This window comes from Cryptomeria japonica, chromosome 4 (assembly GCF_030272615.1).
Source record: "Cryptomeria japonica chromosome 4, Sugi_1.0, whole genome shotgun sequence".
In the NCBI taxonomy this organism is placed as follows: Eukaryota; Viridiplantae; Streptophyta; class Pinopsida; order Cupressales; family Cupressaceae; genus Cryptomeria; species Cryptomeria japonica.
The window spans coordinates 66,400,729-66,544,907 of record NC_081408.1 but is presented as its reverse complement, the minus strand read 5'-3'; positions in this window follow the sequence as shown (position 1 = coordinate 66,544,907).

Here is a 144,179-nt window from a genome sequence, read left to right as displayed (position 1 = left end):
GTGCTCATACTTGCTATCCTTTTTACCATTGGTGCACAATTCATCATATGTGTCTTTGATTTCAATGTAACCTAGCTCTTCAACTCAACATTTGGTGAAGAATCTCACATCCTCAACCAATAAAAATCTATCTAGGATGAGTGAAAATGCGGTTTTGTCATCCAGCTCAGATGCAATTTTGGGAGTTAAAGAGTATTTCAGTGAGGGCTTTTTGATGTTCTCAACAACAACAAGATTCTAGATCTTAGGTGCCATTGTAGATTTCAGATAAGAATTAACAAAAGATCCTCAGGGTTTGAAGATTTTCAAACGATAAACCCTTCACACTTAGCAGATAATAACAACTTGATATGATCGGTAAACTAGCCTAACAATGCATTGAGATTGATGTAAATACCTTGAATTTTTCTTTGGAGGAAGTTTGATCACCTTTGATTCACTTTTCTCTGCTCTCTTGAAAACTTGGTGAGTGAAAAATGACCATGTAAATGCTTTAACTACACAATATACCTTATCGGGCTCTGTGCAGGTTAGGTCAAAAACATTAAATGCACTCAGTTCCACTAAGCTTTCTTTCCTTTTTGCGCTTCAACCGAGTAGCCAAACTTTCTGTTAGAGTAAAGGTTTTAATTTAATCATGTTGATTAAATTACCTTTATTCCTCTCTTAAGATTTCACTTTAGTTTGCATTTGTGACATTTAATAATTATATTAATTATTAAATGTCTACCTATTAGGGTTTCTTTTAGGGTTGCACAATATCCTTTTATAAGGATTCATCATTGTAATTTATCTCTCTCTCTCGGATGAATACATTTTTCATCTTTCAAGCACCCTTGCTTGTTTGTCTCCATCTCTTCTTTCTGTGACAGGTTATTTGCATGCAGGTGATCTTTGGGGTCTGTGAAGTTGGCTTTCTCAACTTCTACATGGTATCAGAGCTCCAGATCTGCTGCTTCCTATTCGTCTTTTGAAGAATTTGGAGCTACGAGGGTTAGATATTACTTTCAGGTTTTCTGGTTGTTTTTTTTTAGGATCTGGGTAACTCCTTTTTTTGGGTGCATTTTGGGCCCAAATGGACCTCACGGTTGGATTCAGAGTGGCCAAAAACCCATATTTTCATATATGGTTCGACCAATTTTGGCATAGTTGAACTAGGAGGCAAAAAAAATTTTGCCCAGGGGTCGTACAGCCCCCAGGGCACGTTTTACGAGGTTGAAAACGCAAAAAAAATTAAATTTTTTATTTTAAAATGCCAAGTTTTTTATTTTTGTGAGCACCGCCCACATAGAGGAGGGTCGTGCCACTGCCGCGCCACCTCTGCTCAGCTGCGCGGCCACCTGCCACCCGCCTCCACCGGCGGCTCTGCCTTCAGCACTGTCGACCGGTGTTTAGCCCCTGAGGGCTCTTCTTCGGCCGCCAGGGTTCTATTGCGAACCAGGAGCCCGCGTCCCAGCCCCTACAGTGGTCCTATTGAGGACCAGGGGCTCCACCTCAGCCACCAGCGCGCTAGCCCCCTGGTCGGTCATGTGACTAGGGGCCGAAGGTCTTAGCCCCTGAGGGCTGTGAATTTTTTTTACCTTTCAACCTACCTTCACGAAATCGGGCATAACTCGGGCATTTTAGCTTGGATTTTCAAATGGAAATAGGTGTTGGAAAGCTAGTTCTGAGCCCGATCTAATTGATGCAGGTCCTTTTCTCTGATTTTGCCGTTTTGCAGTGTTTTTTGCTAGTCAAAGTCAGAACAAGTATTTTGCACTCTAGGAGCCATATCTTTTGCATACGGACTCCATTTTTTGCAAACAAATAGGCATTGGAAAGGGGTTTTTGTGCTCTTTCCATATCTGTCATTTATTTTTCCAGAATCTACACCAAGTACATTTTATTCAGTACTTTGTGTTTTCACACATCTGTCAATTACTTGGACATTTCAGACTTGGAAATGATTTGTTTGCGTGGGATGGCTTTATTTGATCTGCTTTATTAGTATTAAAGTCATTTAGTCTCAGATTTGTTAATTTGAAGAGTTATCATGGGTTTTTCTACTCACCCTTCAATTGTATTTCTAGAACAGGGTAATTATGAGTCATGGGCAAAGGGCATACTTACACACTGTAGGTGGCTTAATATTTTGCCTTATTTGTATGATTTCATACCTGAACCAGCAACTTTAGAGGGAAAACTAGCTTGGGATATCATTAGAAATCACATAGTAGGAGTTATTTTGTCTAGTGTTGATTCTGACACTGTGTGGGCTATATCGGGCATTGATTGTCCTCACTCACTTTGGACACGTCTTTGGGAGATCTATGGAGACCCTAGTCTTTCTCCATTCCCATAGGATCCTGCTTCAGATTGTCTTGTACCCATTGGTTGGAGAGATAACACACCTTTTGATCATGATACTTTAAAGGAACTTCAATATTTAGACACCCTTACATATTTCGATGAATCAAAGGATTGTCTCACAGTTCCTACTCTTCAGATTGAGATTATACATGTATCAACATCATCTCCTTTTGTTCCTGATCAGTTTGATATTGCCTCTTCTTTGGCTCCTATTGATTCAGCTAAGCAGGACATCATACATCTTTCAAACATGGCTACTTGGGATTCTTATCTTACAGGCATTTCATCTTTGTTTGTAGAGTCCTATATTGCAGACTTGGAGGATTACTTTGAGGATTTTTAGCTCCTCTTTGTTGACAGCCATATTCCAGTTGTTAGCCCACCATCATCTGTGCATTCAGAGGTTGCAGTTTTTGAGTCTTCAGTTCAGACAGAGGGATTCTTCAGCATCCTATTATGGCACACATCTTGAGACAGATTGATTCTTCTCTCTTCACAGGGTTTCTTCATCTTCGTCCTTTGGATCCATTTCTTCCCAAGGGGAGGAATATTATATGCCGCTTTAGGATCTCTTTCTGGATTCTACCTCAGGCATCCATATGTGTGACAGGAGTTTCTTCATTGTGGGGGGCGCTTCTAGTCTCTTTCTTTTTCTCCTTTGGAGACCATTGTATATGTACTTATATGATAGAAGTTGTCTATGGGGGGTATCATGTTATCCACCTCCTATCCTTCTGTTATTAGTGCATTTATTTCTTTCATCTCTTTTTGGAGTAGAGTTTTTCCCATGAGGTTTTCTCTATTTCTCCACTTTATAGAGATTTGGTTGTAATTGGGTACCTGATCAGGCCTTGTTGCCGGGACCCAAGTTTACTTTCTTGCATTGTAGTTACCTTTGCTTTCTTGCACATGTTTGTAACTGCACTTTTTCTCATCTTAAGGGGGGGTGTTAGAGTAAACGTTTTAATTTAATCATGTTGATTAAATTACCTTTATTCCTCTCTTAAGATTTCACTTTAGTTTGCATTTGTGACATTTAATAATTATATTAATTATTAAATGTCTACCTATTAGGGTTTCTTTTAGGGTTGCACAATATCCTTTTATAAGGATTCATCATTGTAATTTATCTCTCTCTCTCGGATGAATACATTTTTCAGCTTTCAGAGAACCCTTGCTTGTTTGTCTCCATCTCTTCTTTCTGTGACAGGTTATTTGCATGCAGGTGATCTTCAGGGTCTGTGAAGTTGGCTTTCTCAACTTCTACACTTTCTTCATTTACCAACTTGACAGGCTTCCTGTATTCACTGACTTGACAGTCTTCCTGTATAGTGCTCCAAAAGACATTGATAGAATTTCAAACTTTCTAATGCATCTTTAACTATGCAGATTTTGAATTAAGTACATAGTAAAATAGGAACTGTTAAGATTTAATCTTTGAGAGAATGCAGTCCCTTCATACCTTTACCAATTAATTTGGAATAGGTGCACCCATCTTGGTAGGTAAGGTTCTTTCTTCATTTGACACAATTTCCTTCTTTTTCCAAGTCATCTGTAATTTTTCTTTTATTTCCTTAGTGTCTCCTCTAGGTTGATCTCTGCAATCTCTAGCCAAATGTCCAACTTTGTGATAATGAAAACATGCCATACCAGGATTTCTCCATAATCTTTGATTGTTCATTCCAAACCTTATAAAGCAATTGGCACTTATATGTCCATATCTTCCACAACATTCACACCATATCCTTGTATTGTAATCCCATGGTATTGCAGAATATTATTGGTAAGGATTTGTGTGAGTTTGGTAACCTCTAGTATTTGCTCGGTGTGCAGACCACATATAGTTCTTTTGCCTAAGCCAACACTTTTTAGTACTATATCCATATCTATTGTAGTTTTTACAAAACCCTTTGAATTTTTCCTTCTGATAATTGTTAAGAGACTTTGTCCTACATTGGTTAAATGTGTGACCATATTTATTGCAATTGTAACAATAACCATTAGACTTAGTGACATTCGGTTGCTTACCTTTTTTGATTTAGTTCATGTTAGTAGTATGATCTTGATTTCCACAGTAGTTACAAATAGGCTTCTTTCTTTTGATGTGCTTCTTGTTTCCAGCTTTCTTTGATGATTCTCCTCTCTTAGTTGTATGAATTCCCTTCTCGGTAGAGTCTTTTCCTTTGTAACCGAGTCTTGCTTCTTTGTTGGGTCTTCTTGTATTCAGTTGTTCATCCAACATCTTTGATTCTTCATAGCTCTTCTTCAGTGTTTCCTTGGATTTCTTTTTTGTTTCAAGTTCATTGGTCAACCTTGATATTTCAAGTTTCAATCCTTGATTCTCATCATCTTTCAGATTTACTTCATGATGTGCATAACCTAATTGATCTGATAGATTTTGTTGAATTGTAGTCAACCTTATGATTTCATCATTCTTTTTAGATACTAATGCTTCAAGCTATTGTTTTTCTCTTTCTAGATCTCTTACTTTATCTTCAGCTGTCTTCAATGCATCAAGACTCTCAGTCATCTATGTGCTGAAATGTGCATGTCCTCTTTTCATTGCTTTTAGCTGATCAACCAGTGCTTTGTTCTTTTCTCTCAATACTCCAATCATTTCTTCAGTCTCTTCAGATATACTATTCTCAGATGATGTTTCAATTTGTTCCACTAACTCTTGAGAGTCCTGCAAATCATCAGATAATCTTCTTCTCATGTTCAATGATTTTTGCATTTGTCTTTGCATGTCTACAATCCCTTGATTAGCATGATCCAACTCTTCTTACAGATACACAATTCTCTGAGATTGTTTATAGTCTTCCATTGATAGGATCTTTCTCATTAGGTTGTTAAACCCTTTTCCAAGATTCTAGCTCTGATACCAATTCTTAGGCCCAATATGGAAAGCTAATGTACTGAGAGGGGAGGGGTGAATCAGTACTTCAAATCCTTTTATCAACAATAACTTTACTATTATGCATAAACCAAAAACTGCTGCAACATAACATAAAGCTAAAACAAATAAATAACAATCATACATGATTCACTCCATAACACATATATTTTGGTTACACAGAAACTCTTGGTTAGAGAGAAAAACTATGGTGGGGATGGCATCCACAACTTCACTACTACAATAATAAAGAGTGCTCGGTTAGAGCTACATGTTCAGCTATTTCTGATAGCTTACCCTATTAGGAGTATCAAGATCTATTAGATCTACCTTGCTAAAGGGTTTTACAACACTTAAACTAAATGTTGTACCTGGTTAGAGGCTTTACAATTTATAGACTTGGTTAGAGTCTTTTACCCTATTAAATGTTTCTCTTACAACTTCAAAATATTTCAATAAAATCTTTACAAATATCTGCAACTTTACATCTGGAATATTATAGCAGATTCTATTTGCTCAAAATAAGATTACCTTGCTTATAGCATACCTCGGTAACCCATAAAGTAACTCGGTAAAACCTTCTGTTTACTCTGTTCTTTGACTACTCTCTGAAATCCTTCTCGATGACCTCTATGTCTCTGTAACAGTCTTAACACTTAGTGCTTTCTCATGTATCACACATGTCTTGCTTCATACACCTCTGTATATCTCTGTGTGTCATATTTTTATCCTTTATCCATGTTGTATAAATAGAGCTCTTATGTCGGTGATCTGATTCATTGCTTCAATCTTACAAACATGATTTATCGAATGAATAACTATTTAAAATATTTCATTGGTTAGATGACCTCAAAATCATACACAATCTTTAAGTGCAATTTCCAATGTAATAACGGTTCTATGTTCCTTGATCTTGTAACACATTTTCCCATGTGTGTCTAGATTCAATGAATCTGGTAACACATTTCACTTGGTGTATATCAACTCGGTGTATCATTATTGCTTCTTGGTAGACATGGAATGATACTCAGTAGACAACTCGGTGTATACTGGGCTCTGTGACTACTTTCTTCTTTAACTGACTGTTCTGTGCATACCGATTGAATAATTTAGTAGTAGTAACTGACTAGAGTATATAGAATGACTTTGGATGTAAAAATAATGGCAACTTGATAAGTAGTAACAATAAGTGGGAAGGAAGCCTAAGTTAATGGCTGTCCTAAAACATACTAGGATTGCTACATATAACAGTGTGACAAGATTTCTTTTTGAATAAGAGTTGGATGAGGGTAGGTGTTGAGTTGAGAGTAAGGAAGGAATTAGAAGATTTTACCACCTTTGTGATGAGAATTTGGATTTTTTTTAGGAAGAGAGTAATCATTCTAGACATGATTGTCCCCACATGGAGTTTGACTGTCCTAAAGAAGGTAAACCTGCAATAAACATTGTTGAATCCCTTAGGGTGGATGTGGGGGTGTAGAAAGGTGATTTGGTAAAGAAAGAAGAGTCTTAAAGGGTTCCATGAAGTACTTGGTTTGGGGTTCTTATTGCATATTATGAGTTGGCATTGGTGGAAGAGTGGAAGTCCTAATAGGTGATAGTCTAGGTTGAGTGACCATAAAGGGGTTTGAAGATATTTGAGTGCTTTAGAGAATTGATGTGGGTTCAAGATGGTTGAATATGTATGGAGGAACATGTGTGAGTGGTTAGATAAGAGTTTGAAGAGGTTTGGATGTGCTTGGGCTATTGTAGCCTTGTGAGTGGATTAGGAACCTAGTGAGGAATTTGTGAAGTTATGGAAGGATTAGACCTATTGAATAGGTAAGTTGGGAGAAAGAAACCTCCCTAATATATCTTTGGTGTGGATGCTCTACATCAAAGAGGTATCAATCGTAGCAAGTAGATCAAGTGAAGATTGAGAGATTGAAGGAGTTGACAAGATATTTAAGAAATGAGAGAAAGGAATGCCAAGTTGAAGGAGATGATTCAGAGACAATCCATATTTAGGACAAATTGGAAATACAAAGGCAAGATATGTAAGATGATTATTAATAATGGTTCATTTGATAACATAGTTTCAGTGGAAATGGTTGAAAAGTTGAATTTTATAAGGAAACCTCATGAAACACCCCATAGAGCATATTGGGTGAATGATGATCAATAGGATGATGTTAGAGAACAAGAATTTATGGATTTAAATATTGACTCATATCATGATATTGTACTTTGTGATGTTTTTGATTAATGAAAAAGCAGGTTTTGAGGGGACCCTAAAACCCTTTACAAGCTTAAAATAGCAAAGCTGCAAGAAACAGAACAAAAAGAAAAAAACTAGCATAAAACCGAGAAAAGCTAGCAAAAGCCCCTGAAAGCCAGTAGGCCATCCAAGAATCAGATTTTATCCAAGGCTTTAGCCAGGGTGCTACTTATTTATTGTAGCTCTTTGATGTTGTCTTTGAGGTTGGGGGGGGTCCTTGGCCACAATAGCCACAACTTTCCTGATACTGGCCCTAGTTCTCTTAGCTGTTTCGCCAACCAGGGTAGCATCACCAGCACTGCCAGTCTGGATGGTCTCCTCCTCCAGGTCAAGGTCTACAACTAGTTTAGGAGAATGGTCAAAGACCTTAGCAATGTCTTCCAGGTTTTTGGTGACAACGGAGAGGATGCTTAGGATAATTCCCATCAGATTTTTCATCACTTCTTTTCCCTCTTCCAATGATTTTACCTTGTTCTCCATTTCCTGCTTCCAGTTAGCATGCTCTTTGTTTTCATCCTCCCTCTTTTTGTCTGAGTTTATCCCATGCTTCTCCAGGTTTTTCAAAGTTTCATAAGTCCGTCTGTCGAAATTCATTCTGGCCTCTGAGAGCTTCTTGAGATTATCCAGGATAAGCCCCTCACCAGCACTGTCCTTATCCTTGCTATCCCCTTCCTCAACTAGGTTCTTCTCAGAGCATTTATTTGTTTCCTTCTCAAAATTAACTTCTCTTTCCTTATTATCCTTGGGTCCTCTCTCCTCCATCAGATTGCTATTGTCCTTGCTAGGGTGATCACTAGGAATAGGGCTTTCTTGACCAGGCTCGAAATCTCTTCTTTCTTCCTCATTGCCCAATTCCTCTTCCTTCCAGCTATCTTCTCTGTTAGAGTCATCTATCTCCATACCACTACTTTCCTTGACAATATCCTCAGTTTCCAACTCGGGGGAGCTTTTCCTTTTCTTGCTAGATGATGCCTTCTCTTTGCTAGTATCTCCCTCTTCCATCCTCCTTTTACCAGGGGAGGTGGAAATCTGCTTATTTTCCTATAGAGAAAGGGTTTTGAAAAGCTCATAGATGAGAAGCAGGAGCCTACAGTGGAGAATCAGGCTAGGAGGGTTCGTCATGTGCTTGTTCAGGGACCTGGAGAGGGATTGAAAAAGGTAGTAGGGCAAAGACACTTTTTTGTCGTGTCTGAAATGGTTTAGGAGCACGAAGTGGTAGGTGTGGGCCCTAGAGTAGCGGCCTTCAACTGTAATATACTCCATGATAGCATTCAGGACCCAGCCCCACAACTTCTTGATGTTTGCAGCATCATAGTAGCCCCTAGCAGCCTTGCCAATTTTGGCCCACTCTTTCTCTTTGCGTGAGAACAAGGACATAGCATTGTTGGAGACCTTGATGTCTTGAAAGAAGTTAAACCTGGAGTGGGGCATACCAGTTACAGTAGAAATAAGCCCAGCATCTAGTTTAAATTTAACTCCATATAGTTTAAAAGAACCATTAGACCAGTTTTTAGAAATCTTGGAAATAGTGAGGTTGACTCTACCTTTGTCATAGTCCTCAAGCTTTTCCATGAAGTTGGTGAGATGGCCCTTCTCCATCTTTGCCCAGACTTTAGGCATAGCTTTCTTGGTTGATGTGTTGTCAAGTTCTTCGCATGTAAGATCTCCTCCCATTTTCGGATTTAGGATGTTGACTCTATTTCTCTACAAATTAAGAATTTATTTCCCTTTGCAACTCAAATTATCACCCTGAATAACCCACAAAGTGTGCGGAAAATTTTTGGAAATAGTGGGAGATTTGCCATGGTGCTAGGTAATGATGGCCTTTCTAGCATGGCACGAGTGGTGCTTTTTACTTGTCATGATTTAATTGTCCTTCTCTCCCTGTATAATGGACCTTTCTGAGGATCTCTTTAATGTTTGAGTTGAGGTCATCCTTGTGGCAAATCATTTGAACATCAGAATTAACTCCTTCATTCGCTAAACAGTCAGCAACACTATTTTGCTCTCTGTAGGCATGTCAAATAATAATTTCTTTGAAACTGGCTATAATCTCTCTAGCTATCATGATGATATTATCAATGGACCAAGAAGGCTCCAATTCCCCTTTTAAGTACTTAATGATGTTAAGTGAGTCCCCCTCAAGCCAAATTTTATCATAATTGAGATTTTTGGCTATGAGTAAAGTATGCAGGTTAGCGGAGGCTTCAACAAAATGGCTAGTTTGATTTCCCAAAAGACTGGCAACTGCCGTAAGGCAACTTCTAGCAAAATTTCTGATTATGCCCCATACCTAGCTTTACCTGGATTTTCTTTAGAGGCCCCATCGAAGTTGGCCTTAATCCATCCTTATGGTGGAAAACACCATACAAGACCTTCTCTGTCTTTCTCCTTGCTAGTTGTGGTGGTGGAAAGGTTCCATTTCTCTTTGAAATCCTCTTTTGTAGAAATTCCCTGATCAATACCATAGAGGCATTTGAAAATACTCCTATAAGTCTTGTTAGCAACCACTTCAGGAGTAGCCATTTTATCTCTAAAAATCTTGTTGTTTCGCTCTTTCCAAATATTCCAGATGACAATTGGCAAAGTAAGTTTCCATATCTCCACAATTTAAGGATTAGAGTTGGGACAATGCCATTGGAGCCAGGTATCACCGAGAGAATTTGGGAAGACCCAACTAAGGTTCCACCTGGTCAGGATGATTTTCCATATGTCATGGCTAAAAGAGCACTGATTGAGAATGTGGCAAGCTGTCTCTTCTTCCCTACAACAAAGAGTACACATGTTAGGAAAAATGATGCCTCTTTTATGAAGATTATTCAAGGTTAAAATTTTATTTTGGATGAAAATCCAAAAGAAGATGTTGATTTTGGGAACTAAATTCTTATTCCAAAATTTGTCCTGGATGGGGGTGGCTTCCTCCGAAACATTATGAATAGCTATAGCAGAGGAAATAGATTATTTCACATCCATAGTTTTCCCTCATATTAGAATGTCCTCTTTGTTGTCTGTGGGGATTTTAGCAAAAAGAGCAATCTGAAGGAACTTGAGATCCGGACTCTGCTAGCTAAAGTCAATCTAGTTCTCGTTGTTCTAGTAATCTCTAACTATTTCACCATACTTGCATTTGAAGCTATCTTTCCAATCTTTGATGATAGGGATTTCCTCAAGAGGTTTATCCAGGATCCATCTATCTTCCCAAAATCTAATTTTCCTCCCATTCCCAAGGTTCCAGGTTCTACCAGCAGCTGCCCAGCCTTTAATAGATTGCACTACATTCCAAATGGTAGATCCATTAATAGAGAAAGAATTGTCAAATAATTCCTCCTCAAAGGGTTGCATATAGAGGTATTTGTTTTTCCAAATAGAGTTCCATTCTCTTTCCTCCCCTTTGAGTCTTCAGATTTGTTTGGCTAATAAAGCTTTATTCATGGAGCTAATACTTCTTAAGCCCAGCCCACCTAAGGCCTTAGGGTGCAAATGTTATTGTAGGCTATAAGGGGGATTCTGTTTTTAGCTTCCACTCCCAACCAAAGGATCCTTTTTTGGATTCTTTTAATAGCTTCTGCAAACTTAGAGGGGATTTTGAACAAGCTAAGAGCATACACAGGAAGATTTTGGAGAGTGGCTTTGAGCAGAGTAACTTTACCAGCCTGACTAAGGATAGCCTCTTTCCAGCCAGCAAGTTTCAGGTTGAGTCTATCAATTAACTTATTCTAGAAGGAATCCTCAGGCTTGAGATAGAGAGGAAGCCCCAAAGGTAGAACGAAACTCAAAAATGTTACAACCAAGAATCCTACCAATCCTAATTTTCCTTTGGGCCAGGGTGTTAATGAAGAACAAAGAGCTTTTATCCTAGTTGATTTTTTGACCACAGGCTGATTCATAGGTATTCAAAACAATTTTCATGTTTTTGGCTTCCTAGATGGTGACTTCCGCCATGGTGATAGGGTCATCAACAAATTTTTCATGAGAGCAAACAGCATTGGAGGAAGAAGGTCTCAGGCCCTTAAGATTGCCTTCTTCCATATTTTTAAGGATGAATCTGCCCAGGCATTTGACAAGAATAGTAAACAGGATGGGGGAGATGGGGTCTCCCTGTCTGAGACCTCTAGAGCTTTTGAAGAAATTAGATGGGGAGCCATTGACAATAACAACAGAGGAGGAAGTTCCCATGAGTTGAGAACAAAGCCAAATAACTTTGTCACGAAAACCAAATGATTCCATAATCCTAAGGAGAAATTGCCAATTTACTCTATCAAAACCTTTTGCCATGTCTAACTTAAGGAAGAATCCCTGTTTGCTCTCCACTATCAGGGAGTGGATATTTTTGTGAACAGAGATGATGGAGTCTAATATCTATCTTCTGGGAACAAAGCCATTCTCTTAGATAGAGATAATCCTTGGGAGAACATCAAGCAACCTAGAAGTCAAAACTTTGGAAAGGATCTTGTAAACAGAGTTGCAAAGGCTGATGGGTCTAAAGTTATTGAGAGAGTCAACTCTGGGAGTCTTTGGGATAAGAACTATGAAAGTAGCATTTAGTTCCTTAAGAAGTCATCTCGAGCCAAAGAATTCCTTAACACCATTGCAAATGTCCCCCTCCACTATGTTCCAGAATTTTTGGAAGAAAAACATGGGAAAGTTGTCCGGGCCAAGGAATTTATCACCTTGAAAGGAAAACACCACCTTTCTGATTTCAAGATTAGAAGGAATACGAGATAAGAGGCGATTGTCAGCTTCCAAAAGGATAGAAGGAATGGCTTGTAAGAGAGAGTTTTGCTTGGTGTGATCTAGGTTGCCCACTTCACCCAGTAAGGTGCTGAAATGCTCGAGAGCTTCCTTTCTGATATCGCAATCCTTAGTTAGGATTCCTTTATTGCAAGTGAGTCTGGATATTCTATTAGCTATCCGGTGCTTAAGGGCAGTTAAGTGAAAGAAGCGAGTATTTTTATCACCTTCCTTCAGGAATAGAGCTCTAGATCTTTGTCCCCAAAATGTCTCTTCATTAGAAATGATGGAGTGGTATTTAGTAAGCAGATCATTTTCAGCCATTCTGAGATCTTTGGACAACCCCATCTCTTGGATTCTATCCTGAACAAGCTTTAGGCCGGCTTTAACTTGAGTTTTGTTCTTGAATATGTCCCGAAAGATCACCTTGTTCTAAATTTTGTTTTTGGCTTTTATGATATTGAGATTTTTGGCAATTCTGAAGAGAGCCTTACCCTCCACTTCAGAGTTCCACCATTAAAAAATGCAGGCTTCCAGAGAAGGGTGGGATAGCCAAGCTTTTTCAAATCTTAAAGGGAAATTTCTCTTAGCTGAAAAGGAGTTGGCAGAAAAAGAGATAGGGAAATGATCTGAACCAATTTTGATAATAGAACCAAGGAAACAACTATATTGAGAAAGCCAGTCAAGGGAAATTAAGGATCTGTCAAGCCTAACTTGAATCAAATCAGATCTGGTTCTTCTATTAGTCTAGGTGTAATTGATGCCCTGGAGATCAACATCAATGAGAGCTTGGTCATTAATGAAGCCCATAAGGTCTTGTTTTCCATCGAGATGTAGGGGGATTTCTCCCATCTTATCTTCATCTCTGAGCAGGGTATTGAAGTCTCCCATGATAATCCAGCTTTGATCAGCAAACTGGAGTCTATTAGCCACCAGGCTTTTCCAGAATTTAGCTCTTCCAGATTTGGAGTTAGGAGCGTAGACATTAGATAATACCCAAACAAAGTTGTCCTTAATATTCTCAAGCAAAACTAAGTTCCTATTAAAGGTAGAGATGATTTCATTTCCTGTTATAGTATTTTTGTTCCAAAAAATCGCAGTTCTTCCAGAGGCCCCCTCCGAGTTAGTTCCTATGACTGTTTTCTTTGAAAATTCTGATCCTTTCAAATTTTTATTTAGACATCTTGGTTTCCTGAACAAGGACCACATCTGGTTTATGATCTCTGATGACATTTCGTAACACTGTGATAGGGCTGACTCGATGGAGCACTATGTTCCATCAGCATGGTTCTTCCAGCTTTCTTGTTCCCTTTGATGTTTTAGGGATGGCCTTCCCTACTTTTTATTTTGGTTTCCAACATTTGCCTTTTTATTAATCTTGCTTCTAGTTGAGATTCCTTCCTTGAGATCCTCCTTGTTCAATTTTCCTTCTCTCGACCTAGAAATCCAAAGGGTTTCATCCAACAAGATCACTCTTTGGGGAGGGGTTTTGCATTGGAGTGGCTTGGGGCTTCCATTGGTTAAGAGCAATAAGGGCTCAAAATTAGAGGGGTCTTGGGCTTCATTAAAGTCATTAAAGTTTGAGTCAGTCGATTTAGGGAGAGAAGAGGCTGGAGATGGATCTTCTTTCTCCTGGCTAGTTGATCCATCCTTCTGGTCTGAAATGGATTCATCCTTCTCTTGGATAATAGTTTCATTCTCCTGGGCTACTGGGCTTCCTTTGTTGATCAACTCTATACTTGGCTCTACTTCTTTGGATCTCTCTGGAAGGTCGTTGGAGAAAACACAATCTTGTTTGTCATTGCTGCTACTCCCAGTCCTCTTGGCTTCATTCATATGTTCCATTGCATCCTTTTTTTGATTTCTCTTGGATATTGATGAATTTACTTTTTTGTTTGTCATTTGCCAAATCTTTTTGTTCTTAGGAATACTATCTGACTTAGGTTCCTTGCCTTTCTTGAGCAGATAGGATTTTGCCCAATGCCCTGACTTTTTGCAGTGGAAACAGGCAAAAGGAAGAGATTCATATTCAATAGCTTGGGACTATTTTCCTAGTTTAGATATGATATCTATGGATTGAGGCATATCTATCATTTGGTTAACATTTATGCAAATACGAGCAAAGACTAATCTTGATTTAGCCACCATCATTGGGTCAATCGATAAGAGTTCTCCAAAGGATTTCACAATGCCCTTGAAAACTTCCTCATTCTAGTATTTGAGTGGGAGACCCGAGAGGCGTGTCCATATTGGTGCAAAAATGAAGGACTCATCCAAGATGAGATTTAGAGCCCATTTCTAGAGAGCTAGGGAAGACTTGTCGAACATCCAGGGGCCTTCATAGAGAGCTTTGTTCATATCTTCTTCGGAGTTGAAGGCAAAGGTAAAAAACCCTCTAGGAAGTGCCGCCACTTCCACTTGTCCTTTTACCATCCATTTTCTCCTTATGAAATTTCTAACATCATCAATGTTGGGCCTCAAGCCAGAGAATCATCCCACTAAGGTCATTGATAGGCCTGCTATAGTCATATCGACCACTTTGTCAGGGATGGAAATAGTAACCAGACCAGAGATGGGGTCTGAAATGTTCGTAACTTCCAGAAGCCCATATTTAACCAGTGGCTTCACTCCAAAGAGAGAGGACCATTTTTTCCATTTTCCTCTGTCGTGTGGGTCCTCGGGGATCGAATCGTTATCTTCTCCTAGTTTTTCTATTTCCTTGTCCTCTTCTGACCATTGAGATGTCTAACCTCCTACCTGCGTGCCAGATTCGATTCCAGGGGAACAACAGTTTCCAGGAAATCCGCCATTCCCAAAAATTCCACCATTTCCCAATTTGAAATTTGGGATTCTTGCTCCTTTTCGCTTCGCTCCACTCTGCTCCATTTTAATTGTGATGTTATGACTTTGAAGGATTGCCATTTGATCTTGGGTAAACTTTGGCACTTTGATAGATCTGCATTGCATGATGGTAGGAAGAATACATATACCATTGACAAAGATGGGAAAAAGTTTGTGTTGAATCCAATGTAGGATGTTGAGGCATCAATGAAGGTGGCAAGGATAGGGTTGATTTGAAGAAGATAATTCCTAATGCATGAAGAACATGAAGATGAAGATGAGGCATAGGAACGATTTTGTTCAATAAAGGATGATGCCACTACTACATTTGGATAGGTTTTCCAACAATAATTTTCAATGAGCTATGGGATTTCTTTTGTTTTGTCGGATTAATTTTTTTCTTTTCAAAAACTACCCCGTGTATGTCAGAATTTCGATGTATTAAAAATTCACATCGGAATTCAGATGAAAAGCTGAGGAACATTTTTGACTAGCTATGGGATTTATTTTGCTTTGTTAGATTAATTTTTTATTTTTTTTAAAAGTATACCTCGCGTTCGTTGGAATTTGAAATTGTTGAACTTTGATGTCGGCATCCCAATGAATACTGATTTTACCTACTGATCAACATATGTTGGTCTGATGATTTTTATTGCCTCTTAATTTCTTCTTACTCATCAAGATAACATAAGTCGATGACCTCTCTTCTTGCTGATTGGTGAGAATTATCCTGCTAGTCTCATCGAGCATTAGGATAGCTTAAAATGTGTTTAGGTGATGAGCATAATTTTCCCGATATGTTTTCCCTCGGCATAGCTCCTCCCAATACGTTATGTCTCCTAAGCATAAGCTTTGACCCTTTATCACCGTAACCTTTGCCAATGAGTTTTACTTTTTCCAGTGTCCAGCAGGATAATTCTTACCGATAGCATCATCAACTATCGACAATACAATATTTCTCCATTTCCACTAGTGTGCATTCTACCGATGGACTTCATCAGTGTATTCTATCCTGATCACATGCTTCTACTTGTGTATTACCATCAAGTTGACATTTTCTAATAGTGTAGATTTCATATTTCACATCAGAATTCTGATGAACACGTAGTATTTTTAAAAAAAAAAGTAATTATGTGCCGTCATTATATGCGGGCTCAGGGTGTGAAAACTAGGAGGAAGTAGACACAATTGCTATAGATAGATGCTCCATAGGAATTGTACAAGAGGTTGGTCCTTTTGTTCTTGTCATCAATATTTTTTTGCAAGATCCCTTGCCTTCCTTACATTCTCTTATTCACTTTGTTTAATGGTAACGACTTTGGTAAAATATGAATCCTCCACCTCCTTAACCTCTCCATTATGTAGCTACCAATTATAAAGACAAGCTGCTAGACATACCAATCTCCCTAGTTATGATTCACTATCTTTTTATCAACAAAATATTTAGGTCTTAAAAATATATAATATCATCAGAGATTTATCCATCACAAGGAAATCCATACATTCGATAAATTATCTTTACTATCCATTCCTCAAATTTGATATAATTTGATCTTGTGTAACGAGAATCCCAAACAAAAGTCCATAATTGAACAAGTTGATCTTCCCCTAGGCTGTTTTTGACATTAAGGCTCAATTCCTTGGGCAACATATCCCTAAAACGTCCATTGAATAAGCTTAAATTGATCGATAATGAGTAAAACTTAAAATTAGGGAAATTATTAGAGAACAATTGCTGCATATAGATGCTTGCCAACAACTTTACAAGAGGTTGGTCCTTTTGATCTTGTCATCAAATTTTTTTCGCAAGTTCCTTTGCTTTCCTTGCATTTTCTTCTTCACTTTGTTTAATGGTATCCACTTTGGAAAAATATGGATCCTCAAGCTCCTTAACCTCTTCATTCTACGACTGCAAGTTATAAAGACAAGTCACTTCATAGCTTCTAGAAGGATCAACAGTTATCTACGACTCTAAACCCTTCCAGCCCTTAGCCCTTTTTATGGAAGCAATTTTTATAGGTCCAAGGCTAGCTACCAATTGTAGAGGAGAAACCATGCATTCATGTGATGCTGCTAGGTTTACGCTAGCACAAAATTAGTTGGTAACTGTAACCATTACCTGTTTGACAACTTCATACTTTTCATCTAGAATAAGGAAATGTTCCATTGAATGAAGCTTCAATGATAATATCTCTTTTCCAGGACCATATAATGTTGCAACCATGGCCAATGGATTAAGAAGATACTGACCAAGAGCCACATCGCACATCACAATCCTATGAAATTTTCCCTACACATTGAATTCATCATCATAAAACACAAGATGAAATGAGTCCTAATGGACATTGGTTCTATCATGCAGAACCATTTTGAGTTAGAGGCTTGAAGTATGAATAATTTACCTCATTTTATTTGTTAGTTGCGTATTTTGTAATGGGTTAATAAAAATATGGGTATTATATAGAAATTTAAAAGAAAGTTGTCTACAAGAGGTTGGTCCTTTCGTTCTTGTCATCAATATTTTTTTGCAAGCTCATTTTCTTTCCTTCCATTATCTTGTTCATTTTGTTTAATGGTATCCAATGTGGAAAAATATGGATCCTCAACCTCCTTAACCTCTCCACTCTACGACTACCAGTTATAAAGACAAGTTGCTTCATAGCTTCTAGAGGGGTCAACAATTCTTTGTGACTGTAAACCCTTCTAGCCCTCAAAATAGCCCTTTGTATGGAAGAAAATCTTCTACGTCCAAGGCCAACTACAAATTGCAGAGGAGAAAAAATCCCTTCATGTGATGCTGCTAGGTTTACGTCAACACCAACTTCATTGCTTACTATAACCATTACCTGTTCGACAACTTCATACTTGTCATCTGGACTAAGGAAATGTTCTAGTGAATGAAGATTCAATGATAATATCTCTTTGCCAAGACCAAATAATGTTGCAACCATGGCCAATAGATTCAGAAGATACCGATGAAGAACCACAACATGCTTCACAATCCCATAAATTTTTCCGTACACATTGAATTCATCATCATAAAACACAAGGTGAAACGAGTCCTAATGGATATTGGTTCTATCATGCAGAGTAGTTTTGAGTTGGAGACTTGAAATATGAATTATTTATCTCATTTTATTTATGAGTTGCATATTTTGTTATGGGTTAATAGAAATCTAGGTATTGGATAGAACTTTAAAAGAAATTTCTATACAAGAGGTTGGTCCTTTTGTTCTTGTCATCAATATTTTATTGCAAGTTCATTTACTTGCATTCTCTTGTTCTCTTTGTTTAATGGTATCCGCTTTCATAAAATATGGATCCTCAACCTCCTTAACCTCTCCATTTTGTGGCTATCATTTATAAAGACAAGTCGCTTCATTGCTTCTAGAGGGGTCAACAATTCTCGGCTACTGTAAACCCTTCCAACCCTCAAAATAGCCCTTTCTCTAGAAGCATATTTTCTAGGTCCAAGGCCAACTACAAATTGTAGAGGAGAAAATATCCATTCATGTGATGTTGCTAGGTTTATGTCAACACCAACTTGGTTGTTTAGTGTAACCATTACCCGTTCAACAACTTCATACTTGTCATATGGACTAAGGAAATGTTCTAGTGAATGAAGCTTCAATGATAATATCTCTTTGCAAAGACCACATAATATTACAACCATGACCAATGGATTCAAAAGATAGCGACCAAGAGCCATAGTATGCCTCACAATTCCATAAATGTTTCCCTACACATTGAATTCATCATCATAAAACACAAGGTGAAACGAGTCCTAATGGATACTAGTTCTATCATGCAAAACCATTTTGAGTTGGAGGCTTGAAATATGAATAATTTATCTCATTTTATTTGTCAGTTGCGTATTTTGTTATGGGTTAATAGAAATTAGGGTATTGTATAGAACTTTAAAAGAAATCTCTATACAAGAGGTTGGTCATTTCATTCTTGTCATCAAGATTTTTTTGCAAGATATTTTGCTTTCCTTGCATTCTCTTGTTCAATTTTTTTAATAGTATCCACTTTGGCAAAATATGTATCCTCGACCTCCTTAACCTCTCCATTATGCGGCTACTAGTTATAAAGACAAGTCACTTCATAGCTTCTAGAGGGGTCAACAATTCTTGGCGATTGTAAACCCTTTCAACCCTCAAAATAGCACTTTGTATGGAATCAACTTTTCTAGGTCCAAGGCCAGCTACAAATTGTAGAGGAGAAAAAATCCATTCATGTGATGCTGCTAGGTTTATGTCAACACCAACTTGGTTGTTTACTCTAATGATTACTAGTTCGACAACTTCATACTTGTCATCTGGACTAAGGAAATATTCTAGTGAATGAAGCTTCAATGATAATATCTCTTTGTCAGGACCACATAATGTTGCAACCCAGGCCAATGGATTCAAAAGATACTAACCCAGAGCCACAACACAATTGATAATCCCATAAATTTTTCTCTACACAGTGAATTCATCATCATAAAGCACAAGGTGAAGTGAGTCCTAATGGATATTGGTTCTATCATGCATAATCATTTTGAGTTGGAGGCTTAAAATATGAATAATTTGTCTCATTTTATTTGTTAGTTGCGTATTTTGTTATGGGTTAACAAAAATATAGGTATTGTATAGAAATTTAAAATAAAGTAGAATCTAATAAAACACTATATTTCATTTGATGTTATCAAGAATATTGACTAGTTTTCTTCATTATTTATCTTGTATAGTTTATCTTAATATTGTATTTCTTGTATCCTATAGCAATTTCAAAGAATTATCATCTTTCATTTGAACCATTGGATCTTTCTATAAATTGGAGGACAAGTCTGTAACAATGATATCAGGAGACTGACTGGAGTGATTGGCTTCATAAGGTAAGGTAAGCCTTTGTCATGTTTGTCTTCCTCAAAGTATTGTTGGTGTATATCAAGTTGTTGTCTTGTAAGGGTGTTTTAAATATTGAGAAGAGACTTTTGATGGGTATTAATCCCATTGTTGTCAAGTATGTCTAATTGGAATTGAATGTTCCCAAGATTTATGTGCATTAGAGGGCAAATGATTCCCAACATTGTCACTTCAATTAAACAATTACTGAAAGCTTTGAATTTCTTTCTTGTAAATCAATTTTTTAAATAAAAGGTTACTTTATTATAAGTATGATTTCTTAATTGACATAACTCTGAAAACACCTCATTAAATTATCTTCAAACAATAGTAGACCAATTCCTTCACCCCTGACATAATGTTCCAATTAGTCTTACTGAATTTAACTTTTCTCTGAAAGACCAATAAGACTGAATGAAGCTTGACATCCAATCCTTCAAACTGATAATCAAACTAAAACTTAACTCAAACTATAATAGCATAGGATAGCATATCGACACAATCTAAATGAATATATTTATCATAGGAAACTAATCAAACAATCAAAAAGATAAATACCATCAGAGATGTAAAACACTTGATCTTTATATTGAAATAAACATAAGATAATCAACCGATTACATATAGCACAATGTCTTTTCACCAGTTTGGAATTTCCAGAATATAACCCTTGAGACAGTCTTATTAAACTTTCTCTTTAAAACAAGACCATCACTTCAAAGGAATCTACATGAATTATTCAAACTGATAATTCAAACTAAAACCTAATTCAAATTATAATAACATGAGATAGCACATTGAGACAATCTAACTAAATAGATTTATCATAGGGAACTAATCAAACAATTTAAAAGATAGATACCATCAGATATGCAGAACATGTGATCTTTATATTGAAATAAGAATAAGATAATCAACTAGCTTCAGTACTACGTAATGTCATTCACCAGTTTTGGCATTTACGAAAAACAAACTTCAAAAGGACTTGGATAAATACATCTTGAACAAAATGATCATGAATGTCATCTCATCAAAAGGATCCCCTATAAATAGATGAGGATTCAGTTCCAAAATGAAAGGGAATACCCCTTCATTTGGAATTAAACTCCTAACTAAAAACTAACTGATTAAAACTAACTTAACTACTAGATATATTACATAAAAGCATTTAAGATACTAGTTTGAAATATTTGAAAACAATTTTAATCCCCAAGTATCTTGCCACATTTCTGAATATGCTCCAAGTACTTTTCTAATTTGTAGGTGTCTACATCATGGATCAGGTCCCTGACAATGATCTCCCATGCGACAAATTGTTCCATCGGTGTAATTAATTCCTTCAAATTAATTCCATCTAATCGGGTAGCATAGGGGAAACACTGAGTAGATTTTGGCATTCTAAAATCCACTTGTCTTTATCCTTGATTTCTCCCCTCTAATCAACTAGCACTGGGATATTATGCTAGACTATATCTTTGCATTCATCATATTCAGTTTGTAACTCTGCATCAAATTTGTCAAGTTTTGCAAGCAACCTTTTGATCTTGTCAATTTCTTTAGCATGTGCCCATTCCAAGGTCTTGTCATCTTTTCTAGTTCCTAATTTGTTCTTTATCCTATTATGTGATATAGCATTGTCCATATTCTTTTGAAAAACAACCTAGAACTCTTCCAAATATTCTTTGAAATTTTCAAATCTTTTAGTCTATAGAAAAGAGGCAGTAACAACTCTTACATTCTATATTTTTTTTAGAATTCTCTAATTTTCTTGTTGCAGCTCTTCACATTTCTTTTTCCATTTTGAATTATCAGGGGAAAGTATCATTAGCACAAATTTTCCACTTCTTAAAGTTTCCTCATACAATCCTTTGTATTTATCTCTTTTGCTTACTATTCTAATTATTTGTGCTTTGTTAAACTTTGAAATGTCAACTCCAATGTTTTCTAAAACAATGGGATCAATTTCCCCAACTTTCAATTTCATTATATGGCCAAATGCTTTATCCACATCAATAATTTTAGACTTTTTATTCAGAGGATACAATCCCCATAGCAGTAAGGCTTCCTCATCTTGGGCAAACCTAGATCGAATAAACAAATCATTTACTCCTTGAATGTCCAATTTGAAATCCTTGTTGTCAGAGTGTAATGGACTGCCAAAAATAAAAGATGCACTCAAATCGTATCCTAGAAACAAAATTACTCTAGCTTCTGCAAGTAATTGCCTCCCTTTTTGTGGATTCATTGTAACCAACTCTGCTTCTATATCCTCATTTAACCTTTTCAACAACTCTGCCTCATTTTTAGGTTTTATATGTGGGATAGATTCCCTCAACCTTTTGCCTTTTAAATTATAGAGAAAAGATTTAAATTCTTTAGATTTCACAAATACATCATCTGCTACAAAAGCATAATGTTCTTCTAACCTTGAATCTGTATTAATCTCCATCTTCATCACAATTGTCTCATTTTCATTTGGTTCTTCTTCTTGTTCCTTTGCTCAATATCTAGAAACAAATTCATGGTCATCTAGTTCACTTTCTAACATCTCTTCTTTTGTCTCCATTTCCATCAACCTTTATTTCTTTTCTTCCAGCTCTCGATTCAAATTTTCAATTACCTCTTGTGCTTCTGCATCTTCCATATTTCTGAAGATGTCTTTTGCTTCCAAACTCAAGTGTAAATAGCCACCTAGATTTTGTCTTTTCTTATAGGACTGTATGTACCCCTCTAGATCATATTTTTTTCTTGCAATACGTTCAAACAAATTATACTCCTCCATTAACAATCTATCAATTATTTCATTTTTCCCTTTTATAAACAATAGTGAAATCTCCAAAACTAAGAGTTGTAGGCAAGAAATTTTGCTTATGTTGATCTCCAAAATGTTTATCATTTGAGATACTTAATTGTCTTACAATCTCAAAATATGCTATTCTATCAGGAACACATTTTGGTAACATGTATCGGCTTCCTTCAAATCCATAGATCCTAAAACAAGTAAAGTTTTGGTGCACATACCAATCTCTGCAGTTATGATTCACAATTTGCCTATCATCAATATCTTTAGGCCATAAAAATACCTTAATCTCATTTAAAATTGATCCATCACAAGGAAATCCATACATCTGTATAATGGTTTCACTATCCACTCTTCAAATTTTATGTAGTTTGATCTCACATACTAAGAGTCCCAAATAGAAGTCCATAATTGAACTAGTTGTTCCTCCCCTTTTCTATTTTTTGTATTAAGCACTAACTCCCCTAGCTACATACCCATGAAACGTCCATAAAACAATACTAAATGCATCAACAATGAATCAAAATTGAAATTAGGGCTTTTGTTATCCCTAAGTTTCAGGAAACCCTCATGTAATGTTTCTACCAAATAAGAGGTGTAACCAAATGGTCTTCTCTCATACATTTGGATATTTGAGACTAAGACTGATGACCCAGTACTCATTATATCAGGAACTTCAACTCCTCCTAACTACACACAAGACATATAAGCATATTGTAGGTAATGTCTGAATAACTCAATGTTGAATGGTTGTTCATCCTTTTTTTTTAGTATACCTGCCTCCTTCTTATGGATAGCTAACTTCCACCTAGTATATGTTGTATCCATTCTGAGGGATTCTTCTTCTATTTCTCTGAAAGACAAGGGTTTATCAGGGTTGGGATCCATGTTAAATAATTCATTCAATGTACGAACAAAAAACCTAATAAAGGCATCTCCATTGTGGGCCTGAATATACCTCCCCACATAATTATAGTTTTTCACTAGGGTTTCTAGAAATTTCACACTTACAAACACATTTGGGATAATCAACTTACCCAAATTGATCTTCCATGGGTTGCATAATGGCATTTCCTTATCTCTTCTCAGGTAGTGAAACAGGAACAATTTGTATCGTCTCACTTTGGTCCACACATCTCTGACATTTTTATATTTTTCCTCCAATTGGTCCCTCCCAAACAAATGTTGTTTCGATCTTCTGGACTTAGGGCCTGGTGCTTGCATTTTTTATATCATATCTTGGTTCAGTATTTAAATCAAGGATTCCTCTTCTTTCTTAGATTTCTTAGTCCTAGATTTAGAGTTTTTTGTCGCTCTTTTCTTTCCTGTGGAACTCAAAGATTCCATTTTTGCAATCACATTTTTTTTCTCTAACTCTCTAGAAAACAATTCTCTATTCTATAAATTGATTTGCTATGTAAAAATTGTGTCAAGCAATCTTGATTATATGCTCAATACATCCGCATACAACTTTGTAATGATGATACTCTCATAAATCTACCTTGTGTGAACCATAAATCTACTTGATGCAAGCATTTAATAAAAGCTCACTATTTTAAGTTTTAAATTTTGATATGACAATAGCTCATAGGTGTATGTGTCTCTAATGAAACTTCATCTTTGGTGCCATCAACAAAATCCCTTTTCCTTTTAGAAACTTTATCTTTCCTATCTGGGTAACATAAGCCAATGACACTCCTTCTTCTTTATCAGTATATATCAACTCGATACTATCATTGGGCATCGGGGTAACTTAAAATGTGTCATGGTGACAAGCATAGTTTTCCCAATGACCTTTTCCTTTGGCATAAATTTTCCCACTACATCATATTCCATTGGCATAATATTTCTCGATGATCTTCTAACCAATCACTTCATTAGGCATGAGGGAGACTCAAAGTGAGACATCCCAACTCCTTTGGCTACGATGGTGATCTTTCTTCATTATAACCTTCACCAATACACTTTATCCTTGGTTGTTCTTATCAGGATAAGTCTTACAGATAGCATCATCGGCTATCGGCAAGACAATATTTTTCCTTTGCCACCAGTGTATGTTTTGCCGATGACCATAATCGGTATATGTTTCCCTGATCTACTTAACTTCCTTGTCTCCTTGGCAATCATTGATATGACTTCCATCGATGTATCCAACTTCGGCTTATCATTCTTATACATTGGTATATGATATCCTTACCATGCGCTACTCATTTTGTCTAAGTGTTTTCATTGGGATAAATTTGGCTAATAGTACAAGTTTTAATTATTTGCAGCTTTTACTTCATCTTATGGATACAAATGTTTATAATCTTCTTAATGGATCCAATATAAACTAAACAAAAGCTCTAACACACATAGTAGCTTTTCTATTTCTTGCCATGATCTTTGAGATTGTTTTTGAAATATACACTTGGGTAAAATATACATATCATGTAATGATTATGATGCTCAATTGTTGGTGTTGATTATATGTATATATTTTATCTGATTTTGTAATCCTTGGTGGAAATAGGTAATTGACTGTAGACATCGTCAACCCTTTTGTTAAGGACCCTACACTTTCTAGATAAACAAAAGGTAAGGAAAAAAAATATACAACGATTATGATGTTTGCATATTGATCATATTGTCTACTATGTAATTTTTAGCTAACATAAGATAAATGAATTACATATGAAGGAACCTGAACCCCTTTGATGAGGATCCTGCACAATGTCATGGAATGACATGTATAAGTCAATACACCCTATAGAAACCATTTTTTAATTGCTTGCTTTCTCTTTAATAATAAGCCAAGTTTAAGCAACAATATTTTGTAAAAACTTTGATTTTTTTTTCTCATCAAAACCACATGTTATAGTTCATTCCACCTTCTCAGCCCTCCTATATGCAACAAATCTAATATAGCTATCAACACTTGAGGCCCCAGTTGGGTTTATTCAAATTTTAATCTTAACATCAACTTTAGGGCCGAATTCTTCATTTAATGGAGTGCAGGTACCACCAAATAGGTATTTGTCAGATCTATCTTCCTTGAGTGAGAGAAATTTAAGAAGAGGAGATGAAAGTGAGACATGTAGTACAACTAAAAAAGGGAGATCAAGTAGAGGTCAAAGGATTAGGACAAAATTCAATAAACGCATGCAATTTTTTCTTCCTTAGGGGGGTCTTGTTCTTATGATGATGAGCATAGGCGACATCGAGGTGCCCTTCAGGTACAAACATCTAGAAACAATGGGTACCCAACGAACTTCCTCTAATAAACACTGATTTTTGTGTTAACGAGAGGATATATTGCATAGCACCATCGTCATTACATGGTTTGGGACTTTTTTCCATGGATGACATAAAGGCCCGTTACAACAAAGTTGTTGAATTAATGGAGTATGTCAGACTTGTTACAATTATAAAAATTGGATGCAAATTGTTTAATATAAAAAAATATGTATAGGTATGCACTCTCAATGAATTACATACAACACAAAGATAATGGTCAAAGTAAAAAAGTGGCTATGTACATTGATGGAAGGCCAAAAGCAATAGGGAATATTGCAGGTTTTATAAATAGTACATGGCCAAGGTCAACTAATAAGCAACCCAATTGCATATTTGAGGTGCACGAGGGAAATCATGTATTTGTATGTGTAATAAAATCAATGAGTGCAGGGGAAGAGCTGCTAATTGATTATAATTTGAATTGCATAGATACAAACAAAGTTACTATCATGGGGTTGGTACATACTATATACCATTTAAACCAACTTTCAATTAATGACTCCAATATACCATTTTATTATTAAGTTTTTTTGCTAAGTCTATTGGTTTCATTTCGCTAATGTTTTTTTTTATATTTAATCTTTGCCACAAGGAGACATTCATCCAATGCATAGAACAAATAGGGACGTAGCGACCAACTCTTCTACCCAATAGGTAAACCTCATTGTAATTGTACAAATTAGATAGAAGCTAAATGTTATATTATTATGTTCTTTTCTTAATCATTTTTGAGTAATTTTGATAATGTTATTAATATTCTTGTCACAGACAGATGTTCGGGAAAAGGCACTTGCATTACCTGATGACAATACGATGGTGTACTTGTTGGTGTAAATAATTATTCATCTTGGATATTATTACACTTTACTTAGGTTTACTTAGGAAATGCATTTCGTAGTAGTTTGGGTATGAGACACTTGGGTGTTTGTGCCACATTGCGATAGTGTGTGTAGGAGAATTTCCACCTTTTATGGTGTGATCTTGTTGTTACACTCCACATTCAGTGGGTGATCCACCTCATGTGGAATATTATATTATTTCTCCTACCTATCCTTGTTTCTTATTAATCCAAATGTCATGTTTGTGTGCTCACATATCCATAAGCCTTGCCTATATAAGCAGGCTCATCTACATTGTATGTAATTGAATGATTGATGATGTAGTTGATCAGTATTTTCTCTTGATAGAATACAGTTTATTCCTATCATCTATTTCGTTCTCTCTTATTTGTTCTTTCCATTACCTCTTAATCTTGGAAAAATCTCACATGGTATCAGAGCCATTAGAGTGTCATTGGTCTGCTAATTGAGAGAATTTGATGCTATTTGGTATTGTGTATTTTGGAACTTTCTATTGTAGGTTATTATTGAAGCTTGATGGGTCAAATCTGAGGTTACCATTAGATTGAGGAAGACTAAAAAAGTTAGTTTTGCCTTTTGTTTCATCCAAATCTGACTTCGGAGGCCAAATCTAGAGGCATTTGAAGTTTGACGCTTCAGTGGAAATTGTCCAAAAATTATAATTTTGCAGAAAATTTTCAAATAGCGATATCTCACTCATCCGGACTCATTTTTTCGAGCAATTTTTTTTGTTTTGGGGTAGAATTTTGCAATCTATATAGTAGTGCAGGAGTTTTCTAATTTTGGGATATAGGTTTTTCAAAAATCATGAAATCCCAATTTTTACAACTTTAGAGGCTTCATTTGGGTTCATATGGACTCCTTTTCAGGTGTCGTTTTTTTTTAAAGTGCATATTTTTTCTTCTACTTTCATAATCTGCCATCTGTTTGCAGTGATTTTAAGTAGAAATTGTACTTTCAGTATTTAGCCATTTTTGGCATATTTGGTACTTGCATTTTGCTTGGATCTTAGTTTAGATCACTAGCAGTATTTGTTGAAGTCTCTTAGATCTCATTTTGAGAAGTTGTAAATTGAAATCAGAAGTCCACTTTGCCTTGTTTTGCAAGTGGCCCATTGTATACGCACTAAGTATAAAGTTTCAAAATCACCATTCTAGGGGGATTTCTTGATTGAGTATTTTGGGGGGGTGTCTTGTGTGATTGTCCCTCTCTCTATCTTATATTTTTTCATTTTGGTGCTATGGGTTCTCCTAAATTTCTGCTTTTAACTCCTTGTAATTATGCATCATGGAAGATTAAGGCATGGAGTAAACTAATGGAAAAAGGACTCATTCATTATGTAAATGAAACTATTACAGCACCACTTGATCCTAAGGCTGATCCTAATGCTCAAATTGAATGGCTTACTAAGAATGCTATGGCACTTGGAACTCTTAGAAAGTATGTATCAGATGACCGCAATTTTCACATTGATAAGTGTACAACAATTAAAGAGGCTTGGGCTATTTTTAAGAAATTGCATGGTCAAGTAGATGAGATTAAGGGCTACAAGCTTGATAGTGAACTCACAACTTTAGATCCCACATATTTTGATACAATCCAAGATTATGTCACAAAAGCAGCTGAGTTAAGAGAAAAGCTAAAGGATTGTGGAATTGACAAAAAGGATGCTCAATTGGTTTATAACTTGTTGGACAAGCTTCCTTCAGAGTATGCAACCTTTGTATCTAGCTTTCACACCCATAGGTTAGCTCAAGGTTCCTCATACACTTCTCCCTCATTTGATTCATTCACGAAGATGTTGATACTTGAGAAATCTAAGTTGACCACAATGGGGATTCTCAAATCTTCAAAGTCACAAGCTTTAGTGGCTAACAGAGGGAATCAAAGTAATCAAGGAAAAGGCAAGAATCAAAAGCAACCTAAGTCTAAACCACAACAAGATGGAGCACAATCTTCTTCTCCACAACAAGGTGATTCACCATTCTCACCTAAGAGGAAATCATATAAGGACAATCTTTTTTGTGGATATTGCAAGAAGTCAGGACATGATGAACATCATTGTTATAAGAAGGATATTGATGAGCTGAAGAATCTTCTTGAGAAGAATAGAATCAACCTGCCTTCTAGAATGTCTACATAAGCTTCTTATTCCAAGGATAAAGGAAAGGATCACTCTTTTGGGACAGATAAAGGAAAGGGACAAGCTCTTTGTGCTACTACAAGTCATGATTCAGGGAGATGGCTTCTACATTCAGGGGCTTCTCGCCATATGGCATCTTTTTAGTCTATGTTTTCTACATTTGAGCCTTGCCACATGCCACATATATTTATGGGCAATCATACATACATGGATGTGATTGGGAAAGGATCTATTGCTATTGGGGATAACTCCTTCAATGATGTGTTGTGTGTACCCCACTTGACAAATAATCTTCTTTCCATCTATCAAATCACACATGGGGAAAATAGGAAAACTTTGGTGTTCACACCTGATTTAGTTATCATTAGAGACTTGGAGAGTGGAACTATCATTGCAACTGGGGTGGTTGATCATGCATCTCGGTTGTACTCTTTTTCAGATTTTGGTCCTATTGATAAGGTTGGTTCTTCCTATGTTGATGATTCGGATTTTGAGGAGAACTTTGGGCATTTGAACTTGGGGATTCTCACATGTGACCCCATTATTGAGCCTTGCATATAATCTCCTTCTATTGATATCACCCCACCTATTGCACCTAATGATGCAGCTAGTGCAACAGTTTTGCCTTCTTATGATTCAGTGTAGTAGGATATTTCATGTCTTCCCGCTTCAGTTGATAGACATTGCAGATTTGTTTGTGGACTCCTATATTGCATATTTGGTAGACACCATTGATGACATTCATCTTCTCTTTGATGAAGATGATCCTTCTTTGATTGTTGTGAGGGCTCACTCTGACCCTCTTGTGAATTCTCTACATGATCAATCTTTAGAGGTTGACATGATTGTGGATACTTTTGTACAACACTTGGAGGAGGTCTCTTTATCTTTTGAGGAGACATATGAGTCTTTGGATATTGTTCTACATTCATCTCCACTAGATCTTGGAGTGCCTTTTTCAGTAGTGTGGCATAGTTTACCACCTTTGGAGGGGGTACCTTTCAGCATCAACATGGGGACACTTGAGCAGTTTTCAAAGATTCCTTTCATCATGAGTATTTTTGCTTCATCTTCCCTTCATGGTTGGGGAGATTTTATGGATACACATTTGGTTTTGTTTCTTCCTAAGGGGAGGAATGTTGTTCGATGTTCATGGAGCAGTTTCTTCTTTCATCTTCGAGCTTCTATCATTGGTGCAGATTCTAGATTGACGGGGGGCTTCCTATTCTCTCTTCTTCTTCTCTCATATGGGGGGGACTTTTTCCTCACATGGGGTTTTGTCCTTCACATACTTCTATGAGAGTTATTTGTATCTACTTTTCATCTCTCTTTTGGGGGAGGGTTTTTTCCCATTGGGTTTTTCTCTCTTTCCCCGCTTTGTGAGAGATTTCCTTGCATTGATTTTTATGCATTTGCATTTGTACATGGGTACCTAACATGGCCTCATAGTCGGGACCCATCTTGCTTTTCTTAGTTGCATTAAAGACTTAAGTGCATTCCCCTAAGTTGCACTTAAGGGGGGGTGTTGGTGTAAATAATTATTCATCTTGGATATTATTACACGTTACTTAGGTTTACCTAGGAAACGCATTTCATAGTAGTTTGGGTATGAGACACTTGGGTGTTTGCGCCACATTGGGATAGTGTATGCAGGAGAATTTCCACCTTTTATGGTGTGATCTTGTTGTTACACTCCACATTCAGTGGGTGATCCACCTCATGTGGAATATTATATTATTTCTCCTACCTACCCACACCTATTTCCTACCTACCCTTGTTTCTTATTGAGCCACATGTCATGTTTGTGTGCTCACATATCCATAAGCCTTGCCTATATAATTAGGCGCATCTACATTGTATGTAATTAAACGATTGATGATCCTATTGATTAGTATTTTCTCTTGATAGAATATTGTGTGTGTGAAAAGTGGTATGAGAATTTGTATCTGCAAGACACAACACTTCAATCAAGTCATTACATGTATGGTTAATCAGATATAATCAATGAATAAATAAACCATAACAAATCGACCCATTGCCTTGTAAAAGATGCGAGTATAAGATTGCTCTCAGATTATAAGCAATACCAGTGACTAGACAACATCAAGACGAAGGATTTTATCTATATGAACATGATGAATGCTAGATGGATGCAATATTAATCTAACAATATTTTTGCAATATTAAACTAAATGATTTAATCAATATAAAATAATTAATATGCAATATATCAATGAAATCCTAGAGCAAAAATAGTATAATAACAATATATTCTCCAGCCTCTCTTTGAATGAGAGATGAGCCTGAATTTATAGAAAATTCAGAAAGAAACCAATGGTTGAGATCAAATGATGATGAGCGGTCAAGATTTTCCAAGAGGAAGCACAATCCAGGTGAATTGATGTGATTGGATGCTTTTCTCAGTTTTAAAGGAAATTGAACTAAAAATAAGATTAAATCAAGAAAAAACAGATTTAAAGGAAATTGAACTAAAATTAAGATTAAAATCAGGAAAAAACTAATTTATTCTCTATTTCATTCAATTTTAATATTTAATTGTTTTAATTCTTTTCTTTGAGATTATCTATCAATTTTTAATTTGTTTTTTTCAAGATTATCTCCAATTGATTTCTTTTCTGAAATTTTAATTCTTTTTTGTCAATTAATTCCTTTTTTGATTTATTTCCATTTTTGAAGATTTGATGGCAAATTGCTTTATTTAATTAAATTAATTCCTCTTTCTTGATGTGTTTCCTTTTTTGAAGATTTATGGCAAATTCCTTTATTTAATTAAATATGCTAAGATATTTAATTAAAATAAATAAGATAATTGTTTAAAATGATTTACTTGGAATGATTAATTAATTAAATAAATATTTAATTAATATTGAGTGATTGATTTGCCATGTGACATTTGATGATTTTAGGAATTAATTGTGTGCTCAAGATTGATTTAATTGCCTTTGGTTAGGACCTTGGTGATGTTGTCGAGATTAGGGGCCCATGGTTTAGATGACCATTTTTAGGGTATTACATTTGTCCCTCTTTGAATTAATGTGCGAGCAACGCGTTGGTTCAAAGAAAATTTGATGTCTAGGAGATGTCAGTTCTGAACTTGATTGATCACGAACTACATAAAAAAGCAAGGTGTTTAGTTTGATTCGAAGTGACAAAGCTGAATAAAGTCTGATTAACGTGATACCATTCCGGAACTTGATTGAACTTGGGAACAATAGAAAACAAAAGATACCGAACATGAACTTGATTGATCAAGAAGCGGATCTTACTGATCTAGAACTTGATTGAACTTAGATACAGTGAGTGATGATAAAAATCGATCTTGAACTTGATTGATCAAGATACGATGAAGATAAATTGTTTAGCTTGATCAAGAAATGAATAAAACGTAACACCTATTTAGATTTAGCATGATAGAAGATACTCTTTAAACCCTTGATTGAGTTTAAACAAAAAATCAGCTTGATGAAAAGCGATGGAACTGATTAACGTAAAGAGTTTGATTCAGATAAAAGACAAATATCAGCTTGATATGAAGTGATGAAACTGATATGCCCCTAGAGATTGATTTGGATGAGATGATCGAGAAATCTCAACTTGATATAAAGCGATGAAGTTGAGATGCCTCTAGCGATGAGGTCTTATTTGATTTTCTTTAGTTGAAAAGATTTTTGCTCGACTTTCGATGAAGATTTAAAAATTTTCTCGACATTGAAGAATGTGAGGTCATAAGGTCATGAGTATGCCCCCTCGGGAGTGAAATCGAAAGATAGTGAGGGTTCATGATGATTATAGGCAATTTTGAGTGATGATAAGTTGTTTTGAGCACAAATGATTCAGAGGAATTTTTTGAAAATTTTGCGTTGAAATTGAGCGCAAAGTTGATTTGTAGAAATTAAATTGAGATTCGGCATTGATTAACGAGAAATTGAGCGCAATTAGAAGAGAGAATGAACTTTTGATGAAAAGCATTAAGCGGTCTGAATTTTGAAATCGACTACCAAAATGATCTCAATTTTTGATTTTGATCCTGAAAATGGACTCAGGACAACCGATTTACAAGCTCGTGATTTGATTTCATCATACTTGTGTTGATGGATTATGAGATGTTGTTCTATATGCTTTATTCTATATGTATGCATTTCTTTTCAAGATGAATGTATGCAATGAAAATGATCATGGATGTCTATTTTTGTTTCTTTTCATATGCAACTAAATGATAATGCAAATGAGTAAGGAGAATGAGTAATGCAAATTTTTTCATCTTTCTATGCAATAAGATGAATGCAAATGAATGATAGTGAATGTATCAATCTACATAATATGCTTATGTATGCAGCTAAACATCTCAAAACACAAGTACTCGATCTGAGAAATGATGAAAAGAGACCACTTAGCGAAGAAATGATGACACTCCAACTCTCATTCAGCAGACAAAGAGGAAGCATTATTACTATACCGAAATCACTCCAAATTCACAACATGCAGAATGAAATGCAAGATGAGATGCAAAATGAGATGCAACCTAAACCTAGTCACTGGACTTTGGAAAGCTTAATCGTCATCATTGAGCGTTTTACAATTATAGCAACCAGAATAGAGTTCATTTCTTTTCATGTGCAATATTAATTATCTTGTTCGCAATGACCCTTTTTTTGTTCATATCCTTGGACAAATTACGCATGGACCCGGATTACACAATGAAGAAATTCCCTCAAAATGAACAAAGGAATGATGGGAACCTCCCTGTAGCATTCAAATAAGCGGAGTCGAGGTATGTGAGGCGATTCCACCTTGATGTGAAGGCTCTTATCACAGACACCCAGCTAATTTAGATGTTTCCAGATCATTGGGATCATTCCTTCAAGCAGCAAACAAGAAAATATTATGCCCCCAATCCTTGCTCCTCTTAGTCAAGATAGAGTTCCTCGAGTTACTCAGAGGGATAATAATCGAAAACCAATATAAAAGACAGCACACAAATACAATTTTCATGCATAGCTCAAATAGTTTAGTGATTGTTTTCCGTTATGTTGTTTTGCTTGTTAATTCAGTGATAAAACTCTTTAGTAGTTAGGAGATAGGTAACTGACTCAGAGTGGATGACCAAGTTTCACTGATGTAAGGTTGACTTGGTTGATACTGCTTAGGACATATAATGTGCTCTGTGGATTACCTAAGACTAGGACATTGATCGATTTCAAGCCATGAGGGTTCCAACGAACTAGGATGTCACAAAAGTGACTGAAATATGTACAAGCGAAAGAAAATATGCAGGAAAGCAAGAATGCCAACGTTGCATTGATAGATGGAGCGCTTGAGTAGAAGAGGCGCCTGTTTACCAGGTTTTCACCTGCTTGGTAGAGATTTTTTTTTCTTTTTATACCAAGGTGCCTGTTTACCAGGTTTTCACTAGGGCATTTTCTCTCTTTTTTCCTTTTTTTTTTTTTTTTTTGTTTTTGTTTTTCTTTTTTTTTTGAATTTCTTCAGGACTTTTTTTGATTTTTAGGATTTCTTCAAGACAATTTTTTTATTTTTATGATTTCTTCAAGATATTTTTTGATATTTAGGATTTCTTCAGGACATTTTTTGATTTTTAGGATTTTTTTTCAGGACATTTTCTGATTTTTAGGATTTTATTTTAGGACATTTTATGATTTTTTTGATTTTTTAATGTTTTCCCCTAGTGTCTAGCAAGGCAAAAGGGATTTTGAGTACATGAATGAATAAGTGAATGATGGTGGACACTTTCAAGGACTATCTCACAATGTTAATCCAAGCACATGTTCCAGATATAGCAATATAAAGCAAGGATTTTAGTGATGTAAAGCAAGGATATAGCATAGCGAAGCAAGGATATAGAGTAACGAAGCCATATGGTCCAAAGAAGTCGTCATGTCAAGAGGTTTGTGGAAAACATGTTTTTGCATTTTGTCCATAGTGTTGATCAAGATCAAGGAATAGATCTGGATAGGAGGCAGATAGGATAATCAAGATCAAAGGTGGTAATGAAGGATGTAAGTGAGCAATGGAGAGGAGATAAAGGGTCTAGATCAAGTGTAATAGATAGGACACATGAAGCCTACAAAGATCCTTAACCTTGTCAAGATCAAAGGGTGAAAAGGGATATGAATGTAGATAGAGAGAATGACGGATAATGGAGGATGAAGGATAATGGAGGAAGATGGATAATAGATGGATGTACATGGATGGAACTTGCCCCCAGTGTAAAGTGCAAAAGGATAATGGATTACGCATGATGCCTATTTGCCAGGTTTCATCATGTTACTTGCCCAAGGCACCACAAGAAGTGGTTTTCACACAAGGACGAATTCATTTCTCTTTACTTCTTTTTTTTTTTCACTTTTTTTCATCATTTTTTTCTTGTTTTTTTTTTTTGGGAAGATAATAGAGGCATGATAGGGGATGGAAGAAGTACCCAAACATCTTGTTGCTTTGGATGGTACCCTTAGAATATGAGTTGCAATAGACCATGGCTATGAAGGTATGCTCAAAGATGTTTGCAAGATAATGAAATGAAACTAGGGCAAGGACTTATGCAAAGGATTGGATAAGATGGATGGAAGGGTGAAAAAGAGGTGTTGGATAATGGATGGGATGTTGGAAGAATTGTGTATCGATAGATGGAAATGATGGAAAGATCAACATTGGCACACACCTTGAGGGATGGTGGACATATGGAGGAGAAGTGAATCTCAAATTTTGAGATTTGGATGGAGGAAAGGTTACAAATTTTGGGGCATAAGAACTCGAAATGGATGAAGGAGGTAATGGAGGAATAGACTCGGAAGGTTTGGATGGAGGAACAACAATTTTGGATGCCAATTTTGATTTTTCTTTAGACTATTGTGCTTCAAGTAGTTGCTTAGGGATCCACATGGCTTTTTATTTTTGATGCTTTTGTAGTTCCTTAGAGCGCATTGCTTGTACAAGTGCCTTAGGAACCCATATAAATTTTGACTTTTCTGCTTTCTTTGTGGGCCTTTGTGGCGTTTTGTATTTTTCTTTTTCTTTTTGGATCATATTTTTCTTTGTTTTGACATGTCGATTAGATGGGACATGTTGATATTTGAATACATGTGGATTACTTGACTTAAGACTTTTATGCTTGGCATCCAAATTGCTTGGAGGGAGATGTGTGGATAGATAGGAATGATATGAAGGTCTTTTATATTGATGGAAGGTACTCAAAGATGTGTGCCTTTGTTGATCTTTCATAAGGGATGGAGGGATATAGGGACCTAGAATGGATGGAGGTGATGATGGGGAAAGCATGTATTTGGATTTAATTGGAGAAATGTAGGATTTATGAGAGATACCAACATCTTGAGAGTGAGAAATGTAGCCATTATAATCAAGATTTTCTTTTATAGCAGGGGGTTCTAATATACCTTGTCCATGAATGTCTAACCCTTTTCTTTGATAATGCATGCTTTGAAAGATCTTTTTAACAAAGGGTTTCTTCTTACTTTGGATGCTAGAGGAAAGTTCTTTTTGAGGTGGAGGTGTCTTGCAAGGAATAATAGGATCGTGAGAGGGCTTTATGGGCATGATGGACTCTTGAGGTGAACATGGAGGATTATGACAAGAAGGTGAAGGGATACTTTGATCTTGACATGGAAGAGGACCATTGGATAAAGTAGGAAGGGTGTTTGACTCTTCATTTTGAATATGATCATTTGAAAAGGTGGAAGAGGCATCATGATCTTTCTTAGGAAGTGGATTAGGAATGGGATTTGGAAGGATGGTTTTCTCTTGAGATGGAAGGGGGTCATCTTGGAAGAAATGGAAAGGTATAAGGGGATCATCATGGGATTCTAGGAGAATAGGATCTCTTTCATTCATTAGATGGGATTGAAGAGTTTTGGTGTCTTGATCTTGATTTATGGTAGGACTTATTTTTTTATTTTCCAGATTATCCTCTTGACATGGAGTCACTTCTAAGGAAGGGATGGGATTTTGCATAGGCATAGGGGATTCTTGGAAGATCTCCATATTTTGGCATGATGGAGAAGCATTTTGAGTGGGACTCTCTGGAGTGGGTACGTTTGGAATTGAAGTGTATGATGGCATAGGATCTGGGCTTTTTAAATCTTTAGAGGAACTTGTATCAATATTGGCATTAACTTGGATTTCCATAGGAGATAGCCCTTGAAGGTCAACATGAGAAGTTTCATTGTTTGAAGGAGATGGTATGGATTGTTGTTGATAAGTTTTAGGCGATGAAGGCATCATGGAAGGGATGGAGGCTACATATGGAGCCTTGCTAGACATAGGTTAGATTATGCTTAGAAGTAGTTCCTTCTTTTTCTTTAGGTGAGTCATTAGGATATTCAATTTCAATGACACCATTATCAATGAGATCTTGAATCTTATGTTTTAATTCTATGCAATGCAAAGTCTTATGTTCATTTTGTCTATGATATGCACAATACTTACTCATAAATTCCCATCCCCATGTGGTCTTTTTAGGCAATATGATAAGATTGTTCTTAATAAGCTCTTCCAAAGCGGACTCAATAGATTGCCGCAGAGGTGTAAACTATCTATCTAGGGAATAGATGTCTTTTTGTCTTGGTGAAGGTGTCTTGTGAGCTTGTTTGAGATTTGGCTTTTGATTTTCAATCATTTGTTGGTATTTGCTTGACACATCACATAATCATTTGAGCACTTCTTGAAGTTTCTCACACTTGATATCATACATTTGTTTTTCAAATGGAGTCATTGATCTATTTTGTTGGATTTCCATGTCATATATTTTTTTCTTTATATCTTGAAGCATTTGAGCATAGGCAACCATGGGAATTGGAGCTAAGGTATCCAGGAGATTCTTACTTTTGTTAAAAAAATTAGAAGAGCTTTTGGTTTGAACAGACATTTTTAACCGACAGGACCGAGAGCGATATGTGTTGCAAAAGTCGAGATCAAATTGTAGCTAGTAGTTCATTTAATGTAGTGATTGAGAGAAGTAACTTAAGATCTGGTCTGGTTTCAGGAACGATCTATCCTGTGTAAGGCGTTATCTAAGTTGACTTAGGTTTGATAAAATGTTCATTTGAACTAGCTTAAAGATGATCGACAAAATCGTGCAGCGCAACAACAGAGGTACACTATCAAGGTTGTTTATGCTCAAGAGGATGATAACCAGTTTTAGGCTTACTGTAGACTGATCTAGGAAACCTTGACTATTTTGACTGACAGGATCAGGAATTCCTATGACAGCGGATTCGACAAAGACGAGATTCTGACAGACAGAGTTTCAAAGACTGACGACTACTAGTTTTTGATAAGGATTGATGTTTCAATGACTAACAGAGAACAGTTTAGACACAGACAAAGTTTATCACTGACTTTGTTTGTTGTTTTCTCTAGTTTTGGTATTCCATTTTTAGTTTTAGGGATGAAAACATAGAAAACACACAAGATATATAATAATTCAATCACAGCACGCTAACCCTATGGAAGTTGGCTTAGAGAAGAAAACCTTTGCTTGCTGACTTAGGTACACATCCAATAGCTAATCAGAATACGGCTGCTGAGTCTCATGCAATGGATTCTCAACGCCGTATTAGCCAACTCCAAACACTAATGGGGGCACAATATGGCAAGTGTCTTGGGAGAGTTACTATCTCTCTTGCACAAAGATTATCAACCTTTCGGAGGTGAATCAGGTAGTTTCTATCTTATGGTTCTTAGTCAGGAATTCCGTTTGAAATTACCCCTTGAAGTCACGCAAGCATGATTGAGGCCTATAGCCCAACAAGGTACTGAAACAAGATGTAGTCACGTAAACATGATTGAGACCGCAAGGCCCTACAAAATGCTCGATATGAGAGATCTCAAAGAGAAAACTCAAATAATCTCATCCTCTGAGACTTTAATCACCAGAGGCCTATCTATTATAGTGAGTTGGAATGCTCAGGTCTAGTTGTACTCACTTGGGTCATTCTCATAGGGTGATTACTTTTTCCCACTGTGACAGGCCCGCTAAAGGTACACAAATCTCAAAACTTAGAAAAAAACTTCGAGGGTCTAGATTTCTGATTATCTATAAAAGACAAGAGCATACTCTCCTACCTCTTAGATTTTTCTGAAAACACGGAAGACAGATTTGTTCTTTAATCAAATAGCAATTTAAGTGCCTAAGAAAATACTAAATGAATACACAATGTTTAGTCGATTCTCCTTAGGCAACCTGCAAAACCAATATGTCAGTAGTCATTTTCTTCTTGATTCTTTGACATGCATATGTTTGATTGATAGATTCTTTGACAAGCATCCTGAAAATATTAAAATCTCAAAATTAGTTTCCAAGATAACATAAAAAAATCATCAAAAGAAAAATTCTATCATGTAAACTTTAAACTAATCTAACAAGAATTTCCATTTTATGACTATCCTAGTTATGACAATTTTTGATAGTACTGCACTCTGTCGCTTATAACTTTTTAACTAGAAATAATTTGGCAAATCGCTTCAATGGAACAATGGAAACCTTGGGTTTACAAAACATATTAAAATTTGGGTTAGATCCAACAGTTCAATAAAACGTTATGCCCTCAGAACCGAGACCATTTTTGACTGCTACAGAAGAATAGGTAAAATGACAGTCCTGCACTCTGTCAATCATAACTTTTAAACACAAAATATTTTGTCAAATCCATTCAGTGAACCTGTAGAAAACTTCATTTTCAACATCATATCAAAAAGTTGTTGAGATCCAACGGTTCAATAAAAAATTATTCTCTTCCAACCGAGACCATTTTTGACTGTCATAGAAGAATGAGTAAAATGATAGTCCTGCACTCTGTCAATAATAACTTTCAAATCCAAAATATTTAGGAAAATCACTTTAGTAATCCTGTAGAAAACTTGATTTTACAAAACATATCACAAATTAGTTAAGATCCAATCGTTCAATAAAAATTTATACTCTCCAAACCAAGACCATTGTTTACTGTCATAGAAGAACAAAAAAAAAGAAAGATTTTTATTTGCAACTTTAACACATGTTTATTAGTTATAAAAATCAAACATTAAATTTGTTCAAGAAACATTATAAATCTTGTAGTTGTGGGTTTGAGCCCCACGGTGGGTGCTAGAAATGTGTGTGTGAAAAGTGGTATGAGAATCTGTATCTGCAAGACACAACACTTCAATCAAGTCATTACATGTATGGTTAATCAGATATAATCAATGAATAAATAAACCATAACAAATCGACCCCTTGCCTTCTAAAAGATGCGAGTATAAGATTGCTCTCAGATTATAAGCAATACCAGTGACTAGACAACATCAAGACGAAGGATTTTATCTATATGAACATGATGAATGCTATATGGATGCAATATTAATCTAACACTATTTTTGCAATATTAAACTAAATGATTTAATCTATATAAAATAATTAATATGCAATATATCAATGAAATCCTAGAGCAAAAATAGTATAATAACAATATATTCTCCAGCCTCTCTTTGAATGAGAGATGAGCCTGAATTTATAGAAAATTCAGAAAGAAACCAATGGTTGAGATCAAATGATGATTAGCGGTCAAGATTTTCCAAGAGGAAGCACAATCTAGGTGAATTGATGTGATTGGATGCTTTTCTCATTTTTAAAGGAAATTGAACTAAAAATAAGATTAAATCAAGAAAAAACTGATTTAAAGGAAATTGAACTAAAATTAAGATTAAAATCATGAAAAAACTGATTTATTCTCTATTTCATTCAATTTTAATATTTAATTGTTTTAATTCTTTTCTTTGAGATTATCTATCAATTTTTAATTTGTTTTTTTCAAGATTATCTCCAATTGATTTCTTTTCTGAAATTTTAATTCTTTTTTGTCAATTAATTCCTTTTTTGATTTATTTCCATTTTTGAAGATTTGATGGCAAATTGCTTTATTTAATTAAATTAATTCCTCTTTCTTGATGTGTTTCCTTTTTTGAAGATTTATGGCAAATTGCTTTATTTAATTAAATATGCTAAGATATTTAATTAAAATAAATAAGATAATTGTTTAAAATGATTTACTTGGAATGATTAATAAATTAAATAAATATTTAATTAATATTGAGTGATTGATTTGCCATGTGACATTTGATGATTTTAGGAATTAATTGTGTGCTCAAGACTGATTTAATTGCCTTTGGTTAGGACCTTGGTGACGTTGTCGAGATTAGGGGCCCATGGTTTAGATGACCATTTTTAGGGTATTACAAATATAGTCTATTCCTATCATCTATTTTTTTCTCTCTTATTTGTGCTTTACATTGCCTCTTGATCTTGGCAAAATCTCACAGTACTCACTATTATCTAATGATGACATCGCATATTCCACAAACCCTGTCGCAATGATAAGAAAGATCCAAACAAAGTTAATAGAGAAATTATTGCTCTGGCATACAAGTCCCTCAAACTGATGCAATAAAAGAGAGGTTGCAACAATTGATGCAAAGAGCACAAAACTTGCAAGTAAGAAGTAATCAAATCTTTAATTATAACATAAGTTCAAAAATGGTTTATATTTTATACTCTTTTATGTCAGGAACTAAAATATGTACATGTTGTTTTTATAGGAAATATTGCATCCTCATCAAGTTGGTGTCCATGATCAGGGTACTCCAAGTAGTTTAGGTGATAACCATGTTCCATACATTAAAACTAATTTGATGCTCTAATATATCCTTTATGTGTTCATAGGCTCCTTGTTGTTATCAAACATGTGACTTCCCTGCACATTCTATAATTGTTGCAAAGAATCCACACTATAACTCGTCAATTAGGGAAAACCTTCCACTCAAGATCATCTGACTCACACACCATTTGAATCTATTTTTTATGGCTCCATACATGGCACAATACATTCATACATCCTTCAAGGTTTCACAACACCCGTGTTTCCAAGTCACAATTCATTCACTCAAACATACCAATTAGGACAATCATTATCTAAGACTCCATACCCTCACTTTGGAACTCTCAATCACTCCCAATGTCATTCAACATTACTTGGTTCTACTTAGACCCCCATAGACGGACACATTACTTAGTTTGCACATTAGAGACAATATTCTCACTATTTTCATTAGTTGACAGTCTATGTAAAGTTTAGGATAGACACAAAGGAATTAGGCTATCACTTCTCATAAACACCAATCTTGACTCAAGACACTCAACCTTCCTTCGAAACATACACCACACACTGATGTTTCCATTCAGACTATCTTCCAAGACTATTTTTCATTCAACCCTCATATGTCAAAATCTTTTTATCACTGTTTTCAAGTTTGTTGTCATGAGGCAATACAAGAGGACAGTCATGTAACATCTTTGGTTCAAGGTCTTTTAAGGCTGAAAAACTCCTTTCAAATCTCTGAGATGACTCCTCACGTAACTTATTCAACCCCCAAAAACATACCAACACTCATTCATATGTACTTTTGCACCACACCCTCACAAGTCTACCTTTTCATTGTCCTTCTTTGACTGAGGCACCAAAAATAGTCCCAAAAGTCTTCAAATTATGTGCCAAACTTTGAGTCAAAACCCTGCACACTTGATTAAATTAAAGTACACAATATAATACATGTTTTTTCTCATTTGTGGGATTATTTGGTAAATAAAATAAAAGATATTACATTTTGAGTTCTTGCTTCCAGCCCTAGGTAGGGTTTGAACAGTTTTCAACAAAATGGCTATAACTTTTCAAAAGCAGATCCAAAACTAATAAAATGAAAAGGAAATGAAAGTATATTCATGCCACTTCAATATCCAACAAGTTTACAAAGCCAATAAATGCATTTGATGGTGTAAAACATGTGGGTAAGAGACTGCAATATTCAGAAAAGTGAGAAAGAGTGCAGGGAATTCAAAAAAATTATTATTCAAAGGCTCTAAAATTGATTGTTTTTCTTTAAAAAATTGGTCCTAGTCCCTCATTGATCTCTTGGTGCTCCTTCACCATTGTTTTATTGCTCATATATTTAATGTTTTGTATATTTAATGTATTATTCTTGAGGTGATGTCTATGTTCCAATGCAAACACCACCTCATCAGATCCCAACATCCCCACCTATATTGCCAACTATAATATCGGCAACATGCAACATGAAGACATCCAGTAGTGTACATCATACTTACCCTGGAGATGGTAGATCCCTATTTTTCTCTATCTTTTGTTATGTGTTTATTTCCCTTGGAGTGTTCTTTCTTGGGGGCATTTCATAATGGACTCATTTTCTGTAGCAATACATGTACATGCGGATGCAGAGGCCACTAGTGGTAGGATTGAAGCTGTAAGATTATTTCTTGACTATGCTACTTATAAAAACTACAAGGTTTATCAGATGGATGTTAAATGTGCATTCTTGAATGGGGTCATTGATGAGGAAGTTTATATTGAGCAACCTGATGGTTTTTCACTATCAGATGATACAAATATGGTTTGATGGTTAATGAAAGCTTTATATGGATTGAAACAAGCACCTAGAGATTGGTATGCAAGGTTGGATAAATATCTTTTGAAGCATGGTTTTACTAAGGGTAGTGCTGACAATAATTTATATTATAAAATCATTGATGATGATATACTGACTGTTGAAGTATTTGTTGATGACATTATTCTTGGAGGTGAAGATAAGTTATGCATAGAATTTTCTAGAAATATGGAGAAAGAATTTGAGATGTCTATGATTGGTGAAATGAAATTTTCCTTAGGTTTGTAGATTACATAGACTGACAAACGTATTTGCATCTGTCAAAGTAAATATGCTAAGGAATTGTTGAAAAAAATTGGTGTGTGAGCTTGAATTTCATCCTTAGAATGTTACCTGCAATAAGTTAGTTTCACAAAATACAGTGGAAATGCATAAAGGAAATCCAAAATCCACCAATGAAACTGCATGAAATAAATATTAAAATAAAACACTATTTCACCTTCATGGCTTATGTCTCATTGTGTCCTAACTCCACTGTTCCTGGTTGTAGATGGTGTGCTCTCATACAATGCACTGTTGGCTTCCAAGATGGCATATGCAGAATGGACTGATAACTTGTAGTTAACTCATACTATGATATGCAAAGCTACATGATTATGCTAAAATGATATTTGCTATTTGCTAATTGCTTCAAAAACACACGGATGCATATGATTAGCTTGCAAAATGCATTTGAAGTCTCTTGAAGTCTCACCCTCTCTCAACTGAAGCTCTTGATTTTATAGACTTTGAGAGGATAAGATGATGTGGCTCAGATCAATGGTCTTGATCAGATCTACAGATTTGAATGGTTGTGAGCAAAGGTGAAGGTTGAGAGAAAGGGGGAAGGAGAAGACAAGTGTCACTCATCTCACCTTGACTGGGTTGCTGACTGAGGGAATCTAGGGATGGTTGGAGGAAATTCAGGCATGGTAGGACAAGTGGACTCAAGTCCTTCCCAAGATGTAGGGGGTGTTTCAGAGAATATAGGAAATGGTTATGAAATATGTGTATGTACACAATTTTCATTAAGTTTGGAAATTGAAGATAAATCATGAATTAATATTTAAGGAATATTAATTTCTTTAGCCACATGTTTGATGAGTTGGCAAAGGGAAGATGAAGTGGAGATAGAGGGTGAGTTGGAAAAGGGATTAAATAATTTTGAGAATTATTTAATATTTGATACTATAGGATAGGAGAATAATTATTAAATTTTAAATATTTAATTTCTTTGGAGGAGATAATTAAATATTGGATATTTAATTAACTTGGTTAGAGGAATAATCAAATATTTAGATATTTAATTAAATAGAGGAATAATATAGATGAATTAATTAATAAAATATTAATTAATAGAAAGACATGAAAATGAATTAAATAAATTAATCTTTTCAAATTAACTATTTAATAGATGAATAATTATTAAATAAATATAAAATATTTATTTAATTGCTCATAGCCAATTTTAGGTGCATACATTTTGCCCCTCTTTGAAGTGAGGTGTGATGACACGTTGATTCAAAGAATAATTTCATTTGATGATGATATTGGTTTGATAGGATACCCCAACCCTTGGTTGATAAATTGCAGTACGATGATGCCTCCTTAGGAGATCAATTGAGATAATTGATTGGCGAAGCAGTTGGATGATTATGAGATTGATGTCCCGATTAGAAAAGGTTTGATTTTGCAACTTTGATTGATGAAAGTGTGAGTTCTTTGATCACAATGGTTTAGTTTTCTATTGATAAGATGAGATTGATAAGATCTAGATATAGTCTGATTTTAGGAATGACACCTCTTATATAAGACAAAGATGATCAAGAGCATCTGGTTTTAGGAAAGATATATCCTATATAAGATGTGATCAGAATGTCTTGTTTTAGGAAGGATACATCCTATATAGGACATGATATGATAGATCAGATGCAATCGATTGATAGAATGGATTAAAATTGATTGGATAAAGAACTGATAGTTTGTTGATATCAGGTTGCAGGATCAGTAGATATGTTGATGGTGATTCAGTTGAGGGGGTGATATAAGATTGGCACTAGGTTGACAATATCATGAGAGAGATGAGTCATCAGTTTGATTGTGTATACACTTATGATGATGCTTCAATGATTCTTGTGATGGATCTAGCCTTGGATAAGATGAGCTTGTACGATCCCATTCAAGAATGAAATGCAAGCTAAATGCAAATGCAAATGCAAATGAAATGAAATGATTTATATACAACTAAATGAGATCGATAATGATTAAAATGATTCTAAAAAAAATGAATGCGCCTATAATGATTAAATGCAAGTTGTTTTTGTTGTCCAAGTATACTCAATCTTTATTTATAACTATTGATCTGCTAATGAAATGATATGGTTATATTGCAACTAACCATGAATTCTTATAATGCAAATGAATAATTAGCTAATGAAATGATCTAACTAAAATTTTTATTGCCATTCTTCATATGCTATCGGGCAGCAGTACTTGTTTTCATCATTGATCTTTAAAATGTTGTAAGAAAATACAAGCAAGTTGACATAATGATTCAAGATGACCTGAGTATTGCTTACATGGATTTTGATATTGCAAGTTAATACAACAAACTTGATATAATGGACCAAGTTGACCTGAGTATTGCTTGCAGAACAGACAAGGAGTATCTCCTTTCATGCATGACTTGGAACATCCTCCTTCATCTTTTGTTGATCATATCTTGAGACAAGTTTATACCATAGTAAGAGATAAACCACAGACAACAATCAAAGAAAATAATCATGCCCCATCATAGCTCCTCTATTCATGGACATCCTTGAGTCACATAGAGCACATGATTAGCAATAAAATCAAGATATAAACACTAAATCTTGTATGTCATTCACATGTTCTAATGGTCATTAACTGATATAATCATCTTAATGAATGATCTTTCATAATCCTTTATAGTTTGCTAGTTGATTCTTCAGTTTCTGAGTTGCATGATTCAGTTGTTGATGAAATGCCTTGATTTTTGTTTCTTTGTTGCTTGTTATATATTTCAAAACCCTAGGTGTTTTTTTGTTTTTCTAAGTTTTTAGAATGTTTTTGGATTTTCTGAATTTCAAAAGATCACCTTAGCAAAAGGAATTTGGATTTTGCCCCCAACAGAAATAAAAAGATTTTATTATGGATATATGAATTGATCAAGATCCAAACCATAGTGGGATACAAACGTAGATTGATTGATGCTGATAAAATCTAAGATAGTGACTACGACAAGTATGTCAAAAGGTTATAACTATTGGTAAGCTGCATATTTTTTTGCTAATGGTTCAGAGAAATGGATGCGAAAGATGGAATGGATAAGCTAAGATAGATGGAAGTGATAAATGCGAGAGGATGGAGTGGATAGGTGCACAAAGTGATCTCATAGATGTAGGAACTCACGTTTTAGATGGCATGTGTTTACCAGGTTTTAACCACTTGTTATTATTGCACATTTTGATTTATTTTTCTGATTTTTTTGTCTTTCCTGATTTTTGAGAGATGAAACATGTCTTGCCATCAATTGATAAAGATAAGACTACCCAGAACAGAATCTAGCAGTCATATTGATCTATGTCATTGTTCTGATTTGTTTGATGATTGGTAAGAATGTTTGGTTCAAAGAGTGAGTACTCCATGTAAGACCGATCTGTCTAGTTTTGAGTGTACCTAGCCCTATATAAGACACATTGATGTTGATAGATTTTGAGTGATGAATTGATTAACAAGACATGTGATTAGTTTGATTGCCGTATTTGATAAGTGCAAAAGCTAAAAATCACTTTGATGATTAGATTTAATGTGTTTGATGCACATGTATGATGAAATAAGGACTTGATTGATTCATTTGATTGATTGATTGATTGATGTTGTTGGATAGATTGCTTGATTAGCTTGATTGCTTGATAGATTGCTTGATTGATTGCTTGATAGATTGCTTGATTGCTTGATAGATTTCTTGATTGATTTGATTGATAGACTGCTTGATTAACTTGATTGATTGATAGATTGCTTGATGGATTGCTTGATAGATTTCTTGATTGCTTGATAGATTGCTTGGTTAGCTTGATTGCTTGATAGATTGCTTGATAGATTGCTTGATTAGCTTGCTTGATTGCTTGATTAGCTTGATTGCTTGATAGATTGCTTGATTGCTTGATAGATTTGATTGGCTCTAAGGAACTGATTTAGTTTCTAATGCAAGAGCGTAGCAAAGTTTTGATTGAACTCAGTGATTGATAGAAAACCATGATTGATTGGTTTTTTTTTTTAAATGATTTGATAGCTTAATTTGCTTCAATTTGATTTGATAGATTTGATAATCGATGATTGATTCAGTTTGATTGTAAACTTTGATAGTTTTCATATTATTGATTTGATGGATGGGTCATGCGCTAATGCTTTGATTTTCCATTTTGTTCTTTTTTTTTTTAGTTTTTTGGACATTTTTTATTTTTTGAGCTTTATGGATTAGAAGAAAGATGTATTTGGTTTCCCTAATGTATAGCAAGACAAGGAATGGATGAATTATTGAGTTAAAGATGAATGGGTGAAAGATGGAGGTAGCTTATGAGGAGACACGTGAAGAGATTTTTTTGAAATCATGTTTTTGTCCTTATTTTTGATCAAGATCAAGGATGTAAAAGGGGATATGGATAGGAGAAACAAGATCATAGATAGTGATAGATGATGGAAGAAATGAATAGTTAGGATATATGGTATAGATTAGCATGAAGCAAGATCATAGATAGCACTGGATGAATTTAGATAGAGTAATGGATACTAGAGGAAGGATAATGGGAGATGTGGTATGAAGAATAGAGTGGATAGAATTTTGACCCCAAGTATAGATGTCTCCATTTGTAAAGAGGTGATATGTAAGATTGTCACAATATTTAGCACCACCTGGATAAGTGTTCTCGAACTTCTCAAAGATAGAGACCCAATCCAAACTTAGAACCTCTAATAAATTCAACCAAACATATCTAACAACTAGGGAGTAGACTCAAAAGGAAAGAAGAATCCCAAATTGGATCAAGGTACTTAGTCTTTGATTACCTATGTGTGTGCAATTGGGTTCATTTTGGCCCATATGATCATTGTAAACTTTAGAATCCAATGTAGCTAGCTACATGAGTTACCCTAACTTCAAAAGCATCCTAGATAGAGCCTCGCTGCCAACAAGAATCCATAGCTCCAATGAGGTTATCACTGTAATATCACAAATATTGCTCTATTGCTAGCCAGGCATCCATAGCCTTGATGGAGTTACTCGCATTTTCCCATAGCCAAGCTTTTGATATTTCATTTTTTTTTTGCTTTTAGATATTTCTTTTCCTCATCATGCTTTGGATCTTTTGATATTGTCTTTTTCTTTTCTTATTTTGATTGCATTGGCTTGTAAGTAATGAAACTTACATGGGTCTGATAATTACAGTGGCGTTGAAGTAAGATTTTAGATTTTTCACTAGCCATGTCTTTGACTAAGAAATCACAATGATTTAGAGCAATTGATTAAGTGTATGAGATATAGTAATCAAAAGATGTCGGTACCAAGATATGATAAGTGGTTCTTTTCTGGATTGAGTGTGTATCCCAACCAAAAGATAATGTTAAAGAGGAACAACCTCAGATTCTAAAGTGTATCATGAATTGATATCTAGGAAAAGGACTGAACATGATATTCAAGCATGGGCAAGCATGTGACAAAATGACACAAATGCCTATTTCACAGATGATGAATTTATGCAAAGGATTGAATGAAAGGGATGGAAGGATAGGAAAGAATGTGTTGGATAATAGATAGAATGTTTGAAGATTTGCATGAGGATAGATGGAGATGTATTCAAGATGAGTGTTGGTACACAACTTAAGAAGTAATGAAGATATGGAGGAAAAATGAATTTTGGGACATAAGAACCCAAAATAGATAAAGAAAATGATGGAAGAATAGTTTTGAAAAGATTATAGATAGTTGTTTGAAAGAAGTTAAAAGGTGTGTGCCTTTGTTAATCTTTCTTATGGATCATTTGAGGTGATGGAACAATGGATGGATGGAAGGGATGAAGAGTTTGAATTTAGAATGAAAGGACCTAAAATGGATTTGGAGGGTGAAGAGTTTGACTTTGGAATGAAAGGACCTAAAATGGATTTGGAGTATGAAGATTTTGACTTTGGAATGAAAGGACCTAAAATGGATTTGGAGGATGAAGAGATTGACTTTGGAATGAAAGAACCTAAAATGGATTTGGAGTATGAAGAGTTTGAATTTGGAATGAAAGGACCTAAAATGGATTTGGAGGATGAAGAGTTTGACTTTGGAACGGAAGGACCTAAAATGGATTTGGAGGATGAATAGATTGAATTTGGAATGAAAGGACCTAAAATGGATTTGGAGGATGAAGAGTTTTCTTGATCCTGATCTTGACTTGGAGTAGGATCATTTGAGTTTGTGCTTTTCTCTTGATTTTGAATTAGATTAGTGAAGGAGATGGAAGGGATGTCATGCTCTTGCTTAGGAGGTGGATGTTGAATGAGACTCTTCTCTTGAGATAAAAGGGGATCACCATGGATGGAGTACAATAATTTTAGGGGATCATCATAAGATTCTTGATAGGTAGGATCTTGATAAAAAATGGGATTAGATTGGAGAGCCATGATATATTGATCTTGATTTAGGCTAGGACTCATTTCCTTTGAATAAGCTTCTTCTTTCTCAAGTGACAAGGGATGATCACATGAGCGATCAAAGTTTTAGTTTAGATAGGTTGATGTTTATGACTTAATGGATACATTGTTTTGGATACTCAAGCTCACTAAGTCAAATAGAGGGTTTGTTCGATAGGCCCCTATGACAAAGTATGTCAAATTATATGGATAAAGTCTCTTGATATAAAAACTTGACTTGAATAACTTGAATACCTAGCTAGGTATTGTTATCCTTTGAGATAGTTGGATGATATACTCTTGATCACTTGGTTTGATCTAGTGTTTCAAATGTTGGAAAGCCTTTGTATTACCCTTTTAATCAATTTTTTTTCAGCAATTTGTTGGGATTTTTGCTCACTTGTAGATGATAATCTTCTTCAATTTTTGACCATTTGGAACATGTTACAAACATAGAAGACACAATGTTTAATAAACAAAATGCACAAGCAAGTACAAATCTTATGGCAAGCTGAGACAATAGTTGTTGAATCTCACATGGGGTTTCCCTCGAGGCTACGCTATTCAAAGAGGATATTTAGATGCTTGATCCCACTGGCTCCACCCTTGGCACTCACTTCTTCGGGGCAGTCAGGCACCAGTTTCCATAAAATCTCCTCATGGCAAACTTTATATCTCTACTAGGAACCGTATGTGTGTGAGCCGCTTCAGAGGTCCGACCTCCTGTGCCAACAACTAGAAGGTTTTTTGGCAACTAGTACAAATAGATTTTAGTAAAGGCTTCCAGTCATGTGGCCATACATGTGGCACTTTCAGCTATGTAAATACAGAAGGCTCCCAACCTATAGAGGTTACGCTCCTAGGGTTTATGGGGAAACATAGTGTCGGTATGAACTTATCAGCACATGTTGTTTGGGACTTTTGTCACAAACATGATTTATTTATAGTGGATTGGAAGGACTTGGTGTTAGCTCATTTCCACTTTAGGTCATTCCCCTCTCACTGGCCCCCTCAAGGCAGCTCGGGAAGGCAGTCCCTCTAAAGGATTAATTGCTTGAAAGTAAAGAAAGTGTAAAAGAGTGGGTTTGGCTTTTTGATCACCCAATTAAGTGGAGAGCATATACCTACCACTTTCGAGACATAGAATATAAGTGTTCTTTTTAACTTTCCATAGTAATGTGATTTATCCTCTACTTGGAGATGTTGCTCCAACAAGCATGGTGTTTATTTTAGCCCCACATAGCAAATGATTTTCTAAACTAGGAATTGGAAATCCTGGTCAACAAAATGAAAATCGTTGCAAAAGGTAACTTGCTTCATAAGAATGGACAAGTTGATTGTTCTTTTTAACTTGAAAAATATAAGATTGATTGTTCTTTTTACTTTTGCAAGAAAATAAAAGATTATTGTTCTTTTTAGAGCCCAAGATTTAAAGTGTGAATGTCCTAACTTTGCAAGAAAGTAAATATCTGATTTGTTGTTCTTTTTACCTTGCATATGTGATTATTTTTAGAGCCCAAAAACAAGTGAGGTATTTTTTAGAACACCAAATTTAAAAATGAAGTTCTTATTACCCAAAAAAAAATATGAGTTCTTTTTAACCAACTTTGACAAAGCTAGAAAAGAAATCACTAAATCCTAACTTAACTCCTCCAAATCTGCAAGAAATTGTTAGAAACCTGCAATAAAAAAAGAAGTTAGTGAAAATTCAAAACCTTAGGTGGGCTTCCACAAGCCTAATTTCAAATCGTGGTTACAATTTTTTTTTACTCCTGATTCCGAAATGCCCTGAAATTTGACTAAGTTTGAAATTTGGAAGATCTTCCAAAAACTAGATTTTGCATTATAACTCCTAGAGGTTTGAAACCCCTCTCAAACATCTTGACAATATATATGGAATATAACTTAAAGTATAAGAAGGATAAAAGAGAAGAGGAAATGTCAATGTTATATTCCATATATATTACCTATGCACAAGCCTAATTTCAAGATTTGATTAAAAATTTTGCACTCTGTTTCAAATGCGCTATCTTAGAGAACATATGCACTAAAACAATTGTCAAATGCACTAACCCTTCTGTCAAATGCGCTAACTTGCATTACAAAAGTGCTAACCTATGATGCAAAAGTGCTAACCTATGATGCAAAAGTGGTGATTTTTAGACAAAAGCGCTAACCTACATGACATATGCGCTAACCAATTATGCAAAAGCGCTAATTTTTAGACAAAAGTGCTAACCTACATGACATATGCGCTAACCAATTATGCAAAAGTGCTAACCTAAGATGCAAAAGCACTATCAAAATTCACACATGTGTGAATCTGCATTACAAATATGTTAATTTTATTTTTTGCAAGATTTTTAAAGATATATGCGAGGTCCAGCCCCACGGTGGGCACCAAAATGTGTGAGCTTGAATTTTATCCTTAGAATGTTACCTACAATAAGTTAGTTTCACAAAATACAATGGAAATGCATACAGGAAATCCAAAATCCACCAATGAAACTGTATGAAATAAATATTAAAATAAAACACTATTTCACCTTCATGGCTTATGTCTCATTTTGTCCTAACTCCACTATTCAAGGTTGCAGATGGTGTGCTCTCAGACAATGCACTATTGGCTTCCAAGATGGCATATGAAGAATGGACTGATAACTTGTAGTTAACTCGTACTATGATATGCAAAGCTACATGATTATGCTAAAATGATTATGCTAAAATGATATATGATTATATTGCTAAAATAATATTTTCTATTTGCTAATTGCTTCAAAAACTCACGGATGCATATGATTAGCTTGCAAAATGCATTTGAAGTCTCTTGAAGTCTCACCCTCTCTCAACTAAACCTCTTGATTTTATAGACTTTGAGAGGATAAGATGATGTGGCTCAGATCAATGGTCTTGATCAGATCTGCAGATTTGAATGGTTGTGAGCATAGGTGAAGGTTGAGAGAAAGGGGGGAGGAGAAGACAAGTGTCACTCATCTCACCTTGACTGGGTTGTTGACTGAGGGAATCTAGAGATGGTTGGAAGAAATTTAGGCATGGTAGGATAGGTGGACTCAAGTCCTTCCCAAGATGTAGGGGGTGTTGGAGAGAATATAGGAAATGGTTATGAAATATGTGTACGTACACAATTTTTATTAAGTTTGGAAATTGAAGATAAATCATGAATTAATATTTAAGGAATATTAATTTCTTTAGCCACATGTTTGATGAGTTGGCAAAGGGAAGATGAAGTGGAGATGGAGGGTGAGTTGGAAAAGGGATTAAATAATTTTGAGAATTATTTAATATTTGAGACTATAGGATAGGAGAATAATTATTAAATATTAGATATTTATTTGCTTTGGAGGAGATAATTAAATATTGGATATTTAATTAACTTGGTTAGAGGAATAATCAAATATTTAGATATTTAATTAAATAGAGGAATAATATAGATGAATTAATTAATAAAATATTAATTAATAGAAAGACATGAAAATGAATTAAATAAATTAATCTTTTCAAATTAACTATTTAATAGATGAATAATTATTAAATAAATATAAAATATTCATTTAATTTCTCATAGCCAATTTTAGGTGTATACAATTGGTATTGGAGATTCTAAACCGGTAAGTACTCCTATGGTTAGAAGTGAGAAATTGACAAGAAAAGATGTTTCTGCACCCATAAATACTACAAGATACGAACCTATGATTGGAGGTCTGCTTTATTTGACTCAGACTAGGCCTGACATTATGAATGTTGTTTGTATTGTTTCAAGATTTTAGAGTGATCCTAGAGAAAGTCATGAGATGGCGGTGAAAAGGATTTTTAAATACTTGCAAGGCACATTGGAATATGGCTTATGGTACCCTAAGGATAATAACTTTACCTTATGTGCATATACAGATGCAAATTGGGCAAGAGATGTTGATGATAGGAAAAGTACTTCTGGTGGAGCTTTCTTTCTTGGAAAGAAGTTGGTTTCATGGATCGGCAAGAAATAGTCATGTACTTATTTATCTAATGCTAATGCTGAGTATGTTTCTATTGCTACTAACTATACACAAGTTTTATGGACAAAGAAAATGTTGAAGGATATAAAGGTGGATTGTGATGCACCAGTAGTTATTTACTATGATAACTCTATTGCTATAGATATATCAAAGAATTCGGTATTTCATTCTAAAACAAAACACATATCTATCAAACTGTATAACATTTTGAAGCATAAGGTGGAAGAAAATAAAGTTAGACTGGTTTATGTGAACACTAAAGAGTAGATTACAAATATTTTCACTAAACCTTTATCCAAGGAATCATTTGAGTACTTGTGAGATAGATTGGGAGTTTCTTCCCCTCGGATAGAGAGTTGATTGATGCAGCTTGGCATCGGTCCGACATGCACTATCAGAGATACTATTCATTCTGGTACTAATGTGGGATGCTACTACTCAGGGGGAGTAGTCAGCTTTGTGATTCAGAGGCTTATGTTTTTACTTTGATATTTATGTCAGATTTGTGGCATTGATGTCAAAGGGGGAGTGATATTGATGTGAAAAAGAAAGTAAAAAGGGGAGTGATATTGATATTCAGAGCTATTTTGGGGAGATTTGTTGGTTATCTTCCACAGGGGAAAACTTGTTTAATATTTCTTGGTACTTAAATGTTTTTCATATCTAGTGTTGCCATCAATTACAAAGGGGGACATTGTTGGTCATTTGAAGGAATTTTTTATGTGTTGCATTGATGTTTTGTCATTGATGTCAACACTAGTTGTTTGGATAAGCTTAGTTTTTGGTTAACTTGGATTTGACATGATCTAATAGACTCCAATATAGTCTAATGATGGAATTTGATTGTTCATGATACTTATACTCACATTTGGACAAATTGTTTTGGTCTAGAGATTGAATGCTATTATGTTTACCTAGAAGATTGGTTTCTAGTTCCAACAAGGGTTTCACCGATAGAGCTTTTGATGGAGATCTTTGATGAATTCCATAAGTGGTGTTGGTGCTGCTTCTGGTAGAATTTCACAATGATGTTGGTGATCACATTCGAGACTTAGTGGTTGGAGATCATTGTTGTGGCATATGGACCTATACTTGGTCTCAGTTGATCTAGGTTATCGACCGACTTTTATATAATGTGTGAAAATGACCCGTTGATGTATTTTTGGGATGTCTTATGTGTTTGATATTATTTGTTTTGTCTAAGGCTAACATGGTTTATAATTATATAATTGGTTTATTGTCTGGTGGTTGACCTGATTATTTATAGTTGAGGGGTTTGTATAAATAGCTGTAATATCTCAATGTAGATCATCATGGTTAATGTACGATGTCATGGTCAAGGAATGTAATGTGTGAATAATGTAATATCATTTAGGCAGAGGAGTTGGTTGATCATTGAAGATCAAATTGGGTTTATGTAAGAGGATTTAGTCCTCTCGTATTGAGCTTAACCAAAAATTATTGGAAACCAGTAACACTGAGAGGGGGGGGGTGAATCACTCCTATACTGGAATAGTAAATTATAGCCTTAATAACACATGCATACACCAACCGGTATAAACAAAATTGAAATAAGTTGTGTGGGAGAAAAAGTGACACTAAGCAAACATGCCCTAATCTCACTTTCAACCACACACTTGTGGAATAGGAAAGAGCCTAGAGGTATCACACAATTGGCTACTTCTTCTTGTGGAAGAGAGAGCCACGGGCTACCTATTAGGATTTCTATTCCTTTGTTGTAATTGAAAGATGAAATGATGCAAGTTCAATCCCTAACCCCAAAGTGCAAGTATGAACTAATAACAAGATTACAGAATTGAACTTAAATGATGGAAAGCTGTAAACACAAGGATAAGACAAGAATGAAAATGCATACCCGGAGTTAAAATCTGACTAAAAATGTTCGGGACGGGGGTGCAGGCGCCACTATCCTGATTCTGCCCCTGAAACTGCTCTGGAAATTGCTGTTTTGGCACTTTGGAAAAAGCTGTCAAAAACGCTGAAAATGATGTCTGTCAGGAGGACCAGGGCACCCAGCGCCTCTGTCCCAGGGACCAGGGCGCCCAGCGCCCCTATCCTGGTAGGACCAGGGTGCCCCACGCCCCTGTCCTGGTCTTTTGCTTTGAGATTTGGTGTGTTGTTCGGTCTCCGTCTGCTTCTTCCGGATCTATAACTTGCGGCGTCGTCCGAATTCCGAAACCTGCACTTATATCTGAAAAGGTGTGGTGGGCGGCTATATAGGGTTTTGCCTTAGTCAAACCCCCACTTCGGTGATTTCCACCACCATGAATAGCCAAGTTGTATTGTAAAATGTATTGTGTGTGCAGACCTAGTGTGTGTGTAAGGTCCTAAAATGCAAGAAGGCAAACTAGAGCAACCTAGAAAGTAAACCCTAATTGCTTGTAAATGATAGTGTGAATGCTCTAAATCAAGATGCAAAGTGATCTAAAGCATGAATAAAGGATATAGTGAAGCTTATGCAAAGACATGAAAACAACATGAAATCATACCCAACCCTCAAGGGAGGAGTACAAGCCAATCTTCAGTCGGTAATCTCCTATTGTTCTTCAATGTCTTCAAAGCCCTAAATGTATGAATGAAATTGATAAATGCTTGATAGATGGATGTTGAATGTTATTGAAGTCTTCAAAGATCTGCTCTTTCGCTGCATAGAAGGTCCCTCAAAGCCAAAAATCGGATCCTTTCAAATGAAGAAAGAGAGCTCTTATGTATGAAACCCTAGGTCGTAATTTCGAATTTTGGCCGACCTAGAGATTGAATATCCCACCAATTTCTTGGGGTTAAGCTTTATTTTATGATTGGATCGTGCTCCTAAAATTTTGGGAAAAATGTCCGGGACCATGTGCACCGGGCGCCACGGTCCTAACAACTTTTCACCAAATTTTCAGGGCCGTCGGATATGATGATTTTAGAGAGAATCCCGAAGTTACAGGTGATTTCGAGATGTTTTGACCCCCGAAACCAAGCCCCCAAGTTCAAAATAGGACCTAATTAGGGTTTTTGATTAAATGATGTATTGGAGGAATAAATTGAAAGGGGCACACTTTAATGAAAGGGCCCAGTTTTATGATATGGAAGATGATAAAATAGAACCTTAGACCTAATTAATTTGATTAATTAAGTGCTAAAGGGGAAATGCAATGCAAAATACAAAATGCGCCAAGGTGGGTGCTAAACTAGGTGTGAAATTGTACCACCCTAGCAAGTGCGTACAATTTACGACGCTACATTTAGCCCCCACTTTAGCGGTCATATGAACACTACGTGCATATGCAAGCTAAAGTACAGAAAAGTAAACATTATTTGAAAAAGGATATATCCATAAGTCTGTCGAACGAAACCCCCAGCGGTATCTGCAGTACACAGTTAGGAACCGCACCCTACAAAACACACGTTAGATCACAAAATCACCCAATGCTTACTAAGGAAGGTGATGAAAATTCGAGGGTAGCTATATGCCCCCCCCTGTTTTGGCTTGCTAATTTTAGTGAGTTTAAACAGGGTATCATGTTTAGCACTTCCAATTGTTAAAGAAAATTGATGACAAATGCTCACAAGAAGATTTGATATGAGATCAAAAACTAATGGAGAATCATTTGGTAAGAAAGAGGACTAAATCTCAATTCCAACACAACAAAGAGTGTGAGGATTTGAGAGTTCTCTAACACAAGATGAAGGATGTAAATGGAAACAAAATGCAAAGAGAAGAAAAGAAAGGAAAAAAAAGCATGAATACACACATTGGTGATCCATGAGAAGAATAGTGAGAGAGAAAACATGGACTTCTCGCCCCTAGATCTTGTCTAGGTGGTCCATGGGAAAAAGGACATGGAAAACTAGCCCCTAGAGTCTGTCTAGGTGATCCATGTAAGGGAGGAGAGTGAGAAAGTCTATCCTTATGCCGCTAGTTCCACTCAACCTCGTGCATGTATGTGTAAGTGAGGTTAGAAACATCTCATAGGAGTCTATGCCCGAGTATGCTACAACCTGTATATGTATAGTACAAAAGCGTGACATCTCGCTCTAAGAGTCTGTGCTCTGGTTTCGAGAATAATCACCTTGCATAAAAGAAAAATGGAGACATCTCGCTCTAAGAGTCTGTGCTCTAGTTCTGAGAATGACCCATTTCTCAAAAAGTGTAATGTTTATGTCATAAGCAAAGTAGAATAAGGATACCTACCTTCATCACAAAAGAAGATACCCCAAAAATGCAACAATGTCATAGATCCAAGCAAGAGAGTTTTGCACTTTTTAAGAAGGGATAAGATAGTTGAAAAAGGGATATCTTGTAGTATGTGTAAAGGATATCCTTAGAGGAGAAGAGATCTTTGTACAAAAGACACCTACCCCTGAGAGGAATTGTCTTAGACAAATATAACATCTTCTAGAATAAGACAAAGAAGAGAATAAGAATGCAATACTTCCTTCTTTTGCGAGGTGAAAGTGATTCTTAATGAAGGATGACGCTCTTTTTAACCCAATTAGGAGAGTGAATTCATTATGGATGTATTTTACCAAGTACAAAAGAGGTTGTAGTCAAGTACTTACACCTCTTGTAAGGGAGAATCCTTGAACAAACAACAACAAATGCATACAAGGAATAACATCAAGTAATAAAGTCCACACCATCCACGAAATAGGAAAAAGTGGATCCTTAGATAAAAATAAGGAAAGATCATTGCCTCCCAAGGATAAGGATAATGAGAAGGACTTACACAATCTTCTAGGGAGAGATTTGGACATAAGCAAAAGAAGAGATGTATGAAATCACTCTTGTCCCCATAGGAACAAGAAAATTAGGCTATTATGTTGCTTCAAAAAAAATATGATTGCACTTGAAATTGTACCATCATGAATGACAATGAGCCCCCAGTAAATGAGCTACCAATGTCACATAATGATGAGCAACATAATAGCCATTAATGTTATTTAAAGACATGATAGACTAAATGAGGTATTTGAATATGACATGCTAAATGCTCAACTATAAGTGAGATCAAAAACATGTATAAAATGATAAAAATTGGAGAAGAAAAGTCACATGAAATCTTAGAAGAGGGATGAGTGTAATTTATTAGAGCCTTATCCCTAGAGGAAAGGACTTTATGATGAATAGGAGATAAAGATTCATAAGTAGATTTAGAAATTTGAGACGAGTCATAAAGAGATTTGTTCATCACCAAGATTTCCTTATGAGGGGAATGAGAGTTGATAGAAGTAGAAGATGATTTAGTTGAAGTGAGATCATCATCACTACTAAATATAGCATTCACATTAAGAGATGGTCTTTTAGATGCTTTGGTACGTTTGCAGGGATTATAGCCAAGTCCAAAGGCATAATTGTGAAAATTAGTCTCTAGAGGAACCTTCATCCCTTGTTCATGAGCACCACAACCATTTCCATGATACCCATGCTTAGCAAAAATGCGAAAACCACGACCATAACGATTAGCCATTTCAGGAAGAGAGGGTGGTTTTTCATAAGACAAAGAATCAAACTCTTCATAATTAGAGGTGTGAGGAGAAGAAGTTTGAGAGGCGGCCACAAAATTATTGCTCATAGGTTCAGGTAAGACTGATTGATCTCTAGTTTCTTCCTTCTCTTTAACTTTAAGATCTCTAGGAGGAACCCTATACTCACCTACAAAGGTGGGATTAAAGTCAAGGGATCCCCAATCGTCTTCTGCGAGAACCTTCTCAGCCTTTTCATGTGTAAACTCAAGTCGAGAAGCATCTTCTTCAGGAGCTTTAGACTCATCCAAAGAATTTTGATTATTAGAGGGTGATGATTCATCCATAGGTATCTTGTTTAAAGAGTCGTCACTAGAAGAGGAAGGTTTAGAAGAACTCCCTTTGGAAGTAGATGTTTGCAAACAAGCCTGAAGATTAGTATCACCTGTCAAGGTATATGTCTTATCGTTATAAATGAATTTAACTTGTCTATGCAATGTAGAGGGGACAACTTGCATACTGTGAATCCAAGGTCTCCCTAATAACAAGTTGTACGTTAGATTTCCCGACATAACATGGATAGGAGTAGGCAAAGTAACAGGTCCCACTGTGATGGGTAAGGTGATAATACCTAATGAAGACTTAGCCACATTATCAAAGCCTCGAATGGGACGAGAGTTAGGCTCAATAAGGGATGTATCCACATTCATCTTATGCAATAGATTAATGCTACACACATTAAGGCCAGAGCCATTATCTACTAATGTTCGTCTAATAGCAGTGTCATTTATGATAACCACAATCATCAATGGATCATATTGTTGTTGAATTTCACTAGTAGGCAACTCATCTTGGGTAAACACAATTTGAGCTTTAGGATTCATCACAGAGTTAACTAAAGATGCTATATTACTAGATGTATTAGGTGGAGGAACATTCAAATCTTTCAAGGCATCTTGTAATATTCCATGATGAACGGAAGAAGTTTGGATCAAATCCCAAAGGGATATCTTGGCAGGAGTAGTTTTAAGTTGTTCTATGAGATCATATTCCTTACCAAGAACTTGTGAAATACAAGGAGCTTGAGGAAGAATAGGTTGGGAAGGAGGAAGTGAAGTTGGGATAACTGGAGGAGGATTAGGTTGCCTATTGTTTCTTGTGTTATAGGTATGAGCAACCGCATGATAACTCTCTCTAGTCAGTTGCTTAGCATACTCATAAGGGCTCTTAGAATAACCTCCTTGCACAGTAATAATAGGTTTCTTAGGAGTGCAAAAAGAATCATTAGCATAACCACCTTGAACCACTAATATAGGCTTATTTAAAGGTTGAGAATTTTGAGAAGGACAAGCACCTTGGACAGTGAAGAGAGGTTTGTTAGGTGTTTCATTCACATGTATCAAATTGATTGAGGATGGTTTAGAGGAATGAACAAAAGTGTTGGAAGAATTATTGATAGTCTTCTCTTTCACTAAAATCTTATCACGGATTAAATCAATTTTAGGAGAGAGACAAGGGGTAGGCATTGATGTTCTAGTAGGAAAAGTAATACTAGGAAAGGTCATATCATCCTCTATCATCAAAGGATCTACATGGGGAATAAACTCTCTAGGAGAAGGATCAACATTACTCTCTAAAGTCTCACTTTTGAGAGGGAGATCTTTGAAAGAGATGTTAACCATCTTTCTTTGAACTAGGGTTTCCTTATGAGTAAAACCAAGTTGAGGAGAGGGAGATGCTTTATTTTTAGAGGGAGAATAATTGAGATTCAAGGAAGGGGAGAAACTATCAAGGGAGTTTCCAATATTGATTTCATCCCCTTTGGCTAGGGGTAGAGAATAATCTATACCTTCTTCGAATGGTTCATCCCAAATAGTGAGGTTGTTGAAAGGAATGTTTGAAGTATTGTCAATTTTGGGAGAGGAGATAACATTGTTTATTAATTCCTCATCCTTAGGAGGGAGAGCATCAATAGATATGTTAAACTCATCCTCTTTCCTCAAAATATGTTCAATATGATCTTTAGGGGAGAGAGAGTTAAGGAAATTGCTTATTATTTCATCTTCTTTCTCTAAGGGATGCTTATGGGTAAGACAAACTTTAGGAGAAGGGTAAGCATTTATCATTAATTCATCATCTCTAGTGGGAATTTTGTTGGAAAAGGAAATGACATCACTAGGAAATGTAGGGATAATGTCATCTTCTTGCACAAAAGGATCCTCATGGAGGGAGTGTTTTTTAGGAGAGACATGAACATATTTCTTCAAAGATTCATGCTTAGGAAGGAGATCTTTGAAAGAAGTGTTCATAACCTCTTGTTGCACTAAAATGCCCTCATTGGAAGGACCAACTTTAGGAGAAAATAAGTCAATGTCCATCAATACCTTTTCACTTAGAGAGGCATCATGTAGGGAAGGTGAAGTAACATTAAGAAAGGTGTTTATGATATCATTCTCTTCCTCTAGGATAGCTAAATAGGAAGGGCACATTTTAGGAGAATTGTCAAGATCACTCTTAAAGTCTTCATCCTTAGAGCATGGGAGAGTCTCAAAGGGATCGGTAGCAACTCTTTTAGGCACTAAAATGTTGTTATAGATAGGGGGAGGCTCTTTACGAGAAGTAAAAATTGAAACAAGGGAAGCTAACCCATTATCCCATCTATGAAATGAATGCATCATGACAACAATTTTCCTCTTTCAAATGATAACACATGCAAAATAGAAGGAAATGTTTAATTTTAACCAATGCAAGCACTTAGAATGTAGACTTAGAAAATGAAATTTATGATTCAAATGAGTTCCTAAATCAGATTTGAAATTAATTAAGCTATCCACAAGTTCAACTTTGAATTTTAGCAAAAATTTCCTCTAAATTTTTGAATCTTGCAAGAAATTGAGACTTGTAAATAAAATTTTGAATTTGAAATAGCATAAACACTCAAATTTGAAAACATAAATCAGAATTAGAGAAGATTGGAGTTCACGTTGGGTTCACCAAAATGTGTGGGAGAAAAAGTGACACTAAGCAAACATGCCCTAATCTCACTTTCAACCACACACTTGTGGAATACGAAAGAGCCTAGAGGTATCACACAATTGGCTACTTCTTCTTGTGGAAGAGAGAGCCATGGGCTACCTATTAGGATTTCTATTCCTTTGTTGTAATTGAAAGATGAAATGATGCAAGTTCAATCCCTAACCCCAAAGTGCAAGTATGAACTAATAACAAGATTACAGAATTGAACTTAAATGATGGAAAGATGTAAACACAAGGATAAGACAAGAATGAAAATGTGTACCCGGAGTTAAAATCTGACTAAAAATGTTCGGGACGGGGGTGCGGGCGCCACTATCCTGATTCTGCCCCTGAAACTGCTCCGGAAATTGCTGTTTTGGCACTTTGGAAAAAGCTGTCAAAAATGCTGAAAATGCTGTCTGTCAGGAGGACCAGGGCGCCCAGCGCCCCTGTCCAAGGGACCAGGGCACCCAGCGCCCCTATCCTGGTAGGACTAGGGCGCCCCACGCCCCTGTCCTGGTCTTTTGCTTTGAGATTTGGTGTGTTGTTCGGTCTCCGTCTGCTTCTTCCGGATCTATAACTTGCGGCATCGTCCGAATTCCGAAACCTGCACTTATATCTGAAAAGGTGTGGTGGGCGGCTATATAGGGTTTTGCCTTAGTCAAACCCCCACTTCGGTGATTTCCACCTCCATGAATAGCCAAGTTGTATTGTAAAATGTATTGTGTGTGCAGACCTAGTGTGTGTGTAAGGTCCTAAAATGCAAGAAGGCAAACTAGAGCAACCTAGAAAGTAAACCCTAATTGCTTGTAAATGATAATGTGAATGCTCTAAATCAAGATGCAAAGTGATCTAAAGCATGAATAAAGGATATATTGAAGCTTATGCAAAGACATGAAAACAACATGAAATCATACCCAACCCTCAAGGGAGGAGTACAAGCCAATCTTCAGTCGGTAATCTCCTATTGTTCTTCAATGTCTTCAAAGCCCTAAATGTATGAATGAAATTGATAAATGATTGATAGATGGATGTTGAATGTTATTGAAGTCTTCAAAGATCTGCTCTTTCGCTGCATAGAAGGTCCTTCAAAGCCAAAAATCGGATCCTTTCAAATGAAGAAAGAGAGCTCTTATGTATGAAACCCTAGGTCGTAATTTCGACTTTTGGCCGACCTAGAGATTGAATATCCCGCCAATTTCTTGGGGTTAAGCTTTATTTTATGATTGGATCGTGCTCCTAAAATTTCGGGAAAAATGTCCGGGACCATGTGCACCAGGCGCCACGGTCCCGACAACTTTTCACCAAATTTTCAGGGCCATCGGATATGATGATTTTAGAGAGAATCCCGAAGTTACAGGTGATTTCGAGATGTTTTGACCCCCGAAACCAAGCCCCCAAGTTCAAAATAGGACCTAATTAGGGTTTTTGATTAAATGATGTATTGGAGGAATAAATTGAAAGGGGCACACTTTAATGAAAGGGCCCAGTTTTATGATATGGAAGATGATGAAATAGAACCTTAGACCTAATTAATTTGATTAATTAAGTGCTAAAGGGGAAATGCAATGCAAAATACAAAATGCGCCAAGGCGGGTGCTAAACTAGGTGTGAAATTGTACCACCCTAGCAAGTGCCTACAATTTACGACGCTACAGAAGTAAAGAAACTAATAAGACAATCACATAAATGAGAATCATAACACATAGATTTATATGTGGAAACCCTCAAAGAAGAAAAACCACTATGGGATTTGTGACCCACAATATCAATCCAGTGGGCATATGAAGAGATATTATAAAATATGAGGGGTCTACACTTGCATGAAGGCTTACAACCTAGAGCACACTACTCAAACACAATAGGAGCCTCACTGGCTACATAAAATTCTAGATGACAATCTAGAGAAGTGTTAACTGCTAAGATAGTATCTTATATGCCAGAATATAGTTCCAGTTTAAGCTTTGTCTGTTCTGGGTTGAGTCCCTAAACCCTTTACCAGAATAACCCTTACAATAATTTCTCACGTACATGATCTCCCTGATAAATTACACATCATATCACATTCACATATCCATACATGTCTCTTATTTTTCTAAAAAAAAAAATGATCTATCGAACTATCGTATATACCCTATACAAATTTTTCATGCCTTATGTCGGCTTATAAATATATTCAATATCAATTTACATGTTAGCCAGATAACATAAATGTATAAACATTAAAATCAATTTCCAATGCCGGATCTAAGATATGTCGGCCTGCAATACCGATAACCTTTACTAAACCATGTCGACCTGCATTGTTGGTGACCAAAGAAATCCTTTTGTCTTGCTAGTGTTGGTGCCGATGCCAGTGTAGTATCTGGGAAGTGTCTGTTGATACATCATATAATTAAAACATGAAGCTATAACACAAAATATGTTTCCATCAATGACAACATAGTGAAACCAACCTGTTGGCATTTGGCATTATAATAGACAATGGAAGATTGTTGGCATTTCAATAAGGATATTGAGAAGGTTGTTGATGATTATGGATATAAATAATTAAGGATGTTTACTATCTTAATATGATTATTTTGTCATTGATGTCAAGAAATTGATTTTCTAATTCAGTATGATGTTGCCATATCTTGAGAAGTATGATTTGATGAGTATAAAGATGTCAGTAAAAGACACAAAAAGAATATGATGAATAAGGGGATGAATAAGGTATTCAATGGGCAACTATTACCGAGTCAGACAATGATGAGATCATTATGTTTAGATTGTTTTAACATCATACATATGCTGTAAATTGTAAGGTTAATACTATACTATGTTACTGAGAAAAGAACCTAGTCGATAAACCCTAAGGTTATCGCTATCGGTTAATGAAGGTAGAATGTCTACCGAGTGAAGTTTAGTATTTATTGAGTTGTTACCGAGTTGTTACCATGTTGTAACCAAGCTGTAATAGAATACATTAAATGGTTACATGTGTTATTTAATGAAGGAAGCTGATGAGCTGGAACTAATTAAATGATTGGTATGATGTGCATGAAGTTTGTTAAAGAATCTATGGCAAAGGAAAATCAGCATGAAGATCTACAATGTAGATTGAACCGCATTACCCTAGCACAAGTTCCAAGAAATGTATGCAAGTTCCTAGGTGGGGTAAAATGTTTTTCAAATCAAATGATACATTGAACCTGGACAAGTTTGAATATCTGATGGCTATGATTGATCATGGGAAGTGTGATCAAGGAGATTAAGCAGTTGGCTAATTGTTTATAAATAGGGAACTGTTGATAAACAATGTATGCACAGGGATGCTACATAGTGATTACCGAGCACAGAAGCTTGAAGACCTGTTTGAATAAAGGAGTATAGAAGCCCAGTAGATGGACAAGATTAGTTCTATGTCTAGATTGTATTGAGCAAATAATAATCTGCTTTAGCATTTTAGATGTGAAGTTGCAGATAGTTTTTTATTACTGTTATTTTGTGAAAGTGACAAAAAATCTCTTAACCGAGTGGACTTAACAGTTTTATTTGTAAAACCCTCTAGGAAGGTGACATTTTGATTGAGTGTTTGAAATCCTTTAACAAGGTCTCTTCTAACAAGGTGAAGATCCTAACAGATCTAAGGGAAATCCCTTAACTGGGTCACATCTAGCAATGTGTTTGTAATCTTTAACAGGATTTTCTTTTAACCGAGCATACTCTAGAAGAGTATATTTCTTAGTGGGTCTAAAATCCCATAGTGGTTTTTCCCTATTTGGGTTTGCAGGTTAAATTTGGTGTTATGAGGTTTATGATGTTTATATGCTTTTGAGTTTGCATGTTTAGCAGTTTTGGTTATATTACTGAAGTATATTTTACCAAGGTTGAATCTGATATTTTTATGGAAGATTAAGTTTGTATGATTCACACCCCCTGCGCCCCCCCCCTCAAATCTTGTTGGCTATTGGATCTATACTTACATTAAGTATCAAAACTATCAATTGGTATTAGAGATTTGGACTCTAGAAGAAAATTTTTAAAGGTACTTGAGGCAAAGATCCAAAGATGTATAAGAGGGATGCACTGAAGCTGAACAAGTCAAGTTTCTCTACATGGCAGAAAAGGATGAAGCTGCACCTATTAGGAGTTAGAGAATATGTTGTATATTATCTGGAGAATAATTTCATCACACCGAGCACCTATCCATTAACTATGGAAGAAAAAAAGCCAAAGAAAGAACATATCCAAGCAATGATTGAAATAACATCTGCATTAACCGACTAAGTGTTTAATGATCTAGAAGGCTACAATGATGCAAAGGCAATGTGGGACAAACTCATATCTATCTATGGTGATGATGAACATGTTCAAAGAGCAAAAGTAGATATTCTAAGAGGACAACTTGAATCTATAAGGATGAATGAAGGTGAGAACATAATCCAGTACAGTACAAGACTAAAAGAGATTGTCAATCAAATCAAAGGAGCAGGTGGAACTATTGAAGAAAAGGATATAACAAGTAAGTTGTTAAGAACCCTTCTACCAGCTTATGCAATCTGAGTCTCTACAATCAATGAATTGAGGTCTATACCTAATATGCCAGTTTCTTTAGATGCTACTATTGGTAAGCTACATGCATTTGAGTTAAGTAACTTTGATAACAATGGATCTTAGGTAAATAAAGTTGAATCTGCATTTAGTTCTTTTCATCTTGATGAATCTAATGATTATAATGAAAGAAAGTACAAGTACTTTGAAGGAGATCACAATGGAGCAAGTGAAAGATTTTGTAAGAACATGGAAGAAGTACACAAACTGTATGAGGAAATCAGAAAGCAGGAAGAGTTTGAAGCACTATTAGCCATGAGGTTACCAAGAGGCAAAGGTAAGTATAAAGGAAAACTACCTTTGAAATGTTTCAATTGTGATAAAATAGGACATATGGCTTCTAACTGTCCTGACAAAGATTCTACTGAAAAGAGAGATTACCGAGATGATAGATAGAAAGATAATCATTACAGAGGACACTGAGACTTCAGAAGAAGAGATAGAAAGACATGCTTAATAGCCGATGAGGAATCCAACGATGATAAATCAAATGAAACTGATACAGAGGAAGTAGTTTATGTGGCTATCAAAGATGGATCAGATGAAGAAAGGTATGAAGAAAAATCCCTAATATCTCACATAAATACTAATGATTCTTGGATCATAAATAGTGGATGCTCACATCATATGATAGGTGATAAACACAAGTTTTTTATGTTAGAAGCTTATGATGGAGGCTATGTAAGATTTGGTAATGATGCACCATGTCCAGTAAGAGGTAGAGGATCTATAACACTTCTTGACAATGCAAGATGCAATGATGTTTATTGGGTTGAAGGTTTGAAATATAATTTGTTGAGTGTAGCACAACTAAACAATATAGGTTACCGAATAGAATTTCAGAAAGGAATTGTCAAAGTTCATGACAAGCATGGAAAGTTAGTTGCTACCGGGACAAAAACAAAAGGTAATACATTTCACCTTGACTCAACTCAGAACAAGTGTCCATATACAAATATAGATGATACCTGGTTACGGCATAAAAGGTTTTGTCATGTAAATATTGATAATCTGATCAAAATAAGTAAGAAGCATTGAGTAAGAGGTCTACCGAGTCTTGAAAAACCTGAGAATGCTATGTACCGATGATGCCAGATGGGTAAAATAACAAGTTCAAGCTTTACAATTAATTCTTACACCTCTCAGGGAATTTTAGATCTTGTGCATACTTGTAAAGCGGAAAAATCGCGATCGAACCCTAGTTGCTCTCCCCTCTTCCAACTCCAAGGAGAGAGAAGGGAGGTTCGCTAGGATTCGATGGTTTTCACTTAGGGGGGAGACTTTACATTCAAAAGAGGGGTTGAAACCCACAAGATCCAATCCCACGCAATGCAAGATTGGATGCTAAATGAATTTCAAGGGTTAAGACAGCAAGGCTACCCTCTTTTGTAAAGAATGTGCATAGGAGAATTAAGCTAGGAATGCATAGAAAGTGACAAAGATTTACTTATAAACTGAGATAGGAATACAGTATGAAGCTGCGGACCTGGAATTAGCAGTAAAATGTCGATACGGCACTGCCCTGCAAATTTGAGCAAAAGTTGTCAGGACGATGGTGCCCAGCGCCACGGTCCTCCGAAAAATCCGCGAAATGAAGGGGGATCTGTTCGTCTCTGCACAAGGATTCCAGATCTTCAATCTCAGCCGCGTACCTGCAACCTACACACAGAAAAGCGAAGACGATTGGGGGGTTAGGGATTAGGGGTTTGCCTTTAGGTCAAACCCCGGTTTTGGAATTAACCAAGAAATGAGCAAGAGCTGTAAATGTAAATGACTGTAAAACAAGTACTAATACCCTATTCTAAGGATGTTTGTATCCTTATGTGCGAAGGTTTAGATGTTGTATGTTGTATGTTGTAGTAGTATGTGATCTCCTCTTCAATGGTTGAATCCTTGTCTTGAATGCAACACTTAGCCTTGAATGGAGACTTAGAAGGAATGCTTGAATGCTTGAATGCTTGAGTATAGTTTCCACGCCTTGTACACATACTTTTTTCCTCCATCCCAAATGAGAGAGAAAAATGTAGTTTATATACTTGTCAATTAGGGCTGATAGACTGATTTTCCCGACCTTAGGCCGACCAGGAAAGTTAATTTCCAAATTGCAAACAAAAAGACCCGAGACCCCTTAGGAGACCGGGCCCAAAAGAGGACCCAGGGACCAGGGCGCTGGGCGCCATGGTCCTGGGGACCAGGGCGCTGGGTGCCCTAGTCTTGAGGGACCAGGGCGCTGGGCGCTCTGGTCACACCTCCCGGGACATCAGGGTGCAAGGAGGTTCAGGCCAGGGTACTTGAAAAATGCAGTTTTTGTTGTTGTGAGCAAGCTTCGGGGTCTCCATTCAGGTTGCGTGTTGCGTCGCCATCGTGAAGACCGAAATGCAGTCGAAATTGCAAGTGTCACAATTTTAGGACGCTACATTTAGCCCCCACTTTAGCGGGAGTATGTATGCTCATACTTCCAGTAAAGTACAAGGAAACAACATTGAAAAACTTTCACCACGTCAAGGAGGCAAGACACACCAAGCCCCCAGTGGACTAAGGATCTTACGACTTTGATTGACAAAGTAAAAGGGAAGATCACGAGGGAGAACCATGACTGTCAGTAGTAAGGTTCCCTCACTATGAGTCATGCAAGAAAGATATCAAGAATTTTCAAGGCAAAGCTAAATTTGCCAAGAAATTCTCAAGTATCTTGAAAAGATATGAACGGGATGTATGCCCCCCTACGTTAAAGAGATCGCACACGCCTCACCGGGGGTGATTGTTTTAACGTAGTGATACACATAAGAATGAGAAAGGAAAGGAGCACGTTATCGCAAGGATTTAGCCCCCAAGTGTGAGATAAGCCCAAGGATAATAGACACAAAACACAAAGCACGAGGTGACTTCGCTTTCCTTGGGGTTAGTATGCTGTATGATAAGTCATGTATATATCATATATATGTATGCATAATTGTTCTTCATTCCCCAATCAAGGAAGGTCACCTAGAAGAAGGGAACACATGTGTCTTTTGAGTCAACATGAGAGAGATCGAGAGATCTCAATGCTTTGCATCGTCCTCAAGTATACAACACTAAGGACAACAAATAGAAGAATGAGAATAACATATAGAAGAAGTAACACAAGAGAGGAGGAGAGAATCTGCTATGCTAATGTAACTAGTCTAGCATGTCATCTACCCCCCAATCTTGCTGATCAATGTTTCGGGAAGGCAGGGAACACGCTAGAGGAGGAACATTCAACACAACAGATGGAGCTATCACAAGATCCAAACAAGGGCTATGTTCATGTTCCGAGCCACATTGTTCTTGTCTAGGAGCTAGGATAAGTGCTTTAGAAAATTCATTAGATAAATGGTTATCAACATCAACAAGTTCATATTCACTATCAGAAGCAAGAGAAGTAATATTTTCATCATGAATAACATTTTCATCTATATCATCATCAAGATTTATAAAAATAGGATCTTTAACTCGCACAGGATCAAGACCATCATGCATCTTATGTTTAGGAGATTTTGGCTCAATTCTCGGCTGAGGAGAAAATGGAATAATGCTTGTTGAAGGTGTTTTTGGAGATTTCAAAGTTTGAGAAGCAGCTGCTTGAGCTCTAAGACGACGCTTTCGTCGGCGTTCACGTGCAGAACGATTTTGTCTAGTCTTAGTAGGAAGTGAAGAAGATTGAGGGGGAGGAATATTCTCATCCCTATCACTTGGGTGTTTAGGTTGTGGTCTCTTAGGCTGGATAATAGGAGAAGAAGAAGGTCTCTTCTCTCTATAAAAGGAAGGAGGAGGAACTGCTCCATATAAAGGAGGAATTTTTGGTTTAGGAAGGAGACCAAGTCCATCATGACGAGGAGGAATAGGTCTACTTTTAGGAAGTTTATTAGGCATAGACATAATCACATCCATAGGGATGGGTTGGGAATCTTCTTGAGGAAAGACATTAGTTTTATCTTTCAAAGGAAGAACTTCCTTCTCAAGAATGATAGGAATGTCAAGCTTAGGTGTTCTAGGTTCACTTAAAGATAGGATCATATCTGTTTTCCACTTTTGATAAGATTTGAAAAGATGATCACTTCGCGGAGGAAGGGATTGGAATTGTTTAGGCCAAAAGTAATCAAGAGGAATGCTAGAAGTTCTTTTTGCTGGTTTAAAGAGACTATGATTGACAGTAACAACTTCACCATTATGGGGAAATTTCAAACACTTATGAATAGGAGAAGCAATAGCTTTCATGGAACATAGCCAAGGATAGCCAAGCTTCACACGAAATTGTTCAGAAGATGGAATAATAGCAAAGTTCACATCAAGGGATTTGTTATAGACCTCAATAGGCAATGCAATAGAACCAATTGTAGGAGAAGAAAATGCATCAAATAGTTTCAAAATCACATCTGCTTTGCCATAAATCACTTGATTCAATTGCAAAGTAAAAAGAAATTCTTCAGTAATAACATTAACCATGCACAAAGGATCAATAACCACTCCACGGCAAGGTGTATTCTTGACTTTTGCAACTATGTATAAAGGACCATCAGGTGCCCTAATGGTTTCACTGGAATCAAATGTGATGGAAGGTTCTTTAGGGTTTTCTTGCTGCTCTACAAAGTTAATCACATTTGGAGTCATAGACACAAGACCATCAGATGAAAGAGAGGAATCGTTAGTCTCAACTGCATTAGAGGTATGAGAAGGTAATGGATCAGTGAAAATCTGAAGATTTTGATTAGGAGGAGCTACAGATGTATTGCCTTTATCATTCACTCTAGAAACAGAAATAGTATTATTATCAATCAAATCTTGAATTTTACCCTTTAAAGAAAAACATTTTTCAGTATCATGCCCAGGCTGACGATGAAATTGACAAAAGGCTTTGTTATCAAAATAAGGTGAAGTAATCTTTGCAGGATCAATTTGTCTTATAGGAGGAAGAGTAAGCACATTTTGTTCCAATAATTTATTCATAATACTATGCAATGATTCATTCAAAGGAGTATACTTTCTTTCTTTCTTGAAAAATTTAGAAATAGGAGGCACACCTGATGCTGCATTCACATTGTTGTTGATGATGTTTTCATTGAATTTGATGGAGTCTCTGTTCGGTTTAAACTTCCCAAATGGTTGTTGACTGCTATCACCCTTATCACTCGGAGCCATAGGATGTGATTGTTCCATTTGACTCACAGTCAGTTGATAATTGTGAAGAGTGGCACACAACTGTTGGAAAGAAGTAAACTCAGAAAACAGAAGTTTGTCTCGAATATCTTTTTGTAAATTAGAAATAAAGATTCTTTGAATATCATTGTCAGGCACTGGAAAAGAAATTTGAGCATACAAATGCTTATATCTACCAATGAAATCAATCACTTTTTCTTTAACACCTTGTTTACAATGCATTAAATCAATCAAAGTAACTTTAGGACTTATATTGTTTTGAAATTGCTGAATGAAAGCATTTGCAAGTTGTTCGAAAGAAGAAATAGAATAGGAAGGCAACGAGCAATACCATTGTAGGGCTTTGTCTCTTAATGTTCTCGTAAACAGTTTTGCAAGCAACCTTGGGTCATAAGCAAAATCAGTACATATTGTTTGAAAAGTCTTAACATGTGTTAGAGGATCACCTTTACCATTATAAAGTTCTAAATATGAAATTTCAACATGTTTAGGGGGAATAGCTCGGACAATGTCAAGAGAAAGTGGGCTCGCAACATCAAATGTGGGCACACTAAACTTAGATTGATTCATAGAGGCAATTTGTTGCTGTAAAGAAGAGACAGTTTGTGCAAGATTGTTAATGGTCGCTTCAGTCGAAGAGTTCATATTAGATGTGTTAGATTGAGATGGAGGTGTTATGTTATTGAAAGAAGGTAAAGAGTAAGGTGGTGGGACTCTATGATAATTAGTCATAGGAGATGATTGGACAGGAGGAACACTACAAGGAGGAATGGAATGATTAAATGAATTGCCCCCTTTCGTCATGTTCATTTGTGAAGATGTAATAGGAACACTCATTGAAGGAGTGAATGAAGAAGTCGGATTGAATGAAGGAAGAGGGTTAATTGCAAAGGAAGGATTGCCCCCATGACTAGTGATCACAGGAGAAATGTCTTGTGTAGAAGTACCCATTATGTTTGATGTAAAGGTAGGTATGCTAGCAATAGAAGTCATCAAAGGAATAGAATGATTGACTTGTGTAGGAGGTTGTGTATAACCTAAAGTTTCGGCACAACTCTTCATAGGCATCACGTTCGAATCCACAATGTGTGAAATACCACGCAAAATATCAATTCCATTCTTATCACTTTGAAGCATACGTTTTAGGCCCTCAATTAAAGGAAGAGCTTGACTATCAGGGTACTCATGAGACATCCATTGGTGAAAATCGTCAAATTGGTTATCCAATTTCGAAAGTTGTTCTTCAGAAACCTCATGGAGAGCTTCTTCATCATTAGGAGGATTAGAGGAATTACCCATGTCCTCGTTAAAAAGGCTATTCAAATTAGTTTCCATCTCCTCAGTAGTTAAACCTCGGAAAGACTTAATTCTACGGCTTCGTCTAACGGGAATAGTGTAAGTAGGACTTATTGTTGTAAAACTCATGCACTAGAGAAGGAGAGAAAATTTTGATTTTAGAGGTAGCAATTTTCAGTAAAATCAGCCAATCTTCTGGATTTAAGCTGTTAAATGCAATCACGACAGTCTCCCGAAATTTCGGAAAAAATGTCCAGGACCGTGGCGCTCGGAGTGCAACACGGTCCTTGCAACTTTTTTCGAAATTTGCAGGGATGAAAGGTATGATGATTTTAGAGCTAATCTGAAAAAATTGAGTGATTTTACGATCTGTAGATAGGCCAAATTAAAGTTGCAATCTCAAAATTGAACCCTACCCAGATTGTCGAAAAATGCAAAATTTGAATTTTGAAAAAGAGAGGGAAATTGAAATTTTGAATTTTATGATTTTAGAGGGAATGTCAAGAGCAATGCAAATTTTGAAATTCAAAAATTGACTCAATTTCACGCAAAATTCAATTTTGAAAGCGGAAATCAAAGTTGTAATTAAGCACTTAATTTCAAAAGTCACAAAATGCAAGAATTTGAATAAAGCACTGAAATTTTTAATGAATGCAAACACACTTTTCAGATTTAGGATAGTAAGAACACAATTTTGACACAAAATTTCAGTTTCAATGATTTTTGAATGTTTAAAAGCCTTAATCCAAGCAATCACAAGACCAACTTTGACTGTAATTTTGAAGGTGTTAAAATTGATAAAATCAGCCAAAATTCTGGATTTTAGCAGAAAAATATAGTAAGATCTCGCTCCCGAAATTTCGGAAAAAATGTCGGGGACGATGGCGCCCGGTGCCACGGTCCTCGCAACTTTTTTCCAAATTTTCAGGGATGAAAGATATTGTGATTTTATTGCGGAATCCAAAGTTACAGCTGATTTGGAGATGTTTTGATCGGTGAAATTGTCGAACAAAGGTTGAATCAAGAGAGTTTCAAAAATTAGGGTTTTGACACTTAACCACTTAATTTTCAAAATTAAAGCATAGATATGAATTGATAATTTGTAATAGAAGGACAGATCTGAAACAAGCATTAACAATTAAAAATTTCACAAGTTTAATTACTAAAAAGAAATTTTAGGGTTTTTATGCAATCACCTCTAAAATTTTGCAAAAGATCAAACATGGAAATGTAATCAATTTTTTCAGATCTAAGCATGAAAAATCAGAAAGGATGTTCACGTCGGGTTCACCAAAATGTAAAGCGGAAAAATCGCAATCGAACCCTAGTTGCTCTCCCCTCTTCCAATTCCAAGGAGAGAGAAGGGAGGTTCACTAGGATTCAATGGTTTTCACTTAGGGGGGAGACTTTACATTCAAAAGAGGGGTTGAAACCCACAAGATCCAATCCCACGCAATGCAAGATTGGATGCTAAATGAATTTCAAGGGTTAAGACAGCAAGGCTACCCTCTTTTGTAAAGAATGTGCATAGGAGAATTAAGCTAGGAATGCATAGAAAGTGACAAAGATTTGCTTATAAACTGAGATAGGAATATAGTATGAAGCTACGGACCTGGAATTAGCAGTAAAATGTTGATATGGCGCTGCCTTACAAATTTGAGCAAAATTTGTTGGGACGATGGCGCCCGGCGCCACGGTCCTCTGAAAAATCCGTGAAACGAAGGGGGATCTGTTCGTCTCTGCACAAGGATTCTAGATCTTCAATCTCAGTCGTGTACCTGCAACCTACACACAGAAAAGCGAAGACGATTGGGGGTTTAGGGATTAGGGGTTTGCCTTTAGGTCAAACCCTGGTTTTGGAATTAGCCAAGAAATGAGCAAGAGCTATAAATGTAAATGACTGTAAAACAAGTACTAATACCCTGTTCTAAGGATGTTTGTATCCTTATGTGCAAAGGTTTAGATGTTGTATGTTGTATGTTGTAGTAGTATGTGGTCTCCTCTTCAATGGTTGAATCCTTGTCTTGAATGCAACACTTAGCCTTGAATCGAGACTTAGAAGGAATGCTTGAATGCTTGAATGCTTGAGTATAGTTTCCATGCCTTGTACACATATTTTTTTCCTCCATCCCAAATGAGAGAGAAAAATGTAGTTTATATACTTGTCAATTAGGGATGATAGACTGATTTTCCCGACCTTAGGCCAACCAAGAAAGTTAATTTCCAAATTGCAAACAAAAAGACCCGAGACCCCTTAGGAGACCGGGCCCAAAATAGGACCCAGGGACCAGAGCGCTGGGCGCCATGGTCCTGGGGACCAGGGCGCTAGGTGCCCTGGTCCTGAGGGACCAGGGCGCTGGGCACCCTGGTCCCACCTCCCGGGACATCAGGGTGCAAGGAGGTTCAGGCCAGGGTACTTGAAAAATGCAGTTTTTGTTGTCGTGAGCAAGCTTCGGGGTCTCCATTCAGGTTGCATGTTGCGTCACCATCGTGAAGACCGAAATGCAGTCGAAATTGCAAGTGTCGCAATTTTAGGACGCTACAATACTGATCTTTGTGGTCCTATGAAAGTTCAAAGTTATTATGGTGACAAATATTTCATATTATTTGTGGATGATTACTCAAGGATGATGTCAGTAATGTTTTTAAAAGAAAAATCAGAAGCTTTTCAAATGTTTAAATGGTACAAGGAAAGAGTTGAAAATGAAATAGGAAGACAACTGAAATGTCTTAGATCAGATAGAGAAGGAGAGTTCACATCTGATGAGTTCAACTTATTCTGCAATGATCATGGTATTAAAAGATAAGTCTCTGCACCGAAAATTCCACAACAAAATGGAATTGATGAGAGAAGAAACAGATCTATTGTGGATTGTGTCAGAACTCTGATGATTGAAAAGAAAGTGCCACAAACATTTTGGAGGGAAGCAATAAGCACAATAGTTTACACCCTGAACCGAGTACAACTAAAGAAAGGTACTTTGAAGACACCATATGAAATCTGGTATGACAAGAAACCTAATGTAAGTTATTTTAAAATCTTTGGAAGTAGATGCTATGTACACAAGGATGATAGAAATGGCAAGTTTGATCAGAAAAGTGAAGAAGGAAAATTTCTAGGTTATTCTTCTAGAAGCAAAGCATTTAAATGTCTGATCAAATCATCTAACAAAATAGTAGAAAGTGAAAATGTGAAAATTGATGAATTTGCAAAAAGAAATGATGAAGGAAATTCCAAAGAACCAGAAGATTATGATGAATTTGTCTATGTTCAACTGACAAGTCCTACCGAGAAAGCTGTTGAAGAAAATGAAGAGAATATCCAATTACCGAGTGATGAAGAAGATCATATAGAGCCTACCGAGCCTATATTAGCCAAGTATGTCAGAAGACATCATGCACCAAGTCAGATTATAGGAGATAAGGATGATCTAATGATGACAAAGAACAAACTGAGACATAACACATGTCTGATATCTGAATTTGAACTGAGAGTAGTGAAAGAGGCATTTAACAGTGAAGATTGGATAAATGAAATGACAGAAGAGATTGATCAAATCAAGAAGAATGACACATGGACACTAATCCCAAGACCGAAGTACAAAAATGTAATCGGTACAAAGTGGATTTTTAGAAACAAGCTAAATGAAAAAGGTGAGGTCATTCGAAATAAAGCAAGACTAGTATACAAAGGTTATGCTCAAGAAGAAGGAATTTATTATGGTGAAACTTTTGGACCTGTGGCTAGACTTGAAGGAGTAAGAACATTGTTGGCATATGCTACTTTCAAAAACTTCAAGGTATATCAAATGGATGTCAAATCTGCATTTCTCAATGGAATATTAGAAGAAGAAGTTTTTATTGAACAACCTGAAGGATTTGTTGAAGACAAGAGTAAATATCAGGTATGTAAATTGAACAAAGCATTATATGGTCTGAAACAAGCACCTAGAGCATGGTATGAAAGATTGCACTCTTATTTGATTAAGATTGGTTTTATAAGGACAAGTGAGAACAACAATATGTACATGAAGAATGATGAAAATGGAATACTGATCTCAGCCATATTTGTTGATGATATTATATTTTGTGGAAATGACTCTTTATGCAAAACTTTGGAAATGAAATGAGAAAAGAATTTGGATGTCATTAATCAGTGAGATAAAGTATTTTATAGGTTTACAGATATTGCAAATGAAAAATGAGATTTTCATTACTCAATGCAAGTATATAAAGGAAATCTTGAAGAAATTTGGAATGGAGAATTCAAAACTAGTAAGTACTCCTATGACTACCAATGGTAAACTATCAAAGAATGATGAATCTGCATCTATTGATGAGACACTTTACCGATCCATGATTTGAAAGCTACAATATGTTGTTCACAACAGACCAGACATAGCACATGTAGTAGGTATTGTAGACACCTAAAATTGTCCAGTCTAATTAAATAAATATTTTATTTATTTAATTATCTAAGCCTAATTCTTCTATTAATTAAATAAATCTTTATTTATTTAATTAATTCATTTATCCTCTTCTAGCCTTATTTCTCATTTAAATAAATACATTTATTTATTTAAATTATCCGTTTCCTAAATTAAATAAATATTTTATTTATTTAATTATCCTATTTCTTCTATTAATTAAATAAATCTTTATTTATTTAATCAATTCATTAGCTTTTTCTACACATGACACATGTCATTCATCTCTTAATTCATACACTACCTACCCCTTTCATTATTTTGGTATTTCTTTTACCTACCCTCTAATCCTAGCCGACCTCCTTTTTACACCTCTCAATCTTATCCCTCCATTTCATATTGTGTCTTCTATATAAGGAGATTCTTTCTTCATTATCAGACCCTAATGCATCCGAATACCCTAATCACTATTCATGCTAACAACTTGATCAATTGGCTATACTACGATCCTACTTGCAACCACATTTCGTTCTTTGTTGAGCTCTTGTGCATATAAAAATCTGAGAGCAAATATATCAAGCAAGATCAATGGAGATAGGAAGAATGGAGATTCAAACCCTATTTGACATGTGATGGTATAATCTTTGTGATTTCATGTGATTTGCATTGTCTTAGGTAATCTTCATATGTTATGGTGGATCTTTGTTGATTGTTAGGCTAGGGTTTGGTGGTTGAATTCATTTAGCCTTTCAATATTGTTATTATTGTTATCTATTTTCACTATACACAGTTTGGCATGCCCGGTGGGACTCTTGTCCCTTTGCATTTAACATTTTTGTTGCAGATTTTGCGTTTTTGAAGTTGCAGATCGGACATTTTGACGACATTTTAGGTTTTTTTCCGCGTCTGCGAACTTTCGGATCGCGTCTTTGATTTTCAGGAGCGTCTGCGGATACTGGAGTCACGTCTGTGTTTTTGACAAGTTTTATTTTGCAGGTCTCAGACAGCGACGTCTGTGTTTTATAAGCATGTCTGTGTTGTTTCTGATCGCGTCTGTGTCCGATAAGGGCGTCTGTGATTTTTGGCCACGTCTGTGCATTACAGAACCGCGTCTGTGTCATACAGACACATCTATGTCTGGTATAACAGCGTCTATGTTTTTACTATTTCGAAAATTTCAATTTTTCATTGATTCAATTTTCGGATTTTGCACTTAGGGTTTCAGATTTGATTTATTTTTGGACTAACCCTGTCAGATCTAGCTAACTAAGTTTGTGCAGCTTGTCTTGGAAGCAAAATGTTTTTGTTGAAGGCCCCTCTTTCACAAAGTCTTTTGGGTTTCTAAAATTTACCTAGCTTATGTGCTTGCAGGAAGGGGTGATTATTTGAAACAACCCAAACTACTAACAAATTTTGTTGCAGGTCCTTGGCTAGGGTTTTGAAATTTTGTTGTGTGCCTTGTTTTCATAGATTAGCAAACACTTCCATTGGTGCACTAAAATTGAATCATTGTCTTTTGTGTCTTGAGCAATAGGCTCTTTTTGTTTAATCTTTAGAGGGCCTGTCTTCCCGTGTGGTCATTAGGACTACTAGTGAGAAGAGAACGACCCAAGTGGTAGCAAGGAAAACCCACCTCATTCGAACCACTATAATCAAATGTATTCATGGTGAAAACTATGGATAACGTGTGCTGATTAGTTCATACCGACACTATGTCTCCCCATAAACCCGTTTGATCAAATTTATTTGATCATTTGTAGGGCGTAACCCCTATCGGCTGGGAGCCTTCTGTATTTACAGAGCTGAAAGTGCCGCATGTATGGCCACATGAGCGGATGCCCTCACTAGCACCTTTTTGTTTTAGAATCCCAAATCCTTCTAGTTGTTGAGGCAGGAGGTCGGACCTCTGGTAGTGGCCCACACACATACGGTTCTTAGTAGAGATACAAAGTTCGCCATGGGGAGTTTTCATGGGGACTGATGCTTGGCTGACCTAAGAAGTGAGTGCCGAGGGTGGAGCCAGTGAGGTCAAGCATCTAAGTATCTGCTCTGAATAGCGTAGCCTCGGGGGTAAAACCCTATGTGGGATCAACAACTATTGTCTTGGCCAGCCATAAGAATTGTGCTTGTCTTATGTTAAACATTCAAAACATTCAAGACCAAACAACAAAACATTGTGTCTTTTGTGTCTTCAAGTGTATGCAAAACAACTTTACATCAAACAACACACTTTTGGAGTCTAAACACTTGCAAACATTGAGTCCTCATCAACATTGCGTCCTTTTGTCACGAAAAATAGTCAAACAGTCGGATTTGGTCACAACAAAACAACTTCACAGATTGGAAAAATTGCATGAAGTTTACAGAAACGCGTCTGTGTCTGTTTTAACTGTGTCTGGGTCATTTAAGCGCGTCTGTGAAGGGCATAATAGCATCTATGTGTCTAGCAGCGTCTGTGTCGAACAAAGACATGTCTGTGTCTGAGAATTGCGTCTGTGAAACATACAGAAGCGTCTGTGTCCAGAATTGAAAATTTTTACAGTCCAGCAAATAAAGGAAATCAGCTTCGGAATACTTGAGCTTCCTAGGTTGTTTCTTCAGGTTTCATCTAGCATTCAACCTGTCTTTGGGTCTCATATAGTCCATCATTGCTTCACATCTCATTTTACATTCATACTTGTCTAAACTTGAGTCAAAAAGGTCACTTGCTTGTCCTCATCATACTTTGTCAACACACTACATACAACTACACTTTGCTAAGTGGTCCCTCATCAAGGTTTCTTACCTTTGGGTCTCATTTGGTCTTACTTAGAGTCAAGGTTAGCTTACCTCATCAAGAGAAACTATCATCTCTTTGGAAGTCACACCTACTCTACTACTTACATACCTGGTCTTACACTTTGGACATTGCAAGTACACCTCAAGATTCATTTACACTCCATACAACTCTTGGTCTTCCATACTCTTTTCATTTTTCATCTAGTCTCTCACATCTTGGTCAAACACCTAGTTCATGGTTGAAACCCGCCTTCAAAAATCTAGGAGACAAGCTAAAGAAGCTCAAGAGTCTGCAAACATGAGTTCTTATGAGTATGACAATGATTTATTTTTCAATCCCGAGCACACTACATTGCCTGACATGGATGTTTATAGACACATTCCAAATGTGGAAAATGCAGACACTACAAACAAAAATGCTACACACAATGAAAATGTGGACAACTTTTCAATACAATCAGCAGATATAGAAGAATCCATAATGAATCCCCATTTCAATAGATTGGTTGAAGAGATAATGAAGAGGGATAGACAATACTTCTTACACATGATGGCACAAAGTGGAGCTAAAATACCTCATGACTTTGACATATCTCAACTTATGGAAAACCGACCTTTGCAACAAACTCACTCCAACATGGATCAAAGGAGACCTAATAGTGGAGGAAATAGAGGACCCCATATGGTACCTGAGTCACCATCAGCTTTGCTTCAAAAACTAGAAGTCCCACATACACAAGCTCAAATGTATGATACTTATCTTCAAAGACCATTATGGAAGCCTTATGCAGATAGATATGCTCAATCACATGCTCAAGCTATGGATCAATCAAAACAATTGGATGTTCAAAGGCATGCTCAAAATTTGGACACAAGGAAACCTCATGTCAAATTTGGGGGCAACACAATAGAACATGAAATGCCTATAGAATATGGTATACACGCACAAAATAGATATGGGGTTCCTCAACATGAAGCTATACCAAGTGCTCCCTATATGCAGCATCAATATAGACCTCCTCCGTACGAACATGTCTATGATCAATATCATCCATACATGCAACAGGCTCCTCCTCAAATTGGTATCTCAAACATGGGGTATGCTACAAGAAATCGATCGCCACCTAAGAATAATTTGGAGCAACAAATCAGAGATCTACAAAAGAAAATGGAGGACATGAGTACACCAAAACCAACATACACTATGAGAGACATATGTCCTTATCCATTTGATAAGAGCATTCCAATGCCTCCATTTCCTACACACTTTGTGACGCCAAAATTTGACAAGTATAGAGGAAAAGGGGACCCCAAGGCACACATACGACAATTTTTCACAGCTTGCATTGAGGTAGCGGCAGAAGAAACATATTTGATGAGGTTGTTCCCGCAAAGCTTAGGCGATCAAGCTATGGAATGGTTCTCTCAATTACCACCTGGTATTAAGTCATGGGGTGACTTAGCAGAGGCATTTATTCAGCATTTCTCTTACAATATAGAAACAGATATCTCAGTCACTACTTTGTGTAATACTAAGCAAAAGGAGGGAGAATCTTTTGCGTCATTTTTACAAATATGGAGAAATCTAGCTAGCAGATGCTCTTGCGAAATCCCATAGAAACAAATGGTAGAAATGTTCACTCAAAACGTTAACAAGGACATTGGGTATGATCTAAGAAAAGCTTGTTTGTCCACCTTCAAGGATGTTATTGAAAAGGGCTTAGCAACAGAAAAGGTCTTAATTGAACAAGGAGTCATTAAGATATTCAAGGAAAACAAAGATGACTTTAAAGGAAAAGACAAGCCAAGATTTTGGAATAAAAGCAAGAACACAGTCAATGATGGTGTTGTTGATGCCAATACAGTGAGACCCAAGTTCATCTTTTCGGGATCAAGTTCTACAAACAATCAAGTGAATACTCAAACAACTTCTAGACCACGAAGGAAGTACACTCCATTGGGAGAACCACTTGAGTTAGTCTTCAAAAAGCTTGTGGCAAACAAGGTGATCATAGTTCCAGATTTTCCTCCATATGAACCAAAGGTTAAACCAAATTGGTGGAATGATGATGAGTATTGTGAATTTCATAAGAGCAAGGGTCATAAGATAGGAAATTGTCATCGACTAAAGAACATCATACAAGATCTCATTGATAGAGGTGACATTGAGATTGAGGGACACTCATCCAATCAAGAACATGAAATGTTTAAGGAACCATTCCTAAAGCATGACAAGGGAAAAGCTAAAGTCACAGATGATCAAGCCAACTATACTAGAGCACCTTATAACTATGATTCAACTATCAATCACATCTCAATGGACAATCATATCTCTACTATTACTATTAAGAACAAAAATCCTGAGAATCCTCCTCAGAGACCCAAGATTGTCCTAAAAGGTGTTGGATCTTCTTCTGAACCTACCTCTGAATGTCATGTTACAACCCGTCGAGGTAAGATTACTTTGCCAGGTGCTTCCACTAAAAATGCCGCTTCTTCATCAACCAAACCTGAGTATGACCTTGTAGAATAGTTAGGGAAGACACCCACACTCATCTCCATCCTTGAGCTCCTACGTATATCCCCCTCTCATAAAGCTATTCTTGACAAAATCTTGAGAGATACTGCTGTTCCTACTGATCTGAACGTGGACCAGTTTCAAGCCATGGTGGGATACCTTTCCATTCCACATTCCCTTACATTCACAGAAGCCGATGACGCCTCCATATGTCAGCCACATAATGCACCTTTACATGTTGAAGCCTTCATACACAAACATCGAATAAAGCGAGTCTTGATAGATGGAGGAGCAGGTCTAAACATTTGTACATTGAGCACCATTAAACAGTTGGGATATTCTGATAAAGCTGTGAATTCAACAAATCAAATCACCATCAAGGCATATGATGATGAAGAGTGCTCATCCAAGGGCACAGTCACCTTACCTATAAGAATTGGGCTAGTCACAAAGGATGTGGTTTGTCAAGTCCTAGATCTGGATCTCACATACAACATATTGCTAGGACGTCCTTGGAATCATGAAATGAGGGCAGTCCCATCAACATATCATGAATGCATTAAGTTTCCTCATAATGGAGTCGAGGTAATAGTTAACGGTGATCCTAATCCGTTCATATATTGCAATAACCTGAGATCACATACTGAGACCATCATTCCCAGTAATCGTGAAGTTGTTCCTTCTTCGGCATACATTGACCCTGAGTCACTAAAACCTTCGACATTGAAACAAGGTGAACTTAAAGGTAAAATTCAAGACAAAGGCATGGGAGAATACACTTTAAATCAAACCATGTATTTACAACAAGTCATGAGCTCTCCAAAAGAATATGGAAGGCCACATCCTAACAAGCAAATATCCATCATGATACTCAAATGGGATCCTACTATCTTTCAAAGATGGGGCGAACTAGAAGAGGAAGATTTATACAAAATGCTCTACAAAGACATTGAAGAGGACACACAAGATCAGATCAATATACCCTGTGAGAAATATGGCAAAGGCTTCAAGATTCTACAAAAATTCGGGTATGATGGAAAAAGCCCTCTCGGGTTACGCAAAGAAGGCATTATGGAGCCCTTACAACCTGAATTGACTGTAAAAAGGGAACGCTCAAAGGGACTTGGTTTTTTGACTTCAAAGATTCACACTAAAAGGACAGAAGAGGCATCACAAATCACAGTTGCCAAAGTTCAACAAGAAGATTACTATTCCACAGATTCCAACGAATGGGAATGGGGTTCAGACAAATCCTCCAGTGACTATGAGCTCACCGAGACATTCAGAGAGTCAAATGAACTGACAAAAGAAGAGGAATTTTATAAAAAGTTCAGGGTGGTTCAAGAAACAACCCATAAGGATTTCGCACAGTCTTCGTCTCAAGGTTCTAGGTCGAAATCACATAGGATGAGGACACCTGTCCCAGAAGGCGCTAATAGTGACGACAATTTGGATTCGCTTGCGATCGAAACTGATGAGGAGAGTGCCATCGATGACCTCGACAATTGCCTCGATATACCTGAATATAACCACATCTTCACTCTTAGCCCCGCAAACTCCGAAAACATTAAAGGCCTTCCCCTTGTTCACCACCAACTCATTGACTGGGATTATGAAGGACCAGCACAATTTGACACATTCCAAAATGACGAAGCTATTATTGACTATCTTGGCATACGAGATGATCTTCCCCCTGGGGACCATAAGGTAGGATACATCATAGAACTCAACAACATGGCATATTTTGGTGAGGGTGTCGGACCTTCCAGTCGCAAAAATGTGAAAATAAGAACAAATCAAGGGTCTTATGGCGAAGACCACACTGTGGCGCTATCTGATCCCAAAAAAGTAAAAAGAAAGGACGTATTTGAGGGCGAAAACCTCTCTGAGGCACCCGAAGATGGAAGGCTCAACATTCTCCTAGCATCATATGAGGAAATGTCATCCATGTTGGTAGAGGATACTATCAAAATGAACATTGGTATAGAAGAGGTTCCACACAACATATTCTTGGCTCAATCATTAATAGAGTCCGAAAGATCAAAATTCATAAGTTTCTTCAAAGAACGACAAATCAACTTTGCATGGTCATACGCTGATATGCCTGGACTAGATCCGGATTTGGTAATGCATCATTTGACAGTAAAACTGGGGCCAAAGCCAGTAAAACAGAAATTAAGGAAAATGCATCCACAAGTGGCATTACTAGTCAAAGCAGAGCTGGAGAAATTATTGGATGTTGGATTCATATGCCCAATTGATTATCCTGAATGGATCTCCAATTTAGTACCTGTCAGTAAACCAGATCGCAGCATCAGAATATGTATAGATTTCAGAGACATCAACAAAGCTTGTCTGAAAGATGACTTCCCATTACCAAATATCGACTTGATCGTTGATCTCACAGCAGGTCACGAAATGTTATCTTTAATGGATGGATTTTCTGGTTATAATCAAATCAGGATTGCACCTGAGGATCAACACAAAACATCATTCACTTGTCCATGGGGAACTTTCTGTTGGAACGTCATTCCCTTTGGGCTGAAAAATGCAGGTGCTACATATCAAAGAGCAATGACCACTATCTTTCACGATCTCATGCACATAACCATGGAAGATTATGTTGATGATCTCTTGGGTAAATCAATAGACAGAGATACACATTTGGACATACTTTCAGTCATCTTTGATCGGTTGGAAAAATACAAGGTAAGATTAAATCCCAAGAAATGTGTCTTTGGAGTAACCTCCGGGAAGCTCCTAGGATTCATTGTGTCCAAAAGAGGAATCGAAGCCGATCCAGCAAAAGTCAAGGCTATCTTGGACATGCCGCCACCCAGAAATATCAGTCAACTTCGATCCTTACAAGGGAGACTCCTATCTATATGAAGATTCATAGTACAACTTGCAGATAAGTGTAATCCTTTTCAGCACCTGTTACATAAAAATATCAAGTTCAAATGGGATGATAACTGTCAACAAGCTTTTCAGACGCTCAAAGATTATCTTTTGAATCCGCCAGTTTTGATGCCACCAGTTCCAGATCAGCCTTTGCTACTATACATATTAGCTACTCCAACAGCACTGGGGGCACTCCTAGCACAACGAATAGCCAACGGCAAGGAAAAAGCAGTATACTATATCAGTCGCACATTGGTGGGATATGAGCTAAACTACACACCAATCGAGCGTGCATGTCTCGCTGTGGTCTTTGCTTCACAGAAATTACGACATTATATGCTCACTCATAAGACTAAGTTGGTTGCAAGGATTGATTCGTTGAAATACCTCCTCAATAAAGCAACACTTACTGGGCGACTGGCCAAGTGGGTAATGATCCTGAGTGAATTCGACATCGAGTATGTGGACAGAAAAGCAATAAAAGGACAAGCAATTGCGGATCAATTAGCAGATGCTCCCATGATAGATGATGTTCCTCTAAATTCAGAATTTCCAGATGAATCCATTTTAACAATATCACATGCAAGGCCATGGCAACTGTACTTTGATGGCTCATACACACAACATGGGGCAGGCGCTGGTATTCTCTTTATAACTCCTCAAGGCGATTCTATACCAAAATCATACCGCTTATCATTTCCTTGCACTAACAATATAGTGGAATATGAGGCATTAACAACTGGATTACGAATTGCAGTTCAATGGAAGATCCAAGAACTTTGTGTTTTTGGGGATTGTCAATTTGTCATCCGTCAAGCAACTGATGATTACCAAACAAAAGATGAAAAATTAATGCCTTACAAACAAATGGTGGATGATTTGAAACAACACTTCACAAAGATAGATTTTGAGCAAATACTAAGAGAGCAGAATCATGCTGCAGATCCCATGGCTACAATTGCTTCACTAATTGATCTACCTCAAAATGAAGCCTGCTATGAGTTCCTGGTAGACAACCTGTTGGTTCCTTCATATGAGATCACTCCTACTGAAATGATATGCATTGTTGGTCCCGAATCCCAGTTATATGGGTCCATATTCACATACCTTCACGACAATATCTTGCCTCCTGATCTATCAAACAACCAACGCCGCACTTTCATTCGTCAATCCTCTCGATATGTCATTCTAGCTGATATCCTGTACTGACGAGGTTTAGATGGCACTCTTCTTAGATGTTTAGAAAGCGACGAAGCTCAGATTGCGTTACGTGAAGTGCATGAAGGGATATGTGGTCCACATGCTAGTGGTCCTACCTTGGCCAAGAAACTCATCAGGACTGGATATTACTGGCCCAATATGGAAAAAGACTCATCAGTTTGCCAAGAAATGTAAGCAATGTCAAATTCATGGAGACCTCATACATGCACCAGCACAAGAACTACAACCACTTGCATCTCCTTGGCCCTTTTGTCAGTGGGGACTCGATCTCATAGGCAAGATTCACCCTCCTTCTTCCAATGGTCATAAATTCATTATCACAGCCATAGAGTATTTCACAAAATGGATTGAAGCCGTGCCTCTCACACAAGTCACTGGGAAACAAATTGCTACCTTCATCCTTAACTATATCATTTGTCGATATGGTATTCCTAATTCCATTATTACTGATAACGGGCGTCCCTTCAAAAATCAGGATGTTCGTGAACTCTGTGACCGCTTCCATATTTCCCATCATTTCTCCACACCATACTACCCCCAGGGTAATGGCCAAGCTGAGGCGTCTAATAAAACAATTCTTAAAATCCTCAAAAAGACAGTCGATGACGCTGGCCGTAACTGGCATATCCAACTCAATCCTGCACTTTGGGCCTACCGCACAAGTGTCCGCACACCTACAGGAGCTACACCCTACTCACTTGTCTACAGCGCTGAAGCCATCTTTCCTATTGAGGTCGAGTTACCTTCTTTACGGGTCTCTTTGCAAAACATCATTAACGATGAAGATTACAGGGTCTCTCGCTTACAAGAACTAGAACTACTGGATGAACGGAGACAAACTGCTTTTAATCATCTCAAGGCTTACCAACAACGAATGCGTCACAGCTACAATCACAAAGTCAAGCCTCGCACATTTGAGGTAGGTGACTTGGTTCTCAGAGAAAGTCCCAAGAATCAGCAAGACAGAGAGAAGAAAGGCAAGTTCGAACCAAACTGGCTTGGTCCTTACATCGTTACAGCAGCCTATGGATCCGGTGCATATCCGCTCTCAACTACAGAAGGTGAACCTTTGGAGGATCCTATCAATAGCATGCACCTTCATAGGTTTTATGCATAGCTCTTCGGAATATCCTAATTCAAAAATACAAAAAAATCAAAAAAATTCAAAAAAAAAAAAAAATTATAAAAAACAAAAAAAAAAACATTGAAAAATCAAAAAAAGTAAAGAGAAATAATTTCGTCCAACGGTGAAAACCACTTCGATGGCGCCCTGAGCAAGTACCATGGTGAAAACTGGGTCACTAGCACCATATGTAGAGACATTGCTCCTCCCTCCTTCAGGATTCACTTTCATCACTTCACTTCGCACACACTCACGACCTATTCGTTCATAATAAACTTACCCATTCCCATCATGGCTTATTATTGATCTACCCAAGATTGGTTAGCCATTCATAATAAATCTCCCTTTTTCACCTCCCTTTCCATCCATAATAAATCAGATCCCATCTGTGGCTAAGGCAAATCCTACGTCTAGTGATGGGTGTGGAACTGAGAACATCACACGTTCTGAGGAGTACAGTTTCTTCCAGCTTCCTTCAGTCTATTCGCGCACAATCCGCAATAAAGCAACATTTGCATCACAGATCCGCAATAAAGTTTCGTCTTCTCTGCAATAAAGTATCAGTTTCATGGATTCAGTCAGTTTCAGATAAGACAGCAGCAACAATGAGCTTCAACAAATCAAATCTTTCAACAGACTCAGACAACATTATGGTTCAGTGCTATCTATCCTTTCTGTGAAAGTAAACATTGTGACCACAATCGAATAAGACTTATACAAGTGACAAGAGACACTAAACTTGAGGACTATAGTGGGTGTTCGTGTCGAGTCTTGGTTTTCTTTTGATTTTATCTTTCTGGTGACATGTCTTTTAGCTTTTCTAGGATGTCTTTGACTAGAAAGGCGAGGATGGGGTATCATCACCTATTTGTATTTGCTGTTTGTGGATTGTCTCTTAGTAATGCTATGACTTGTCCAAGGATATGAGGACACTGTGAGTCTAGTATGAACTGGGGCATTCCTTGTTTGTGACTGTCTTATCTCCATGCAAACGGGTACAATGACTTTCTGGGTCGAACATATGCCTCGATTGTCATAACCTATTTTGCCATAATAAAGCTCAATGATGATAATGCACAAGAAGCTCTTTCACTTTCATATCTTCTGTCTTCCATCCCCCTTTCTTGATTGACTTCCATCATCCTTCTCGAGTCCGCGTAGCCTGCTATCACATGACTGAGTATAATGACACACCAAAAACATTTGCATTTCATGTAGCTGCACCTGCATTACCACATATAAGCATTTCATACATACATATAGATATCACAACTACATCACATCCTGCACACGCCACCTGTTAGCACAATTTACATTTGGATTATCATATTCATCTGCATTACATACATTCACATTTGCATGATGCATGCGCATATAAAACATAAAAGAACAAAAATATATTGCATTGCATCATATACATATTTGCATCCATATCATAAGCATGCATTCTAAGAACATCTCATCACATCGGTACACATGCATATAGCTACCGCAAAAATGAATCATCTCATATATATATAAAGTGTCATGATACAATGATGTCGAAAATCATATGGCTAAAATAACCCGCAGGTGTCTACAATACAAAAAAATGGTACAAATACTGATACAAGGGAGCCCTCTATGGCTATGATGAACTCCCTCCCTTCGAGCCGCCTGGCCTTGGTGGAATCTGAGCCCCTGAAGGACCCGCCCCAGGATCATCCTGCCTGTCTCCTCTATCTGGTGGTGATGGAGGACCCATGACCCCACCACTTGATGCCTATCTCCTCCGGCTCCCCCCCGTAGCTGTCGCTGTACACGACGGTCTATGGAAGCTCCTCGCTCGCTGATCTGCTAGCACGACACCATAATACAGGTCCCTCCAGTAGGCAATCTCCTCTCTGGCTCGTAGGACATATGCGTAGCCTGCTCCTATGTCCTCTGCTGCCTGCCTCCCTGCCCTCAGTGCTGTCTCAGCCTCAGTGTAGCACTGAATCGCCTGATCCCTCTCCCGCTCAGTATCCCTGAGCCGGGTCCTGAGTCGGTCCCTCTCCCTCTCCAACTCTTGGATCTCATCTGCCTGGCCCTGGCAGATCTCCCTGAGCTCAATCAGCTCATCCTCCTCTGGATCCCCACCCTCTGCCTCTACCTGTGGCTCTCCCTCTGCGGGTGCCTGCTCCTGTACCTATCCCTGTACCTATCTCAGTACATGTCTAGGTCCCTGTACCTGTCTCTATCCCTATGCCTATACTGGCACCTATCCCTGCACCTGTCCCTGTCTCTATCCCTGTGCCCTAGGATCCTGTGCTGCTGGTACCTGCAGGGGCACTCCACTGCGACCCCTCACTACCTGGGCCTGTCCCTCCTGTCCACCCTCCCTCTGAGGTGCCACCCTCCTCTCCCCAACTACTCCCCTCCACCTCCATTGGCCTCTACCCCCATCGCCTCCACCATCATCATCATCATCTCCTCCTCCATCTCCCTCCAGTAGCTCTCCTGGATCTGTCAGTCAAGGGAATGGATGCTCTGCCCAATATGCGGAATACTCTGCATCCATCCCAACGTCCTCGATCTCTGGCCACATATCCCAGGGTAGGGGCATCATCTCTGCCAGCTGTGTAACTGCCTGATCATATGACAACAATGGCCCGAACTGCGCCTGATCCCTAACTATACGGGCATACATACCCGAGTCTCGTGGCATCCTCTGGATCCTGCCATACTGCCTGCATACTCTATCTACCAGCTACCTCTCCAATATATAGGGCGTCCATCCAATCAGATATCTGCTCCTGAAGGTGTAAGGCAACTCCACTGCGTCATCCTCCCACTCCTCGCATCCCAGATACGGCCTCCAGATGACGACGTCAATGTCATCTATCACTCGCCGCCAATGCTCTAACCTGCCAATCCGAGGCTGCGAAGTGATCATATCATACAAATGAACAAAGCTCCGTCCATGACCCCTGCCTCTGAAATGTATCGGCCGTGTGATAGGCAGATGCTCATATGCCCAAACCTGCAGAAGTGTCACTTCACAACCCAGTCCCACTGATCCATGGTAGACAAACTGGTGAAGCTCATAATATAGGTGGGCCAAAACACATGGACCCCATGCATATCTGGTGTGCTACATCACCAATATCTCCAGTGCTCCTCCCCATCCCACTGCCAACCCCCGTGTCGCTCTGTCCGAACATAGGAACCCACTGATAGCTCCTCCAATCACAACTGGCAAAGCTAATCCTGTCGCGGTCATGGTGTCCCATGCCACATGTCCTACTCTCATCTCTAGGCCGGGATTTTGAAACACTCGTCTCAAAGCCTCTCTATCTCCATCGCGATCGTATGGAATCAACTCTCCATCGATCGGTATGTGTAGAATCCTGTAAGCATCCTCTAGGGTGACTGTCATCTCACCCATCGGCAAATGAAATGTGCATGTCTCTGAATGCCATCTCTCGGCCAGCGCAATCAGCAAACCCATGTTTGCCCAAAACTTAGGCACATATAGTACGTGTCTCAATCCCATCTCCTCAATGGCAGCTCTATCCTGAAACGACAACTCTGGTCGCGACCTCTGTGTGGACGGGAATCTCTCCTGTGACTCCAACATAGGCAAATATTCCTGTAGTCAAGCGAATCAATCATGTCAGTCAGGGTGGCATTCACTATTCATCACAAAATGCTACTCGCTATCTCAATGCATATGGTTATCTATCTCAGTGACACTCACTGTTCATCACAAAGTGTTGCTATCTATCCTAGTAGTGCTCCCTGTTCATCACAAAGTACTACGTGTGTGACATTCCCTGTTCATCACAAAGTGTTACTCACATTTTGCACTCCCTGTTCATCACAAAGTGCTGCTCATACTTTGGGTACTCCCTGTTCATCACAAAGTACTCTATCTTGGTGCTCCCTGTTCATCACAAAGTGCCTTGATCTATCCTAGCCTTCCTAGAGGACTTGCTTGAGTGTATCCTCTCAGCAGCTTATCCAATCGACAGCATATGTTCATCACAGAACTGCCGATTTGACCTAGAAGACAAAACCTTGCATTTTTTTACATATATGTGCTTTTAACTCACAAACGCGTTTCTACCTCACAAACGTGCCTATAGACTGCACAAACGCGTTTCAACCACGCAAACGCGCTTGTTTGACATAAACGTGCCTAAACTATTCACAAACGCGACTTTGGCACACAAACGCCCCTTCAGGACGTAGATGCGTCCGCATGCGACACAAACGCAGTTCCAGACACAGACGTGCCTGGCACCGACACAGGTGCATTTGTTGGACACAGATGCGCCTGGCACCGACGCAGATGCGGTTGCACGTTTTTGCATTTTTTTTGTGCCCTATTCCTAAGCGCATTTATTGCTAACTAGCATGCATTAATGACAAAATTGAATGCGTCAAAGTATGAGGAGGTTTGGTGGTACTTACCGGCTCTCCTGCCTCTGCTGGTCTCTGAAATCGGCGAATGTGGTCGAATTTGTGTACGAAAGCCATCGCTGCTGACTGCTGCTGCTCTTTTTCTCGCTATGCACTGTGATCTCGTGAAGGTGTAGATGACAATGAGGATGTCTTTTGCCCGTGGTCTATCTTATAGCCTACCCTAGCCTTGGCCTTCATTTCCTGAGTCAGTCTTCTTCATCCCGTGACTCTGTCACTTTATCCGGTCTATCCATTCTAGCCTTTCTTTCTTATCGAGAGATTGTCTGCAATCTTTTCAGACATTTTCATCCAATCTCTCGAGGGGGCATATTATTCCCATCTTGGGGCAACTCTGTATCAGTTCATCTTATCTTCTTTGAAACAATGCGACAAGCCACATTGTCTCAAAGAGGGGCAAAATGTAGACACCTAAAATTGTCCAGTCTAATTAAATAAATATTTTATTTATTTAATTATCTAAGCCTAATTCTTCTATTAATTAAATAAATCTTTATTTATTTAATTAATTCATTTATCCTCTTCTAGCCTTATTTCTTATTTAAATAAATACATTTATTTATTTAAATTATCCCTTTCCTAAATTAAATAAATATTTTATTTATTTAATTATCCTATTTCTTCTATTAATTAAATAAATCTTTATTTATTTAATCAATTCATTAGCTTTTTCTACACATGACACATGTCATTCATCTCTTAATTCATACACTACCTACCCCTTTCATTATTTTGGTATTTCTTTTACCTACCCTCTAATCCTAGCCGACCTCCTTTTTACACCTCTCAATCTTATCCCTCCATTTCATATTGTGTCTTCTATATAAGGAGATTCTTTCTTCATTATCAGACCCTAATGCATCCGAATACCCTAATCACTATTCATGCTAACAACTTGATCAATTGGCTATACTACGATCCTACTTGCAACCACATTCCGTTCTTTGTTGAGCTCTTGTGCATATAAAAATCTGAGAGCAAATATATCAAGCAAGATCAATGGAGATAGGAAGAATGGAGATTCAAACCCTATTTGACATGTGATGGTATAATCTTTGTGATTTCATGTGATTTGCATTGTCTTAGGTAATCTTCATATGTTATGGTGGATCTTTGTTGATTGTTAGGCTAGGGTTTGGTGGTTGAATTCATTTAGCCTTTCAATATTGTTATTATTGTTATCTATTTTCACCATACACAGGTATAGTTGCAAGATTCTCTACAGATCCTAAGGAAACACACATGACAGCAATCAAAAGAATTTTTAGATACTTGAAAGGCACTGAGGATAATGGCTTAGTATATCAGAAAGGAAATGATTTTGATTTCAAAGTTTATATTGATGCTGATTGGGCAGGCAACATTGATGACAGAAAAAGCACAAGTGGAGGAGCTTTCTTTTTAGGAGAAAGACTAGTGAGTTGGCTTAGCAAAAAGCAAGGATGTGTTTCACAGTCAATAGCAGAAGTTGAATATGTTGCTACAACATTGAATTGTACCAACATAGCATGGATCAAACAAATGTTGGAAGGTATAAATGAGAAAGTTACCAAGCTATTAACTATATTCTGTGACAATACTAGTGCCATTAACATTTCAAAGAATCCTATTATACACTCTAAGACAAAGCACATCTCTATCAAATATCATTATCTTAGAGAATAAGCTCAAGAGAAGAAAGTGGTGTTGGAGTATGTTAGCACAAAGGAACAAATAGTAGATATCTTCACCAAGCCACTACCAAGGGACACTTTTGAGTATCTCAAAAGTAAGTTAGGTGTCCTACCCCTATCTTCTACTCACTGACCGAGTTCGGTGAAAGCATCAATTAGATGACTCTATAGAATATCTTTTAGGAGTTGATGTTGATTTACACACTTTAGGAGGTCTTCTAAAGGTGTACATGATACAATATAGGAAATAGGAATTGAAGACAAAATTCTTTGATCGAGACTAAGTTGACACATTACAGCAGGAATTCACTTCATACAGGAAGAAATTATATTTTAGTTCTTTACTTTTTGGCATTTTTGTCAAAGGGGGAGAAGACTGGAGAAGAAGACTGGAAAAGACTAAGAAGACTGAAAAAAGAAAAAAAGAAATACTGCGAAAAGAGGAGAAGTCTAATGTATGGGGGAGAATTTTGATGACAGGAAGAGAGCATTTTAGCACAACAATCTGAATCAATTAGGTCAAATCAATTGGTTTGGCCATCAATACCAAAGGGGGAGATTGTTGGCATTTGGCATTATAATAGACAATGGGAGATTGTTGGCATTTAAATAAGGATATTCAGAAAGTTGTTGATGATTATAGATATAACTGATTAAGGATGTTTACTGTCTTATTTTTTCATTGATGTCAAGAAATTGATTTTCTAATTTAGTATGATGTTGCAATATCTTGAGAAGTATGATTTGATGAGTATAAAGATGTCGGTAAAAGACACAGAAAGAATATGATGAATAAGGGGATGAATAAGGTATTCAATGGGCAACTATTACCGAGTCAGACAATGATGAGATCATGATGTTTAGATTGTTTTAACATCATACATATGTTATAAATTGTAAGGTTAATACTATACTATGTTACCGAGCAAAGAACCTAGTCGGTAAACCCTAAGGTTATTGCTATCGATTAATGAAGCTGGAATGTCTACCAAGTGAAGTTTAGTATTTATCAAGTTGTTACCGAATTGTTATCGAGTTGTAACTGATCTGTAATAGAATACATTAAATGGTTACATGCGCTATTTGATGAAGGAAGCTAATGAGTTGGAATTGATTAAATGATTGGTATGCCATGCATAAAGTTTGTTAAAGAATCTATGGCAAATGAAAATCGACATGAAGATCTACAACACAGATTGAACCGCATTACCCTAGCACAAGTTCCAAGAAATGTATGTAAGTTCCTAGGTGGGGCAAAATATTTTTCAGATCGAAGGATACATTGAACCTGGACAAGTTTGAAGATCTAATGGCTATGATTGATCATGGGAAGTGTGATCAAGGAGATTAAGCAGTTGGCTAATTGTTTATAAATAGGGAACTATTGATAAACAATGTATGTGGGCAAATGTATGCAGAGGGATGCTACATAGTGATTACCAAGCACAGAAGCTTGAAGAACTATTTGAATAATAGAGTATAGAATCCCAGCAAATGGACAAGATTAGTTCTATGTCTAGATTGTATTGAGCAAATAAGAATCTGCTTTAGCATTTTAGATGTGAAGTTGCAGATAGATTTTTATTACTATTATTTTGTTAAAGTGATAGAAAATCTCTTAACCGATTGGACTTAATAGTATTTTTTATAAAACCCTCTAGCAAGCTGACATTATGATTGAGTGTTTGAAATCCTTTAACAAGGTCACTTCTAACAAGTGAAGATTCTAACAGATCTAAGGGAAATCCCTTAACCGGGTCACATCTAGCAATGTGTTTGTAATCTTTAACAGGATTTGCTTTTAACCGAGCATACTCTAGAAGCGTATATTTCTTAGTGGGTCCAAAATCCCATAGTGGTTTTTGCCTATTTGGGTTTCCACGTTAAATCTGGTGTTATGAGGTTTATGATGTTTATATGCTTATGAGTTTGCATGTTTAGCAGTTTTGGTTATATTACTGAAGTATATGTTACCGAGGTTGAATCTGATGTTTTTATGGAAGATTAAGTTTGTATGATTCACCCCCCCCTCTCATCTTGTTGGCTATTGGATCTGTACTTACATTAAGTATCAGAATTATCACAACCAATAGAGTGTCAATTTCCAATAATTTCCCCCTTTGGCATTGATGGAAACACTCATGTGAAAAATAGTCAAGGTTTCATCCTGCCCTACTCCCCCTGAGCTGAATATGCAAAATACTCCATATCTCAAAAAATCCAAAACTCCCCCTAATGTATACAACTCTTTTATTCTTTTTCACATCTATACGACTCCCCCTTTGACATCAATGCCATATTTTTATTTTAAAGAAGGTCAAATAATAATAACTGTACAATGAATATCCCCAAAAATGTCTTACCGGAGCTTGACCAACTTCAAAATTCTAGTATAAGACTTCTCCAATAACTCCACATAAGTATCATAGCTAGTTTTGAATGTGCCAGAAATAGATACAAGTCCACTCAATAAATGTGCAAAAGACTCTTTTTTGTTTACCTCTGTCGGTGTGGGCTTTTCCATCATATCCATGCATTCTTTCTTGTGGACTCACCAAGCCTCTTAGACTTCTAGCTCTTCTAACTATTTTGTCTTTCTCCTTCTCAAGAGAAGAAATTTAATTTTCCAAAATCAAAATTTGACCATCAACTGATGTAGTCAATAAAATTGATCCATCAAGTGAGTTATCTATACTCAAAATTTTCTCTCGGATCTCCTTTATCTTTTTCTCTTCATTAGCTATAAGTATTTCAGTATTACAACATACCCTATATATATTTGTACATTGTTTCAAATAATTTTCTATTAGGATTATCTTCTCCTCAATCTTTTTCTTCTTAGTTTCGATTATCTGATCAAAAGCAACTCTCTTAGCTTGAGTAGATATTTCTAGTGCTTGTTGGTTTGAGATTTGTTGTAAGGATTGAAAGTCCTTTGAGATATGCTCAGTGATTACCTTAAGCTTTCTAGATGGGATCCTTTCATTTTCAGTCTTATTCTCCAGGATCAATCTATCTAAAATAGTGATTGATTGGTCTATAATTCCTTTATATGTGGATCCCTCTTTCATTAGTTTTTGAGCATCCATCATCATCATCAATCCAGTGGGGCTCAGCTCTGTGATGTTTTTCTTCTCTACCTGAGAAGTGTCAATTGTCAATAATGATGAACCGACATCGAGTTCCTTGCCAGATTCGCCTATTTTCTCCTTTGATGTTTTATCCTTTATAACATCCTCACTTACACCGGTGGCTTTACCACTTGGTGTAGTCTATGTAACTAATGGTTCCTCTATAGGAGGAGTAACCTCAACCTATACATTTGTATCTAGAGGACAATTTTCCTCAATATTAGTATCATGTACAATGTTAGCTTGTTCATTCTCTGTATTAGTCGGTATCTAAATATTTATCTATACATCTCTACTGACCGGTGGCTCAATTTCTACTATCTTAATAGTTTTCAAAATTGAGGGTGAAGTACCCATAATCTCTTTTCCTTTCCCTTTAATTGATGTATCTGTAGCGTTTGTCTTGGTTTTCGATGAAGTAAAGAATCCTTTGTTTTCTCCCAAAAATTTAACCCATGCTTTTTGAGTCTCCTTTATTATTTCATTTACTCTCCCTAGAAACAGACTAGTTATTCTATGTTTTCTATTGAAAATTTTTATGTCTTCTACCTAAAGTCTCTTTCCATTTCATCTGGAGCTATAGTAACACAGGTAGACAACAAAACTTGAATTTTAATGTGTTTATCCTCTTGAATAGTTGATAATCTTCTAGCATCTAACATGTTATATAACTCAACCAGTATTTGATTTTCTATTTCAATTAAGGATTTCTTCTAAATGTCCAAGTATAGTTGGACTTCTTCCTCAACCTCTCTCTATTCATCATCCTCTAAGTTATCATAATTAAATTGAACTTTCTTCAAAATTCTATCTTTAGTAATTTCATCTACTATTTCTGCATATTTTTTAGGTGGTATGATAGTCACATTACTAGTTTCAGTTGCTAAGTCAATGTCACTCTTCTTCTTCTTCCTCTTGGAAGTACTGGATGTAGCTATAGGTGTAGGTTTAGGTGCTTACTTTTGTGCTAGTAGCTTGATTATGACCCTCCTAACTAGTCGCTTCTTAGCTTCTACCTTTGATTCCTCCTCCAGTTTATTCCTAACAACCCTCTTAAATGAAAATGGTGTGTCATCCTTTGATTTGGATTCTCCAGTAACAAGTTCAATATGAACTTCTAGATCCTTCATCTTTCTGCCTTTCTCAGGGACAACATCAATTAATGCTTTGATGTCCTTTGAGACCTTCTCCAAAAATTTTCTTTATCTTCCTTCTTATTTCTCTCTTTTCTTCCAGTTGGACTATGTTTCAACCTCATGAGTTTTCTTCTATGTAGTACCATAGGGTTTCTATTCCTCATCAATTGGTGCATCAATTAGCAATTTTGCATAGGCATCAAGAATATGTGCATCTACCTCATATCCCATTTCTTCAATCCAGATCCTTCGGGGCTTTACTGCTTCCATGAGTGTCTCATCCTTCTTTACCATGAAGCATATGTCGGTAGAATATATTTTTATAATATCCCTAGGTAAAATTACCATAGACCTCATATATTTTTGAAATGCCTTAAAATACCCCCATAACTTATCATCTCTCTGGCTTCCTAATGTAGCAATTGTCTTCTTACTAGAATATCAAAATCCCATTGCCTCTTACTAGAATCGAGTGAATCATTCAAAAAATATAACATTAGGCAAACTAACAAATTCCCATACTAGAATGTACCCTTCTTCTCACCCTTGATATTTCCTAGATTTATTAATAACTCATCAAGCATCCAACCGCATAGATCTAATTTTCCATTTTCTCTCATTATTTTGTATGTAGCCAAAATGCATGAACTAGAAATTGAATTTAGTCAGTTTGACTGAGTTACCCTATACCCAATGATCATGATAACAAATTTGATGTTGGTGTTGGTGAGAGTGCTTACCTTCATGGATCTTTTATCAGATGTTGCATCGGTGATCTTCTTCATGAAATCATTTGAAACCTTCTTATCTGGATGTTGCCCAATTAATGGTAAACCAATGATTGCCCAAAAGGCTTCCTTTGTAATTTTGTAAGGTTTGTTCAGCCATATAAATTCCCCATGTACTCTTCTTAGTACATATCTGATTATCTCATCCTCGAACTCTAGAATATCTAGAATGTGTGTAAACCCTAGTTCTTCAATATGTTTGTATGTCGGTTTGAACTTTCCAGATTCTCCCATTAGATCACTCATATGCATGCCCTTAATCTCTAAAGTTTCTAGTCCTTTATGTGATAGTGAATATATGCCCTAAGATCCTCTACATACACAACCCCCTTCAGAATGTGAGAGAATGCACCAACTGAATCTTCCACGGTAGCCACATGTTGATACTACTTGAAAATTGTCCTAGGGTGGTCCTTGACCTCTACAATAGTTGGGTTTGGAACAAAAATAGAAATAGAAGATGATTCTGCTTCCATTTTTAAAGATAAATACCTCTTAATCACTATCGGTGAAAAACCTTCAACAAATTATTCCAGATATCGGTGAAATTGCTTAAGAAGAAATTTGAATGCCTTGAATTGCCTTTGATCGCACTTAGTCACTCTGAATCGCTCTAAAATCGCTCTGAATGCAGGGTGATTAATAATGAAGTGTCTTCGACCTTTTAACCTTCGATAAAAACCCTAATCTTCCATTTACATAAATGACTACTGCTGAAAGATATCGAATCTTGCTCATAACATATTCATGCTGGATAATCCTCTACAATATCTGAAACATTTTCCAATACATCTTCCTAGGGCATATTCAACATCTTTATGAAATTTTCCTACCCCTAAGGCATTTTCCTCAGATATCGGATGAGCTTCCTACCAGTGCAAGAGCAGCCTCTTCTTCTGGATAAGTAATCGAGACATTCCCATATGATGTTTGTTCTTCAATCTTCCTAACCAATCTCTGAGTATGATCTTGATAGATTTCACTAACCTTCTCTTTTCCTTTCTCATTTGATCCTCCATTGCTAACTAGTGAATTTTTGCTTCTACAGAACTCAGCAATATGACCAACCTCATTACATGCATAAGATGTAACATTGTTCTTTTGAATTGCTTTGCTAAAACTAGTGAAATACGTTGACCTGCTCTAATTAGCCATATGACTGAATTTTCCACATGCATAGCATTTTACATTCATCCTGCAATCTTCTATCTTATGACCAAACTTATTCCATTTAGAACATTTGTTGGCAACAAAATCTCCAATCTACCTTTGTCTCTTCAATAACTCATCAAGTTGTGCTAAGTTGATCTTGAATTTTTCTTTGTACTCACTTACAGTAGTCAAATTTTCTCTTAGTATTATCATTTGTCTCTCAAGATCTTTCTCATTACTCTGGGATTGCACCAAATCAGTTATTAGCATATCATTTTCATGAACCAGCCTACCACTTTCTTCAAATTTGTTCTTGAGGGATACAACAAGATTTTCTTCCTTTTTCTTTCTGTCCTCAATCTTCTTAGACATCCTAATAGTTATAAATTACATTTCATTCTTTGTAACCATGTTTTCCTGACTCAATTTCTGACATTGTTCCTTAAGTGCATCTTTCTCTTCATCATCCAGATTTTGCAAAAGTTCCTTCCTTCTAGCTTGAATAGATGATAGTCTCTCTTGTAGGGCAAAACTAAATTCCTTAGCTGAATTCAACTCATCTTCTAGCTTTAATTTTTTCAACCTTTTAGCATCATAATATTCAAGTTCCATCTCAAGTTGCTTCTCCAAAGCCATATTCATTGATTCCTATTTTAGGATCTGCCTCAAGCTATTAAACTTCCTCCAAGGCACAAGGCTCTAATACCAATTGTTGGAAACTAATAACACTGAGAAGGGGGGTTGAATGAGTGTTATAGCGGAATAGTAAATTATAGCCTTATTAAAACATGCATACACCAACCTATATACCAGTATAAATAGAACTGAAAGAATTAAAGAAACTAATAAGCCAATCACATAAATGAGAATCATAACACACAAATTTTTACATGGAAAATGTCAAAGAGGAAAAACCACGGTGGGATTTGTGACCCACAATATCAATCCATTGGCCATATGAAGAGATATTATAAAATATGAGGGGCCTGCACTTGTAGGAAGGCTTACAACCTAGAGCACACTTCTCAACCATAATAGGAGCCTCAATGGCTACATAAAATTCTAGACTACATTCCAAAGAAGTGTGAACTGCTAAGATAGCATGTTCTATGCCAGAATACAGTTCTGATTTAAGCTTTGTCTGTTCCAGTCTGAATCCCTAAACCCTTTACCTGAATAACCCTTACAATAATTTCCTCACATACATGATCTTTGTGATATATCTTGCATCATATTAGATTCACATATCCATATATGTCTCTTTTTTTTCTATATCAAAAATGATCTATCAAACTATCCTATATACCCTATATAAATTTTTCATGCGTTATATCGGCTTACAAATATATACAATATCAAATTACATGTCGGCCACATAACGTAAATGGATAAACATTAAAATCAATGTCCGATGTTGGATCTAATATATGGCAACCTCCAATACCAATAACCTTTACTAAACCATGTCGGCCTGCATTTTCGGTGACCAAAGAAATCCTTTTGTCATGTCAATGCCAGTGCGGGTGTTGGTGTAGTATCTATGAAGTGCTTGTCGGTACACCATGGAATCAAAACATGAAGCTGAAACACAAAATCATGTTGCCATCAATGACAACATAGTGAAACCAACCAATAGAGTGTCAGTTGCCAACATATTCATTTTCTATAGCAAGACATGTACATGAGGATCCAAAGGCCAGTAGTGGTGATACCATAGTAGTATTTCCTGGATCCTCCCATATTGCTAGTACAGGAATGTTGCCGGTCACATTTGTGGTGACCGAATATTTTATTCCCATAAAGATAGAGAAGGTTCTAGGTACTTTAAAATTATTATGCTATATAGAGTAGTTGTAATTTACTTATTGATCACTCATTTTGGACTAATCATCCCATGATTTGTTTGTAGGAAATGATATTTTTTATAATAAATATTAATGAAATTACATTGGAGATCTTCGAGCCTACCATACATAAATGGTGGAATGAGAAAGAAAAAAAGTTGAAAGATGAGCTCATAAACTAGTTGGTTGGGTTGTTCAAAAATTACACATTCGAGAAAAGAAAGGTCCTTGACCAGGTTGGAAAACATATAAAGTATATGAGGGACCTATATAGGACACATTTAGAGAAGAAAAAAACTACGAGCATCCCACCATGATTCCACAGAGGGAGTGGAAGGATCTGATTTTGGATGCAAAGGAGAGAGTTGAAAGGAAAAAAAGAAATACAACACCAAGCAGAAGAAGGTATGTGATGTTATTAAGAATGTAATTATGTACTAATTACTCTTCATATTTATATAATCTAACATATTTCAAAATCTTCATAGACTGCTCGACACATCAAAGGCAACTAAGGGAAGACTAGAAAAGCATGAGCAACACAAACTCAGCTCTCGTGGTTATATAAAAGCTACCACATGAATTGTAATTATCAATAAATGAAATATCGCATCGAATTAATAAATTGAAAACAATTTTTTTAATCATTAAATAATACAAGAAAAATTCATGATATTAAGAAAAAAATGCTGTTCTCTAAATTCAATAGAGTGCCCATAGAAGATGACATAACAATTGCCTTCCGGGAGGGCTATAGAGTCGTCGTTGAATGTCTAAAAGGATTTAGTGGGAAAACAGAAGAATCCAGTGCATCCATCAATCATGTAAATAAGCTAAATGAAAATTATTTAACATTGAATAATTGAGCAATAATCTATTTGATGTTAATTCCAAACATAATGTGACTATATTTGTTTTAAATAATCAAGCAATCATAACAATGCACATAACATTTGAATGCAACCTGCATAGGGTGTAACACAAACTACACATGATGAAGGTCGTGGTGTGCATCCCAGTATTGGAGTTATTCACATGCTAAACAATTTTTTTTATGTAATGATTATTACAGTTAAACATCTTTAATTGAAATTGGTGTAGTATTTAATGTAACCTTTTTTGTTTTTTATTTTAGAGCATGTAGACCGTGGTGAGCAAGTTGAGCATGATCCAAGTAGACAACATTAGGAACGTGATGGGGGCCCACTAGGTAAAGAGGACCACTATTATTCCTTTAAACACATTTAATTGCAATTGGTGTATTGATTAATTTAATGTTTCATGTTTCAACTCCACAGGATTTATAGGGTGTTCAGGATGTTGAGGATGAGCATGTAATGATTACTTTTTAAACATCTTTAATTGAAATTGGCATAGTAATTAATGTAACCTTTTTTATTTTTTATTTTAGAGCATGTAGGTCGTGGTGACAAAGTTGAGCATGATCCAGGTAGATAATATTAGGATCATGCTCAATGTAAAGAGGACCAATGTTATTCCTTTAAATGAATTTAATTTCAATTAGTGTATTGATTAATGTAACCTTTCATGTTTCAACTCCAGAGGATTTAGAGGATGTTAAAGATGTTGAGGATGAGGCTAGACAAAATGATCAGGAAGATGATGTGGCCCCATCAGGTAAAGAGCACCCCTGGAATTTTCTTTTAATTAATGAAATACTTGTAACAATAATAATAAAACTCATGAATTAGCCCATTTCTTTGTTGTTGCAGCAAACCCCCCTTTGCATACACGTCCTCATCATGAGTATGGAACTAGTCATACATTAAATAGATCACAAGCAGAGGGTAGAAGAACTAAAGAGGGGACAAATGATGAAGACAATGATTGTCCACTTAGTCTTTACCCCCAAGCTTAAAAAATAAAGAAAAAAAATGATTGTAATCTTATTATATGTTAACAATTGGATTTTACATGTTAATGAATGTTAATGAATGATATGTGAATGAATGTTGATGAATGTTACTTGTTAATGAACGTTAATGAATGATATGTGTTAATTAATGTTGATGAATGTTACGTGTTAATGAATGTTAATGAATGTTATGTGTTAATTAATGCTACGTGATAATGAATGAATGTTATGTTTCATTAATGGATAAAATAATGTTACATTAACGGAGAATTTAGAGTGATGTTAGGGGGGGAGGGGCCAAATGAGCTTTCACCTTCGCATGGTTGGCCATGTTAAGTAGAGAATATTAAGCTATTCTTGAAACAAAGAGAAGCTCAATAAGGTAACACACTTTTCAATATTTCATTATGACCCACTATTAATCTTATTGACACTAAGCATATTGTTTGCAGGTTACATGATCAGTGTTGCAGGTTGTGAACATGCTTCTATGAGATAGTTCCCTGTTACAAGTGAATGCATGCCTCATTGGTTTTGTGAGTTTATTTTGTTCTAGAATAGACACACTTTCTCTGTTCATTCCTTAACATTTGTTCATTTTATTTTAGAATAGACATACTGCCTCATTTTTTTCATTCATTGTTCATTTTGAGTTAATTTTGGGTCAAATTTGAAGAAAGAGCATGCATAAAAGGATATGGAACTGTTGAAAACTCACTGTTAAACTAAGTTATTGATTCTTGACTAAAACCCCTAGATCCTGATTTAGATTCTACCTAGGTCCTCGTCTGAGCCTGATTCCCCTTGGATTCCTCTGAGGTCCTTCTTAGGTGGTAGGGTATTCACACAATTATCAACTCATTTTGAACTTTAACCCACTGGATTACGAACTTACCCTTCAACACTAAGCCCTCTCAAGGGACCAAAACTTCACTTCAACCTTCCCAACTTGGTTTGCCACTTCCTAGGGTCTTCTCATACCCCAAACAACATTATTAAATAGAATTAAAACTCCCAAATGACTGGTTTATACCCAAACTCCAAACTAGATACCAACTATGACTATTTCCCCAATTAGGTCTCCAAACCCTATTTTTTGGACTTAACTTCCAAACTTCCCAAAACACATGGAAAAAAAAAATCACATATTCAGATACCTGTTTATGAGTTATACAACATACAAAAAATAATAACACTACTCCTTTGTATAGAATGATGACTTTTACCCCAAATCTAGGCCTAATTAGGCCACTTTTACAGAGAAAGTACCCACATAACTTATAACCAAGACTAAAAACCCCCAAAAAGTCTTGATTTAACTTCTAAAAGAAAGGATTTTCATGCCCATTCAAAGAGATATTCTCATTTGTTACTCCAAAACACAAACCCTCCTTTCTAGGAACAAAAGCTAGGGCCTTCTCAAAATGAACCCCACAAACACTTCCAAACCCCAAAAAAGGTTGTATCACCTTTAAATAAACATATATTAACACATTCCATCATAAAAACATACCCTTATTAAGAAAAATCTTTAGATCAAATACATGGTACCATGCACCCCCTACTCACACAATACACAACTTGCTCATTTGGTGATCACCATTCAAAAATTCATGCTTCTCCTACACACATATGGTTAGTATATGTTATTTTAAAACACATTGGACCTATTCCACAAGCCAAAGTAGAAAGAAAAAGTGGAGTGGGTTATTCATCCATAATAAACTCCAAAATCCAATAAAAATTGTCAAATAACAACCTTCATGATAGTCAATGTTTTGGTGCACAAAATTATTGATTAAACCTTCAAAATGAATTTAAATTATTATTAGAACATCCACCAAACACTTTCCAATGGGTTAAAATCCATATGAAGAAATAAAACCATAATATGCTTCAGATTTCACTCATGAAATGCAAGGAAAACGTTGAATTTTTATTGCAGGAGTTTGTTTTCACATAGATCAACCTTCAAATCAACATCAAAAACCTCTCCACATGTGAGAATGATATTTTATATCACTATTATGATTCCTTATGATAAGTCTTCTCATGCATTCTTATAGCTATTTCCTTTTTATCTACTTGATTTGAAGTACCTATTGCGCTTAATCCTTTGTGAGCTCACTTTTATTAATGATGCTGATATTAATCCTTTGTAATCTGAAAAAGTCAACCTAACGGTAACATCAAAAAGTACAAGCATGTGATCAGGATAGCATACACCATTTTAGTCCATTAGCAAAACACATACTAGTGACAATGGAGAAATCTTGTCTTTTTGATAGTCGATGAGGCTATCAATAAGATTTATCCTGATGGACACTAGCAAAAAGTAAAATGCATCAGCGAAGGTTACAGTGACATAGGATCATCGGTGTAGACAAAAGTAGTCAGGATCTTTTTTTTAAATGTTAGGGAAGGTTAGAATTCCAAAAAACACAACAAGACAACCAATATTATGTGTTGCAACATCGTTTGTCATCATAATCGTCAAAATTTTGACATCTCCTTGAAGATGGTCCATCGATAGAACACATGCTAGTGGCAATGGAGAAATAATGTCTTGGCAATAGCTGATGAGGCTTTCAGTAAGACTTATCCCAATGGAAACTGTGAAAGTAAAATGCATCAGCAAAGGTTACGATGATAAATAAAGGGTCATCGACAAAAGGTTACGACAATAAAGGGTGCAATGAGGTCGAAATTTTGACAACTCCTCATCAAAAAAACATGTCGCGGGTGCATAGAAATTTCTGACATGGTGTCATTTGAATTTCAACGTGAATCCTATCATGGTAATCACTGACAAAAGAAAAGCGACAAAAAAATACATCAAAATTCTAATGTTTAGTTGTCTGAGTTCCGATGAATAGTTGTTGGAAAATTGTTCCAAATGTACTAATGTGGTGTTTTGGAGCAGAAAACCATGAAGAATGAAGATATTTGTGACAAGAAGATTCTTCGGACAGAGAACCTAACAATGAAAGAGGATAAGGACATGAGAAAAGATAGTAAGTTGCAGCATTGGGATGATGAAGACACAAGGGAAGAAGTGAGTTGTCTACTAAATGGACAAGAAGGAAAGGTGCAATAGATAGTTGATGAGGAGGATAGTGAGCCAATTTGCAAGGAGGTTCCTAAAAATGAGATCAAGGTAAAGGATAGAGGTATCAAATATGACAGTAAAAAAATAAGTCTTGAAGAGCTTGAGGATGGTGAGAAGATCATGGTTGGGACTATGTTGTGTCCATTGAAGATGGAAAAAGGTATAAGAAAACAAGGTGCCACTATGACAGTGGGTTATGAGGGTAAAGATATAGTGATAAAGGTGGATAATAAGTTGGAACTGAGTGAGAAGGAGTTCCAAATGGAATGGCATGTAATGGAGAAGAAGCTAGTTGAAGTAAACCAAGATGAGAGCATGGAAAGTAGAGGTAATGAGATTGAGAAAGAGCTGGAAGTTGTAGTCATGATAAAGGGTGAAGATGACTAGGTAAAGACTGAGAAAAGGGTCTCAATGGGGAAAGAGACTAAGACTGAAAAATTGATTGTGATGGGCCATGAGAAGGCTAAAGAGTGTGTGTGGTCTCCTAGTGGGATGGAAAAGAGAGGATATGCTAATGTCAAGGCAGTGAGTTGTCTTTGGATGGTAAAATTAATTGTGAGGTAGATATATACTATTTTAACAGTGATTCCAAGCATAAAGAAGTTGGTAATAGTTGTGAGGAGGAAAGGTAAGAGGTAGATGGTGAAAGGATCTTGTTGTTGCTTCTTGATTTTGTTGATTTTTCTACTGAATGCTAGACCAAAGGTAAAAATGAAAGAAGATATTCAAAGTGCAAATTTTTTTATCATAAATGAAGTTGAAGGACAAATTGGAAGTAGATGGAAGAAGACAATTCAGAGTTTAGAGGTGCAGATCCAAGTTGGTAGAGCAAGTATGAAGAATCCAAGTAGCCATGCAAGAATACAACTTAAAGAAGAGGATATGTAAAAGCCTAAAGTAAAGATGAGATTATTTCAAGGATAGAGAGGAGCATCTAATCAAGTTTTTTTTGTAGGTATAATAGTTCCAAGAGACTTGGGAAGATTTCAAGGATGGGTGTATGGTGCAGGAGCACCTAATAGGCCTTCATGCCTTAATGAGGCTATGATGAAATATCCTAAGTACTTTGAGTTTTTTTATATTTAATAATACCAATCATGACCATTATTGATGTAATAAATGTCTTTGAGATTATAAGATAGAGTTTTGAGTCATAATGAGGTCATATTGACAAGATTGTCAAAAGTTGTCACTATGTTGAACATGTGTGTCAATGAGTCATGTAAGGTATTTTATAATGTATAGATGTATTTGGACATATTTGAATCAATATGGAGTCATGGAAGTCATAGATTAGGTCTATGTTCAATTTGAAGCAAAATTTTCAAAGTTGACAAAGAGTTGAGAAATCAACTTTTTACATTATGAGGGTAATTAGGAGTGAGTTACTTAAAAAAAAGTTGAAAGGGTGGTTGTAATCATTTTTAAATCTTGGAGGATATTATGAAGTTTTTTCCTTGTTAAATGTACGGTTTGTTTCCATGTATTAAGGAAGAATATCAATAAAAGTTGAGATTTCCTACACTTTCTTATTAGTGATTTTATTAGTTTTGAGTGTTGTAAATGCAACAAAGGTGTTTTAATGGTGTTTTAAATTAAGAGAGGGAAGTGTGAGGGACTCGTTGGCATGATCCAAGTATTAAGTGACCAAGGAAGCCAATCCATTCATGTGGATTTATGACTATCCTAGAATTTGCTTTGTGACTATCATAGTTTGATAGTATACAGGAACTTTATTTGAATAGATGAGTGTGGGTTCATTTTATATTTGGATTTTTATGAGTGTTTACGGAGAACCTAGGAGTCAATACAAGCCATTGTAGGCATTGAGAAGTGGTAAGGAAGCCTAAGTTAATAATTATCTTAAATATGACATGTCTTTCATAAAACATACTAGGACTGCTACATATAATAGTATGACAAGATTTGTTGTTTAACAAAAGTTGGATGAGGATAGGTGTTGATTTGAGAGTAAGGAAGGAATCAGGAGAGTTTACCACCTTTGTGATGATCATTTTGATTTTTGTTAGGAAGATAGTAATCCTTGTAGACAGGACTATTCTTACATGGAGTTTGACTATCCTAAAAACATTAAACCTACAATGAATTTTGTTCAATCCCTTAGGGTGGATGGGGGGTTGTAGAAAGGTGATTTGGTCAAGAAATAATGGTGTTCAATGGTTCTATGATTTACTTGGTTTGTGGTTCTTATTTCATATTGTGAGTTGACATTGGTGGTAGAGTGAAAGTCCAAATAGGGTTCAATCTAGGTTGAGTGACCATAAAGGGGTTTGAAGATATTTGAGTGCTTCAGAGCATGGATGTGGGTTCAAGGTTGTTCAATATGTATGGAGGAACATGTGTGAGTGGTTAGATAAGAGTTTGAAGAGGTTTGGATGTGCTAGGGCTATTGTATCCTTGTGAGTGGATTAGGAGCCTGGTGAGGAATTTGTGAAGTTATGGAAGGATTGGACCTATTGAATAGGTGAGTTGGGAAAAAGAAACCTCCCTAACGTCATTTTTGTGTGGATTCTCTACATAGTGTTGTCGTGAATCCCTAACATAATTTATTGAAACTCGCATCATAGTGTTGTGGTGAATCCTTATCCAATGCTTTCTAGGGGCACATGGATGAAATTACTTGAAAGATGTGGGTGATGCGGATGTCTAGTGTGCTTGGCATGGAACCTCAAGAGTGTTGGAATATTGTTTAGTAATTTCCTCCTACTTGCAGAGCTTTATGTTTTTAATATTTAAGCTTTATTTGAGATGACTACAACAAAAATTGTTTTAGTTTTTTAGTTTTATGTTCAAGAATACAAGTTTTCAAATATCTAAATGTATGTAAGACCTCTATATAATGATGCGGATGTAATTCATTCTCTATCAGTTGACCAAGAAGCTCTTACAATAATCTCTTGAATCAATGAAATAGTTTATTTGTGATCCAATTTTATATTTCTTTCATTTGTATCAAATAGTGTTCAACAAAGTTTTCTAGGTTCATGAATTTGAAGAATAGATAGAATGTGGATTGAAGAACCACTCTAAGCACTAAATAAATTACTAAATCAAGTCATAGCTAAAGACAAAATAAGAAATCCATAGGAAGCTGCCAGAGGAGATTGATGAAGATTACAAACCATTTTTATGATATTTTTCCATTAGAAAGCCACCCGTGTTCAAAGGGTGAAGTATTTTTAAAGCCAACAATGTCAAGCCTACTTTCAATGCAGAATGCACCTCCTCAATAAGGTGAAGTCAACCCTCGAAAGTAGAGATTGTAATCTGGCATAAACTATAAGTTTAAAACCACCTCCAAAAAAGTGAAGCCCTTCGTTTATAAGATTGTTGAAGGAGAAAACTTAGAAAAATATAATAAATCATTGAAAATATATATTTGTATGAAGAAGATCGCGGATCTTGTAAATGTTGAAGAATTTGTAGTCTAAATAGAGATCGTGCATGATGGATTGAGGTAGGAGTTGATTCCATTGAAGCAAGAGGAAAATACAATTGTTCTTTGTGTTACATCAATTAGTGGTTGAAATTAAGGGGGATATTGCTGGAATATTGTTTAGTAATTCCTCCCACTTGCATAGTTTTATGTTTTTTAATTTTTTAGCTTTATTTGGGATGACTACAACAAATTATTTTAGTTTTTTAGTTATAGTTTTTTTTCTTTATTTTTAATAATATAAGTTTTTCAATATCTAGATGTATTTAAGACCTCTATATAATGAGGCATTTGTAATTCATTATCTATCAATTAGTCTGATCCTTGATTTTTTGATCAAGAAGGTCTTGTAATCTCTTGAATCAATAGAATAGTTTATTTGTGTTCTAATTTTATATTTCTTTTAGAGGGATGACATCTATGGAATAATAAAGCATGGTTTTGTGCAGCCCGTGACCCCAAAACATGTAGGATGTTTTGGTAAGAGAGTCTACCTTTCACCTACAAATTGTTTGTGTGTTAGGTAAGGAGATTTTTGCTTTTCTTGTTTTTCTCTTTTGTTATACGACTATTATTAGGTGCCCATGTAGCAAATACATCTACATGCATATCTTAATAAATGATGATACAATGCCCTATTATTAGAATATGGTAGAGAAACATATTAAGAAGTCTTCTAGGTTAATTCATCTATTTCAATGAACATGGATTTGGCCAAAGCACTTTAAAATATATAGTTTTTATCAAGAAGATGATCATCCTTCTTTGTTTACCCATATTAGGCACATTTTTCTAGATTCATAGCTCAAACACACACTAGGAGAGGAGACTATTATCTATAATTCAAGCAATCACCAAAAAAAAAAATAATTCTATCCATTTTCTTTAATGCATATGAACACCATTATGAAACTAATGCATTATATTCCTACTATGGATATTTTAGATAATAACATAAGTAAATGATATTACTCAATCCAACTAAATCTAAATTTATTCTTGTGCATATTTATCATGAGTAAGTAATATTCTTTTCAAATAAAAATGTAGAAACATTAATGTCTAAATATATAAGAATATTTATATCAAATAAAAGATATTTCATCCATAAATAAGATAATGTAATTATTAAATTAGGAAGGTATATCACATGTCACACACACACACATATGTGTGTGTTTGTGTGTGTGTGTCTATTTATATTCTTATTGATCATGAACAAGTCAATCATCACAGATAGAATGAAAACACACCACACACATAATTTCTAAGAGGAACCTACCTCATTTCACATAATTTGAATTTCACTTAATGAATTACATTCATATTTTTATACAAAATATCATCCTCCCAATATTTAAAAGAAGATTAACTTTATATTATGATAATAAAGAATCTTTGAAATGTTATAACTTTTGAATAGTGTTTATAATTTACTAAAATATTTCATCGTTGGTTTTTCCACGTATACAAATATTTTGTGTCTTTTTTGTGGTTGTGTTCTGTAATTTATTTTTGTTGTTTTCAAGGATAATTAAGATTAATTTATGACTAGAATATTATGTGTTTCATTTTAAGAATTTGTGTACAATATTCATCCCACCCCTCTCTTAGTATTTTGGTCCGTTCAACATAGCTATCCCCTTGCACTAAAGCTATGATGATGTTTAGACAAAATAAGCATAGGCCACTAATATAATGTGTCTAGTAGGGGAACTTCAGTGAAACTTGGTGTCTACCATGTGAAACTGACTCACTTAATAACCTATTGAAGTAACCTATTGGGTAGTCTCACTTCACCAAGTAACGAATTTTCCCAACTTTTTAATTTATATAGCAGGTTGAAGAAGTACTACTTGGGTTGTTCCCTCTCATTTTGTCTTATGGGCTACTTGAGAGGCAAGCCCTTCTACCTAAATAAAGAAGATAATAAAAAAATCACTTACACCCAATGTCTAATGAAGGTGAGGGGAGGGGATACTTTTGTTATTACATTAGGGATCTAAAACAAAAAATTATGCCAAAAGAACAAGACTCTTGAAACAAGTTACAAATAAAAAAATGTGACCCAAATTAAGCTAGAAAAAGAAAACACACAACTAAATTACTCCTACAAGCAAATAATTAGTAGTTTCAATGATTACCCCCAACGTTGAAGCACACCTATGAGGTTAATTTTACAAAATCCAAAAAGAAATGTGAAATTGGGTTTTCAACAAGATGATATAGATAGCTGCACCACTTTGTTAGGCCAAAGAGGGGTTAGAACAAAAAACCAAATCAAATGAAAAATTCAACCTAAATGAAAAACAAAAACTCAGTGCAAAAAAAAAACACAAAATTATACCTTATGTAGATGTGAAAAGATTATACATGGATGCAAAAATAGTTTGACAAAAATGTACAACTTGTAAAATCACAGAAGCCAAAAAAAATGACAATATAGATCATATACGTGATAAAAAATGTCAAATATGTGATATAACTAGTCAGAGACATGATTTTGCTAAACTTAGATGCACACACACTGAACATAGAAGACGAATAAAAATGTAAAATGCTATCAAAACCAAAAAACCTAGACATGGAATAAGAATACATAGATGCTAAAAAAGGATATGCAGACATGGAGACATGATTCTATTAGTTTCAAATGCCAAAATATGAGGCACAGACATGATTTTGATGATCCAACAAAAAATAAATAAAAAATAAAACACAAATGCAACAAAACATTTCATAGACATGATTTAAACCTACAACCACCACAAATCTAATTTCCAGCTTGACATAAAAACTTAAAAATGCAAAATGATGTTAGAAAAATGGACTAAGGTCCCACTGGGTGTGCCAAAATGTAAATGATAAAAATTGAATGAGAAAGCTATTGTGAAACCAACAAAGATCTAACCACATAAAACACTAGTTCTACAATTAAGAATCCACCATACACCAATAAAGAACACGAAACATGCAAATCAAAACAAAATAGAAAGATTATGGAATTCACATGCTTAGTAGGGTTTGATCTCCATTGTTTCCTATCTCTATTGATATTGTTTGATGTGATTTCTCTTAGATTTTGTATTATGCACAAGAGCTCAACAAAGAATGACTTAGGGTTGCATAGATGTTTGATTGTTTGATCGCTAAAAGGTAGATTAAATAAAAGTCTTAGCTGAATGACTAGTGTTGACGAGGATGAAAGGATCCTCTTATACATAAGACACCTTAGGAAATGAAGGGATAAGATTAAGAGGTGAAAGGATAAATGGTTCGCTAAGATAAAAGCGTAGGTAGAGGAAAATGGTAAAATAATAAAAGGGTAGTTGGAGGAAAATTAATAGATAAATGACAAGTGTCATAGAGGGTAAAATCTAATGAGTAAATTAAATAAATAAAGATATATTGAATTTAAAGAGGAAGCAGGACCAATTAAATAAATAAAATATCTATTTAATTTAGGGAAAAGATAATTTAAATAAATAAAAAATATTTATTTAATTAGGATAAGACAATTTTAGGTGTCTAAAAATATCATTTATTAATGTATTTTTTATTTCTATATCACTTAAAAATACCTTGTTTCCATGTAAAAAACAAGAGAAAAACAAAGGCTTCTTGCAAGACCTAAGATAAACTTCATTCTTTTCTTATTTTTAAGGGTGGCTTTTGAATGAATAAAAGGCTAAAAATTCCTTTTGAACATAACTTTGTATTTAATAAAGAAATAAAACCATACATAACATGATAAACATCATGAACACTTACCTCCTTTGCAAAATATAAAAAATTGACCTTTGCATGAAGGGAAAAGACCATAAGAAATAACTTAACTATTAGGCACATACTAATTTATGCCTTTAAGACCATGCATAAATAAATAATGCATGAAGACTTCTTAAGTGGACTAAATGATAGACTCAAGGTCTAAAATGGATAACAATAATATAATATAATATTAATATTGCACACTACCCCCAACCCTAAATAATATTAATATATTCTATTAAAATTTATATTAATGTGTACTATATATAAAATAATATTATATTACAAATAATATTGTATTGCATTCCAAATAATATTACATTATTATTATATTATCTATTATCTATTATTATTAAATTAAATTTAAATATATATACCCTTTTATTGAATCATAATATACTTTCTAGAAATACTAACTAATTATATTTATAAAATGAAAAATAAATATATATTCTAATATTATTTCTTTTATATTCTTTTAATTACATATATATGTGTTTAAAATTATTTGTGTTCAATGGAATTAAAAAGAAACAATAATATGGGTTCTTTTCATCTTGTTATGGTGTCATTGTGAGCCTTAGCATTGTTATGTGAAGACAATGTCCCCTAATTGTAACATCACCAGTTTATAACCCTAATTAATAATTCCTAAATTAAAACAATTTAAATAATTTAAAATTTTAAAATAATTATTATTTAGAATTAGAATTATAATAAATTTCATTAAAATATTTATAATTATTATTTAATAATTTTAAAAAATAATTAATAGATTATATTTTCTGTTTTCTGTTTTTGAATCCTAAAATTGAATAGTTATTTGATTAAAATAATCTTATATAATTTTAATTATAATTTTAAATCTTACCCCAATTAATTAAACATATTCTTATTCATTACAATGGGAAACATAATTTAATTTACTTATTATTAATTTTAAAAAAAGATAAATAAATTTTAATTAATTTTACCCTAAATCTTAATTAATTTTGATTATAATTAAAATCATTTTAGAAAACAAAATAAGAAAAAAAAAAGGAAAACATAAAAAATAACATAAAGACAAAAAAGTAAAATTACATGCCATTAACACAAATAATTAATCTAAACACAAATAATTTATTAAATGACAAGTAAATATGTTTTTTTAATACAAGAAAGTAATACACAATTTTCTATCTGTCACTTTTTACAAGATTATTAAATTTTCCATTAAATTTTTATAGTACAAATTTAAAATTGAAATAAAAGAACATCAAAATCTTTGAGATGATAAATATATCATGTATCAGATATAATAATTCCCACCATGAATAGCCTATTAAATAAAAAAGTACCCAAAGTAGTTTAAAGAAGAAACCAGGTTCACAACTATAAAAGAATGAAAATAGTAAATTTGACTATTGCATAATCAAGAGACCACCAGTTAGATGAAGAAATAAGGACATTAATTAACATTTTTAATTCCTGGGCAAGAAAACCTATTAAACCACCAAGGAACGACACCAAATGACTTGGGCGGCAAAGGTTATTCTTAAATATAGGCCAGGTTTAAATCTCAAACTTGTTTGAACGCTTTGCGATTCAAATTAACAGTGTAAATTTCTATATGGTTCTAAAACACTTAGTATTGTCATTGTGCTAATTTGTTTGGGCATTGGAGCCTTGTACCCTTAGTAAACAAATGACAATAGAGATTTATATTGCACTTTTCATTTCTTTGGTTTGCTTTAAAATGGATGTTAGAGGAAAGTTTATGTATCAATCATTAGTCAACAAAACCAAATTGAAGCAAAAATGGGCTATAACCTCATATATGAATGCTAAAAAGTGGTCATTGGTACCCCCTAGAAAGGGGACACAATCCTCTATGGATTTGTTAAGTGCTGCTCCCATGCTGAGGCGATAGTGAAAATTTATAGTAATCTTAGAAAAAGTGACATTCCAGCTCGCGTTATGTATTTCTACAAAGATGATTGGATGCATTCCCCATCTGAAATTTTTGTGCTCCTCAAGAAGGCTTTCCAAGATGGTAAGAGAGTGGTAGAAGTGGCCATTGATGGTGTTTCATGCATAGTGGAATTTTCTTCATATGCTACTAATTTATCCAAAATTTGGCACTAGAGATCCATTGCCTGGATTGACATTATGTTCAAGGCGTGTGCCCTTGGTCTCCTTGTGTTTTGTAGCACAGTGCTTGGGTTTGTGAGATGGATTAACTGCGTCCTATGGATTCTATAAGTCTAGTGCTTGTATCGGGCATTAACAAGTCAATCTTTTGGTGCAACAACAACTGCACTTGTAACATGTTGATGGAAAATTCTTTTTCCTTAGAATTCTCTATGATGTGGGTGATAGAAATTGCCCTTCAAATGATGTTTTCAAGCCTGAAAAATTATAAAGTACTTAGTGACAAAGATCCAAAATCTATCAAAGCGGAGTTACATTCGAGTGATTCAGATTTGTGTGACTCTCAATGCCCCACTTCTATTAGGGTTTTCATTACAAATGACACTTTTGAGGGCACACGAGATAATTTGATTAAGTTGGTAACTGATGATGAGCAGGATTTTTTTGGATGTGAGAAACAAGTTTTTGTCCTATCTTAGAAAGCTAGTGAATTTTACAAGCATTATTAGAATTTATCGCAACTTGCATCTAAGTTTGGTGGGGCAATCCAGATTCAATTATCTTTAGGGGCATGTAGATAACATTTCCAGAAAGAATGGAGGTGATGGCAATGTCTAGTGTGTCTGGTGTGGAAACTCGAGGGATGGTATCTATGGAAAAATAGCATCATTTTGTGTAGCCTATGACCCCGAAATATGGTGGATTTTCTGGTAAGGGAGTCTACCTTGCACCCGCAAATTGCTTATGTGTTAGGTAAGCAGATTTTTTATTTTTTCTGTTTTTCTCTTTTGTTAGAGCACTGTTTGAAAAAAAAATTGCTGCTATATATTTTTGAACTATTCTATGTATGTTTGTTATTATTCAATTGTTAGACACAATGCATCACTCAAAGGGGGGGTGAATCAATGGTTTTTAAACATTTTCCCTTTAATTAACATACGTGTGTATACCGATTATGGGATCTAACACAATGCAGACTTACCTGTTAGTGAGGAGACTAATCACAAATGCATTCACACAAAGGGACATCACATAATACCAACATATATGAGGAAAACCCAAGATGGGAAAAAACTCGGTGAGAAATACTGCTAGATTCTACTGCTACAATCTAGCCTCATAGTGAAATCTGTTATAAATTTTAGGGCACAAACCCAAGTTGCTACAACCATTGATTTAGGGCACTAACCCAAGGAGCACCAACCCCTACCTGATTTATGGGCTACAACCCAAAGGAGCTACAAACCATTCTAGTTTATTCTACAACTCAGTGTTCACATTGAAAACATGAAATACAAAAGTATTTATTCTGTTACAAATGAATCTTTTAACCATTCCATATACCTTACTCTGTCAATGAGACACCTTCTTTGTTGCACCAACTCACTCATTTGTTGCTTCACTTCTAGTAAACTCTACTGGTACACCTCTCCTATTCTTCTTCTCTACAGGATCTCCTCCTTACTACTCTATTCTTCACCTGTACTACACTATGTCGGTTATGTGCTTACCTTGTTTGCACCTTCCTTCATTTCTTCTCTCCCGGTATAGACACTACCAGTTCTACACTGCTGCTAGTTGAACACATCAACCTGGTTCTCCCTCACACTCAGTCTCTTCTTAGATATTCATTGAGCACTTGACGAATTTTCTCTCACATGCAAAATTAACACTTAATCACTTCGCAGCACCTCTATGCTCTTCTCTTTAGCAGCAACCTTCAATTTGTTTGGCTTCCTTATTTATAACCTAGTTTTCCCACCAAAGGCCAATTCAAATTCTAGGCGGTTAGGGTTTCCTCATCAACCTCGAGTAAAACCAGATCCAATTAGATCCTATCTGATCTAATTGCCCAAACAACTTTTTTCTCATCACCGCCATTGTCGTGCCTTCCAATACACGTTTTCCAAATAAAGAAAATATGGTCATGTATCTCGACTTGCCTCTGTCAAAACTTTATTAATTATTTTTTTGTTTCCATCTCAAGGTCTTCTCACAATTTGATCTTCTTGATCTGATCTAGGTGCCAACAAATCCATGATTCTTCTCTATCATTCATTCTTTCTCAAGCCACACTCTTATGATCCGATCCACAAGTCATGGGATCCATATTCAATGCACACCTGTAGAAACACCTATCTCTACATGACACTTCACCAACCTTTACAAGATTTCCACTCAATTTGTACATGGCATTCACATCAAGCAACTGCCAGCTTGGATTTTCATGTCGACCCAAAAAGGATCACCGACAAATCACTCTACCGGTCCTTCTTTTTTGTCAGTATACTAACCCTGTCAGTATCTCAAATTCTATCGATTAACTGCTCATGTCTTCTCTTTTCTAAACCATCGGTGGAACTCCTTAATTGGTTTACCAAACATGTCTATCCATAGCATGTTCATCTCCCTTAGATGAGAGTCACAACTCTTAGCCTCTTTGCTTCCTTACCGATTCTCATGCTTACCGGTAGTGATCATGATGACAACATGTCATCATCCTTTAGTGGTTTCCAACTAAGACATCTGCATGCCGGTTTCATTCTCTATTTTTAGCTACACCACTTTACCTCCTTCATCAGCCTAAATAACCTTTCTGTCGGTTTGTCAAGGTGACAAATTCATCACACTTTATTTGATCCGGCATCCCAACATGCCTTCTCTGTCAATCAACTGCATAACCCTAATTTTATGTACTTCAGGCATTCCTTCGATTCATTAGTAGATCCGATGTGAGCCTTAAAAAACTCACCTTTACCTCTTCTTCCTTATCTCACATAACATTAATACACATTATGCATACTAGGAGATAAGCTCTACTTACCGGTGGAGTGACACCTTGTCATCTACATCCTGTAATGTACTCATGTGGCTTCCCTTTTTGTGCATCCTATCTTCAAGTAGGTACATGTGATCTAGTGTTGGCACTTTCAAAGTCAGTCATCTCTTCCCATAGTGACTACATCTTCATCCAGTAGGAGTCCTATTATTTTGCAACCTCACAGCATACCGATGACCTATTCATTCTCCTCTTTTGGTGTTGATGTGATTTAGGTAACATTCTGCCTCTTCATCACAAACAACATCTCAAGCACCTTGTTCATCTTGCTTGTTCACATGCTCTTCTCCATGTCAACACATCACTTAACACTTGACATTCTCTCCTTACTAGTGATACACTATACCAATAACCTATCAATGTCATCCATACAAGTCATATACCAAATACATCTAAGTGCATATCTAAATATATGATGATACAATGCCCTATTATTAGAATATGATAGAGAATCATAGTAAATTTTTTTTAGGTTAATTCATCTATTTCAATGAACATGTATTTGGCTAAAGAACTTTAAAATATATGGTTTTAATCAAGAACATAATCATACTTTTGTCTACCCATAATAGACACATTTTTCTAGATTCATAGCCCAAACACACACTAGGAGAAGGGGTTATTATCTATAATTAAAACAATCATGAAAATTCCTAATAAGTCTATCCATTTTCCTACATGCATATGAACACCTTTATGAAACTCATGCATTATATTCCTATTATTTATCTTTGAGATGATAACATAAGTAAATGAAATTACTCAATCCAAATAAATCTACATGACTCCTTGTGCATATTTATCATGAGTAAGTAATACTATTTTCAAAGAAAAATGTAACAACATTATTGTCTAAATATATGAGAATATTTATATCAAATAAAAGAGATTTCATCCATAAATAAGATAATGTATGTATAAAATTAGGTAGGTATACCACATGTCACACACACACAAATGTGTGTGTGTGTGGGTTTATATTCTTATTGATCATGGACAAGCCAATCATCACAAATAGAATGAAACACACCACACATAATTTCTAAGAGGAACCTACCTTATTTCACATAATTTCAGTTTCACTTAATGAATCACATTCATATTTTCATACAAAATATCTTCCTCCCAATATTTGAAAGAAGTTTAACCTTATTTTATTATAATAAATCATCCTTGAAAGGTTATAAATTTTCAATAGTGTTTGAATAATTTACTTAAATATATGTATGAATGAGAAACTTAAATGAGCACTTAATATAGCTTCCTTATCACAAACTATCTTTCTATCCAATGGTATTAAGTATCTATAGTTTTCTAAAAATTAAAATTATGTTGGTAAATAGATTTGTCCCTTTCCTGAAATCTATTTGTTTTCTCCGAACATAAAAATAACTCTTGTATGCCCCTTTATGAAAGGAAACATATTACCAATAGTTGGATGAATTAATTAAAATCCAACCTCTGCATTAGAGGGTAACTCCTCATATGATTTGCAAAGGATTTAATACATAAATGAAATATTGACACTTTTTAGCAGAAATCATGGAAAGGCTTTAGCATTCATCCATCAACACAAATGAATGCCTTCTATATGAAACAAAGAAAATATTCTGATGATTAATTAGGAGCTCACAGACTGTAATTCACACACACACTCACTTTATAAATTTAGAGCATAGAAAATGCATAGCAGTATTGATGTCTAATTGATACTATCTCATGCATCATAGGACAAGGGGGATTAGCATAACTCAATACACAATGAATCTGCTAATAGTTAATAGAAACCATGAACTCAGAAAAAAACATAGAAATAACTGATCATAAATGATATCATACCCATAGTAGATTTCTCAAGAAAGATTCCTAATCTTAAACACATGGATTCAAAGACTGCACACCATAACATTTTATTGATAATTAGTCATTCCAGTTTAAACATTTCATAGAAAAAGAAAATGGATATTGTGTGCTGCTCAAAAAATCACAGTTTTTTAGACCTCAACAAAAACAAGCTTTCCAGCTTAAGTAACCTATCAGCTCATAGTTTTTACATAACAAAAATACTCTTTACTTTAACCAAAGGTTAAAGAAACCACTTAATATAACAGGAAAGAAAAAATAAAACAAAAACCACTGTGAGGCTAACAGCTCATTCTTGGATTAATCATGATTCCACTGTGGCAGAAGAAGTTACTGATTTGTCTTGCTTTGCTGCCGAACCACGCATTCCATGCCATTCCAAGTGTGCTACCGTGAAGTTATACATAGTTAATTTTGATTATAATTAAAATCATTTTAAAAAATAGAATAAGAAAAAAAAAAAAAAGGAAAACATAAATAATAACATAAAGACAAAAAAGTAAAATAACATCCCATTAACACAAATAATTAATCTAAACACAAATAATTAATTTAATGACAAGTAAATATGTTTTTTTAATACGAGAAAGTAGTGCACAATTTTCTATCAGTCACTTTTAACAAGATTATTAAATTTTCCATTAAATTTTTAGAGTACAAATTTAAAATTGAAATAAAAGAACTCCCATGAAAAGTTGCCACCATGAATAGCCTATTAAATAAAAAAGTACCCGAAGTAGTTTAAAGAAGAAACCGGGTTCATACCTGCAAAAGAATGAAAATAGTAAACTTGACTATTGCATAATTAGGAGACTACTAGCTAGATGAAGAAATCAGGACATTCATTAACATTTTTACTTCTTGGGAAAGAAAACCTATTAAACCATCAAATAACGACACCAAATGACTTGGGCGGCTGAGGTTATCCTGAAATACAGGTCAGGTTTAAATCTCATACTTGTTTGAATGCTTTGCGATTCAAAAGAATAGTGTAAATTTCTATATCGTTGTAAAACACTCATTATTGTCATTGTGCTAGTTTGTTTGGGCATTAGAGCCTCGTCCCCTCAGTAAATAGATGGTAATAGAGATTTATATTGCGCTTTTCATTTCTTTGGTGTTCTTTAAAATGGATATTAGAGGAAAGTTTATGTATCGATCATTAGTCAACAAAACCAAATTGAAGCAAAAAAGGGCTATAACCTCATATGCGAATGCTAAAAAGTGGTCATTGGTACCCCCTGGAAAGGGGAGAAAATCCAATATGGATTTGTTAAGTGCTGCTCCCATGGTGAGGCGGTTGTGGAAAATTATAGTAATCTTAGAAAAAGTGGTATTCTATCTCGCATTATGTATTTCTACAAGGATGACTTGATGCATTTCCCATCTGAAATTATTGTGCTCCTCAAGAAGGCTTTCCAAGATGGTAAGAGAGTGGTAGAAGTGGCCATTGATGGTGTTTCATGCCTAGTGGAATTTTCTCCATATTCTATTGCTTTTTCCAAAATTTGGCACCAGAGATCCATTGCCTGGATTCACATTATGTTGCAAGGTGTGTGCCCTTGGCCTCCTTGTGTTTTGTAGTGTAGTGCTTGGGTTTGTGACATGGATTAACCACCTCCTATGGATTCTATAAGTGTAGTGCATGTATGGGAAATTAACAGGTCAATCTTTTGGTGCAACGACAACTGCACTTGTAACATGTTGATGGAAAATTCTTTTTCCCTAGAATTCTTTATGATGTGGGTGATAGGAATTGCCCTTCAAATGATGTTTTCAAGCTTGAAAAATTATAAAGTACTTGGTGACAAAGATCCAAAATATATCAAAGTGGAATTGGGTTTGACTGATTCAGATTTGTGTGACTCTTAATTCTCCACTTCTATTAGGGTTTTCATTGCAAATGACACTTTTGAGGGCACACAAGATAATTTGATTAAGTTGGTAACTGATGATGAGAAGGAATTTGCAGATGTGAGAAACAAGTTTTTGTCCTATCTTAGAATGCTAGTGACTTTTACAAGCATTATTAGAATTTATCACAACTTGCATCTTAGTTTGGTGGGGCAATCTAGATTCAAGTCTCTTCAGGGGCACATAGATAACATTACTAGAAAGAATGGGGGTGATGCCAATGTCTAGTGTGTCTAGCATGGAACCTCAAGGGATGGAATCTATGGAATAATAGCATCATTTTGTGTAGCCTATGGCATCAAATTGTTGAAGTGTGACCTGGTATATGCAAAGTTTGTATTGGGGTTTCATTTGATATGACTACCGGTTGGTAGTCTTAGCTTTAGGGTTTCCAGTTGATGCATTCCAAGTCTGTGTGGTTCGACCAATGACATCCTGTGATGAGTTAGCCTTGTGCTCATGAATAATTTCCTTGAGGATCTTACATGAAGAAGATTTATCCTATCTACCTCGGGAATGTGCAAAATCTTAGTAAACGGTGGAGAGCGCGTGATGGGTTATCATCTTCCAGAAGACGTGAAGAATTGGAGAATGTCTTGAGATTTATTCAAGATTGTTTTACTCTATGTAATGTGTTTAAATGGCCAGGATTGGACCGACTGTATTGTTAACCTAGATGCTTAGGGTTTTAGGTTTTGGCCACGACCTAATTGTTGACTATAAGGTCAATGAGGATTTTCATTTGAATTTGTTGGCAAATCAATGTATGTGAAGTGATTCTTGCTAGTTAGAAGAAGAGAATAAAGATCTGTAGAGTGTGATTGCAGATGTAAAGGAATTAAAGTGGATCTGCCTTGGCATTGAGTTCTATTATCAGATCAGTGTATTACCTATTGACTTCTAACCATTTCAGCAATTGGAGAATCCCTTTACCAAGTAGCTTTAACAAGATTTTTGTTAATCCTTTAACATGGTGACTCAAAATCATTGAGTTCTTTAAATCCTCTTACAAGGTAACCTTTAATAGGGTTTTAACCTCTAACTGGGTATTTAGCCATCCCTTAACCGGGTGATCCCTAGTAGGATCGGTTCCTAGTAGAACCTATTGTAAAGTCTTTAACCGGACTAGGCTCCTAATAGAGCGGACTTCAGAAGAGTTCAAGAACAGCTTGTGGGTATTCATCCCCACCATAGCTTTTCTCAATTGGGTTTCCACATGAAAAATTAGTGTGTTATGTGTGATGATTTTTCATGTGATGCTTTAGTGTTTTCTGTTAAGCGGTAATGCAAGCTGATCCAATGGTCGTTGTATTTCTAATGTATTACTTTCTTAAGCATATGGGTGAATTTGAGATGATATATTAGGTTCTGAGAAGATCTAGATGTTACCGGTTTATGTCGTTCACAATCATACTATGTTTTACTGATAGTGCCTTGATTTAGATTGGTGATATTGTTTACCAACTAGTGCAGTCTTTGCAGTTTAGGTTGTTGGACAAGTTTTTGTCTATACTCATTCACCCCCCCCTCTCAGTATCTATTTGTTATTTATTGTTCATCATTATTCATCAATTGGTATTAGAGCATCCTCCAAGTCCTTTATGTTATAAGCTTAACCGCTTGAGGAAAAGATCATATTCTAATGAAGAAGAGGGAAGGTCCTAAGTTCAGTAGAGATAAATTTAAGATATGGAATGGCAGATTGAAGATCTACATTAAAAGCATGGGTGCTCAACACTGGAAAAATGTTGAGAATATTTATGTTGTCCCTATCGGTACTCTCGCCAATGATCAAAGAAGAGAAATTTAGGAGAATGGGCAAGTCATGCAAGCTCTTATCAGTAGTCTATCTAATATTGAGTTTATAGATGTTTAGGATAAAGACAATCCCAAAGATGTATGGGATAATCTGGAGTCTATCTATGGTAGTGATGAGCATGTGAAGAAAGCTAAGGAAGAAAGCCTTAGAGGTAAATTTGAAGACATGCAGATGGTTGAAGGAGAGATCATTCAACAATATGGGATAATAATTAAAACTATTGTAGGAGACATCAAGAGTGCAAGAGGTACAATGGATGATTCCACCATTATTATCAAAGTTTTGAGATCCTTATTACCGGTCTATGCAATAAGGGTTGCCGCTAATCAGGAGTTGAGATCTATTGACAAGACAAAGGTATCCCTTGACTCTATCATTGCTAAGTTGACCTCATATGAGATAAATAGTTATGATGGCAGTGTTCAGAAGACTAAATCAATCTTTAGAGCATTTGCTGCACTATCTAGAAAGGGAAAAGAAGCTAGTACTAGCTGTGAACCTAGACAAAGTAATGATATGGATGATGAGTAGATCCTGATGGAATTTGAAGCTCTTCTTGCTAAGAGACTTCCTAAGGGAACTGGAAAATACAGAGGTAAACTCCCTTTGAAATGTTTTTCTTGCAATAGGATAGGACACATTGATGTCAACTATCCCAATAGTGATAATAAGGACAAACCGGAGAAGTTTAAAAAGTTCAAAGGAGGAAATAGGAGAAACTGTCTTGTTGCAGTCGATGAAGGTGTCACAGATGATGAATAAGAAGATGAATAAAGTGAAGACATAGTGTTTGTAGCCGTTAAGGAAGATGTGTCAGACAAGAAGGCTCTTGTCTCCAGCTTTGATAATTCTAATGAGTGGATTATTGATAGTGGATGTTCTTACCACATGATTGATGACTGGAAAATGTTTCTATCTCTAGAAGAGTATGATGGATGTGTAGTCTGATTTGGTAATGATGCACCATGTATGGTAAAAGGCAAAGGGTCCATCTCTCTAAATGGAAAAAGCAGTGCTGATAATGTGTATAGGGTAGAAGGTCTCGAGCATAACCTTTTGAATGTTTCTCAGCTGAATGATAAAGGACTCACTCTAGAATTCAAAGATGGAGTGTACAAAATAAAAGGAAAGAGAGGTGAACTGATGGCCACTGGTATGTAGACCAAAGGTAACTTATTTTAGTTAAATGCAAATATCATTTAATGTCTATTGGCTAAGTTTGATGATAGTCAAATATGGCATAGGAGACTCTACCATGTAAATTTTGATAATATTGTGAAGGCCAGTAAGATCAAGGTAGTTAGAGGATTGCTTGTGTTGAAAAAACCATAGAATCCTTTGTGCAAGGAATGTCAACTGGGGAAAATGTCTTCCTCAACCTTCAAAGGTAAATCTTTCACAATAGATAATTTACTTGATCTTGTGCATACTGATTTGTGTGGTCTTATGAAAACTAGGAGTGTTCAGGGAGATAGGTACTTTATGATTCTTACTAATGATTGCTCAATAATGATGTGGATCACATTCTTGAAAGACAAGTCTAAAGCTTTTGGAATGTTTAAAGCCTTCAAAGCACTAGATGAAAAGGAAAGCGGTAAGAGGATTAAAGCCTTCAAAGCACTAGAACTGATCAAGGAGGTGAGTTCACTTTTGGTGAATTCAATAAGTAATGTGAAGAGAAAGGAATCAATAGGCAACTATCTGCCCCCTAGATTCCACGGTAGAATGGCCTAGTAGAAAGGAACAACCGGACTATAGTTGAAGTAGCTAGAATGATGTTGATTCAAAGGAAGGTTGCTCACACTTTTTGGAGAGAAGCGGTGAGCACTGCAGTCTACACTATGAATTATGTACTCATCAAGAAAGGTAAGGATAAAAATCCCTATGAGTATTGGACTAGTAAGACTCCAGTAGTAAGCTACTTTAGAGTGTTTGGTAGCAAGTGTTATATCAAGAGAAGTGAATACCAGAGCAAGTTTGATGCAAAATGTGATGAGGGAATATTCCTAGGGTATTCCACCAAGAGAAAAGCTCTCGAGTGTTTTAACAATAAGACTCAGAGAATTGTTGAAAGTATCAATGTTAGAGTTGATGAAACCTCTAAGAAACCTGAGGAAACTAGTAGTGAGTGAGTGGTAGATGAACCAGATGTAACCTTCTGGGAATCAGTTGCAAAACAACCAAGTACCAGTAACAGTGCTCCTACACTAGAATATGCTATTGAAGATGAGGATGAAGAGGAAAAACAAGAGGAATTAGTTAAGATCATTCCTAGTTATGTAAAGGTACATCATGATCCAAAGAAGATCATAGGGGACAAGGATGCAAGAATACTTACAAGAACAAAGGTTAGAGAGAATTTTTGCATGATCTCTGAATTTGAGCCCAAAAAATTTAAAGAGGCACACAAAGATGAAGACTGGATTAAGGCTATGGAAGAGGAACTTGACCAAATAGAAAAGAATGGCACATGGTCTTTGGTACCCAAAGCTGAGCACAAAAATGTTATTGGCAGCAAATGGGTTTTTAGAAACAAGCTGAATGAAGATGGAACAATGGTAAGAAACAAAGAAAGATTGGTATATAAGGGATATGCTCAAGAAGAAGGAGAAGACTATGGAGAAATATTTGCTCCAATAGCTATATTGGAAGGAGTTTGAATGCTACTTGCATATGCATCCTTCAAGGGATTCAAAGTGTATCAGATGGATGTGAAATCTGCATTCCTAAATGGAATACTTGAAGAGGAACTATATATAGGGCAACCAGATGGGTTTTCCCTATTAGAAGACAGTGATATGGTGTGTAGGCTACATAAATCCTTGTATATATTAAAGCAAGCACCTAGAGCATTCTATGAATGTTTACACTCCCATCTTGTGAAGAATGGATTTGAAAGAACAAGTGAAGATAGCAATATTTATTTGAAGTCAAAAGGAGATTAGATTCTGATCTGTGAAGTGTTTGTTTATGACATAATTTTTGGTGGAGATGACAAAATGAGCCATGCGTTTGAGGATGAAATAAAGAAGGAATTAGAGATGTCACTAATTGGAGAGATTAAGTTCTTCATCGGACTACAGATTCAACAAATGAAAGATGGTATCTTTATCACTCAGTCCAAGTATGTCAAAGAGGTGTTGAAGACCTTTGGCATGGAAGACAACAAACCGGTTGGTACATCGATGATGTCTAGTTGTAAATTGTCAAAAGAAGATGACTCAGCGTTGGTGAATGGGAAGGAATACCAATCAATGATTGGTAAGTTGCACTATGTAGTACACAACAAACTAGACAATGCACATGCAGTGGGAATTGCTGCACATTTCCAGAAAAGTCCAAGAGAATCCCACTTGGTAGCAGTCAAGTGGATTCTTAGATATCTGAAGGGAACTATAGATTATGGATTGTGGTATCCATATAGTAATGATTTCAATATCAATGTATTTACAGATGCCGATTGGGCTGGTAATGTGGATGAATGGAAGAGCACAACCAGTGATGCATTCTTTCTTGGTGGTAGACTAGTCTCATGGATGAGCAAGAAGTAGAGTTGTATCTCTCAGTCTATAGTAGAAGCAAAATATTTTGCAGCATTTATGAGTTGCACTCAGACAATTTGGATGAAGCATGTATTAAGTGGTTTCAAAGTCCTTTTATCTAAACCGGTTAGTATATTTTGTGATAAAACAAGTGCAATTAATATTTCCAAGAATCTGGTATTGTATGCTAGAACCAAGCACTTCAAGCTCAAGTATCATTTCTTGAGGGAGAAAGTTCAGAACAAAGAGGTTGTATTGGAACATGTTTCCAGTAAGGAGCAGTTAGCAGATATATTCACCAAGCATCTATTGAAGGCTACATTTACCTATTTAAGAGGTGAATTAGGGGTGTATCCCCTTCAAGAGGTGAACTAAAGGTATGTGCTCCACATCAGTCAGGTATTGCATTGCCAAATCTTTTCAGGATTGATGTTTTGAAGGATGTTACTCCTCAAGGGGAGCAGCATAGTAGATCATTGATGTTTATGCCTCCACTTTGGCATTGTTGTCAAAGGGGGAGAAGATGTGAAGCAGAGAAGATATCTGCAGCATTGAAGACATATAATATGGAAGAAGATGTAGAGATATCTTTGTGTATTTCCATCAATTCGAAAGGGGGAGATTGTTGGCATATGTGCAAAATTTGATGACATGATGATATTGTATGTTGTCATTGATGTCAATATGTTGAAGTATGAACCGGTATATTGAAGTAAGCAAACTGGAAAGTGAACTGGTATGATGGTATGAACCAGTATATGAAAAAAAGTGAACTAGTATGTTGAAGTGTTAACCAGTATATGCAAAGTTTGTATCGGGGTTTCATTTGATATGACTACCGGTTGGTAGTCTTAGCTTTAGGGTTTCCGGTTGATGCATTCCAAGTCTGTGTGATTCGACCGATGATATCCTATGATGAGTTAGCATTGAAATGAAGATCAGATCATGTTGCCATGTCAGCCTTGTGTGTGCGAAGAATTTCCTTGATAATCTTGCATGAAGAAGATTTATTCTATCTACCTCGGGAATGTGCAAAATCTTAGTAAATGGTCGAGAGCGCATGATGGGTTATTAGCTTCTAGAAGTGGTGAAAAATGGATGATGGAGAATGTCTTGAGATTTGTTCAAGATTGTTTTACTCTATGTAATGTGTTTAAACGGCTAGGATTGGAGTGACTATATTGTTTGTTGGCATTTTTGATGTTTATTTTGTGATTGTCATTGATGGACACACACTTTCTTTGAGATCACTTTTTGTATGTATGAGTTATGCTCAACTGATATTTGTTCCAAACCAGTATTGCATTATAGTCTATAGGCCATCAATGTTTTGTAGAAACTATTTACCGATCTCAAGCGAAGCAAAGAAACTGAAGTGGCAGTTATCATTTTCCTAGTCTTCATTTTTGGACAACCGGTAATTGATTTAATGTTTGAACCGGTATTTCTCTGTGATGAGGTACCAACCACTAATCAATAAAGTTGTATGAGCTGGTAATACTCTGTGATGAGTTACCGACCGATATTTATGTGATGAGTTACCATCCACCAACACTTTGACGGTGATTTGTGTCATGTTATCAAATGTGTCTAGATGCAATGAACCTAGGAACTTGCAATGTAATCCTATTGGACTGACATGGAATCAGATTCCTTTTTTAAGGACATCATGTCTAGGGTTTTAGGTGTGGTAGCTGTTAGGGTTTGTGGTGGTTGATGAGTTTTTGTATGTGTGATCTTAATAGAGAAGATCAAGTCTACGTGCTATAATTGAGTGTGGATTTACTGAAGACTGAAGTAATGTTGAAATGCATTAGCAATGAGCTATCATGGATCTAAGCAAGCAGATTGTGCTATTTGCTAGATCACTCACTTGTTGATTACTCACATCTTTGACGAGTCTGAAACCCTTAACTGGGTAGGCCCAGAAAAGCCTTTGTAAATCCTCTAACAAGGTGGTTCACATCTGTGGATCTGAAATCCTCTCACAAGGTAGTCTTTAATCAGACTTTTCTCCTAACAGAGATTGAGATTCCTAACAAGATCTATTCTGGTAAAGAACATTGTATGACCTTAATCGGTCTGACCTTAACCGGTCTAGTTACTATTCTACAACTAGTTACTTGTGAGTTTCATCTCACCGTGGTTTTTCCCATTTGGGTTTCCACATCAAAATCTCTTGTGTTATGGTGATTATGCTTGTGTGGGTGAATGCCTTATTTGTTGTTTGGTTTGCATTTGTGTTAACCAGTTTGTTAGTTAAACTGTTATACCGGTTTATTGCTAAACTATTAAAGTGTTTAAGTTCAGTATTTTTTGGTATACTAATTCCCCCCCCCTCTTAGTATTCATCATTGTTAACCTATATGCTTAGGGTTTTAGGTTTTTTCCACCAACCTAGTTGTTGGCTATAAGGTTGATGATGATTTTCATTTGAAGTTGTTGGCAAATGAATCTATGTGAAGTGATTCTTGCTAGACTAGAGAAGAGAATAAATATCTATAGAGTGTGATTGTAGATGTAAAGGAACTGAAGTGGACCTGCCTTGGCATTGAGTGTTGTTATCAGATCAGTGTATTACCTGTTGACATCTAACCATTTCAGCAGTTGGAAAATCCCTTTACTAGGTAGCTCTAACATGATTTTTGTAAACCCTTTAACAGAGTGACTCAAAATCATTGAGTTCTTTAAATCCTCTTACAAGGTAACCTTTAAAAGGGTTTTAACCTCTAACCAAGTATTTAGCCATCCCTTAACCGAGTGATCCCTAGCAGGATCGATTCCTAGCAAAACCTATTGTAAAGTCTTTAACCGGACTAGGCTCCTAACATAGCATACTTTAGAAGAGTTCAAGAACGACTTGTGGGTATTCATCCCCACCATGGTTTTTTCGAGTTGGGTTTCCACGTGAAAAATGAGTGTGTTATGTGTGATGCTTTTTCATGTGATGCATTAGTGTTTTCTGTTAAGCAGTAATGCAAGCTGATCCAATGGTCATTGTATTTCTGATGTATTACTTGCTTAAGCATATGGGTGAATTTGAGATGAGATATTAGGTTCTGAGAAGATCTAGATGTTACCAGTTTATGTCTTTTATAGTCATACTATATTTTACTGGTAGTGCATTGATTTAGATCAGTGATATTGTTTACCAGTTAGAATAGTCTTTGCAGTTTAGGTTGTTGGAGAAGTTTTTGTCTATACTGATTCACCCCCCCCTCCCAGTATCTGTTGGTTATTTACTATTCATCATTATTCATCAGAAATATGGTAGATTTTTTGGTAAGGGAGTCTACCTTGCACCTGCAAATTGCTTATATGTTAGGTAAGAAGATATTTTATTTTTCATCTTTTTCCCTTTCGTTACAACACTGCTTGAAAGAAAAATTGCTTCTATATATTTTCAAACTATTCTATGTATGTTTGTTATTATTCAATTGCTAGACACAATGTACCATTGAGAGGGGGGGTGAATTAGTGGTTTTCAAACTTTTTCCCTTTAACTAACATATGTGTGTATACCGATTATGGGATCTAACACAATGTAGACATACCTATTAGTGAGGAGACTAATCACAAATGAATTTACATAAAGGGACATCACATAATACCAGGATATACGAGGAAAACCCAAGATGGAAAAAACCTTGGTGAGAAATACTACTGGAGTCTACTGCTCCAATCTAGCCTCATAGTGAAATCTGTTACAAATTTAAGGGCACCAACCCAAGGAGCACCAACCCCTACTTGATTTATTGGCTACAACCCAAAGGAGCTACAACCCCTGCACGAAGCTACAACTCAGTGATCATATTGAAAAAATCAAATACAAAAGTATTTATTCTCTTACAAGTGAATCTTTTAACCATTCCATATACCTTACTCTATAGGTGAGACACCTTCTCTGCTACACCAAGTCACTCATTTGCTGCTTCATTTCCTCTAAACTCTACTAGTGCACCTCTCCTCTTCTTCTCTACCGTATCTCCTACTTACTGCTTTATTCTTCACTGGTACTACACTCTTTTGGTTGTGTTTACCTTCTCTACACCTTCCTTCATTTCTTCTCTCCCAGTATAGACACTACCAGTTCTGCACTGCTACCAGATGAACACTCCAACCTCATTCTCTGTCACACTCAGTCTCTTCTTAGATACTCATTGAGCACTTGATAGATTTTCTCTCACATGCAAAAGTAACACTCAATCACTTTGTAGCACCTTTATGCTTTTCTCTTTAGCAACAACCTTCAATGTGTTTGGATTCCTTATTTATAACCTGGTTTACCCAACAAACGCCAATTAAAATTCTAGGTGATTAGGATTTCCTCATCAACCTCAAGGAAAACCAGATCCAATCAAATCCTATCTGATCTGATCGCCTAGACAACCTTTTTGTCATCACCACCATTGTCGTGCCTTTCAATACATGTTTCCAAATATATAAAATATGGTCATGTATCTCTACCAACCTCTATCAAAACTCCACTAATAATTTTGTTGTTTCCTGTGTAGGAGAAAAAGTGACACTAAGCAAACATGCCCTAATCTCACTTTCAACCACACACTTATGGAATACGAAAGAGCCTAGAGGTATCACACAATTGGCTACTTCTTTTTGTGGAAGAGAGAGCCACGGGCTACCTATTAGGATTTCTATTCCTTTGTTGTAATTGAAAGATAAAGTGATGCAAGTTCAATTCCTAACCCCAAAGTGCAAGTATGAACTAATAACAAGATTGCAAAATTGAACTTAAATAGTGGAAAGCTGTAAACACAAGGACAAGGAAAGAATACAAATGCATACCCGGAGTTGAAATCTGACTAAAAATGTTCGGGACGGGGGCGCGGGCGCCATTGTCCTGATTCTGCCCCTGAAACTGCTCCGAAAACTACTATTTTACAACCTGGAAAGCTGTCAAAAATGCTGAAAACTGCTGTCTAACAAAAGGACCAGGGCGCCTAGCGCCCCTGTCCTAGGGACCAGGGTGCCCAACACCCCTATCCTGGCAGGACCAGGGCACCCCACGCCCCTGTCCTCGCTTTCTGGGCTGGAATTTGGTGTGAAGTTCTGTCTCGGTCCGCTTCCGTCGGATCTGCAACTTACGATGTCGTCCAAATTCCAAAACTTGCACTTACATCTAAAAAGGTGTGGTGGGCGGCTATATAGGGTTTTTCCTTAGTCAAACCCCCACTTCAGTGATTTCCACCTCCATGAATAGCCAAGTTGTATTGTAAAAGTAGTGTGTGTGCAGACCTTGTGTGTGTGCAAGATCCTAAAATGCAAGTAAGCAAACTAGAGCAACCTAGAAAGTAAACCCTAATTGCTTGTACATGATAATGTAAGTGCTCCAAATCAAGATGTAAAGTGATCTAAAGCATGAATACAAATTATGTAATGAAGCTTATGCAAGGACATGAAAACAACATGAAATCATACCCAACCCCAAGGGAGGGGTACAAGCAAATCTTCAGTCGGTGATCCCTTATTGTTCTTCAATGCCTTCAAAGCCCTAAATGGATGAATGAAATTGATGAATGCTTGATGGATTGATGTTGAATGTTGTTGAAGTCTTCAAAGATCTACTCTTTCATTGCATAGAAGGTCCCTTGAAAACAAAAATTCCTGATCCTTTCAAATGAAGAAAGAGAGCTCTTATATATGAAACCCTAGGTCTTAATTTCAAGTTTTGGCCAACCTAGAGATTGAATCTCCCGCCAATTTCTTGGGGTTAAGCTTTATTTTATGATTGGATCGCACTTCTAAAATTTTAGGAAAAATGTCTGGGACCATGTGCACTCCGGGCGCCATGGTCCTGACAAGTTTTCACTAAATTTTTAGGGCTGTCGGATATGATGATTTTAGAGAGAATCCCAAAGTTACAAGTGATTTCGAGATGTTTTGACCCCCGAAATAAAGCCCCAAAATTCAAAATAGGACCTAATTAGGGTTTTTGATTAAATGATGTATTGGAAGAATAAAATGAAAGGGGCACACTTTAATGAAAAGGGCCCAACTTTATGATATGGGAGATGATAAAATAGGACCTTAGACCTAATTAATTTAATTAATTAAGTGCTAAAGGGGAAATGCAATGCAAGATGCAAAATGCGCCAAGGCGGGTGCTAAACTAGGTGTGAAATTGTACCACCCTAGCAAGTGCGTACAATTTATGACACTACATTTAGCCCCCACTTTAGCGGTCATATGAACACTACGTGCATATGCAAGCTAAAGTACAGAAAAGTAAACATTATTTGAAAAAGGATATATCCATAAGTCTGTCGAACGAAGCCCCGAGCGGTATCTGCAGTACACAGTTAGGAACCGCACCCTACAAAACACACGTTAGATCACAAAATCACCTAATGGTTACTAAGGAAGGTGATGAAAATTAGAGGGTAGCTATATGCCCCCCCTTGTTTCGGCTTGCTGATTTTAGTGAGTTGAAACAGGGTATCATGTTTACCACTTCGAATTGTTAAAGAATATTGATGACAAATGCTCACAAGAAGACTTGATATGAGATCAAAAACTAATGGAGAATCATTTGGTAAGAAAGAGGACTAAATCTCAATTCCAACACAACAAAGAGTGTGAGGATTTGAGAGTTCTCTAACACAAGATGAAGTATGTAAATGGAAACAAAATGCAAAGAGAAGAAAAGAAAGAAAAAAAAAGCATGAATACACACATTGGTGATCCATGAGAAGAATAGTGAGAGAGAAAACATGGACTTCTCGCCACTAGATCTTGTCTAGGTGATCCATGGGAAAAAGGACATGGAAAACTAGCCCCTAGAGTCTGTCTAGGTGATCCATGGGAAAAAGGACATGAAAAACTAGCCCCTAGAGTCTGTCTAGGTGATCCATGTAAGGGAGGAGAGTGAGAAATTCTAGCCTTATGCTGCTAGTTCCACTCAACCTCGTGCATGTGTGTGTAAGTGAGGTTAGAAGCACCTCATAGGAGTCTATGCCTAAGTATGCTACAACCTGTATATGTATAGTAAAAAAATGTGACATCTCGCTCTAAGAGTCTGTGCTCTGGTTCCAAGAATAATCATCTTGCATAAAAGAAAAAATGGAGACATCTCGCTCTAAGAGTCTGTGCTCTGGTTCCGAGAATGACCCATTGCTCAAAAAGTGTAATGTTTATGTCATAAGCAAAGTAGAACAAGGATACCTACCTTCGTCACAAAAGAAGATACCCCAAAAATGCAACAATGTCATAGATCTAAGCAAGAGAGTTTTGCACTCTTTAAGCAAGGATAAGATAGTTGAAAAAAGGGATATCTTGTAGTATGTGTAAAGGAGATCCTTAGAGGAGAAGAGATCTTTGTACAAAAGACACCTATCCCCGAGAGGAATTGTTTTAGACAAATATAACATCTTCTAGAATAAGACAAAGAAGAGAAGAAGAATGCAATACTTCCTTCTTTTGTGAGGTGAAAGTGATTCTTAATGAAGGATGACGCTCTTTTTAACCCAATTGGGAGAGTAAATTCTTTATGGATGTATTTTACCAAGTGCAAAAGAGGTTGTAGTCAAGGACTTACACCTCTTGTAATTGAGAATCCTTGAACAAACAACAACAAATGCATACAAGGAATAACATCAAGTAATAAAGTTCACACCATCCACAAAATAGGAAAAAGTGGATCCTTAGATAAAAATAAGGAAAGATCATTGCCTCTCAAGGATAAGGACAATGAGAAGGACTTACACAATCTTCTAGGGAGAGATTTAGACATAAGCAAAATGTACTACATACTCACATGAGTTCATGCAAGAAAGACATTAGTGTATGTAAAATGCTCCTCACAAGAAGTGGGTAAGGTAAGAAAGAGAATACACATCTTCTCCCATATCTAAGAAAAGAGGATTCTAAAGCAAAGATGATCAGTATTTCCACACTATTACCCCATAGGAACAAGAGATAACATAGAAAAATTAGGCTATTATGTTGCTTCAAAAATATGATTGCACTTGAAATTGTACCATCATGAATGACAATGAGCCCCCAGTAAATGAGCTACCAATGTCACATAATAATGAGCAACATAATAGCCATTAATGTTATTTAAAGACATGATAGATTGAATGAGGTATTTGAATATGACATGCTGAATGCTCAACTATAAGTGAGATCAAAAACATGTATAAAGTGATAAAAATTGAAGAAGGACAGTTATGAGAAATCTTAGAAGAAAGATGAGTGTAATTTATTAGAGCCTTATCCCTGGAGGAAAGGACTTTACGATGAATAGGAGATAAAGATTCATAAGTGGATTTATAAATTTGAGGGGAGTCATAAAGAGATTTGTTTATCGCCAAGATTTCCTTATGAGGGGAATGAGAGATCATAGAAGTAGAAGATGATTTAGTTGAAGTGAGATCATCATCACTACTAAATATAGCATTCACATTGAGAGATGGTCTTTTGGATGCTCTGGTGGGCTTAGAAAGATTATATCCAAGTCCAAATGAATATTCATGCATGTTATGTTCTAAAGGAACTTTAATTCCTTGTTCATTTGCACCACAACCATTTCCACTATAGCCACTCTTAGCCAAAATATGAAAACCACAACCCTAACAATTAGCCATTTCAGAAAGAAAAGGTGGTTTTTCATAAGACAAAGAATCAAATTCTTCAGAATTAGAGGTGTGAGGAGAAGAAGTTTGAGAAGTGGCCACAAAATTATTGCTCATAGGTTCAGGTAAGACAGATTGATCTTTAGTTTCTTCCTTTTTTTTAACTTTAAGCTCTCTAGGAGGAACCCTATACTCACCTACAAAGGTGGGATTGAAATCAAGAGATCCGCAATCATCTTCTGCGGGAACCTTCTCAGGATCAAAAGCCTTTTCATGTGTAGATTCAAGTTGAGAAGAATTTTCTTCAAGAACTTCAGACTCATCCAAAGAGTTTTTATTATCAGAGGGTGATGATTCATCCATAGGTATCTTGTTTAATGAGTCATCACTAGAAGAGGAAGGCTTAGAAGAACTCCCTTTGGAAGTAGATGTTTGCAAACAAGCCTGAAGATTAGTATCACCTATCAAGGTATATGTCTTATTGTTATAAATAAATTTAACTCATCTATGCAATGTAGAGGGGACAACTTTCATACTATGAATCCAAGGTCTCCCTAATAACAAGTTGTATGTTAGATTTCCCGACATAACATGGATAGGAGTAGCAAAGTAACAGGTCCCACTATGATGGGTAAGGTGATAATACCTAATGAAGACTTAGCCACATTATGAAAGCCTCGAATGGGATGAGAGTCAGGCTCAATAAGGGATGTATCCACATTCATCTTATGCAATAGATTAATGCTACACACATTAAGGCCAGAGCCATTATCTACCAGTGTTCATCTTATAGCAGTGTCATTTATGATAACCACAATCATCAAGGGATCATATTGATGTTTAATTTCACTAGTAGGCAATTCATCTTGAGTAAACACAATTTGAGCTTTAGGATTCATCACAAAGTTAACCAAAGACACTATATTACTAGATGTATTAGGTGGAGGAACATTCAAATCTTTCAAGGCATCTTGTAACATTCCATGATGAGAAGAAGAAGTTTGGATCAAATCCCAAAGGGATATCTTAGCAAGGGTAGCTTTATGTTGTTCTATAAGGTCATAGTCCTTACTAAGAATTTGTGAAATACGAGGAGCTTGCGAAAGAATTGGTTGAGAAGGAGGAAGTGAAGTTGGGCTAACTGGAGGAGGATTAGGTTGCCTATTGTTTCTTGTGTTATAGGTATGAGCAACCGCATGATAACTCTCTCTAGTCAGTTGCTTAGCATACTCATAAGGGCTCTTAGTAGAATAACCTCCTTGCACAGTAATAATAGGTTTCTTAGGAGTGCAAAAAGAATCATTAGCATAACCACCTTGAACCACTAAGATAGGCTTATTTAAAGGTTGATAATTTTGAGAAGGACAAGCACCTTGGACAGTGAAGAGAGGTTTTTTAGGTGTTTCATTCACATGTATCAAATTGATTGAGGATGGTTTAGAGGAATGAACAAAAGTGTTGGAAGAATTATTGATAGTCTTCTCTTGCACTAAAATCTTATCATGGATTAAATCAATTTTAGGAGAGAGACAAGGGGTAGGCATTGATGTTCTAGTAGGTAGAGTAATACTAGGAAAGGTCATATCATCCTCTATCATCAAAGGATCTACATGGGGAATAAACTCTCTAGGAGAAGGATCAACATTACTCTCTAAAGTCTCACTTTTGAGAGGGAGATCTTTGAAAGAGATGTTAACCATCTTGCTTTGAACTAGGGTATCCTTATGAGTAGAACCAAGTTGAGGAAAGGGAGAATAATTGAGATTCAAGGAAGGTGAGAAACTATCAAGGGAGTTTTCAATCTTGATTTCATCCCCTTTGGATAGGGTTCTCTCATGGGATAGAGAATAATCTACACCTTCTTCTAATGGTTCATCCCAAATAGTGAAGTTGTTGAAAGGAATGTTTGAAGTATTGTCAATTTAGGAAGAGGAGATAACATTGTTTATTAATTCCTCATCCTTAGGAGGGAAAGCATCAATAGATGTGTTAAACTCATCCTCTTTCCTCAAAATATGTTCAATATGATCTTTAGGGGAGAGAGAATTAAGGAAATTGCTTATTATTTCATCTTCTTTCTCTAAGGGATGCTTATGGGTAAGACAAACTTTAGGAGAAGGGTAAGCATTTATCATTAATTCATCATCTCTAGTGGGAATTTTGTTGGAAAAGGAAATGCCATCACTAGGCAATGTAGGGATAATGTCATCTTCTTACATAAAAGGATCCTCATGAAGGGAGTGTTTTTTAGGAGGAGCATGAACATATTTCTCCAAAGATTCATGCTTAGGAAGGAGATCTTTGAAAGAAGTGTTCATAACCTCTTGTTGCACTAATATGCCCCCATTGGAAGGACCAACTTTAGGAGAAAATAAGTCAATGTGCATCAATACCTTTTCACTTAGAGAGGCATCATGTAGGGAAGGTGAAGTAACATTAAGAAAGGTGTTTATGATATCATTCTCTTCCTCTAGGATAGCTAAATAGGAAGGGCACATTTTAGGAGAATTGTCAAGATCACTCTTAAAGTCTTCATCCTTAGAGCATGGGAGAGTCTCAAAGGGATTGGTAGCAATTATTTTAGGCACTAAAATGTTTTTATAGATGGGGGGAGGTTCTTTAGGAGAAGGAAAAATTGAAACAAGGGAAGCTAACCCATTATCACATGAATGCATCATGACAGCAATTTTCCTCTTTCAAATGATAACACATGCGAAATAGAAGGAAATGTTTAATTTTAACCAATGAAAGCGCTTAGACTATAGATTTAGAAAATGAAATTTATGATTCAAATGAGTTCCTAAATCAGATTTGAAATTATCCACAAGTTCAACTTTGAATTGAAAAATTAAGGTTTTTAGCAAAAATTTCCTCCAAATTTTTTGAATCTTGCAAGAAATTAAAACTTGTAAATACAATTTTGAAAACATAAATTAGAATTAGAGAAGATTGGATTCACGTCGGGTTCACCAAAATGTGTAGGAGAAAAAGTGACACTAAGCAAACATGCCCTAATCTCACTTTCAACCACACACTTGTGGAATACGAAAGAGCCTAGAGGTATCACACAATTGGCTACTTCTTTTTGTGGAAGAGAGAGCCACGGGCTACCTATTAGGATTTCTATTCCTTTGTTGTAATTGAAAGATAAAGTGATGCAAGTTCAATTCCTAACCCCAAAGTGCAAGTATGAACTAATAACAAGATTGCAGAATTGAACTTAAACAATGGAAAGCTGTAAACACAAGGACAAGTCAAGAATGAAAATGTGTAACCGAAGTTGAAATCTAACTGAAAATGTTCAGGATGGGGGCGCGGGCGCCACTGTCCTGATTTTGCCCATGAAACTGCTCCGAAAACTACTATTTTACAACCTGGAAAGCTGTCAAAAATGCTGAAAACTATTGTCTAATAGAAGGACTAGGGCACACAGCGCCCCTGTCCTAGGGACCAGGGCGCCCAGCGCCCCTGTCCTGGCAAGACCAGGGTGCCCCATGCCCTTGTCCTAGCTTTCTGGGCTGGAATTTTGTGTGAAGTTCTGTCTCGGTCCGCTTCCGTCGGATCTGCAACTTGCGACGTCGTCCGAATTCCAAAACCTGCACTTATATCTGAAAAGGTGTGGTGGGCGGCTATATAGGGTTTTGCCTTAGTCAAACCCCCACTTCGGTGATTTCCACCTCCATGAATAGCCAAGTTGTATTGTAAAAGTAGTGTGTGTGCAGACCTTGTGTGTGTGCAAGATCCTAAAATGCAAGTAAGCAAACTAGAGCAACCTAGAAAGTAAACCCTAATTACTTGTACATGATAATGTAAGTGCTCCAAATCAAGATGTAAAGTGATCTAAATCATGAATACAAATGATGTAATGAAGCTTATGCAAGTACATGAAAACAACATGAAATCATGCCCAACCCCAAGGGAGGGGTACAAGCCAATCTTCAGTCGGTGATCCCTTATTGTTCTTCAATGCCTTCAAAGCCCTAAATGGATGAATGAAATTGATGAATGCTTGATGGATTGATGTTGAATGTTGTTGAAGTTTTCAAAGATCTGCTCTTTCGCTGCATAGAAGGTCCTTTGAAAACAAAAATTCCTGATCCTTTCAAATGAAGAAAGAGAGCTCTTATATATGAAACCCTAGGTCTTAATTTCAAGTTTTGGCCGACCTAGAGATTGAATCTCCTACCAATTTCTTGGGGTTAAGCTTTATTTTATGATTGGATCGCACTCCTAAAATTTCAGGAAAATGTCCAGGACCATGTGCACTCCGGGCGCCATGGTCCTGACAAATTTTTACCAAATTTTTAGGGCCGTCGGATATGATGATTTTAGAGAGAATCCTGAAGTTACAGGTGATTTCAAGATGTTTTGACCCTTGAAATCAAGCCCCCAAGTTCAAAATAGGACCTAATTAGGGTTTTTGATTAAATGATGTATTGGAAGAATAAAATGAAAGGGGCACACTTTAATGAAAAAGGCCCAACTTTATGATATGGGAGATGATAAAATAGGACCTTAGACCTAATTAATTTAATTAATTAAGTGCTAAAGGGGAAATGCAAGGCAAGATGCAAAATGCGCCAAGGCGGGTGCTAAACTAGGTGTGAAATTGTACCACCCTAGTAAGTGCATACAATTTATGACGCTACATTTCCATCTCGAGGTCTTCTCACAATTTGATCTTCTTGATTTGATCCAACCGCCAACAACTCCCTGATTCTTCTCTGTCATTCATTCTTCCTCAAGCCACACTCTTCTAATCCGATCCACAAATCATGGGATCCATATTCAATGCACACCTATAGAAACACCTATCTCTACATGACACTTCACCAACCTCTGCGAGCTTGTCACTCAATTTTTATGTTGCATTCACATCAAGCAACTGCCAGCTTGGATCTTCATGTTGATCCAGATAGGATCACTGACCAATCACTCTACCGGTCCTTCTTTTCTCCTGGTATACTAACCCTATCGGTATCTCACATTCTATTGGTTAACTCCTCATGTCTTCTCTTTTCTAAATGAGGTAACTCCTTAATTGATTTACAAGACACGGCATGTTCATCTCCACTAGATGAGAGTCACAACTCTTAGCCTCTTCACTTCCTTACTGGTTCTCATGCTTACCGGTAGCCATCATGATGACAACATGTCATAATCCTTTAGTGGTTTCCAACTAAGACATATGCATGTCATTTTCATTCTATATTTTTAGCTACACCACTTTTCCTCCTTCTTCATCATCTTGAATAACCTTTCTGTCGATTTTTCAATGTGACAAAATCGTCACACTTTATTTGATCTGGCATCCCAACATGCCCTCTCTGTCGATCCAGTGCATAACCTCGATTTCATACACTTGAGGCATTCCTTCGATTCATCAATAGATCTAATGTGAGCCTTAAAACACTCACCTTTACCTCTTCTTCCTTATCTCACATAACTATAATAGACATTATGTATACTAGGAGGTAAGCTCCACTTACTAGTGGAGTGACACCTTGTCATTTACATCCTATAATGTACTCATGTGGCTTCGCTGTCTGTGCAGCATATCTTCGAACATGTACATGTGATCCAGTGTTGGCACTTTCACTATCAGTCATCTCTTCCCATAGTGACTGCATCTTCATCTGGTAGCAGTCCTATTGTTTAGCAACCTCACAGCATACTGGTGACCTATTCATTCTCCTCTTTTGGTGTTGATGTGATTTAGGTAACATTTTGCCTCTTCATCACAAACAACATCTCAAGCACGTGGTTCATCTTTCTTGTTAACATGCTCTTATCCATGTCAACACATCACTTAATAGTTGACATTCTCTTGTTACTAGTGATATATTGTACCTGTAACCTATCCATCTTATCCACACAAGTCAGACACTAACTTGTGTACCAGTGTCACAAGTGGTCATTACTCTGAATGACATTCCCTTCCTTACCTTACCGATGTCTTGTAACACAAGGTGATATCCAAGATATCTCAACTTGTACTCCTTCATGATAGTGTTGCACATTGATCTCTTCTACCAGTATTCATCCCATACTAGTTGACATCAATGAAAACATAATGCCAATACTAATATTGTGTTCCCATGTACAAAATACATCTAAGTGCATATCTAAATATATGATGATACAATGCCCTCTTATTAGGACATGATAGAGAATCATATTAAGATTTTTTTTAGGTTAATTCATCTATTTCAATGAACATGGATTTGGCTAAAGCACTTTAAAATATATGGTTTTTATCAAGAACAGAATCATACTTCTTTGTCTACCCATAA